The sequence below is a fragment of the Scleropages formosus genome, chromosome 18 (genome assembly GCF_900964775.1).
Source record: "Scleropages formosus chromosome 18, fSclFor1.1, whole genome shotgun sequence".
Classification (NCBI taxonomy): Eukaryota; Metazoa; Chordata; class Actinopteri; order Osteoglossiformes; family Osteoglossidae; genus Scleropages; species Scleropages formosus.
This window is the reverse complement of record NC_041823.1, coordinates 2,929,277-3,073,455: the sequence shown is the minus strand read 5'-3', so window position 1 is coordinate 3,073,455 and position 144,179 is coordinate 2,929,277. Positions and strand designations below refer to the sequence as shown.

Here is a 144,179-nt window from a genome sequence, read left to right as displayed (position 1 = left end):
AAGCATCCTGATTGGAGGGCTTCTTGAGGAATCTGTGGAATGAAGGAAACGGTGATGTAAGCAGGGTAATTCCGAGTCAACGGCGCCGCCGATTTATGAGTCTCGCGGAGCGTCTGGCAGCGGCTCGGCTACCCGGTGCGCCGCGGTCTGGGGCGGCTCCACGGCATCTCGCTGCTCCGGCAGCAAAGAGCCGCAGCGGTTAAGACAAATATCGACGTGTCTCCGAAGGTGTTTGGTTAGGATGGACGCGCTTTGGGGGCGACATCCGTGGGACGAAGAATCAAGCGGGTGCGCGAAGTCGCCGAGAGCACCCTTAACCCGTTTCGGTTCAAAATAGAGCCGCACTTGACTTACTGCCGTCGTAAATTGGTGCGACCTCCTGCGGAGGGGGACAAACGGTGACATCGTGGAAATCGCCAAGGTGAGGACACCCCCGGCAGCGGAAACACGGGCACCGCGCAGCCATATCGCACCGGACGGTGTGCGAACGGCGGTTCCGCCCCTGTGTTCCGCTCGCGTGCTCTTTACTGCCATCTGTCAGCCAGGCATGTGAATACAGGTGGAATTCACTCTCGTAGGAAATTTTAGAGAATAAGTAGTCAAAGAAAAAGGTGTTAAAAAAATACTGAGCACCTCCAAGAATTCGTAACTCAACTGCTGAATATGAGGATCCAGGAAACATCATTTTTGGCCGAGCCGTTCGGCTTGAACGGGGTGCTGTGGTGCGGCGGGTCTGGGGTTCAAGTCCTGCTTGAGGTGCTTTGTGGTGGACTGCGTCGTGGACCGGCGTCCCGTCCTGGGTGTGTCCCCTCCCGCTCCAGCCTTGCGCCTTGTGTTGCTGGGTTGGGCTACGGCTCACCGCGACCCTGCTCGGGATAAGCGGCTTCAGTCAGCGTGTGGTTTGAAGTCACTCCCACCTGACAGTGGATTTTTGGATCTCAAAGCGCTGAATGATTTACCGTATTTATTGGAATAAAACTCAACACTTTTTTCCCCAAAATTCAAGTTGAAAATCGGGGTGCGAGATATATATGGGAATTTTCGGAAACAAAAAGTTTTCAGGAAAAAATTCAATGAGAAGTGATCTTAAGGCGGAGCGCGAAACACGCAACAATTTTCGACCGCTACACATATGATGGGTGCGCTACTAACAAAACGATCGCGCGACTCGACAACAAAGACAAGCCGACGATTGTTGAAATGCTCATTCTCTTTACCGAATTCCAAAATATCTGAAACTGCAGTAAGAGCACCGATTATCTATTTCTTACAGTTTCAAACTTTTTTCATGTGCCTATAGATCCGAAGGTTGTAGGTTTGAATCTCATCTCTGGTTATAGTACCCTTGAGCAAGGTATTTACCCTGAATTACCCTGTCATATAAATGGATACATAACTGTTGATAGATTGACATAAGTCATTGTTGCGAGAAGCATGAGCTCAACGAATGTAGAACATGTTACTGGAATCGCTTTTAAAAAATGCATTTTCTTCTTAAAATCTCATTTCTGCATTTATATAAAAAAATAAGTAATTCATAAATTATACCGAAATAAAAAGGAAATCTGTTCTTTTCTCTGATCGAAACGTACTACGTACAGAAAACTGTCGGATGTAGAACGGTGAGGGAGATTCGGCCCCAGCGTCGCCACCACGCGCATCATTTGAAAAATGGCAATGTAATTTTTTTTTTTTTCCAGAGAAAAAACGCATAAAAAAGTAGAACCAGAAAATTTTTACGTGATACGCTGCTTTTGCCTGATGACACCAGGCACCGGCATAGTTGGGCTACTTTGGCGTGAACTCGGGACGACGTTGGAACGAAAGCAACATTTTCTCCCCATCAGAAATAATGGAATAAAAGCAATAAAACGGCAAAAAAAATAGAAAAAATAATTTAATTATCTGGTTTTCCGACATTTGGTTGGTTTTCAGGAACGAATGAGGACCGGTTAGCGGGGGACAGGAGTAATCCGTCCAAAAGCAACACGAGTTCGGCGTGTGAAGCCCTTCCCGTAGCCGTGACCTTTGACCTTGGGCCGTGTTCCCGAGGACATGCCATACCTTTCATGCTCGCGGCCCTGTCGGCCAGCTGGATTCGCGCACGACCCGCGGCGACAATCACCGGAGGCGCCAGAATCAGTAAACATCGGGTCGAACTCTGGAACGACCGTTTCCAGGTCCATTACGACGTACGTTTGTTCTGCTTCGCGTGGCTCGCAGTTCGGCGATGTCACCGAAAGAGCCCCCGGGGGGTGGGGTGGGGATGGGGATGGGGATGGGGATGGGGGGGATGGGGTCGCGTCTGATCAGTTCGGGCCGCTGCACTTTCGCTGCCAGTCATGTGTCTCCCACTTTGTTTTACTTCATATCTTGGAGTGACGCTCATTTTCCCTCATGGATAATTGCTTTGCTGAATTTTCAAACTGATCAGGATCACGAACAGTTTAACGCAACAGTTTCCAGACGTGTTTTTTTTTTATTTATTTTTTTTTTTAAATACATGTGATGTTTCATCTGCTCCCCCCGCTAGGCGCTGTACTCGGGTGAGGAAAGCAACAATGTGACAAAGTGTCAGAGATGATTATTGTACACATTCCACAGCGAAGACGTCAATCCTTTAGATGAGCGAGGTAGGAAAAATCGTGATGGTATGATGGTGATGGACGATGCGAAGTGTGGGTGGGCTGGCAGGTGGACTAGTGGGCGGGACTAAAGGCGGGGCAGCAATCCAGGTATTCAGCCATGCTTTGATTACTACGTATCAATGCCCCAGTACTTCAGACGCATCTATGCTCCATTTCCTGCAGTGACATGAAGCGGGAATTACAGCAGGGTAAAAACAGTGTACAGAAGGGGGAATAAATGTATAGCCGGGACAATGAACCACAAAGAACAGGTCACGCGAACAAAGCTTTATTTTTGTATTCGAACATTTTGTTGATGCTCTTATCGAGAATCACTGGACTCTTAAGGCCAATACAGTGATGGGCAGCGGGGGGTTAGGGTTAGCGCTGTCATCTAGCAGCTAGAATGACCTGGGTTTGAATTCCCTGAGCTAATACGGTAATAGTTACCGTGCTGTATAAATGGGTAACGGAGTAAGTACCTTATTGTGCAAACTTCATACTGTAAGTCAACTTGGGGAAACGTGTCAGACAAATAAAGGTTGCAAACCCTAACATTAATCCCAAACCTTAACCCTATAACTAACCCTAATCCTAACCCTAACTCCTAACCCTAATCATAACCCCAACCCTAGCTCTAACCCTAACCATAACCCTTGCCCCAATCCTAACCCTAACCCTGACCCTATAACTAACCCTAACCCTAACTCCAAACCCTAACCCTAACCCTTACCCTAAACCTAAGCCAGTGACCATTCAGTAGAACGACAGTTGACCATCTGCTCCTGCCCCCAAGGGTGAGGTGTGTACCGACTCAAGGCACATGGGTCAGTGCTCAATGGTGAAGGTACTCTGGGCCCAACAAGCCATCAGGATGCTGAAGGTAAACGCAGTAACAGCTGACCTTTCACTACCTCTTCTTACTGTCTGGGAGCAGAATCACGGAGGCACTCGGCCACCTCCTCCCGCACACGTGCTCCATGTTGGAAGCGATAGCTGCGAAACAGCCTTCCAAACGATTGGAATTCCAGGGTGAGAAGGTCACCTGGATGAGATCTTCGCAAAACGGCTTTGAGGTTTTCTCAGCGCGGACGGCGGTTCTCGCTCTCCGTGGAACTGGGCTCTTCTTCGCCATCCCGCTATCAGGCTTTCGCCTTTCAGCGTGACGCCGTCTGAGGTCAAACATGCTCTTGCACAGCTGGATTTATTTTTTACGCGCGCTTTAAAGCGAAAATTTTATATTCTCAAAAGACTTTTCTGCAGTCAGGCTCAGGGAATCGTTCCAGACGCCTGAGACACCATCATTTAGCCTGAATCAGATTTGCAAAACGTACAAAATGCTCTGATTAGAAGCTCCAACTGTCATAACCTTGAGCTGAAGCTGGGATTTGAACCTGTGACCTTTGGGTCCAAAGGAGCAGCTGTAACCACTATACTCCCGCTTATGCAAATTAGGAGTGTTTTGATTGGCTGTGCTGTTGCCCACTTTACTCGGTATCACGTGTACCAATTTTGGAGCTGAACGGTCACGTTTCCTCAGGGTCCTGCTGATGATTGCTGACGGACGAAATGCTTCCTGGACTCTGGGTCCCGACCCCACCCCCTCCTTGGCAACCCCTGCAGACCACAGGGGCTCTGGTGACACATGCCCATCCCATAATTTCAGCCCAATGACCCTGCTTGGCAATCCTGTCCCCCTGACTCAGAGCAGAACCCCTCCGTGAGATGAATCTCCTGCCAAGATCGAGACGAGATTCCCAGCGATTCGTTGGCGCGTCACAAGCGACCGTGGGCGGCCCCGGGTTCTACACCCCATAAATTCAACACTTAACACAAACACCAGGAGTGCGTGGTACCTCGTGCCATGGGAATATCTTTACCCAAACAGACTATGGATTTTTCTTCCTGCCACCAGAGATCAACACTGAGGTTTGGTTTCAGCTGCTTCCTGGGCTTGAGGGTAAAGAGAGGATGGAGTTGGGGTAGGGTGACGAGCAGCCCTGAAGATCATAGCCACAGCATCTATGTCCCTGTCCACAAATCCAACACAACAGTAAAGAGGCAACATCTTCATCTCCACCCTGAAGATCACATTACAGTAACATCTCCACGTCCATCCTGATGACCACAGGCCACAATATCTCCATGTTCTCGTGAGCAGGCTTTTGTGGAGGCCACGGCAGAAGATGCAATAAACTAAAGAAGGAAACTTCAAACTCCAACAGAGATTCAGAAATACTTTGGCTGAAGGACATTTCCACTTCTGCTCGCTCTCAACAAAGGTGAAACAGCGGGTTGACATCACGCAGACAACCCAACAGCTGCAGAATCTGTGGAGATCACCTGAGCTCTGCGTGAAGCCAGAGTTACTGGAAAAGGCCCATTCGTGTACCAGTTCAGAACTCAGAGGCGAACAGGTGGTGTTACATCATGTCCAGATGTTTCTGCATCCTCAGACCCCACCTGGAGCTCATTTTTCTCCATCAGAGGTGATTTTAACCATCTTGCTGCGGAGACCTCCTCAGCCAGGACAAAGCAGACACTTCAGGTCACTCATCATCTTCATCGTCTTCATTATACCATCACATCACCAGCGAATGGTGACTGGATACACACGTGGGGGGTGTCATCGCTATTTTGATGCGAAATGTCGATATGTGTCTCAGATCCACGAAGGATCCAAAACACAGCTGAGATGTTTGAGAACTTCATTGCCAACACCAGTCATGGACGTCACAGAGCAGAAGCTTCACTGTTTACCGAGGTCCAGAGTGTATCCGGGAAGCATGGGGTGTGAGGCAGTGTACTCCCTGGATGCGACACACACACACACACACACACACCACCGTGACTTTGAAAACACTTTCCAGGAGGCTTTAACCGTAATATAGGTAAACAATAAACAAACACTTTAACACAGCAACCTTAAACATTCAAGGCCAGCAGGTGGTGTAGCGGTTAAAACTGCTGCTTCGTTGTCTTGAAGGACTTGAGTTCAAATTCCACCTCTTGCTGTAGTACCTCAATCAAGGTACGTACCCTGAACCGATACAGTAAAAGTGACCCTGCTGCATCAATGAGTAAATCGGTGTACGTTGCTCAGTGCACAAACCTTCAACGTGTCACATGACCGATGAAATGCATTAATTTCTTATTATAATAAGCAGTTCAGGAACATCTCAGTCATTCCTGGGCTTCACCCTTTAGACCCGCCCCCCCCCCAACCCCATTGTCCCATTCAGCATTTAAGCTCAGGAGCAGCTTGACCCCACGGGCAGCACATTTACATGAATCAATCGTGTTGATTGATGGAGCTGCCAAGGTGCCATTTTTCACACGCCGCCCCACACGGCAACGGGATGAGACGCGGCCTGGTTTTCGCTGACAGCTCCCATCACGCGGCCTTGCTCCGCCCCCTCAGCGTGGCTCACATCCGCTCGAAGTACCGGCGACGGCGCACTTTGGCGTCGAGGAGAGAAAGGGCGCGGCACCGAGGCTCCCGCGCTCGTCATCGCGCAACCTCTCTGCTTTCTCTTCCGGAACTTTCCATGCTGTGGTTGGGCTAACGCGCCGGCCTCTGCGGGAAGCAACCTCCTCCACTTCAGCAGGAGCCTCGCGGCAGCTAATGAGCGGGTCGGCGAGGGGTCCCGTTCTGGACAGGAAACCGAACTCGTTACGGTGCACTTAGTGTTAAAATAAGATAATGATTTTGAAAAAATGGGTGAAATGCCAGCTGTCAGCTGTGAGTAATGGCCAGACGTCGGCAGGCATGCGGTTTGAGGAGCCGCCTCATTAATCTCCCCGAGTGACTCCGAACCCGCGGGTCAGCAAGCATCCGTACGCGGGGCGCGCAACAAGCGAAAACTGCTCGCTCGCTCGGCACGCGGCAACCCAGAATGCTCTGGCATCGCGCGGCCGAGATCAAAGGCGCCGCCCATATGGAATTGACTTCAGATGGAGATGCGCGGCGGCGCCGTCCAACATTCTGCTCTCCTGCAGGTCCCTGTTCAAATGGGGTGGGGTGTAACCCGTCAAGTCTTTGGGTCCTGCATCACGGTGGACCGTGGACATTCAGCGTTATGAGCGTGGTATAAACTGCACTTTATGCAGTGTGTGTGTGTGTGTGTGTGTGTGTGTGTGTGTGTGTGTGTGTGTGTGTGTGTGTGTGTGTGTGTGTGTGTGTGTGTGTGTGCGTGTGTGTGCGCGTGCGTGCGTGCGCATGCTGTCACAACTTGAGCCAGGTGAGCAAGTCAAGATTTTGCTCCATCTCTGAAACAGCATGGTATCAGTTCTGATCAGTTGATCAGAACTGATCATTGACTCTGGGTTTTAGTGGATTATCAACACACAGCTTCTATTTCTCATACCACCATGTTGCTGGTTCACATCCCTCTAATAGAGGTGACTGAAACAGCAAATACATAGATAATCATAGCAGATGGTGTTGGACTCATTTATGGAGCTGTCAGGAGATCAGGAGAGGAGTGGCTCTCAAAGAGATGGGTTTGAGACCTTTCTTGGTTGCGGGAAGGATTCAGCAGCTCCGAGGGGCACAGGGAGCTCTTTCCAGCACATTAGGAACAAAAGTGAGAACCGATAGTCTACAGCTGTTGCCATATCAGTTCCTTTTATGGTACACCAGTGGCGCCCAAGCAGTCTGGAGACAAGCGGGCTGCTCACGGTTCGGAAGGCAAGGAAAGGGCTCAAATAAGGACACTCGGAGGAACGGCTGCATTTGTATCGCTGTTCCTTTATTTCTTCCGTAGCTCTGTTTTGAAATGCAAGCCCTTGTTTTCGGTTCTCGATTCCACCGTACCGGTCGTGTCCGCGGCTCACCTGGCCTGGCGGCGCTAATGGAAACCGAGTTTTATCGGGCCGAGCAGAATGTGATCCAGCTGCGGAGAACCCGATCCTCTCCCCAGACCGGCGGACTGACATCTGCGCTCGGCGAGATGTGCTGAACGCACGGGTTCCGCAGAATCGACGCTCCCATTTGTGTAACTTCATCTGTCGACTGTGTTATGATATTACGCGCAAGTGTGATATTGGATTTTAATTCCGTATGACTCACAGCCATTTATTTTTATCATGTTTAAAAGGTGTCTTAAAGGGACAGATTACCTGTGAGGGTTTGCTCTCCACATCACCCTTCTGGCCATAAGCAAAGGAAAGGTGGTGGTGTGGAAAAAAATAATAACAACATGAAAAATACTAATTAAACTCCTATACAATGCGGTAAATATGAGGGTAAGTCAAAAAGTACCCCCAATAACTCAACTTTGACCAGACTTAATATCATTGATACTTTTGGACTTAGCCTTGAAAATTTGTAAGGGCTTCAAGTTGCTTTGGAGAAAAGTGTCAGAAAAATGAGTTACTATAAATAGTCATTGTTAACAAGCACAGCTTGTAAAAGTCCTTACTTTTCCCTCCACCACATCACTATGACAAACAACATGCTCTTTCCATGTTGTCCAAAGTCAAAGTCTGTAGAGTGTATCCCTGATGGGGTGGAATGAGCCCCCTCTGCTCCTCAGCGCTGCTGAATCCCTCCCAGCATCTCCGAAGAAGCTCGACAAACGAATAAACGTAAATGTAAATGTCCGCAGGTAGCAGGGTCTACGTGAGGATGGCGAAAGGCGAGTCGCATCCGAATCAGGGAGCGTCGTGGGACTGAGTGTGGCCCACCTTTGGAGAGCTCTCCTTCGGAAAAGCTGACATTTCTCAAAGAGCGGCGGCGTTTGGCACGGTACCGGGTATTTCAGAAACCCAACTCTGCCGGGGGGTTTGTTCCTGTTTGTATTTGTGGGTGATTAATGTGCGAGAAGACCAAGAGCGTTCGCTCCTCGCTGGCATGCGGGGGGGGGGGGGGGGGGGGACGTCTGTATGGCAACTGAAACTCGCCTCCTTTTACGGACTCCAGCAATATGGCGATCAGATTTCGAATGCCACTGTCTTGTGAAAATAATCCCCGCGGCTTCGTTAATGATGATGTCGGTGAACATGTGGGTGGTCTGCAAGAGGCCCTACTATGGTACTGATGAGAAGATTGTACGTTTAAGTGCCAGAGTGGTCAGTACTACAGTTATTTCTTTTTTTTTACCCTCTATCTATCTATCTATCTATCTATCTATCGCTCCACATTTAGTGCACTGCCCCCCATGGCCATGGAGCGGAACCCCTCGCTGTTACCTTAACCTTCTCCCCTCGAGCAGATGGCAGCGCCCGCCAACGGCCGAGTGTCGGCTGCCAAAGCCACAGAGCGTCGCCAGCATCTGGTGATCAATCTCTCGCGAACGGCTGAAGAGCAATGCAGGCTGGCTCCCGTCACGAAGCCTCATTACTCCAACATGGCAGGTTCAAAAGTATTTTTAAATACCTTTCAGGGGCGCAAAAGAAGAAGGAGAGAAATTCCTTCATGTGACCTTCTGCTGACCAGCTGTGGTTCAACCTGGACAGTTTGGGGGCCCACTGGAGACCGACAGATGCGGAAATGAGAGGCAATGAAAGGTCAGAAGGGGAGCTGTTACACTTTTTTTTTGACACCGCAGGAGGTGGCGTAGCAGTTAGGGTCACTATCATGGTATCTGAAGGTCCCAGATTCGAATTCTCAACCTACTGTATTGTCCTTGATCGAAGTACTTACCCTGAATTCATACTGTAAGAATATTGTGCTGCATAAATGGATAAATCAGTGTAAAGTTGATCATTTAACATGGTATGATGGACAAAGGTGTCAGCTGTCAGATGTTCATTTCACACTCATTGCCCTTCCATCTCCCCATCCGCGACTGCAGCTCCACGTCACACACAGGGCAGCAGCAGAATACACACACCCGTTGCCCCCTGCGAAAATCTTTTTTACTCATATGCTTAGTTTGCCGACTTATTACAATTCTAGCATCACAGGGATTAATAAAAAAAACGAGCGTGAAGAGAGTGAATCACGTCGAGCTGATTTATGTGCTCGTACGAAGCGTGAAAAGGGCTCTTTGTGTGAAACATCCAGCAATATTCAGACACGAGACACATTTACTGTCTCACTGTTAGCGCATCTGTTTTTCTTGGAACACGCTACTGCCAATAAAGAGCCAATAAAGAGTCAGTCATTCGAACTGGAAGAGCATCTACCAGAAAAGTGGTAGGAACTTTTCGGAAGAGGAATAAAGTTCCAGCAGAAATGGTTCATCCTGGATTCTGGGTCCTAAAAATGTGTGTGCTGGAGGGTGACTGTCCTGTGATGGACTGGTGCTGACCTCCTGGGTGTACCTTAGCTATCCTAGTGCCCCATGTTTCCAGGACAGGTTCTGGGCCACCATGACCTGGGACCCTTTGGTTCACATAAGAGGCCTTTGGCTCCATATAGTGCGGCTTTTGACTGTTATCTGGGCTGTTTTACCGCTGTATCGGCGTCTTTGAGACATCGACCAGCAGCCTGAACCCAACCTCCTTTACAAACTCGACCTGGAGCTCGATGCACTGGACATCAGCCGTACTGAATGGAAATGGTAACAAGTAGGTATTGTGCAATAATAATTATAAAAAATGATTTAATATGCTGGTGTGATTGTAGTTTCTCTTGCAATGCCTTTATTTTGATTTTTTTTGGGCCATTTTTAGATTCAGGTTTGTGGGTCCATGAACACATTATGTTTTCCATAAAAAATAAAAAAAAAATGGTAATTTGACCCCCATATAACAGTCCCCCGTCTATTTGAATCAGGGTCATTAAATTGAGGAAACGCTGAGACTCCATCCCTCAGGCCACTGAGATCAGCTCAGGTCAGCATTTCTGTCCAGGAAACCTTTCAGTCTCTCACCCTCTTGACTGTAGGGCATAAAACTATCAGCAAGCGCATCACTTAAAGGATGTGCGGGATGTTGAGACATTACCTTATGTTTCCAAACAACCAATTAATAGTGGAAAAATTGCTCACATTTTCACGGAGACCTTTAGTCGGGCCTTCGGAGAGGCTGAGCTCAAGGGTCCAATCAGAGCAGACCCTCCAACACGGCACATCAGCAAGTCTACAAACACAGGTTAAAGAGGGGGTTCAAGATTTAACTTTTAAAGAAATTATGTTACAAGACATTCCTAAAAAGGCTTGTTTGGGGGTTACGTTTCAGTTCCGTGCCTTTGGCAGAGCTGACAGGAATGCCCCCGGGGGGTATGGAAAGGCAGCCGCGTGAAAGGAAGCTTTGTTTTTAGCGGGATCCCGAGGGCAGGGGGTGGGCACGACATTGTTCTGATGATGTACAAATATGAAGGGAAGGAGAAAGAAAACACACTACTACTGCAGAGGCTGAAATTAAATCTTAACCGAGAGGAAATTTGTGACGGGGAAGAGAGGAGGAGGAACGCAAGGAAATCCCGTTCGAAGTCGGATCGCCGCTGCCACAGCGACTTAATAAACTGGCAGCGTTGAGGCGTCTTTGTCCTCGAGATGAATGAGGACGTTGTTTTGGGACAGGAAATAAGAAACAGTACCTGGCTGTGCACCGTGAAGTGTGGACACAGACGCGGTGTCTGAAACACTAAACACAAATCACCAACAGACAAGGCAGGGAAAGAAAGAGACCCAACTCGAGTGTCGTTCCCTCGACGGGTTTGGAGGTTGGAGAAAGTAATACCCCCATGTGGTTGCCAGCGATGTTCGCCCAGGAAGTGAAATCAGTAGCCAACCCGAGATTTTTTTGCGATTAGATCATGAGCGCAGTGTGGGGTTCACCATATGCGATGAGGTTGACCTTCGCAGGGATCTGCGGTTTGTCGCAATATTTCTCATACCCTATGGTTTGACACGCGCCCCATCCCAGCTGCAGAGACATGCAGGATGCTACTCCTTTACTTAATTCAGCCCCCAGGGTGTCCCTCCTCTCCTCCTGTGATCCCTAGCAGGGTGAACACAAGATGTTGGGAATGAGCTGGGGATCTTCTCTATAGTGAAGATGACGAGGGTGTGAGAAACCTGCTGTAGTACCTTCGGTCACAGTACTTACCCTGAAATGACACAAAAAAATTATTCAGTTGTATAAATGGGTTCATCACCATAAGCAGATTAGCGCACAAAAGACACATTGCCAGTTGCTTTGGAGAAACGATTCCACAAAACGCAAAAATAAAAATAATAAAACGTACATCGCCCCCCACCACCAATTTTATATTCTACTAAAAGTCTGCACACAGCTGTGTCCGTCTCAACATCGCACACTCAGCTGCAGTTTTATTCTGCCGTTTTGCTCAGTCCGTCTCTATCACCAAGTACTCTCTGCTAATTTTCTTTTGGATACGGAGCTGCAAAGTTTAGGTACATGATCTGTTTAAATCGTCATAATTCCCAGCTCAGGATCTGGCTGTTCGCAACAACCTCGCGTCTCTGCAACGGCTCCTCGTTAGGCTTGTCCTGTCCAATTGTTCTGGCAAACATTGCACTTCATTTAAAAGCAGGAAGAAAATATGCCCAGACAGTGAGTTATTGTGTAAGGGTTCAGGTGAAGTTTAACAAAATAACATGGGACAAAGAAAAATACAAAAACACCAGAATGGTGCTGTGGTGGTATCCAGTTGCAACTGTGCTGCATTAATTGCACGTGTTTTCCTTCAGTTGAAAAAAAGTGAAAAGAAAAAAAACTGGAACTGAGCAAATTTAATTCACTATACAGAACAGACCAACTCCAAATAACTTTGTTTGCCTGGCTGTATGCGAGAGAGATTTAAGTAAAACCACTTGTACTGTATCGCTGCAGTGATTTAGGAACAATTTGACTGACAGTGGTGTGACTTTTTATGAAGTATGTACCTGGGTAACCTTAAAAAGCTGACTGATCTGTGGAATATAAAGATGTTGGTGCATTGTTGTTTTGGCACTGAAGTGGTGGAGCAACCACTCTCTGCCCCTCGGTGCTGCTGAATCCCTCCCAGAAATCTCTTTGAGAGCCACTTCTCTCCTGATCTCTTGACCGCTATATAAATGAGTCCAACTCCATCTGCTACGGATATCTACGTAGATATCTATGATTATCAATTTATTTACGTATGCTGCTACTTGAGGGAAGTGAACGAGCAACATGATCGTATGAGACAAGCTGTGAACCAATGATCTTGTGTCTATGTCTAAAGATCTTCATCTGTGGTTGATGCACATCATTTGGAGAAAACCACTTGACATATTAATAAATGTAATGGCATTTCCCACCATTTTCACCATAATACACCATGCTGTACCCTTTAACACCTCCAGAATGTTGGGGTTCTTTAATGGGCTGCAGCGTAAAGTATTTTGTTTGTGGCCAGTTACGGTTTCATTGGCTGGTTAGATCTTTGGCGATTTCCTCTCATCACACCAGAGCCTTAGAGGAACCCCATTTCAAGTGTTCACATGAGGTTTCGATAGAGTGCAGAAGTCCAGACCTGCCTGAATTTTACATTGTGTTAAGCTTCTTAAACCGATTAACCCATTTATATATATATACACATTTACATTTATTCATTTAGCTGACCGTTTTCCTCCAAAGCGACTTACAGTGTTAAGGTTATAATTATTTACCCATTTCTACAGCTGGGTAACTTCACTGGAGCTCAGGGTAAGTACCTTAATCATGGGCACTACAGCAGGAGTAGGAATTTAAAGTTACACCCTTAAGGTGGCAATGACAACCAATATGCCATCTTCTGCCTTTTCCCGTGAAGGAGATGTCCGTTTCCGAAATTAGTCGAACCACATAGCGCCATCGGCCCACTGAGACGGCCAGAACGTTCCGGAGTTAGAATGTTCTGGAGCCGGCTCCTCCCCAGCACCATTCTCCTCGGGTGTTGTTTGAGCGACCCATCGCTGCTCTGAGTGTCAGGTCCCCTGCCAGCCCCCAGCCCCCACGCCACGAGCCAAGGCGTTTCTCCTGCTCATCACTCATCCACCTAGCACTGGGGGGCGGGGGCTTCCTCTGCGAGATGGGGATGGATGAGCTCGGAGCAGCGTCTCCTCCACCTTGGGGAAACGTTTTGACGCTTGCCTGTGCTCATCTCTCAGGAATCCCACAGCTGCGGGGCCTCCTCGCACGGGGGGCAGTCCGGGTGTCGCTGCCTGTAACGCTCTTGCTCGACTCCATCCTGACAAGGGCCGCGATGTCCGTAACACGTAAATTATGCACATAAATACCCCTGCGAATGACGCACTTGTGTCAACATTAACAGCTCTTGGATGGACAGTGTTTTACGTGATAAATTACAGTTTGTCCTGTCTTCTTTTTTGGGGGGGGGTGTTTGCAGAGGGAAACGCCAAGGCATGTGTGCCTTATTTTGCAGCTCTAGTTTAATTTCGCTGACCACCGGGGAACCTGGTTTGCATCGAGCCAACAGAGGCAGGGATCTCGAGGGAGGGGCTCAAGGATAATCTTCCTGGGAAGGGGGATTACAGGCAACAGTAATAACTAATCCTCTGCACTTTGTCCACAGCTCCAGCTCGAGCCACTGGCTTAGGGCTATTTTTCCGCCCTTCCTCTTTGTAAACCCTCGAGTTTTAGCAGCCATACGCAAGACAGACCTCGGCGGACGCTGCGAAAGCGGGAAAGTCCTTCTCAGAAACTACCGGTGCCGCTTGTCTTAACCAGATTGCACCATTAGGTTGTGTGTAAATGAAAGGCACTGCTCTACTGTCACATTTCCCACATCCAGTGGACCTAGAGCTCAATGCCAACACTTAATATGCTAAAGAGCACCAATCAAAAGCAAAAGGAGTCAAGTGTGTTTTAATTTGCAACGGCATCTCAGTGACAGCTCTTTAAAAGCAGCTGATGAGTTCAGTTGGACGGGTCCAAACTGTCTGGAGGCTGTCACTGGGATTGTAATATTCTCCATTTCCAGCAAAGACAACTTCCCTTAGGTGTGGATTTTTACTTTAACACATTGTGAAAAGACTGGATTCTCTCAAGGAAAGGTTACACTTTTTTTTTTTTTTTTAGAAAAAACAAAAGGTTTATACAACACTTTTCATACATATTTTGCAGCTCAAATTGCTTTACTAGTACGATGGGCGGGGAGGCATGGTGGCACAGCGAGCAGCGCTGCTGTCTCACAGCGCCTGGGTGGTGTGAAAGAACATGGGTTCGATCCTCACTCAGTCTGTGTGGAGTTTGCATGTTCTTCCCGTGTCTGTGTGGGTTTCCTCCCAAAGACTTGTTGTTCAGGTTCCCCAATAGTGTTGAGTGACACAGAAAGAGTGTGTTCCACTAATGTATGGATGAGTGACCCAGTGTAAGTAGTGTATCTAGCAGCGTAAGTCACCACAGTGAATAAGGTGTGTGGGCTGATAACGTTACCTAGAGTTCACTGTTAGTCGCTTTAGAGAAAAATGCTAAATAAACGTAAATCACAATAAGTAAGTGCTCTAAAGGAACTAGCACTGAGACATATCATATGAATCACACTAAATCGTTATTTAAAAACAGAATTAAATTTTTGTATGTTTATTAAATGACCAGGTGGACAGCGAAACCCGTGAGCAAAACAGACGGCTGTGCCGATGATGGATCGGTTTTCTCATAAATCCTACCTTTTGACCTTGTGAACCGCAGGTGGCGCAACGGTTAGCGCTGTCACCTTGCAATCGGTCCTGGGTTTGAATCACATCTCCTTGGTCACGGCACTGTTGGAACTGATCTTTTTATAGACAATTTCAAGTTCTTTGGAGTTTCAATGACGAGTGAAAACCTCAAAAAGGTTTTATTACTGTTGTGCAAAATCACAGATGTGCGCACACACTTGAAAATGACGTCTGGTCACAGCAATGTTAACGCACCGGTGTGTGTCCTGTGTGTCTCCCGCATGCTTGCAGCTCTTTCTGCAACGCTAAGTTCTTCAAACAAACACTAGTTGAGGCCTTTTCTGCCTCTGCTCCAGATTCTGTGGGAAACTGAGACACTGTATTCCCAACTCTCTGCATGCAGTTCACTGTAGTAAGTAAAAAGAACAGAATACAAAAGTAATAATGAATAATATAATGAAGACTAGTAAATAAGGTAAAACAAACACCAACAGTACTTACCCTGAACTGCCAGTAAAAATGACCCTTCCGTTTAAGTGAGTAAATCACTGTAAAGGAGCCAAGCGTAGAAACTCAATGTGTCACTTTGAACAACACGTCACAGAAACAGCAGGATGTTCGATATTAACTCAGTTATAATTTCCAAAATCTACTCATCAAGGGCAAGAAGATGACATTTACCTAGTCAGTGCTCTCATCTCTCCCACCACACGATACACACCCTTGACAACCCGACGGAGGGGCAGCGGAAGCGCACCTTCCTGCGGACTACAGATGGCACTATTGTATAGGACGCCATTCAATGGTGGCGCCTCAAACAATTATACACACATTAGAGTGATTAATATTTTAAAAAAGCACTTATGAGCATTTAATAATCTCTAGAAATGAGGAGACAAAACCGCTCAGTCCGAGGACCAGTGACCATGTGGAAAAATCTAATTCCTATTCAGACTTCCTTCAAATCACTTCTGCTTTAATAAGAGGCTTCCTGTAAGGGATAACCACTCTTCCCCCTGAAGCCCCCCCAGCATTCGCAGGCCACCCCCCAGCTCTGGTGCACCAAATCAAACACAGACACATGTGCTGCCCGAAAAGCAGCTCTTCGCACCCCCCCAAAGTTCCTAAACCTTTACAACAGTCCACATTCTGAGAAAGCCATAAAGTCGGCACTCTGGCTTCGCACTCAACTGTAACTGAAACTATGAAACGATCGCAGGCAGGTTAATAAACAATCGGGATCGAAGCAGCGAGTAGAAGAGCTCAAGATGTTAACTTGACAGACCAGCTCACAAATTACAAATGTAACAGCAGCAGGAAAAACTAGAAACTCCCCCCAACATTCAACTTTTCTTAAATGTTACCAGATTTATGCATCAGATTTTGGACTTAATTGCTGTCAATATGCGACACATATCTCTTTACAGTGAAATTACAGAGCCCTTCCTGGCTGCGTAAAATGAGTTTGATAGCATTCCGTAATTGAAGGGCAGAAGTCGCAGCTGGAAACTGTGAAGAGGAGTTTAACATACAGGCAGCAGATGCTCTTATTAATGAGAACCCTCCCTTCACACACACACACACACACACACACGGTCATAATTGCTTAAGCAGATTTCTCTTGTTCTGTTCATACTGTGTAAACCAGCAAATGACGCTTCTGTTTGCATCCCACTCAGTGAGTCGCAAGTTTTATATTACGACAACAATACCTGCTTCAATCTGGCGGGGGCGCAACCGACTATGGAGAAACATAGGAAGCCCCCCACCAACACAATGACTGCAAGACGCACCATATGAAAGAACTGAATGTTTTTTTATTGGGACAAGTGATGGGGCTAAAAACTGACGTTCAGTCCGAATGTGAAACAGTTGTGAGGTCACACGAAATGAGACAACGGGACGATGAGGTCATGCAACGCTTTACAGGTATGCATCACAAGCACCATCTGCATCCCATTCTACTGTCCGCATCAGTACCACCCCCCATCTGCGCTCTGAGGCGTGTGGGAGGGAGAGAAAACATCACAAGCAATAACCAAAAAAAACAGAAACAAACAAACAAAAACAAAAAGAAACGGAACGAGGGCATCGGAGAGGATGCGTGTTTCAGTCACCCCAAAGGACCTGGATCCGGTTGGAGAGGGCGGAGCTGCCATATCAATGACGTGCAGAGGTGGGCGGAGACCTAGGACATGGCAATTTGCATGGACTCGAGCATCTCCTCCACGGCCTTCACCGAGTACTTGGCCTCCTTCGTGCCCCGGCCAGCCAGCTGCGAGGAGACAGGACTGAGCATCAGCAACACAGCATCTTTATTCCTCACTTTCTCACCATGTTAAAATTAAGGGGCGGCACATTGGAACAGCAGGTAACACTGGTGCCTCACATCTCCTGGGTCTGGATACTGGTTTGAATCCAGCCCAGTCTGTGTGGCATTTGTGTGTTTCTGCCATGTTTGGAGTGGATTTCCTCCAGATGCAAATCAGCTCCAAAGACCTGTTGAATTGCCCATAGTGTGTTAATGTGTGTGGTTGCCTTGTAATGGACTGGTATCCTGTTCACGATGTACGCTGCGTCACACCCTACGCTTGCAGGACAGACTCAACCAAGGCGATCCCGTGTGGGACGAGAGGTTATCGGTGATAGATGGACGGGAGAATTTTTGTAAAACCACAACACAGACATCGCACTGCAGAAGAAACTCCAAAAAAAGTGGTAACTAAAATTTGAGGGCTTTCAGCTGTGACTAAAACTTTACTCAACAAGCAGAAGGGAGCAGAAGGGAGACTCAGATTTCATTTGAAAATAGAACATTTAAAAAAAACAATTGCCGCTTATTGGACACAAAAATAGACGAGCCCTCAGTGACAATGAGTGAAAAGGTGGTGGAGGCCCTAAAATACAGGAAGTGTGTAGGCTTGCATAAGGGCGTTTGTCCCGAATGAGTCACTGCTCTTTAACTAGGGCCTTGGGCTCTAACCCCATGAGTCCACCTCGGGGAACCTGCTCCGTAATTAAAGCACTCGGACCGGCACCGTGACGCAGAGCGGCCCTTTGGCCCTGCCGGTGTGGCTTCAGGCCGAGAAGAGCAACAGGAGGAGGAGGAGCCACGCTACCTTCCGCCTGACCCCCTCCAAAACCCAGCACGTAATGGGTTCCGTCCTCCTCGGCTCGCTCCAAATCAATTCGCCTTCAGGTTTCCGGAAAGTACCGGCGTAAATCAAGCATGTCGCCTGTCAAGACTGCCCTTAGAAATCATTTAAAAGGGAGTTATTTTGGACTTGGCACAGGAAGCGCTCATGTAGCTCTACCAACCCTCAAAGGTCATGTTCACTATTTCGGGGATTCTTGATAAAATTGGTATAAAAATATTGCAATGTTATAAAATGCAACAAAAGGCCACACCTCTGAGCTGTCAAAGTTCCAGAAAGCGACAAACTGTGGTTATGTAAAACCCGGGCAGGCCGACACCCTGTGATGCTCTGGAGCGATACGATAATTTACTAAACTAAGAAAATAATAAAACGACTGATTTGTTGATTAATATTGAAACGTGACAGGCAGACAGCAGTTTACAGTAATGATCAACAATATTTTCTGTAAATGCTAAAAACAGCGCTTTTACTGCAGTAATGTGGTGAACTGAACCCACCGCTGCAGTCACTGCAACACAAAAGTTTCAAGTATTAATTAACTGAAATGCAGGGTTTGTAAAGAAAAAAAGGGCAATGTAGGAAGATGCCAAGAAAGATCATAGTGCTAAATGACAGTGGCGTCACTGGCTGATACTACAGTTAAGGCACGTGATGCAAACAAGTTTCTAAGGAGCCACTTGATCACACGTAAAATGCAGTAAATGCTCCCACTTGCTCACACAGCTGCTCCTTTCAAAATTGCAAAATTAAAGCAGAAAATTTTACAGCTTCAAAAAAATGACAATCTATCACACACTATCTTCTGTCTGGCTGCCCTGAGGAATGCTGGGAGACCCGGGAGCCAGCGCTGCACACCCTACCCGACCAGCAGCCAGCGCTGCACACCCCACCTGACTTCCAGGTGGACCCGGTGCCCCTGGAGACTGAGTGACGTGAGCCACGTCCTTCCGCCGGCACCGCAGCCCGCTGTCTGTGCCCTGTCGCTGTTTCCCCACACGCCTGCGAAGGAGTTTCCTAGCGCTCTTACTAACGACACCGTTTGGCAGGGAAATGACGGTGTGTGACTCATCGGCGGTGTTCGAACGGAAACCGCGGCCTCCGATGTCGTCCCACTGAACAGCGCAATCATCCAGAAGCCTCGGAGCGGCACAGGTAAGAGGGGAGGGCCGAGCCACGTGCTGGTGAAGGGGTCGGGCCACGGAAACTGGTGTATGTCAGAAGCGAGGCCACACGGGGCATCCTGGCTGTGTGACTGGCACATGTGCGCACACACACGTGCAGAAACACTGTTTCACCTGAGACATCCCATACGCAAGTGTTTTTAAACTGAAGTGCATTAATGTTTTGTCGTACTGAACACAAAGAGTGCGTCTGGCCGTCTGCGCGCGCACACACGAAGGAAGGAGGAACACAGCAGGTCTGCAGACTGAAAACAAAGACCCTTCTGTGAAAGCTGCACTGATGAAGTGGTACACATCTCCTGGACCCTGTCCAGCTCTGTGACCCTGGATTACCCAGGTGACCCTTCTGAACCCCAGTTGCCTCTGACTCCACGAACCGCACGGAACCCCTCCATGCACTTTCTCAGAGGTCCTGCAGCACCGAGCGCTAGCCCAGGTGATACTCGAATATATATTACTGCTTCCATGTGGCCTGTGGACGACTTTGAGCATGTCAGCCAATCCAAGTGGAAAAGCAGTTTTTGATAATGAGTGAACAAATGAAATTTAGCACTAAAAGGAAAGTCAGAAATATTCACTTCCATTAAGGTGGTGTTCTTGGGAACTTTACATCATTAACATCCATGAGCCAAATGAGCAACACATCACCGTCCACAATATACCATGTATCATGGTACCAAGTCTCACACCCTCTGCTTTGTGGGGTTATACTCTGGACCACCGTTACCCTGTACCCGACAAACAGTTATTGATAATGAGTGAGTCAAACATTAAACATTAATGGACAAGCAAAAAACAATTATTTTGTTCCTGATGTTACCACATTCATTGTCACGCATAAAAGCACGATTTAATTAATTTTATATGACAAGTTTTTGCCGAGGAACCAATTCATTCTTTTATAACGCGTTAATTCGATACCCTCACAAGAGGAATTCCCGTAACACACTATTTCCACAGAACAACTTTATCCTGGTAAACGAGGGCTGAGTGTATTACATTACAAGGCACACCACAAATAGTAACTTATAAAGTATGCTGATGCTCTTACTGTGACAAACTAATTAACTGATTTAACGTAACATTTTTCATCCAAGAATTGATTATATTAAAGGTGATTTGGTCCCCCTCACAACGGGAATTTGCCAAACGGGGTGACTCCCCAAACTGAATTAACCCCATCAGGGGAGGACCAGGGGTACCATCCCTCATTGCCAAGCCAAAGCACAAGGAAGATGTCCTGGGGAAGGAGGCTTTCGTGGGGTAGCAGCCCTCACATGCCCCACTTGCTGAGCACAGAACCGCTTCTTATAAACTTAACTGAAGGCCTAAGTAAGCAACGTATATCCCCTTGCTGGCCGCTACATTTCTATTAAATATTCATTTATACCCAGCATGCCATAGCAACAGTGTAAACCGCTTCACTGATACCATCTGAGGAGCGCTTCAATTTTTCCTCCCACAGCGCACACCAGCGGTTAGGTGTACATACTTTCCTTCCAGCAGCGCGACAGCGGCGCTCCGACCTCGCTCTATGAATCATGCGCAATTGGTAGCTGCACTTACGTGCAAACATAGAAAACATCTGCGAAATACACATTATTCACCGCAGATCGCAGAGGAAGACGCACAGCTGGCACGGCCTTAAATGGGCCCGACGGATGAAAGAGGCGCCTGTGAGGAGCTCAAGTTTTCCATGCGCGCTCAGGTTGCTGTCAATCATCGGCTCGCGCCACTAGCAGGGACATTCGGCAGAATCGGTGCATTTGGACGTTCCGATTGGCTGCAGACACACGGCTCTTTCTCTTACCTGATAGGCTCTGTTGATCTGTGTGGCGGCCCAGGCGGCGTACTTCACGTTGTCCTTCTTCACCTTGGCACTGACTTTGGGACTGGCGGCGATGTGGCTCGCGGACTGGGGGGGTGGGGGGCACAGAAGAAGCACAAGGGATGGGGGGAGGGGGGATGTCACCGCACATTAAAACCAGTTAAGTGTCAGCAAATGACCTGCAAACGTGCTGCCAGAGCAATCGTCGCGGAAACGACTCAATGACATTCCCCCCCCGCCCCAGAAAACGCGGTGTCATTTAACGTTTCTCTGTTTTTACGAGACACCGCCGATGCCCGGCGCTGACAGGCTTGACGAAATCTCCCGAGGCGTGCGGCGAGAGCAGCAGAATGTGAATCATGCTCTCTACCCGCAGAGCAGCCGCAAATCTCATGTCTTCTCCGTGTTCCTGCCATCATGTCGGCGGCGGCGGCCCCGCAGGGCTCTCGCACGCGGGACATGAAAGCCTTCCCCTGGGCTGTGCTGAAAACCTAAACACCATGCAATCAGGCCTTTCTCACTCCGCTCCCAACTGCCCGGCCTCTGCACTTCCAGAGCGTTTCGTGTCCCTCAGCACACTCGCTCATTACTGAGAGCAATCAACGCTCTCAAATGGCATCCAACGTAATATTAGACGTGTCCAATTTTTTAACGCATTCCTTCAAAACGCTGCCAGGCTGGACTTTCCTCCAGCTGCAAAAGAACTCGGTCGGTTTCAAACGCGGCCCAAGCCGTTCTCTACATCAGCCCTTCAGCTGCTATTTTGCTGTAACTTGCTTCGGTGAACTTTAAAATGTGGGTTGGTCGTGTCAATCTGCTGAATCTAATGGACAAACACAATGAGATACGTACTTGTACAGACGTATATTCCCTGGCTTCTCGCCTAACAAACACAACCAGGTCCAGAGGTCTGTTCCTAACTCGTTCTGTGCGGAACTCCAAATCACTTTTACCACTAGGTCAATAAAATATTAACAACTGAGACGCTCATTTATTTATTTGCTGGTTAAATTGTGTTTTAAAAAAAAAAAAAAAAAAAACTCAAGACACAGTTACTATGACTAAAAATACACTCCTTACTTACATAACGGGGTCACATACTATGTTAAAACTGCTGCCATGCCTGAAATGAAAATAATAGACCCTTTTTACCAGCAGCATGCTTTTCATTGTGTGCATGGGCATTTGTGCCCATCATGTGTCCATTTTACTTGCACAACAGGTGTTTTATTCTGTACAATCACATCTCTGCTTGTATCAGACCTTCTGGGACAGAGATACACACTCGGTGTCAAATGTCAATAGTGTTTGTCCCTCGGTGGTGCCAATCTGATAATTTTCTGACTAAATCTAGTGTGTAAACCTCTACATTACCCTCAAAATAATGACCACTGGGTAAATAAAATCAGAAGAAAAGAACCTAGTGTCAAACATTGGTTAGTAATGCTACAGAGCACCTGAAACAGCATTGTGTCTATGTCTGTTGAGTGAAAGTGTGTAGTGTGATCCTGTCAACTTTGTCTTTATGTCCAACATCTGCAAGCCAATTATCAAAATATCTCCTAAAAAGGTTTAGAAGAAAGTGAAAAAGGCATTGGGAAAGGCTGCAAATGCCTATCAGTTAAGGGAAAGATTAAAAGAAAATATACACATACAATGAAATATAATTAAAATAAATGTTAGAAATTTAATGTTAGAAATCATATTTTGTCTAGGAATCGATTACTTCATTTTTCTTCATAAACATATTTGAGTCCCCTAACAACAGGAGCTCCAATAAGTGATTTCACAGAATGAATTAACCCCATTACATGAGATCCATCGTCAACAACCTCTTGTCCCGAGTGGGGTTGCGGCGAGCCGAAGCTTAAACCGGCAACACAGAGCATAATACTGAGGGGGGAGGGTCTCAGAAGGGACGCTAGTTCGTCGCAGGGCACCCCAAGCAGGACTCGAACCCCAGACCCGCCATGCAGCAGGCACCGGCTGAACCCGCCGCACCACCACATACCCCTAGTGAAGCAAATGCAATTTAAAAAGAACAGAAAAAAGTCTGTGTCTTGAAAAATTGGGAATGAGAGCGAGCGTAACACAAGGAGCCAGTGTGCCTGAGATGTGAGCGAACTTCCATCACTTTGGAGAGCAGCGCCTGCCAAACGCATAAACGTACGTATCCGGAAGGCCTGTCTCCCCAACAAAACAAGCTGCTTACGGTAAATACACAGCTCCTTCCACAAGGGCATCCGAGGGCTTTTTCGCACCGTGGAAGTGCTGACTGAAGGCCTCCCTTTATGTTCGGTAGCCCTTGTTTTGACAAGTCCCTCTTGCACGCAGTGCAGCAGCCAGATCCCGCCATGTGGTCCCCTTGCGCCGCCGCTGACTGCGTTCTTCCACTTCTCCGTTTGTGTTGCTATGTCAGGCCGCGCTCATAATTGATACACTGGTGCTAATGGACAGCTTGTTGTTTAAATAAACACGCGGACCAAAGGAACATTGACAGCATCGTAAACTGAGCCGGCAGTTACGAACGACAGCGCTTTCCAGCCCCTGCGCAGTTTTCTCTTTTTTCATAGCCACCGGTTTATTTATTTTACCCATAAACAAGAAAAAGTCTCATAAAAGGCTGTGTATAAGAGAGACAACGTCCTGGCTTTTACAGAGTGCAAGCTGTCTGACTCAGCTGTGACTAATCCTTTCTCCCCACGGCCACTGCAGAAATCTGGCACCATCTGATGCTTTGATGGACCGTAGAGCAGGCCTGGAACTCACCATGTAGAGGCCGAACAAAGCCCTCATGTTCCTGTTGTTCAGCTTCAGCGCCTGGGCAAAGTACTTCCTGGAGAGTTCCAGGTTCTCGAGACCACCTTGGGTGTATTTCACCTGTGGGGAGGGCAGAGGGGCAATCGTGAATGCTGAACTCCACGGTGCGATGTCAGCTTACAGCCCCTCGAGTTCCACCTACCTCGGCGTACTGCTCGCAGTACAGGTGATTGTGGGGGTTGGTCATCATGAGCTCCTCCAAGCAGAACGCGGCCTTGGCGTAGCTGTGGGGGTTTGAAGCGAGAACACGGCAGGGTGAGCTCAAGAGTACAAGAGTACGTTCCGCTTTACCGCACTCAATAAACAATCGGGCGTCGGCGGGTGGCCCTTTGCGATAGCAACCTCTATGTTGTTGACGACGGGTCGAGGCGAAAGCCTCTGTGAAACCCCAAACACGACGCTGTTTTTTCGGGGTGTGGGGATGCGGCTCGGCGGGCGGTTCGAGGCTCTACTGAGACCGTGCTCTAGAGTCCACAGATGAGGTCACTTTCAGGCAGCGCCAAGCTGCTGAGCTCACGCTAATCTGCGTCGATTCGGCGTCTTGTGGACGGTTTCCTTTCAGAGGACTGGCCAGCGGGGGCAAGTGGCTGTGAGCGGGAGGCCTGGGACATCCGTACAGCGTGAGTACGAATACAGCTGTGCAGTGAGAGCTCTGTTGCCTCGACAGCACAGCTGGGGGACAAAGGTTGCCATCCATACTGGGGGTCGGGGGTGGTACTGCACACTTAAAACTATGTGGATGCAACCTGGGGGGGGGGGGGGGGGGGGGGGGGGGGTTTAATCGTGGTCATGATGAGCATCATGCTCACAGGCCTTGGCACACAAGAGGCCTATTAGTTGACAGGCAGCCCGTTTAACCTTGGGGGGGGGCAAGGTACAAAGCTTTTAGATACGCTTCCTCCGCCAGGGCTTGCTGGAAGTATGAACCCCTGGGGTGTCTACACGCGGCCTGACAAACCCCCGTCCAAGCACGGGGACGTCCAACGGCCCTCCATGGAAGGTTCCGGAAGAAGAGGGAGAAAACAGACCCTCCGGTCAACATTGTCCCACAGAGACACGAGGGAGGCTGCAGCAAGGAGGGGGACCAGTGTATTTTTAGCACCATGATCTCCATGTTGGGATCTGGGAACTCATTTCTCTCCCTCCGTTTTCAACCAGACGCCTCTTGTTTTTGGAATTCTTTTTTTTTTTTTTTGTTTCTGACTTGGAAAGTGCCACCACCTTCTCCTGGGAATGGAGCCGGAGCTGCGCCCCTCTTGAGGAAACAAGAGGCGATAACAACACACCATCCAGGGCGGGAAAACAAAGGGAGTGTGTGACAAAAAAAGGTCTGTCGACAGGGGCTGGGAATGAATGGCGCAATATTAGAGAAGTGGAGCTAAGCTCTCAGCTAATCCCCTAACCCTGGGATTTCCTCTGCCCAGCGCTGCAATAAAACCCCACGACTAAAAACATTAAATATCCAATAATCAACCTTGTAGCGGCGTGGGCATTCCTGATGCGGTCGGTTCCCTGCCGTGGTATCCAAGGAGCTTGGCCCCAGGGCCTCCCTCTCTAACTCTAAGCCCCAAACAATTGCAGGGGGAGAAAAAGTGACACAAACAAAATGATTTCCTTAATGAGCTCTTGTGTAGCACACAGTTCCCCTAGCAACTGAGATGTCAGCAGGAATACCGGGGCTTCGTTCTTCTCCTACCGGAGTCTGAGGCTCTCGGCAAAATCCCATTAAACCCAGATTTTGTGTGACGGACAGACACAATGGCTGCCGCGCAACCCGCCGGGCTTGGCCTTTTCGAGGGTGGCATGGACATTCACATCCTCCCGCCAAGGTGTGAGTCCTTCGCCATGAAGGAGCTGCTGAAGAAAAGAAAAAAAAAAAAAAAAAAAAAACTTAAAAAATCCTGCAGAAGAGGGAAAAGGGAATGTGTGGAAAAAGGCTTCCAAGCTGGTAAAGTCATGGTAAGAACGCAATCCTGTTCTACCACCGTTTAACAAGGAGCCTTTGGAGGAAAAGGCTCACTTTACAGCTCCACACGCCTCCTGCGGGGCCAAGTGCAGCGCGAGACTCTGAACCCTGTGCCCTGCTTTTCTTGGGCCGAGTCTTGCCGCTCGACGGGTCTATTACGTGCGATTAGAAGGTGAGTCACGGTGTTTCTAGTAGGCCTGGGGCTCGAGTCGGGGGGACAGCAAGCGCATAGAGGGACATTACTCGTGTTCGTTGATGTAGAGCTCGGAGAGTTCGTGCCAGGCTTCCAGGTCCCCGACGAACCTGCGAGGAAGACAGACAGGCCTTACAAGGGGGGATGGACGGCTGCTGGCCAGCTCAATGAAATGCAAAACCTCTTTTAATTAAAAAGCACCAAGGAAGGGTGGGGGGGGGGGTCAATCCTCTTGTAAAACACTCACTGCTCCAGATACTCATTGAGCTCTCGAATGGCCTCTGTGCTTTTCCCCTGCGCTTTCAGGATGGCAATCTTTCGCTTTCTTGCAGCCTGTGGATTGACATTAATAGAGGATTAAGGGCTCAGTCCCTCAAGTGTTTGTTAAGGGGGGGCGAGGGAGGTGGGGGGGGGGGGGGAAGACTGTGCAAATGATCTCAGTGTCCCGCACACAGGTGGGTGTCTGCCCTGTCCCACCCCCCTTCCACAACAAATCCCCTGGCAGATCCCCTTCTCAACACCCTGGAGACCTGAGCTGCGGGGGACTCTGACATGGAGGGAGTGCAGGATCTCACATGGCAACGAGACGACGCAACGTTCCTGTCGCTCACCGTGATCCACTAATGGCTCAGCTCTCCGCTGCCTTCTAAACACCTTAGCGGTACATACTTTCTGTTCTTATGATTTTAATACCATGTATACTTTTGTCACTTCTCTCCAAGGCAACTTATAGCGTGCAGTTGGTACACTCAGCTACTGACACTAATTTACCCATGTATACAGCAGGGTAACTTCTACTGCATCAGAAGTACAATATATCCTCAATTTAACAGACTTACTGGGGGGAGAGCGTGCCTGATATTGGCGAATGTCCCCTAAATGCAAATAGCATTTGTATGAAACTAAAATTCCAGCAATATAGTTTTGAAGCAGAACCACCAACCGTATTTATGTGAAAAAACACAAATTTCACTCTATATATTAAATATCACGCCTTGGAAAATAATAATAAATGACCCACCGTCTTTCAACAAGAAAAAGCGGAACATTATGTGGTCGACTCAGAAGAGGAACCACTCTGCTCCTCTTCCAGGTTTATTGTCAGCCCTGGTGGACACTCACACCACTGGCTGAGGAGCTACAAGGTGCATTCATTTTTAAAAATTATCACAGTATGTTCTACACTGAGTTACGTTCACGACTGTCAAAATACATATGTACTAACATATCAACCAGCCTGTTATGGGGAAGAACCAAAGTACCGACGTATTACCTGGAAAATAACTATCCGTTAAATCCAAAACGCATTAAATCGAGGACTTGTACCCCGATCCAGGGTACTCCAGTAGGAGCGGGACTCGGACCTTGGTCCTCTGATTGGAAAGCAACTGTTTAAACTGCTATGTCACCTGCTATCCCATGTGACCCACTGGACACCTGAAGTCCACCTGGCTGCCACACCCAAAACAGCCCTGTGTCACAGTCCGACCTTGTTCGCTCCCAGGATGCTGGGGAACCGAACTCAATGGTCAGGGTGCAGAAAAGACAGCAAACTTCTGGGACTGGATCTCCACAATGTCCCTACAGATCCGCTGTCCGACCATGAAAAAGTCTGTAGAGGTTTCCAGGCAACAGCAGGTCAAGAGAATCCACACGGGGAAAATTCACAAATCTTCCAAGACGACAGGGGGAGGCTTGGTAAATCTCCAAAGTATGGCAGCGTAAGCCAGGGGAATGAAATCATCAATACAGGGGCAAAAGAAAACACAAAAAATTATCTCCATATCTGAAACACGTACAAACTGGTAACGCCCACCAGTACTGGGTATTCGGTGTCCCGATTCCCTGAAGTACTTCCAGTGATACATGATACATCCACTACATGTATCTGTCTGTTCATGACTTCTGAATGATCTGGTGAGAACATGTCGCTGTGACCTCCCCTCAACCCATTTTATTTCAACCTCTTTCTATACTAACAAATCCATGAAACTTGAGCGTTCAGTATGAAAAGTGCTGAGACAATGTTAAGAATTCAGCACTTTTTTACACTATGAATACATCATTATTTAACGTTACAATACATTTTGATATTACTAAGACATCCAGTATTACTGGTGTAGTAGGAACAGGCGGTTTTTCCTGCACCAGTATTATAAATCTTTAAGAAGGAATGTTTTTCAAATAGATCATGACTGTATCGAGCTACATGGAGCAAAACTTAAATTACATTAACACATATTTCCTTTTCTCCCATCCTTGCAGTATAATACACGCCACACAAATCATTCGAAATCGGCCGTATTTTTGGACTTCTGAATTTATATTCGCGCTCTAAATTGTGAACATGTGCGTTCCCCCCCCACTTTCTGTCCTGAAGAAGAAGCATGAACACAAACTTTGACTGTAGGTCCTATGGTGGGGCCTGTCGCAAGCCCACCCCCACCAGCCCCTGACGGCCCCCTTGGCCTCCCAATCCGATCCCCCTGAAGGAGTCTCAGGAGGTTTGGGCGCACATATGGAAGCAGGCAGTCCACATCATCACACGCCACTTTATTAAACGCGGAGCGATTCCAAACCGCTTCTTTCTAAACTAATGATCCGCAACCTGGCAGGGAGACGGATCCTCTCGTTGTCGTGATTCTTTTTTAATTAGCACTGGGGGAGGGGGGAGGACACAGACACAGCGAACCCGTGGGTTTACATCAGCCCTGGCTCACTTGCAAGAGGCCCATGGTGATCCCTGTGATTCTGCGGCCACAGTGGCAGTAACTCACCGTCTTATCTGGTCGGTCAGTGGCGAGGCTCAATATTGGTCTGGTCAACGGAAGGCACAGTCAATTACCGGCCCGGTCACCTACTAGTCTTGTCAACAAGCAGAACAGTCGACTGCCGGCCCGGTCAACTACTAGTTTAGTCAATGACATTTCTGGTCAATTGCTGACCTTGCCCACTAATTTCGAGATGTGCATATAATGATCATTTGCGAAGAACACGTGTGAAAACCCATATCACTTCCTTGCACCCTTGTAGGTTTTAACTCTGAAACAGAGAAACACGGTATACACCCCAGGCTACGCTCCCAGCATCTGGACAGTTCACTCATCAACAGGTTTACAAGTCAAACACAACACCACTTCACCCTGCACTGAGGGCAATGAACTGTGATTAAATAATGTTAAAGTCACAGCCAAAATATTACTGTGGGGTGAAAAAGGATTTTTCAGTGCCGCTCATTTCACTTCCTTTCCTCATTATCGTTTGTTTTCACCGATTGGGAAGGGACCAGCTCCTGCTCCAACGTGATTTTCAAAACCATTACAAAAGAGGAATTCTCATAATGAGGCCCTTATTTTTTCGGTGGTGAAAATGTAGCCTGTGGCACATGGTTTGGACAGGCTAGTGTAGGAAATTGAAAACACAGTACAGTAAACGAGAAATCGCACACATGAACTCCAAAATCAAAACGTGCACTGAGCTCATTTCAATACCCCATTCCACATTGCTTTTTTAATCACATTAAGCATCCGAATTTAGAACCAGTAAAAGGCCATTTATGGAGGCTACTCGGGATCTTTTCAGAAAGACCCCTGGAGTACAAAGCAATCAACCTAAATTTCAATTATGCAAATGAGTAAGAGCCTACTTTTTATCATCAGCTCTGCAGAGGACCTTAATGATGTCTTCGACTTTTACAAACACCGTCTCGTCCTACAAAGTAACTGCACATCATTACATCATGACCACAACTGCTTTCTCAAACTCCATGACATTTATTCAAATTACTCCCAAGGGAGGTCAGAATTTAACTACTGAATTATGCTAATCCACCCTTAAGCAAGGTCTTATCTTTAAGAAGAAAAAAATTATACAAATATAAAGAGATTAGTCTTTTGAGGCAAATTTATATTAAAAAATACATTTAAAAAATGTATTTACGCAGGCAGAATAAAAATTTGCCAGATCATTGCTGTAGGTATTGGCACATAATAAACTCTGGACGGCTGCAAGTTCAAACATTTTTGGACACCGCCACGGCAGAAAACCTTGGATGATTTCTGTTGATTCAACGATTTTGGTTAATGGGTACCACATCCATTCCCGCAGCCTGTAATTAGAACAGCTCAGTTTCGGCTCTCGAGCAAACACTCAAGGATGCCTCACAAGTCCTCACGGGGCGCCAATTTTCCACTTTTTCCCCCCGTCCCCCTTTCACGTTTTTTTTTCCACGTTGATGTCACAAGGCCTCGCTCAAGAAAGATAAGAAACTCGCGATCTGCCGCCCTTAAACAGGTGGCTCCGGTGATGTGAGCTGCGCTGACAGTGGGACCTGCGGAGAGCGGTTCCCTTGGGAGATGAGCGCGGTGGAGTCTGCCCAGCTGGGGTGGAGTGTGGGCAGGCCACAAGTGTGTCTTTCCCACGAGTGCCGCGCCGGGGAGCCTCCTCTTTACCTCTGTGGTGATCCCAACGCTTACACAGGGCGGTTTGTTCTCATAGGTGAACCGCTAACTGCAAATGTGTTGAAGGATGGAAGGGTTTCGCTGTCCCTCCTGCCACGACTCATGTAATCCACCATTTTTAAACCCTTAACCACCCCGTCTGAATTTAATTTGACAAAAAAACCGTTATATTGCATCTGGTGCCGCTAATAACGTAACGCAGCCCTACCTGGCAGCTCAAACTGTCTCATATTCTTTTAAAAAAATTATTTTTGTGCTTTAGTTTTCTTAAGGGCATTTTTGCATAATTGTTAATTATGCCTGTGTTTCACTTGGAATGCGCCTGGACGCGGAAACAAGTTTCCTGGGGCGAGATATCGTTTTCATGCCTCAAACCAACCTTGTGAACGCTGAGAGGCTTCCAGGGAGGCGTGATTAACCAGACTTCGAAAATAATTTGACCACGCTGCTGAAGACATCCATTTGTACGCGGTTCGACCATTTACATGGCGCAATGTGCTTGCAATTTAGCGAGGCTCACAGGAAATGGGAGCGTTTCGCAGCTGAAACACATGGAAAACAAACAGGCCGGACCTCTCATTTTCTCCAGCGGAAGGCCAGCGGGCTTTTGCTCCCTTCAAAAGAGAAAACCATCAGCTGAACAACCATGGTCAGCTGGGGTGGAGGTCCCCCAGAGGGCAGAGTAGGTGACGGCCTTGGGGCGGCCGCCGGTTCGAGTGGGTCTGCCTCAGACAGACGCCAGGCACTGTGTAGAATCCTCTCACGGTCCGCTAGAAAGCATGCATGCACCTCGCAGCCGGGGGGAAAATGTTTAATGTATCTGAGCGAGTCCATGTGTGAGCACACCAGAAGAAACCGTCAAAGGCCTCCACGGGCGCCAAAACAAACAAGGTCACGGTTTCTTTTGAAAACCCTTTAAACATTTATTTTCTTCCATGGCCACATGTCCTTATGGAAACAATTAACAGCAGGTACAATGTGTTTGGGGGTGGAGCGCTGGCAAAAGACTAAACAAATATTGATGCTGCCACCCCATCTGACTGAAATTTGTTAGAAAGGGAAACCAAGAAACTGGTAAAGTGCAAAAACAGAAGGCGACACAACTAATGACAATGTTTAGCCAGACCACCTGAACAAAATGTCACTAAAATTACAAAAAGTCACTAAAAATTTACAAGCCTGAACTCCACACCTAAACCAACTTCTCCGTAATGCCAAGTATGGCGTCCAAAGTAGGATCCTGCTCCTAAACTGTTCTACGGCAAAACAGTAAATCAAAGTCTGAGGGTGAAATATTTATTTTTGCTGCAGTTCTACCATACATGTAGCGCAGTCCGGGGCGATCAATCACTCCCTCCTTTTCTGAAAAACCTGACAGATGTGGGGGTAACAGCTTGGTCAGCAATTTGCCAGAGCCTTAGGGAGCAGAAAGCCAAAACCCAGAAAGGGACTGCTCATTTCCAGCTTGGGTAGCAGATGTAAAGAGCTCCGAAAAAGGGCAACTCGGCACATATAAACCCAACACAAGAGGCCGACAGGTGCCTGCAACGGCGGCGCTTACCGTGTTGGTCGGATCGTCTTGTAATATAGAGTCATACAGCTTGTTGGCGTCTTCATACCTTAAACACGCAAGAGGTACAAAAAAAAAGAGAGAAAGCGCTTGTTTCACTGGGAAAACAAATGAGCTGGTAAAGAAAGCAAACAGAGCTCACAGTAATCAGGATCCTGTACACACTCCTCCGGCCATAACTACGGGCACAATGAGCACTTGTTGAAATCCAAAATGATCTAAGGAAGAGAATCAGCCGCCCGTACTGTAACCTGAGCACACGCCAAAACCATTAAGGGTTCACCTTATAAAAACACTTTCACTGCTCTGAAGCCAAGAATGCACGTTCAGTGTCTAACAAAAAATGGAAAATTGCGTCAGCACGACTGGAAACACACTGAGCAAAGAATTGTATATACAGTTTAACTAAGAATATGTGAAGGTTTTGGGGTGACACCACGGTGCAGCGGGTAGCAATGGTGCCTTCTAGTTCTTGTGCTGTGGGTTTGAATTTGGCTCAGGCTGCGTAGAGTTTGCATGTTCTCCTTATGTATGCTTGTTCTCTCAAGCTCCTCTGGTTTCCTCCCACAGTCAAAAGACATGCATTTCATGTAAACTGGGGATTCTGAATTGCCCTTCGTGTCTATGTATGTTTTTGTGTGCGCGTAACTGCCTTGAGGTGGACTGGTATCCCATCCAGGATGTATCCCGCCTCAAAAACTATGCTTCCAGGATAGACGCTGGACCACCGTGACCTTGCATTGAACAAGTGGTTATTGATAACGGATGGATGGAACAAAAGTCAAAAAAGAGGGGAAGAACCGTGTACCTCACATGTGATGTTTGAGGGTGAATAACCGTGTGCTTTTAATCGAACGTATTTCAACAAAAAGCTGCAATGCTAATGGTTCAGCGTCCAGGTGGCCTACGGTGGAAAGAGCTCCTTCACCCGCAGCCAGCAACAGAAGCTCCTCTGGTTCCCATTAGCATGTGGCACCGCTGCTCAAAATCCCGCTGCCATCACATTCACTTTATTACTCAGCTGAGTGTCGGCAGATTTCGAGTGGTACGGGCTCTCATTCAATGGGGCGCCTTCTGCGTTTGTTTTCGATGTACCTCGAAAAGGAACTTCTGCATGATGCCAATCATACAGCACCACTTCATGTGGTGCCTGGCAGCATGGGAGAAACCTCCCAGAATTATTACGTAAATTATGACTAAAGAGATAATAAACAAATGCCGCAGGACAGCCCTGGCGCATGTGGGGGTGCGCCGATCGGATTACGTCAATTTTTGCACTACAAGGGAACATTGGGCACTCTTTCCTAATGCTGTGAAACCTTTGAAAAACGTCCTTTCCCAAAGAAAAGGACATGTGAACTTCAAGGGTATCTTTGGTACAACGCAGTGTGAACACAAATTGAGAGAAAAGACAAAAGAATTTTTGACCCCCGGGGGGGCTGGGACTGATCTTCCTCAAACAGGGGAGTCGAATCCGGTCCCACGTGGCGGCGTAATGACAGGGCGCAAAACACAGACCTTCCTCCCACATCCAACATCTGTTTATGGCCATCGTGCTCAACCTCCTGGAAGCATCTTCCCCATTCTCCTTCACCATGCTCAGTGCAACGCCCCTCTGCTGATCCCTGTGGTCTTTGTTTATCAATCACATCAAGGTTCAAACGAGAGGTGGCCCTCGTGTGACCAACCCTGCCCAGCATCTTGGTGAAATCACGGCATCTACCTCTCCAGCGCCTCCAGCCTCATTCCAACCAGACGCTTCACCCTGTGGCTGTCTGGGAATTGCCTCTTCAGCTCCTGGAGGCAGCTCTGTGAGGACAAGAACAGAAGACGGTTAATGCTCTCAGACACCCATCCTCACTGCTACTGCTCAGACACACCAGGTTTTGCACGGGGAGGGGAAAAACACATACTTTAGTTAAACACACACATATTTGAGACAGGCAGAGCTGTGTTTTAATAATCTCTGAGGGAAGAGGTTGGTGTTCCAACACTTTTCCAGTGGTTTTTAATCTAGTAACCCTGTGGGGATTTTGCTTCCTGACATCACACTATAAATATTTCCCCCTGCTCAATTGCACCGCCGTGTTTTTTTTACCTCAAAAAATGAATCACTCAGTTCTGCATTATTCTTCAGAAATACCTGCCTGGACAGAAATTATTGATGTAGTGGCTTAGAGCAGGCGGCTGTTCAGTCTCACTTATGCAAGCCTGTCACTGAGGTCTCCTTTTGGGTGACCAATTCATCATCGTGAATCGGGTATGAAGTACGAAGAGCAGGGCCCTCGCTACAGGGGGGTTATAGAGACTTTTCCACGACTTTCTGTGGGTACCCACAATTCTTTGAGATCTACATTTTCTGCTATAAAAAGGACAAACCATATGTGGACTCATCACTTCCCTTTGCTATCGGGGGTGGGGTGCCTTTCTTCAGAACGTCTTGCAGGCTTTAAGAAATGGCTCCACCAACACCAGGCAACGAGCGCCCAGTTGATCCGTGAAACTTGATCCAAAAGAGCGTAATCTGTCATGAGTGTCCATAATGCTATCAAATTGTGGCTGCACCTTAAAAGGTCTATAAATATTTTTGTAAATTACAACATTTATTGCAAACACTATTCAAACAAATTGCCGTGACGTGAAATAGATGCTGGACGCATCAGAGCAGCAAACCGCTCAGCAAAAGGGCTCCATGACCACGTGGAGAATCTCTCGATATCTCAGCGACCCTCACACTGAGAGGACAGGCCTGCCAACATATTCATAAATACTGCCAAGTATTCATCTTAGAATTTTTTACAGAGCTTTTTGATAGAGGTGTCCATTTTTTTCGTGCAAGCTGTTCCAGGGGCAGGCGGAATAACGCTCGTGCCTGAGCCACAGGAAGATCGTGCCGCGTCTGGTAAAGAGTACGGGGGAGAGGCGGTGCCAACGACGGCAAACAGGGCAGCTGTGAAACTCACCAAGGCCAAGTCGTCGCGACTGCAGTCCAGCGCAGCTATCATCACCTGCTCATAAATAATCCAAACTGGACAAGGGACACAAGGGCACACACACATACACGCACAGACACAGAGAGAGAGACAAATCATTTCATTGTCAATTCATAAACCAGAGATGATGAATTCACACATTTGCGTTTTAATCTTCTTTAAAGATAGCAGAAGAACAAACAGCGCTTTGTAAGAACCATTTGGAAGAGATAAATCGACCATCGAAGCTGCATTAGTGTGAGAATAACTGACGATTTATTGATCTGGCTGCCCCCTGATGCCAACTCACGGCCCCCTTGGACACTCGCCTGGTCACTGCAAATGCCTGCTGTGTTGAGAAGTCCGCTGGGCTACTAAGCCTGTTGTGGGTAACTAGGGAATCGGCGCTGAACCCATCATCCCCCCATTTATGGTTCTCAGCCTGTTCTTTTGTGGCCCCGTCATTTCCCTCCAAAAGCCCAGTGAAAACTGTCCCTTCCAAACTCACTTAATTCATGTTTACGCATTAATTTAGGAAACTTGTCGGCCATATTTGTTATTCCACTTTTGTGACACTGTGAAAATATCTTTCGAGGCAGCTTTCTGTGAAAAACAAAGAGAACCTGCGCCAACTCTACGACTGAATAATGAACAAATACACATTAGGATGCTGGAATTGACTCGCTGGTCAAAAGTAATATTCAGAAATAGAGCGTGAAACTATATGCTCATTTAACTTACTCTGTCCTTTGACTTTCACAAATACAAGAATTCATTCAGTTGTTTCAGAGTTCATTCAGTTCAGGTGCCAGTTTGGATTATTTCTATTATTATGCTACAGTTTCAAATGGATTTCTCCATATATTTTTTATATATATATATATATAGTATGTCTGTGTGCGTGACCATATAACACATACACTACATCATATATATAGACTTCTGTAGCACGCCAAGGCGGCGGGGGAAGAGGGTGGAGACGGGGACAAAGCAGCCGCAGCTGGGGCTAATCACTTACCCTATTTCTTCCCCTGCGCCCGACAGTGAGAGCGAGAGACGGCAGAGGAGAGCCGACGCCGAGAGACATGAGAACGATCCTGATCACGAACACGAGCACAAGAGCGAGCATGAGCCCGACCACGAACCCGAGCCCATGGACGCCGCCGCCAAGTCCAGGCCAAGTCCCCATCGTACCCGTTCCCAGTTCCCCCTTTCCCCTCCCTTTCCTTCTCCCCGACGAGGGAATAAATAAAACCCACGTCACACAGACGAGCACCGTACCTGTGGTCCTGTCTCGTCTGTCACAATTACCTTTCCCAAAATTCAGGTTGGCAGTTATACAGGTTATGTTTATACAAGTGATGTACTAAGTTGGTCCAGCAGTGAATAAAGCACCAGTTAACCTACTGAGACCAGTTTGAAATTATTTTATATATTTAAAAAAAAAAAAAAAAAAAGAGAGTTGTGGATATATTTCTGGGATGTTGTTCAAGCACAACCCAAAACATGTGGTATAATTTAAAATCATAGAATATCGTCTATAAGATGCATTAGGACTCATCATTATCATTACAGCGTGTGCAGTTTGAGAAGCAGACCTTAAAAAACATTCTCTAGAGTGGATGAAAATGAGTGGCTGGGTTGCAGAAGGTTAATGCAAAGCAGAAAATACCTAATTAAACCGAAAATGGATACAAGCACTCCAGTACTTAGCTGTAAAAAAGATGCAACATTTATTCATTCATTTCACCCGGCAATGAAACTGAAAAACAGAACTAATCGCTCAGGCTAATGAATCCAATTAGTGGAATTATCGTAAGCCTCAGAAATGTGTTTCTCAGCACTTGCCAGACTGTGCTGATGAATGGCTGAAAGCTGTTAATTGAGAAAGAAACAATAAAGTCCCCCAAACATGACATCTGATACGCCAAAACAAACAAGCGCCCAGAGTTTTTTTGAGCCAGTTTTTATGATTCCAGCTTCGCTTTGATAATTGCCATCTCATTTCACAGCCAATTTGAGAGCTGGTTTCAATAAAAGCGGGCAGTGCAGACCCACTGCCATCGCTCCATCAGGACTAGTTTATTTCCATTCATTATGATACACAGGCAGTTTCAGAAGACGTGGCAGAAATGAACCAGCGTCAACAAATTATACTAATTTCACTTCAAGAAAGGCAATGCAGCAGCTAATTTCCCTACGCTTCTCTGCACTGATGACATGAACCCAGCTGCAGCAGCACTCCTCCTCATACCTCAGAACATGACACTTTCTCAACACTTGAGCGAGAAAAAGCCTTTTGCCAGAACAAACGACAGCACTTTTGGATAGTTACAATGAAAATTTGAAAAGCATGGCAATTTTAACGTACACTGATTTTGCTAATATGCTTATAATATTTACATCGGGGGAAGGCTTCAGGTTAAGTCTTTCGGTGCACTTGTCTCTGGCAAGTTTCTTTGTAGGCGCTTATTAGCATAACAAAAATCCATATAAATCTGTAACACTCTGGAGGTATGATGGGAAACCTTGACACCCCTCATAACTCATTCCAGGAATGTTTTCTTCTTTATGTAATTCCTTATTTTAGTAAGGAAAACATCTTTAATCGACCGATTTCATCATTACACATTCGGTACCCCCTCATCGCAGACCAGTGACATACGTAGATGCAAATGGCATGGAAATAATTAAGAAAATTAAGTAAAATTAAGCATTAAAATTTATTGGATTAAAGAAAACCTAATTCTGCATAACTTGAAGCAAACACAATATTAAACATTTGCTGTGTAAAACATTAGTGCTCTGGTGACTGTGAATCAATCTTCCACCGTTTTTTATACTACAGAAGCAGTTGCTGTTGAAAAAAACACAATTTGGTGGAGAAATCTATAAAAGTTTCCTGTGAGAAATGAGCAAGATTGAAAATTAATACATAAAAACATTATTCAAATGAGTCTCTTTTCACAGGAAACAATTATGCACAGAAAGAAATCATGTAATTACAACATCATTGTTTTCTGAAAACAATGACAACAACATACATATGGAAAGGACATAAACAAGTAATCCCAAAACTGGTAAATATGACCTATACCATTCAACCAAAGTGGAAAACACGATCATGAACTTTGAAAATATATAAATTTTTTTTTAATCGGGGCACATTACCAACAAAACATTTTTTATGGTTTTATGCTATTGTGCAGCAGTCAGTATTTTTAAATCAATATGGAACAAAAAGAAAATACGCTTGGGGGGGGAGCCCTGGAAACATTTACACTGGCATTCCAGCCAACTAAGAAAACTCTGAACAGTTCGTGTCCTCCCATATGATTTGACAGAACCGCGGAAATTCCAAATTATTTTTGATGCTTTCTTTTGACGTGGCTCTGCAAATCAATGTTATCTTCAATAATGCTGAAGAAGTCAAAATATAAATCTTGATTTTTGGATATGAACTTCAGAGAAGCTGAGGTGTAGACTGAGCTCAAACGGCCTCCAAAATTTTGATCTGTTGAGTAGCCAGAAAGATGGTCGGGTTTCATTCCATTATCACTTAAATCCCTGATCTGTTAATGTTCCACCAGACAGCCAGAACCGTACATGAATATAGTAATTCCAGCGATTTTCATTTATTTACTTAAAATAAATAGGACCAGGATTTTGGTGTCCTCAATTTTGGACTGTCTAACAGGCAGACCGCAGTTTGTCAGACTTCAGCACTGTGTGTGGTGAGCAACGTGGGTGTGTCCCAGAGAGCAGTACTGTCTCCACTCCTGTTTACTTTCCACACCACTGACTCCCAATGCAGGACTGTGTCACCTGCGGAAGTTCTCTGACAACTCTGCAAAAGTGGGGTGTGCAGTGGAAGACGACGACACAGCGTACATTGGTCTAACTGAAAACATCATTCTTCATGGTTCAAGGATCAAGGTCAACCATCTCGAGCTTAACATCACCAAGACGAAGGAGCTGGTAGTCGACGTTTGCCGTGTCACCGAGCCCTTGAGTTTCGTTACCATCAAGGGTGTAGCTGTGGAGGCTATTTGCTCCTACAGTTTGCGGGGGTGGGGGGGGGGGGGTGAATATCAACAATAAACTGGGGTGGTCACACAACACAGACACACTGGATAAGGACAGAGCTTGACCGCTCTCTGCCTTAGAAGGCTCAGGTGGTTTATTTTGGGCAACAAAGTTCTACACGTTTCATCTTTTAAAATGTTTTGCCTGAGGGGGCATTTCTGAGACCCACAGACTCAAGTTTGTGAAGAAAGTGGGTTCTGTCTCTGGGTCTGACTCAGTGCATGTGGTGACAGAGGTCACGATGAGGAAGTCTGAGATCATTATAGACAACCGCTCACATTCTCTCCATGAAGGCATGACCTTTAGCCACCCGACTACTCCACTACAGGGTATGAAGAGGTGCTCCTGGGTGTCCTTCTTGCCAATAGCCATCCACCTCCTTAGCACCACTCAAGGGCCTGTCACCTCTTCATCACTGAGAAACAGGGAAGTCCTTGTGACCTCAATTTTACTACCCAGTGTAACAATAATTCCTAAATGTCTATTTTGTTATTTTATTTGTTATTTTCCATCAGTTATTTATTATTTTCTTGCGTATGGATGTGCACCTTGTTGAAACGCACCGCACATCAGTTGCTTTTGGACCCAAACATTGCAGGTTCAATTCCAATCTCCTGCTGTATTACCCTTGAGCAAGGTACTTACCCTAAAATTGCTCCAGTAAAAAATTACCCAGCTGTATAAATGGGTAAATAATTCTAAGTAGCTTAACATTGTACGTCGCTTTGAAGAAAACCATCAGCTAAATGAATAAGTGTAAATGTTAAGCTGCTGTGTGCGGGAATATCCCTGCAAGGATCAATAAAGTACAGTCCTCACAAGGGGTTTGTAAAATCAAGAAGGAGAATTATCTCATATCTGTATGCATTTTGCCCAAGCAATACTTGCATTTCAAACGGTGGCAGAGTAGCACAGCAGGTAAAATCGGTCCCTCACAGCTCAAGGCCTGTTGGTTAAAATCTGGCTCAGTCTGTGTGGAGTTTACATGTTCTCTGTGCTCACGTCCGTTTCCTCTAGATGAAATAGTGAGCCTAAATTGCCCATAGTGTGTATCAGCATGAGTGAAAGAAAATGTATGTGGGTGTGTGATTGCGCTGCAATGGTCTGGTGTCGTGCCAAAGTCGTAGCGAGCCTCGCCGCTATTGTTCCAGGACAGACAACCACAGTCCTATGCTGAACAAGCAGCTAGTGATGACGGACGGAGGGAAAACACGTTCTTGAGAGTCACTTCCCTGTCAATCGCACACTTACTGTCATCACCGAGCTTGGAGGCGTGTTCGTTTATCAGCTCTTCGCCCACATCCACAATCTGTTCGCTGTTCCTGTAGTTCTCCTCCCGCCATTTCCTGAGTTTGTCTCGCATCTCTGCCGAAAGAGACGACATTCAGAACCAAGTCAGTGGGTGTGACAGCAATGCAAAAATACTGATGCATGATGACAATGGGAGTTTAGTGCAGCTGCCTTTCAATCAAAGCACTCGGGTTCTGCTGCAGTACCCTTTTCCAGAGGTCGTTACCATGAACTGGTACAATAAATATGACCATAAAAATGGGGAAATCACTGAAAGAAGTTTAATGTATACACCCACATTGTCAGTCATCTTGTTCAAAGACATCAAATAAATAGATGAATTAATAATATACATTTACATTTATTTATTTAGCGCATGGTTTTCTCCAAAGCGACTTCCAACGACCTCTCTCACACACACACGGGGAGAACATGCAACCTTCAATAACAAATAATAATAGTTGTGACAGGGAACAACAGGCTGATCTTTGAAAAAAGAAGCACAGAGAAAATCATGAGATGAACTAAACGCAAGAGAGATGTAGGAAAAAAAACCTAGGCTATGCTGAAGAGTCGTCATGTGGAATAAAGACCTATATATTACAGACCTACATCTGAAACACGTCTGTGCCTTCACAGGAGACACAGACATGTGTCAGATATTTAAAATGTAGGTCGATAATAAAACAAAAATAATTATGAGATATTAAACATGTAGCAAAGCATGACGAGCCCTATGTAACATCTAGGGTTCTGCCAGGTTCCATTTCTTGATAGATGTTATTGAAAAGAAAAACATTAAGGGCAGCAATAATTACCTAGCTTGTGATCAGTTAAAAGTGTTTGGATTAAATCCACATCAAATGTAAATGCCAGGTGAAACAGGTTCAAGCTGTAACCAGTGAAGAGATGGAATGGCACGGGGGCACAGTGAGTAGCATTGCTGTCTCACAGTGCCTGGGTGGTGCGAAAGAACATGGGTTCGATCCTCACTCAGTTTGTGCGGAGTTTGCATGTTTAGCAAACCCGTTTCTGCGTGGGTTTCCTGGGGGTGCTCTGGTTTCCTCCCACAGTCCCAAAGACATGCTGTTCAGGTCCACCCACAGTGTGAGTGACAGATTGTGTGTGTTCCACTGATGTATGGATGAGTGACCCAGCGTAAGTAGCGTATCTAACAGTGTAAGTCACCACGGTGAATAAGGTGTGTGGGCTCATAACACTACATATCATACATAGATAGAGTTCACTGGAAGTCGCTTTGACAAAACGTTACTGCTCAATAAGTACTGTCAACAAAAAACGTGACACACACACACCAAGAGCAGGGATATACAGTCAGTGGCAGAGAATTTTCATCGTAAAACATGTTTCGCACATTTAAACGTATTAACTATTTACCACTCTGCGAGAACAACGTGATGAAACAAACAATATTGAATATGAATACTCCAGCAACGTCTGTCAGTGTCACAGTCACGCGGCCATCTCTTTTAAGTATATTTTTTCAAAAACATCTCAAAATGCGTGTGTCAAGCCTTCTCGATGTAATTTCACCCCGCAACACGCATTAATAACGTTTGCGAGTATGAAAATACTTCGATAAAGCGCTGAGGACAGAGCTAGCTCGGATGCTAACGACGGGGCGCCGCTCCAGAGACCACTGCAGCCCGGGTGGCTAACGCGGCTAGCCCGTTATTAGCAGCGTCCCGAAACCGCTTCAGCCAGGACCACGCTAAACCGCAGAGTCTTCTTTTGAGACATTGTAGAGTCTTCTGCCTCTAACTTCCACCACATACACTTCTCACTCTTTATTTAACGCCCTGAACTTCTGAAGAATCTTGTCTTTTACCTTCCCAGGTGACATCGTACAGCTCCGAGACGGACGCCATTTTTATTTTAGTCATGTGGTTATGACGTCACGGAGACGTTAAATACGTCGCGGCGGTCGCGTGCTGTGCGGGCGGTTGACCCGTAAACCGGGTTTAAGGTGTTATGAAGTGTTATAAATGAACAGTTGCAAAACAACAAGTATAAAAGGAGGGAATTACAAAGATTAGCCAAATCTGAAATATAAATATATAGATTTATACTTTACTATGAATTTTTTTTTCTTTCAAACTGGCATTACACTCTATTTAAATAAGTAAGGACTGCATGGGTACAATGGGTATTTTTTACCGTGTATTGCAAATACAACATTTAAAGTCGCACAGATGGTTTACAACAGCAAAATCCCTAGTTCAAAATTATGTAAGACTTTAAAATTAATATGACAAATTGGCACTGTGGTCCAATAAAATCATAAGAAAAATAAATTGCCTTGGAATAAAAGTATATTACATCATACAAAGCAAAATTCTTAATGTGGGTCATCAGCCCGTGTAAAGATGTAATCCAACAGCCAATGGTTCGAATCCTAACTCTTGTTGCAGACATTGACTTATTCCAAGTTGGTCTGCAACCAAGTGGAATCACACAGCAAAGGTGTGTGCAACAACATGCAGAATGCATTGGGCACCAGGTGGCGTAGTGGTTAGAGCTGCTGCCTTGCACTCAACGAACCGGTGTTGAAGCCACACTCCCTCTGCAGTACTCTTGATCAAGGTACTTACTGTGAACTGATACAGTAAAAGTTACCCAGGACAAAGGTGCCAGATGAGATGAACAATAAGATCAGAGCTGAAACAGGAAAAGAATAAAGACATGCGTTGCTTAACGACAGGGACACGTTCTGAGAAATGCGTCGTGAGGCGATTTCATCGTTGTGCGAACGTCATAGAGTGTACTTATACACACCTAGATGGTATAGCCTCGATCGGAGAGCGTACTTATAGAAACCTAGATGGTATAGCCTTGGTCACTGTCATCCTGTCTGTGCTGTGGAAGTTTCTGTCACCAAGACAAATTCCTTCTATGTGTGAACATACTTGGCAATAAAGCTCGTTCTGATTCTGATTCTGATCATAGAGTGTACTTATAGAAACCTAGGCGGTATAGCCAAGTCAAGAATCACGGTAAACACAAGATTTATGATACTGCTGCTGGTGTAACGCAGCATACTGTTTTACAGTAAACTTTTTTTAACATGTAGAAAGAGTACATTGTAAAATAAGGATAAAAAGTACAGAACAGTAAATACATAAACCAGTAACATAGGTGTCCATTATCATTATGAAGTATTATGTACTGTACATAATTGTATGTGCTAAACTTTATACGACTGGAAGCGCAGTGGGTTTGTTTACAGCAGCACCACCAAGAACACGTGAGAAACACGTCGCGGTACGACCTCGTTGGTCAATAAGAATTTTTCAGCTCCATTATAATGTTACGGGACCACTGTCGTATATGCAGCCAGTCGTTAATCGAAACGCCGTTAAGCAGCACATGACTGTATATTTTCTGGGTAACAGGTGAGTCCTTTGAAACAGTGGGGCTGGACTGCTGAGTGAAAGCCGAAGTGAGCGAGCGGATCCCGGAGGCTCACTTTCCGTCGCGCTTGTCAGTTAGCGCGTCGTCCGCTCGCGCCTCCGGTGCCGTCGCACAAAGAGCCCATTGACACGCTGGCAGCCGCCGAGGCCTGGCTGTTAAGGAATGAGCCGCTCGGTGGAAGAAATATGAGGGCCCCCGCGCAAGCTGTTTGCGGAGCGGTGCGCTGCCTGCGACCCCCCCCAACCAGGGCACTAAATCTGACAGGGCCGGTCATCGTTCCCGCGGTTATTATTTCTGTGAGGAGGCCCAAAATCACCCCGAACTCAACTCCCCAGTGCGGTTTGAACTGTAGCGCTAACCCTTGATGGAGATCTAGGGTCTCTTATTATTCCCTTTTTCCAAAACTTTTTCAAATATTAGTAAAACATTTAAAAGACGTCAAATACAAGGCGCCCAAAACCCAAAGACTGAACTCCATTCGCTCATTAAACTGACAGATAAAAGCAAAAGTCTCAATTTCATTAGACAGAATATAAAACCACAGGAGATGAAGCGCAGAAAAATAATCACAATCTTTCCCGATATATAAAACCATCGACAATCCTGCAATGTAACATCTGTCAGACTCTCGGCGTCGTCACTTTTTTTGTCATCTCTCTACTCCATTATCAAATAGCGTTTAAAAAAACATTAAACCATTGATAGATAAAAAAACAATCCAAAACTCAAAAAATACTATTAAACATCGACTATTTAAAATGGTATTAAAAACAAGTTTGAATCAAAATCTTCTTACTATTCACATGATTAAAAATCAAAGATAATTATTAATTTATAAATACAGCTCCAGGGCCTGTGAAGTTTTTAGCATGTTCCCCTCAATGAGGTAAAAAAAAAATTAAAAATCAGAGAATATAATGTAAATCATGAAATAATGAGGGGAAAAAAAAAAACACGAGGGAGAAATTTAATGGAATTTCATAGTTACATTTGAAAAACATAACTCCAGATTTTCTTTAATTGTCTTTTCTCAGCTCCTCTGTCAGTTGCAGTTCATGTAAACCCATGTGACTCTGTGGCTATTTACCCCTCTTTTTGCACATTTCATCGTGGAAGTTCCTACAAACTGCAAACATCAGAATTCCCAAATCCAACCACCGTAATGCAGTATATCTCGTACCACATCCTTACGGTGCCCGATGGTACTTTGACGTGGGTTCGATCACAGTTTCCAGGGATCCGGGATGCCGGCGTGTGTCGTGCGCCACGCTCCTCGGAGACGGGGGAGAGGAGCCTCGTGAAACCAGAAGGAAAGACCACAGCCTGCAGCATCGCGGTTCTGTCATGGAACGGTCATCACCGGGTGAGCGCGGTCACACAGGAGGCCCGCGAGGCGTCATCAGCTTGCTCAGGGAGAGAGGGAGCGCATTGTATGCGGCTCATCTTACGCAGAGCACCGGTGATCCGCCAGCTTGTAATTTCCCAGCCTTCACATGGCAGTCGGTCGATGTGTGGTCAATTTCTGCTGGAAACCCAAATACTACCGTGACCACATTAAAATAAGCAAACGCTGCCCTTTGGGTGAAGGGCTCTGCCTCGCTGCCAGGGCCAACATTAACGCAGGACACCGAGTGCCGCAGCCTGTCGAACCCAACTCCAAAGGCTGAAGGGATGACGGATAGGGTCTCGATACCCCGGTTCGACGAACCCCCTTTAACTACGTGAGCGCAAAGAGCAGCTGGGCAGCGGTGTCGTGGAGCAACACACAGGCGCTGTTTTCCTTGGATGGTCCGCTGGTCGAAAATGTCATGATGAAAGAGATCCGTCGCAGCCAGGGCCGGACCCTAAACTGAGCCGCTTTCCCGACCTGCCGACGCTGCACGTGCCGCAATGTGTATTTTACCTGTAATCGGCCCTTCTGATAGAATGAAGCAGGCAAATGGCGCGAAACGTCGCATAGCGATCCTCGTCAAAAGCGCTCAAGATGAGCGATGGGCACGTTGACAGCACCTGACATCGGACTGTACTGAACTGGGCAACAGACCGCTTGGATTTAGGATACGGCCCACAAATTTATTTTCCAGTTGTGTCTGGAAACAAATGCTGGATCGTGAGGGATTAGGGTTAGGGTTAGAGTTAGTGTTGGGCTTAGGGTTAGGGTTTGTGTTAGTGTCAGGGTTAGGTTGAGGGTCAGGGTTAGGGTTAGAGTTAGTTACAGGGTCAGGGTTAGAATTAGGGAAAGTGTTAGTTATAAGGGATAGGAAAAGGGTTAGGGTTGGGACTAGGGTTAGGGTTAATGGGTTAATGTTAGGCTTTTCACCTTTGACACCCAGAGTTTCTGAACTTGGTTTGAGTTCGCTGCCCCCTCACTTTTCTGATGACTCCATAACTTCAGCGTGCCCATATTTAGGGAGGCTGTCCTCCATGCTCTTTTTTCATGCCCTCTGACCCCCCTCCCTTGGGTTGGGGTGAGGAGATTGGTGGTGGATTGCTGTTTAGTTACCCTTCTACCTCCCCCTCCCATCAAATGCCAAAAGCAATACTGAACGAGAGTCCCCTCCCACCCCAAGCACTTGTACCAACCTACTGCTCCCCCGGCACCTGGACCTCCCGTGCCCCACGCAGCACCCCCGCACCACGTGTTCCCCCGTTATGTTCAGTCAGTTGAGTTTAATGGTCACCGTTCCTTCTCATTAAATTCAATTTAAACAAGAGGCTCGACAGCACGGAACTGGGGGGTTTTGCGCTGCCTGGTTCCCCACGTGCACCATTGCAGTTGTGTCCAATTAAAATGAACTTAATTTAAGCGCGTGTGCACACACACAAACACACACACGCAAACACGTGTGATATCATAAAGTGCGGTTATGAGGAAATTACTGTAGGAGTAAATGGTCTTTTCGGCTGAGTGTGTGTGTGTGTGTGTGTGTGTGTGTGTGTGTGTGTGTGTGTGTGAGATGGGCTGCTGTACTGTACCCTTGCCTCATGGCTCTGGATCACTGTCATACAACGCAGGACAAGTGATTGATGATTGATAATGGAAAAAAAACTACCTCAGTGATCATATTCCTGTTCTTGCCAAAAATGAGATGCAGTCAGTGTTAAAAATACTTTATTACAACTTAATCAGTCAAGTTTGAAAAAAGTATGAAAAATTTTCACAATAGTTGGCAACAGCTGGTCACAAAGGTATTTGATCTCAACCCTGTTTCTTCACTCACCCTTTTTTCAGCGTTTACTCTATAAATGTCTCCATTGTTGTGAAGATTCAAATTGAAGTAAAAGGGAATTTTTCATAATATTCAATTACAAACTGAAAACCAGTTTCCCCTCGAATGGATTGTCGTTCCAAGTGCCGTGCCTGGACCATGGTAACGGTTTTGTGTGGTAATAATAAAACAACAATGAAAATGGGTGGATTTACTTCTTTTCCTTACATTCATAAAAGTTTGTGCCTTCGTGAGTTAAAAGAGAGACGTACAGCAGTTTCCATCTTTCCCATGTCGTACTGTACATTGGTGCAGGTGGGAAGGTCTCTTCATTGGTTGTACACTCCTGTGTCATTCATTTGCCTCTTGGGACCAATAATCAATAACTGAGGGATCCAGCGGTCAAGAGGTATGATGAAGACCAGCACTTGGTGGAGCTGCATGGAAAGACGTGGGAAAGTCCACAAATGTGTCGTCGTGTCCACGAGGACAACGAGTAGAACTGTTCAGTCAACGATATTTTCTAGAACACTGTGTTAGTGCAAATGGTGGACATTGAAGAAGCAGGAGAAACATCCTTTGGACTGTGGACCTGGAGGAGACTTAAGGACATCCTGGACAGGCAAGAAACAAAACGGATGGATGGTGGATCAAACTAAATCAGAACTTTCACTGGAAGCTCAAATGAGACTGAGGTTCTCGTACCTTGGCAACGTCATGAGAAGGTTGGATTGTCCCAAAAAGAGAGTGAAGGTTGGAAGAGATGCAGACAAGAAGCAACCAGATGGTGGACTCAACTGCATTGATGATAGACACACCCCTGAGGACACAAGTGGAACAAGGAACTTTCTGGAAGAACTCTATATCTCAAATGATAAGAGTGAGCTTTTCGTACTTTGGAGACGTCACGAGAAGGTTGGACAGTGATGGTTGGAGAAAGAAGAGCAGCAACCAGATGAATGGACTCAAGCAGAGAGGCAGTGGACATATTCTTTCAACACAAGGACACCACTGGTTCCCCACAAGAACGTCTCCCACTGAATTCCGACACCAAAACGCCTTAAGACACCTTGGTTTCAATATTCTGACACAAAAAAGTTCATATTTAAATCGTCCTTTGATTGTTTGTCCTGCATTTTCCAGGCAACATCTCTTCTGATCACAAGTTGGAGCTGCAGTTCGCAAATAGGAACCTTCATCCAGATTTTTATATAAACACAGATAGACAGATACTGTAGATCCTTTATTCGCACCTAGTGGGAATTTTCCATCACAAATATCCACTGGAAGAAAAGCACAAAGTGAAACATATTAGTTACACTAATTATTTTTTATTTTTTATCATCATTTCTGCGAAAATTCATAATTTCCCGAAGGTTAAATTATACGCAACTCTTCGGACCTGAAGGACAAAGTGAAAAGATCAGAGACTAACAAAGGATTTTGTGGAGAGGTGTACCGGTCTTGGCAGTACAGATATGTTCACCGCGGTGAGGTACCGTAGGAGTGTAAAGACACTGAGGACAGCTGAGCGCTGCACAGGTTGGGTTACGTAGAAGGTTTTCAAAACCATCTTCGGACAGCTTTCTAAAGAGCACATGAGGTTACTTGGTTTCTTCTTGTTTTTGAACACATTTGATGTTGAATAAACGCTCAATAATTCGGCCGCTCGTGGAAATCCAGGGAAGCCGTGAAAGAAGGTATGACGTCAGCCCCCCTGACCCTCCGGGGTGTTTATACAGTAAAAATACACTGATTCTTCTTTCTAGCTCGTCCCTTCAGGTGTGTCTACTCCAGACCGCCGGGGGTCCGTGAGCCGCTCTCATGGACATGTGTCTTGCAGATGGTGATCCCCACCCACTCTGTCCCTCCTTCTGACTGTCCCAGGACCTCGATCCCATGCCGGCGACACTTGGCAGAGCAGATCGGGGCCCAGAATCGAAACCTGTATTTCACATCCCACCTGTACGGGGAATTCAGACTCAGCGCTCGGATTTGAAGTGCGCTGCTGTGACGTGTGATGTTCCTCTTCCCGGCACTCGACTTCTCCGTGGCGCTTATGTGAGCTCCAGCAAGATTTCTGCTGACCACCGCTCTGCTGGACCAACTCCATTCCCACAATGCTCAACTCACAGGGCCAGGGCCCGGGGTTTGACGTGTCCCTTGAGGGCCGTGCTGGTTTGCAGTGTGTGTGTTTGGTGTGTGTCGGAGCGGCCGAGAGACAGCAGCTACGAATCAGACGGCACGCCTGCCCCTACGTTTACGAGCGGCTCTTCACCACCCCCCCCCCCCGACAGAGCCGCGTCTTCCTGGACGCGGCAATAAACGGGCGTCTCTGGTTTCCCACGACGGGCTCTGGAGCCTGAAACGCTGTGTTTACGACGGTAAACCCCGGACGGAGTTTAACAAGCCTCCGCTCTGCTCCGCCGCGTCCATTAGGACCACCGTGTGATGTTTTCCGTAATGATTGCGTCCCCGTGGGGGGCATCGCCTTCGCCAGGCCTCTTAGTCTGGGATTCTTCGCCCCCTCTCCACCGTTCGCCCCACAGGGCAGCGCTTGGCACCGGTGGGCACGGAGGCACGGCAAAGCTGCGCTCCCGCTTGGCGTGACTTCCTGCCTAGGCTGCGTGGGGTGGGGGGGGCGGTCGTCCATTGCGGCTCGGCCGAACAATAACCCCCCCCCCCCCGCAGCTGAGGAGGCGCCTGCAGGAGGGTAAAAAAGGTAAAAATACACAGCGGCAGCTGGCAGCGCAGCACCGGGGCTGGCTCCAGGGGTCCAGCCGGAGGCCGCAGCGCCTCTCCTCATTTCCCTGTGTTCCATCAAACAGCATTACAAGATATTACTACATTTCTCAAAAAAATAATAACGGACTGAGTGTGGGGACAGCGAGGAGGGAAACCAAAGAAAACACTCTGGAACCGATCGCCCGAGTGCCTCCTAACTGGACTCGTTTGGAGGAGGTGGAAGTGCGCTGCGTGCGTCTGTAGGGGCGCCCCGGTGACTCAGCCCGCCTCGTCCCCTTCTGTCCGGCCGCACGTCCCGCTCCCTGTTTGCTCTGCGGCGCGTGGAAAATGCGCAGGATCCACCGCTAGGTGATTGCATTGAGGCATGGAGTAACTTTAATTACACTGGTTGGTACTTTTGTGGCCTTTTTTGTGTGTGTGAGTGTGTGTGTGAGTGGGGTTATGGGGGAGCGTAGGGGGGGTGTTTGCTGCGTGGCCAGACGGCCAAATTTCCAGATGAACCCATAAAAATGAACATGCTGATTCGGGGCCGTGACCTCTGACCTCCAAGTCCGGGATCGAGGAGTTCATTTGTACCTAGGTGCCTGCGGCCCCCCAGCCGAGATGCTGATCTTCAGGGAACGACCGCCAGGACAACGCTTTACAGCATCATTTTAAGAAGCGTGTAGGTTTAAAACGCTGCTCAATCGGGCCACGAGTAATTGCAGCGAAACGTAACAGCGGAAATGATACATTATTATTAAATACACACAAAAACAGGTTTCTGTAATATACTTACATGAAAGCGCTTGTGTTCACGATGTTCATCCCACACTCGCCCTCCCTGTCTCTCGCTGCCCGTCTCACAAACCTCTGGAACCCGAGCAGTCGGTGAACAGTCGACGAGGGCGGCGGCTTGCTGAGACGCAGGAGCCGAGACGACGTAGAGGCTGCGTGTCAGAAAGCCGATGGCCTTGGAGGCAACGGTCGTTAACTCCTCAGCCGCTCGAACACTGAAACGTCCTGGAGAGATTTGATAAAGCAGCCCCCCCGTGGAGAACTACACAGAAGGAGTCTGTCCATTGCACTGAAAGCCCAGAGGACAGAGAGGACATGGGGGGGGCAGCTGTGGCCGATGAACCGCACGAACAGCAGCGCCTACACAGCGACACCAAGTCAGAGGTGTGCGGCTCCGAAGGCCCTTTCTCTCCGCTTTCCAGAACATTCCGAAAAAGCACAATTGTACCATGTCAGATTTTTTCCCTTTGATTGAATTTTAAAGAAAAAATTATGCAATAAAATATAAACTCTAAGCCAGCTCCACATCACTGAGCATGAAGTAATTATTCTATATCAATATATTTTACGTCAGTCTGAACAGACAATTTAATAAATATATTAACGTACATAATTTAATAACCTAACATGCTCTATAATGTACATTTGTACATCATATCGTATTGATCTTGGACCATTTACGAGTCTTGTCTTGTCCTCGTCTGCCTTCTGCCCCAGCCAACCTCTTTTTTATTACTAACCTTTATTATGTTCATTTGTCCAATGTCTAAGGTGACTTACAGTGTTGTATAATCAAGTTTGCACTGATTTATCCATTTATACAACAGGGTAATATTTATAGAATCAAGGAGACCCCAATCAAGGGTAATACAGTGGGGTGGGAATTCAAGCCAAACCCTTTCGATTGCTGCCACAACCCTAACCAGTGCACCACCTACTGTCCCGAAATAATTCAATGGTTTCGCTATTAAATGCCATTTGTTTTCATCACTCGTGCCACTTGCCAAATGTCTCCTTGCACTTTTCTCCAATAACTCTCTCATTAAAAGCTCTGAGGGAACCTTGCGACGATGTGCACTGTAAAACTAGCACAGGAATTCAACGAAAGGAGCTCTTGCGTTAGCGTCCTCATCGGTTTGAAAATAAAAACTGCAGTTGCGCGTGAATTCCAAAACTGGCAAAGGGCTCAGGAGCGCAAGGGAAGAGAAAAAGTGTGAGTTTCCTCGGCAAAGTTTCGCTAAGTCAGCAGGCGGAGGCTGATGCTCCGCGTTGATGTCTAACCTTGGGAATATTGCTGAAAATATAAATGTGAATATGAATGGAGGCCTCGTGCCCTCGTCTTTGCTGGATGCAGCGGGAGGAATAACAGAGGACCAAGTGTGGTTGCGGCGGTCGTGTTTTTTTTTTATTATTTTTTGTGGCTGAAAGTAAAGAGTGTTTGACAGTGTGCCGTCACCGGGCCAACGCCGCTCGTCTCAGCAGCACCCAGTAAAACAGAAATCGCCATGGCGACTCCAGCCCATTTATGACTCACTTCTACCTGAGGCCGGAACGATGGAGAGCACAGCAACAAAGGGAGAGATTGTGAGAATGTGCAGGATGGAGGTTGGGGGGGGGGGTGTTACAAGGACAAGGAGGCTGCAGTGGAACCTACTGGAAGCGGGCCGTTTCGTGGATGGTGTCAGACCCCCGCTCTAGGGTATGGGCGACACATGGGCACCTTATTGAACTTGGCGATCAGAGCACAGCCAAGGAAAGAGACAGGCAACAAAGGGACAGTGTAACAGTGTGTCAAAGCACTCCTCAAAGGCATACACACTGTCACACACTACATGTGTAGCCAGGATACTCTTAAAAGGAACAATGAGACTGACATGTATCCGTTTAACAGACAATCTTCTCCAAATGACGCTCAAATCGGAGTGAAAAGAGCACGGCAGCAACAGCTGAAAACCTTGAAATGCAGATGCGCAACTGTCAAAGCAATCAGTTTGTCCAGTGTCACTAATCGCTGGCCATAGAATGAGTCTGACAAGAAATACAAAGATGATCGTGACAACAGGTGTGATGCGAATGTACAGTGTATGGCTGCCTGGAGGGAAGTGGCTCAGAAGGAGATGTGTTTGAGACCCTTAATGAAAACTGGAAGGGATTCAGTAGCTCTGTGGGACAGAGGGAGTTTGTTCTACCACATTAGGGCAAAAACTGAGAATATAAAGACCTTTGATTTTGGACCCCTAGTTAGTGGGACCACCAAGCTGCCAGATGGGGGAACGGCATAGTGCTCTTTCTGGACAGTGTGGAGTGATAAGGTCGTGTCAGTATTGGTATATAGTTAGCATGGATTGGTATATATTGGTAAATATACAGCGGTTACAGCTACTGCCTTTGGATCTACAGGTTGCAGGTTTGAATCCCACCTCCAGTTGTAAAACCCTTGAGCGAGGTACTTACCCTGAAATTGCTCCAGTAAAATTACTTAGATGTATAAATGAGTAAATAGTTTTAAGTATGTTAACATTGTAAGTCGCTCTGGAGAAAATGCACCAGATAAATTAATAAATATAAATTGAATTGAAATATCGAAAATTGACAAATTACCTGGCTGGAAAAAAAATGAAACAAATCACACACACACACACACACACACACACACACACACACACACACACACACACTTTCAGAACCGCTTGTCCCATACAGGGTCGCGGGGAACCGGAGCCTACCCAGTAACACAGGGCGTAAGGCCGGAGAGAGAGGGGATACACCCAGGGCGGGACACCAGTCCGTCGCAAGGCACCCCAAGCGGGACTTGAACCCCAGACCTACGGGAGAGCAGGACTGTGGTCCAACCCACTGAGCCACCACACCCCCCACTGAAACAAATCAATAAATGTAAACATACGAACAGTGTACCTTTTAGGCTGGAAAACACACACATAACCTAACAGCTGGTTCCGTTGGGATGTAGCGGTGTGTCACGAGGAGGAGCAAGACTAAGTGGAAAAAGCTATTCAGTTCTACTTTATAAGAGTGTTTTTGCAGAATTCAGCAATTATATTCGACATTAAACTGCAACAAATGCCAAGTACATGAACAGAAAAGGTGCTCAAACGCTGTTAAGGGGAATCGAAGGCGCTCCAGGTGATACTCAAGCCCGGGATCCGATCCTCGTGACAATCTAAGATCTTGTCTCGTGCTGCACTACCCTCGAGAAAGGTACACATCCCGCACTGTTCCAGTTTAAAAATCCCCAGCTGTCTAAACATGGAATTGACAATCCACTTGCAACGTGGGGCACTGAACTCATCGGACTGATTTCAGTTCCACCATCACTCTGTCTGTTTGTGCAAATGTGAATGGACTAGGTTGGACTAGGTTGTGTCAGTCGTCAAGGAGGGAGAAAAAGCAGCAGCGGAGAAAGTGACTTTGATGGTTTCCAGGAAACTTGCAAGATTAAATGTAAAGAAAATAATAAACACAATGAGAAGATGGTGACAGCCGTGTAATAAAGTCAAAGTCAGACGCTCAGTCTTGGCGTTATAGTAAGTGTGTTACTCTGTCAGCGACAGTTGCAATATCTTTGCGTCACTGTCAGTGCCGCATTTTGTCAATAAAGTTTTCTGACGTTCGAGCCAACTTCCTTTTCCGGTTTCTTTCAAACATGGCGGATTATGACCTGACCACTGGAATCGCCCACTTCTTGCACTGCCACCTCGGCTTTCCCTTGTTGGAGTTCTTCTCTGTTAAAGAGGTACGCGTGCTTGCTTTATTTATGTATTCATTTGTTAATTTATTCCTCTGGCACTTTTGAAACATTTTATTTGTGGGTTTTGTGAGCGGTGGGAAGAGCCTAGCCTACCCCGACTCACTCACTCAGTGCGCGTAACCCGTACAAAAACACTAGTAAAAATGTCCTTAATAATTATTAATAGCACAATTACTAACTTAGCTAAAAAGTAAATATAAAACTAACGGTGTTTAATTTGGTCATTGATGTTTTTTTACATTTTCAATGACTCAGTAAGTTGCAGAATTCTTGAGTCACACACATCTGTCTGAGTCTGTATTTCGTAGACAGAAGTTGAAGTACAAGTAACTGTGTGAATTCTGATGAACTGCACTAGAGAAATCATGGTGTTTGTGTTACATTTGCACTAGTACAGGTGTTTTTGCACTTTCAGTTACTAATTAGAAAATGAATAAAATGTGTTGAAAGCTGTTGGTGGGCTCCTGTGTTCTCACAGGGCACTTGAATCCCACCTCCTGCTCTAGTCTAGTACTCTTGATCAAGGCACTTACCCTAAACTGAAATAGCTTAGTGTGCAGATATAGTATTGTAATTTACCTTGGTGAAAAGCATTGAATAAATTAATTTAAAAAAGTATAGTTTTACTCTGCAGACAACTGACAGTATTGACCTTGCTGTACTTTTACTTTGATTTGCCAGCGGAATAGAACTTGTTTTTTCAGTCTTTTCCCTGGAGCCCCATATCACCTTTCAAATGTGCATATAATTGAAATTGTGCATTTAGAATATGAAAGGTGTCAGAGGTCATTTTGGAAAAGCTCCCCACCCTCCAGATTACCTTTCCCCATACTGGATGAATGATTTTGTCAGATGGGCAGACAGATGGATGTGAGATCTTGCTTACGGCTTTTTCTTGTCTTTGGCAGATTTACAATGAGAAGGAGCTCCTCCAGGGAAAGTTGGATGTTGTCAGTGACACCAACATGGTGGTTTTGCCATGGGTGTGTACACCAACCTGTACCCAGACAAGGACATTCTGCAGTGTGAGCACCAGGGTTTTCCATTTCCTGCTTTCCCCCCACAGCCCATCCAACCTGAGCCATGATCACAGTGGATCAGTTCCTTTTCAACAAATAAAGCTATGCTCTAAAGTCATGATGTAAGTACTTGTGGTTGCATTCATTTTTGTCTCTTTGATATGAGACTTGATGAGGTTTAAAACTCCTGTCTAGGGGGTTGCTGTATTTTGGTCCAGATGAGCACTTAAATATTTGACTTTTATTGAACCATGCGTTACATGATTGAGCCATATTCTATAGGGCATGTCAGCTGAAAGCCTACAAATGTGAAAATGATGGTAACAAATGTATTAGTTATTAGGCAACTGCTACATACACAGTTGTTCCACTTCAAATATTTTCTTGCTTTGTGAACACTGGGGGAAAAAAGATTTAGCTGTGATATTAAAATTTCAATCTACTTGTTTACTGTACAGCAACAAAATGTGTGTCTTGAATGCATTACAGTGAATGATCACCAGTGAATTTAAATAATTATTAATTTACAAATTGCCAGAAAAGTATATAGAAAAATAATTGATTTTGTGGATTTAACATAATCATACAAATGACACCATATAATCACTTAATGTAAAATTGTTTGGGAATGAAGTCATTTTGCAGTTGGTTTGGTTGAATATAGTAGAGCACATGCGAAAGGGAGCGATGAGAAGTCAGAATTGTGGGACGTATGCTTTGCAGCAGCGCTTTCGCTGCACATTTTGCAGTTTTTCGTACGTCTATGCGCTGTGTAGCCCTCAGAGAAAAGAGGAGTGAGTTGGTGGTTCAGCTGAAGCTGCTCTAGATGGAGACTGAACCCGTCATCAACATGTTTGAGGACACTGAGACCACGAAGCAGATGCCGTCAACCAGGTACAGTCAACCAGCTGGACCGCTCTGGAGTCCAACCACCTGATTATTTCTGAATGATGGCTTTTATTGCACGACTTGATTTCGGGGGGGAAAAGTACTCTTTACACTTCTGTCTTGATTGGAGGCTGGTTTAACTTTTAAGAGTTTTCTTTTGGTTAAATTTCAAGTAATCAGTTGACAAAGGTTTATTACCTCATCAAGGGTACAACAGCAGGACCTCTTTTTTGAAACTTTTAGCTTTTGAGACCTTAAAGGAGTCATCACTCGTAACTCTTTGCACCTCTGGTTGTTTGCTGAAACTGCTCAGGTTGAGCCTCTTTCTCAGTGGTTCAGCATCAGGGTGCAGTTCAAAGTTAAAACTGCTTTTGTCAGAAGGTGACTGTGTCACAGCTGTGCTCATGTTGAAATTGTTGCATGTGCTCTGTGTCTGGACTCAGTCAGTACAGACACTTCGTTCTGGAAGGAACCTCTTCAAGTTGTTTTTATTTTAATTCCCCTATATAGCTTGTTTACAGTGGAAAGAAATGTTGTTTCTCCAGGGACCATGGTGCAACATATAACAGGAGTACAGGACAATAAATACTTGGGACAAAACAAAAAAAAGAAAAAAAAGGGTTGTACTGAAGGCAGTTTGTATTGTATGGAGTCATGCTGGATTAGCTGTTTGACTGTGGCAGGTGAGTGTCGGGAGGCAGCAGGGTGTTGAGTAATCTGACTGCCTCAGGGAAGAAACTGTTGCGGAGGCACGGATGCTCCTGTACCTTCTGCCAGATGGCAAAAGGGCGAGGAGTCCAGGAGATGGGTGAGAGGGGTCATCCACAATACTGGTGGCTTTGTGGATGCAGTGGTTTTAGTATGATGATGTGTTGATGGTAGGTAGAGGGACTCCGATGATCTTTTCAGCTGTTCTCCCAACTCACTGTAGGGTCTCGCGGTCAGAAACTGCGCAGGTCCCATACCACATGGTGAGACAGCTGGTCAGGGCGCTCGCTATCATCCCTCTGTAGGAGGTGGTGAGGATGGGTGGGGCTAGGTAGGTGGTGTTGAGAGTCCAGGAGAGGTCCTCCGTCATGCGCACACCAAGAAACTTGTGATGATTTTTATTTCTAGGCTGCAAGCAGACTGTGGAAATGACAGCTGTAATGCATGCGGTTAATTTCATGTTTAGTCTGTGTTGATTTTGCCACAAATACTTCACATATTTTAGTTAAATTCTGTCTTTATTTTATTGTCATTTTTTTTTTATCATAAAGCAGGCAGTTTTTCTCAGTTGAAACTTTTCGATTGAAACCCGAACCTTTGTGAGGTTGCAGCTGCCATTGTGTTTTCCAGTCAGTTTACAGTTGATGGAATTTCTATTGTTGTCCGAGGATGTATCTATAATTTTCTTGTTTTGCAACATTTAATTTGATGGTATTTCGTTTGTGAGACAACGCAAAACTTTCTTCTGGTCGTCAGCTCTTCAACTTTAAGAAATGAAGCATATGAACAAGTAACTTGCGGCATTACTCAGTGTATGGTGATGTTTTGAAGCATCCAGCTTTTGTTGGTTTAATTTGAGGAATTTCTTCTCCTGAATATGTGATAAATTTAACACATTATTATATCCCATTGCCACAAAAAACAAGCTGTCAAATGTGGTATTTGACATGAGATGATTTCTTTTTAAATCATTTGACGTTTATGGAAAAATGTTTCTGTTTTTCTAATTGTTTTTTTATGGGGTAGTTGGTAGTGTAGCGGTTAGAGTTGCTGCCTTTGGATACAAAGGTCGCAAGTTCAAATCCCACAGCTAGTTGTAGTACCCTTGAGCAAAGTACTTACTCTTAATTGCTCCAGTAAAATTGTCCAGCTGTATAAATGGGTGAATAATGGAGAAAAGCGTCAGCTAAACAAATAAATGTAAATGATTTAAATGATACTTAATATTCAATATTATTTACAAACATTCTTAATTTTTTTTTTTATATACATGTTTATTTAGTCCATGTTGACAAAGCCAAACTGTGTTTATCTATTCATTGTTTATTTAATTTGGGAAAATAAAGCAGTCGGGACTATGTAAATGCAGTGAAACAGCTCCAGAACGTTCTTCGCCGTAGCAGGGATGTTCTACGAGTTTCCTTGTTCTCAGGAATCGTCCACAGTTTACTGCAGCAGTTTGAGCTCTGCTTCCTGCTGCTGTCTGTCTTTACTGGACTTCTAAATATATATTTTGTTTACATTTACTCCTTTCTGAGAGCACGTATGAGCCTCACCTAGAAAGCGCTGTGCACAAATGTCCTGGTTAATATGCCAGTGTAGCTGGTACACTTCAAGTGGTACTTTTTCCCCGTCTTGCCCTGTTTTTAGATGAAGTTGTCTGTTTGACGACTGGGCCGAGTTTTAATGATGCCGTTCGCGTTGGTTCTGGTTTTAATTACAGAGGCCTTTCATGTTTGATTCTCTCCACATGCTCAGCGTTAGGTTACTTTGGGCTCTGGCTGTTAGTGAAGTGGACGTCTGACAGGTGGAGAGACATTACCACAGTACTTAAGGTGCGCTGCCTCCTACCTGCAGCCCGTAGCGAGGGGTGCCAACCTGCTGGCTCCTCCCTGCAGACCCAAACCTGCCAGCCACTAACTGCTGGCACTCTTTGGGCACCTGTTTTGTTCCCCATGGCCTCTGTATGTCTGTCTGTCGGGCTCAGCAGGTGCTCACCTCACCTCCTGGTGAGGAGACGACGTGGAGAGGAGGTGTGGGTGAAATGCCCCCCTCCCCCCATGATGGACAGTTGGGTTGAGTTCCCCAGAACACCCTGGCCCCCCAAGGCTAGACTGCCTGTACTTCATTATCTTCCGATCCAGGAGGTGGTGGGAACAGACAAAGTAAAGATGTAATCCGCCGTTGAGCGCAGGGGAGCGGTGGGTGGCTGGGGGGTGCCGTATTGTTCGCGTTCTTTACTGCAGCCATTAAGGGAAATAAATCTCCATCCCTTAAATGTCTGCATCCATCAGAGAACAAGAGAGCAGTAGAGTAACAACATAAATACACAGGAATGGAGAGCACTTTTATAAACACTCTTTGAACATCCCACAGAAGAGGCCCCCCCACCCCCCGCCTGAAGGGGCAGACCCTCCAGCTTGTGTTCTGATTAGAGGCCGGCGGCACGCTTAGAAACGGGTGGTCGTATGATGAGTGTGTTTACTGGATCTGAGCTCAGTGGGCTGGATGCTGGTGAGGTGGGCCCCGGTCATAACCCCATCTCAGGAGCCACCCAGTTCACACCAGAACCATGATTTTGTGTCTGATTGTGTGTTCAGTGCAAAACAAAGCTCAAGGATCTCTGTTGAATTAGCCCTGTTGCTGAATGGTTCATTAACAGTCGTTATTGTACATGATGGTGCATGACTGCTGCTTCACAGCTCCTGGGCTGTGGGTTCGACTTTTGTCCCGTTTAGGGTGTACTTCACACGCTATGAATTCAGGATAGACTCTGGACCACCGTGACCCTGCAGTGGACCAAGCAGTTATTAGTAACTGGTGGATGTTTGCCTTTTATTATTTACTATCTTTACAATACACATTCTGTAGAAATTGATAGTTTACTGATTTTTTGTCCCAAGAGGGGGCTCTACCATTGGACCTTTGTGAAAATCCCATATTCCCATTACTTCAGCGACATATCCAATTTGGCATTTTTTTTTTTTTTTTTTTTTTTTTTTTTAAAGGCACAATGTGCTGGATAAAGCAACTGTGTAATTATATGTTAACACCATTGTTCACATAAGTTACATCATCGTGGCTGTGACCTATTGACATGAAGGCTTTTTTTTTTTTGGTCTGGTTACTGCTAAATAAATTACCCCACCAGCAGCCACAGACGCACCCTCGGCATACCAAAATGTCACTCATGACTGCGCAGTGTTTATTGTTGCAGTTTTTGAAAACTGCTAATCCTTCTGCTCTGTTTCTCTTTCCCTTTTCTTTTCTAGGGACGGGAGGATGCTATTTAACTATCTGGCCAAGAAGCACTGCGTAAGCAACGGATTCTGCTGACGGCTCCCCATTCACACGTACAGCCCCTGTCTCCCCTGACATTTCCATGAACTGATTGTGCTTTCGGGGGCGCTGAGAGGTTTCCCAGGCTCGAATCCGTTCTCCGGGTTTCCACGAGCTCTGGGGTTGTGTAGACGTTCGCATTCCGTGGCAAACCGTCAAGGGTGAGGGGAGCTGCTGGCCACAGGATCGCGGGACTCCTATATTTGGGCGTCTTCAGAGACCGCTGACCTCCCCTCTGTCCTCACTGCACCCCCGGAGCTGGAGATCTGGTCTGTCTCGCCCACGAGGGGGGCAGGACGCTGCAGAAGCATCGTGATTGCTCGCTTAGCGCTGGATTACGAATGGCCTGTGAAGAAAAAGCCGACCATCACCCTACACATAGCCGCCTGCGACCACTCGGTGGCGCTGTCCTGGGGCCGGAGCTGCATCCTGGTCTCTATACACGGCACGTGCTTCCCTCTGTCCTCCTGCCTCAGATGTTCAGGTGGAAGCGGTCACCATAGCAACCCTCGGCATACATTTATATTTGTGTTTTAAGAAATAGTTTTGGCAATATTTGGAAGTTTTACTGGGTGTTTTGTCATTTTGTTCTAAGTTGGATGGCTGACCTACAGAAATAACCAGGCTATTGTTTAAACTTTTTTTGCTGCAGAAATTTATTTTTGAGCTGTAACTATATTCAGCGTCATACACAATATACACAAAGTCTGAACTTGGCAGGAAACTGAACAGTTTTGGTGTTTTCCAGTTCTTGTCACAGATTTATCCATGTGTTTAAAACAGTATAATGAAGTTAATGCATTAGTTTTGCCTTTATTAGCTGCTAATTATTGAATCCATGTTAGTATTACTGAACTTGCAAAGATATTTCACCTCAAAAACAAGTGTAATTAAGCTTATTTTATGTTGCATGTTACGTGTATTTGTGTTACAAGTGAACAACATTTTTGTGCATCACCTTGTAATGCTTTGGCATAGGTGACATTCCTAATATGATGCAAATGTTAGCGCTGCTGATATTTAGCTTCGCACTGAACCATCAGATGGCAGTGCTATTGAACATAGTGTTCTCGCAGGGAAAAACAGTTTTCTGAGCTCCCTCTACTTAAAACTGTTCAGTAGAAATCTTTTGCGTTTAGAAAATTTTTGGCAAGTATTTAATACATATTTTTTCAAAAGAACAGCTAGCATACCGTTCAGATAGTGTGCCAAAGCTTCACCCGATGGGTCGATAGATTGCCATCCGGAATTGTAAGAGCTGCATAAAGTCTGCCAGTGCCTCTTTCTAGTGCTGACCACCGTTCTTTGTGTTTCTTTCTTATTCTCAGTGGGTTGTAAATACCCAAGCGGGACTGAGAGCACAGGCACGTACTCGTGGCATCCCAGCTCACCTGAGGGAGGGGCTCAGTGGGAGAAATGGATAGTGTCCTCCGTTTAGTTCCCATCTGAAATGCAGAGCTGTCATGTGGCTGACATTTACATTTATTAATTTGGCAGATGCTTTTATCCACTGCAACTTACCACTCAATGGAAAAAAAGTGCATTTTGTCAGCGGACACAGAGCAACATACTCTGTTACTTAGTGCAAAAAAAAAATTTTTTTGCCAGCACCCATCAGAACAGTCGGTACATGAAAAGTGGAATTATAGCAGAATCATGGAACTGATGAATAGCCCATTGGCCCACTCTGTCGCACTTCATCTGTGAACATTGGGCGTGGCAAACAAACTCCCAGGTCCAATGAAGTTTGTAAATAGGGGACCCACTGTAGTCTCTTTTTTTTTTTTTTTTAAAAGGAAAAGAAACCTTAGTGACATACACTCATACCCTAATAGAAACATTTGGACATATTCTTAACATGTATAAAAATTCTCTTAATCTCAATTGAGCTGGAGGCCAACAGGTGTCTTGTTGTTCCTCTTGTTCTTCTAACTGCCGTCTCTCATTACAGTTTCGTAAGGAGTACCTGGAGACGCTCTACAGATACGCCAAGTTCCAGTATGAGTGTGTCAACAACTCCGGGGCTGCCGAGTACCTCTACTTCTTCAGGCTCCTGGTAAGTTTGTCCTGCAGGAGAGCCACCTCTCTGGGATTTTAAGTGAGGAGGACTTCCAAGGTCAGGTTGAGGCTACATGAAGCTGTACGATGGCTCTTCTTGATATAAGCATTTGAGTTACAAATTTAGAAATATTTCAGTTTATTTTTAATTTAGTTTAATCTGTTTTTGGAAATTTCTGCCTGTAGCAGAGGTAAAGTAACTGGTGTTTACCTGCCAAATCAACAAGTGACAGTACAGAGTACCCAAACGAATAGGAGTGGTGAACCACCTTCACTTTCACAGTGTTCACAGCTTGTGTTCCTGAACTATGGTGATCATTAACAAGACGACAAACTTTTTCCATGATCAACATTGACTCTGAGTTTGAGCAGATTAAATATTTATTTTCAATTATTTTAGTTTTAATTGTTATGTAGCCTGAAGTTTAGAAAAGTGTTAAAGCATCCGTGTTTATTTTAGCTCTAGATGAGATTTTGACGAAATCCAGCTAACTTGGGAATTTGTCGAGTCGTCTGCATATCAGCTTTTTACCAGTTGTGACTTTGTGTTGGTTTTATATATAAATACTGTGTGTGTGTGTGTGTGTGTGTGTGTGTGTGTGTGTGTGTGTGTGTGTGTGTGTGTATATATATATATATATATATATATATATATATATATGAAACATCTGTGCATGTGTGCAAGTTTATCATCTTTTCCTCCACTTGGGTTTGAATGCTTTCTCCTCCCCAAGCATTCAGCCCCGCATGTTGACGAACTCTGCCTACATGTCTGTAACGCCCCGATGGCAGCATGCGCAGCAGGGATCCCGGAGCTGCCGAGATTGGTCTTTCATGAAGACCGAAGTGCAGTTAGTTTCCTAGTTTTCATTAATTGGGCGGGCCGCGTACTCCCCAGGCGGGACTGATGTTTACAAATTGATTCCATGAGTCGCACTCGGGTTTAACGAGTCTCCGTATAATGGACAAGCGGTGTTTTTGATTGAGGCTTCTCTTGGAAGAGTTGGTTGAGCGAGCACGATCCCGGCACGAGCATAAATTATTCTTTATGATGTGGCTTTTCAGAAGCAGACTGTGCCAGATACCATATATTATGTGTAATATGCAGGCACTTAGCATATGAAAAACATGGCGCTTTAGGAGTAAAATTGATGACACTTTTCTCTCTGAAATAACCCATAAAGTCTCACAATAATGTCACAAGTTATTTTCTGCTCGAAGCTGAAGGATGGAGTTTCATCCATCTTTGGCTTGAAAATCTGCCCGGACGACTCGGCTTTTTGGGAGAGCGGCGAGCGCCAAAGCGGGGGAAGTGTGTTTCATCGCTAATTGCATCTGAAGAGCTCACGTCATGGCCCGTTAAATCCTGCACATGGTCCCAGGGCTAACGAATGCTGGCTGTCTACGCCGCTGGCTGCGCTTTTCCTGGAATGCCCCTCCGCTACAGACTCCATAATCATAACATCGTAAAACTCTTTATTCAGAAAAACGTGGGACTTGACTGTCATACGTATCTTAGCAATTAATATGCAGTGGCTGACCCATAATGGGGCAGCAGGTGGCGCAGTGGCTAGAGCTGTCAGCTTGCAGTCGAAGGTCCCCAGTTGAAAACCCCGCTCCTGCTCCAGTACCCTTGATCAAGGTATTTACTTTGAATCGATGCAGTAAGAATTGCCAGCTGCAAACATGAGTAAGTCGGTGTAAATAGTACACAAATGACCTCATTGTAAGTCACCTTGGAGACGAGAGTCATGTAATGAATAATGATCATTAGTATAACAACACTTGTTCTCCAGAATGCAATTCTGCTGGATAAAAAACGATTCCAGCTGAACAGAATCGATCGTGATTTTGCTTTAATTTAGCCCATGGATTTTGAGAAGGTTTTATTCAAAGTCCCCGTCCTCACATTATTTTTTTGTCGATAGGTAGAGCAGAGAGGTTATTTACTGCAAGCGCTTGTTTGAATTTCCATTGAGAAACGGCCACAATTACTTAGCCCTGGGGTAATTTACTCTGGCTTTAGCATGCGAGACAGAAGTGCTTTCAGAGGCGGGATTAAATAATTTTCACTAGTGGAATAGTTTGGAAATCAGATAATACTGAAGCAGGCTTGTGGGAGGATAATTACAGTTCACTGAGAGTACTGGCAGTATCAGTGTTACACACGCGCACTTCGTATTTCCTCCGTAAACAAAGGGCTTATTGCTGGGCCTCGGTGTCTGTGGTCCGCTTCCCGCGGCCCGCAGGGGGGGAGCGCCCGAAAGACGAACTCCGCGGAAAAGTGTCGGAGATGCAGGGCTACGTAGGGACTTCCCACCGTGGTGAGCCTGGGGTCATGGGGGCAGAAGCACGACGGTGCCGCAGGGCGCTGTCAGCAAGTGGTGAAGGAACCACTTGTTGGAGCCCCTTGGAGGGTGGCAGCTGCTGCTGTACTGAATAGCAGAGTACTAAATGCGAATGGCCAGTATGCTAAACATCCACTTTACTGTGGTTCTGGAAAAAACATCTGCTTAGCAGCTTTGGGCCAGCAGGTGGTGTGGTGGTTAGAGTGGTCACCTTATAATGGGAAGCACTAAGTTTGACTCCCACCTCCTGCCGTAATACCCTTGATCAAGGTACTTAACCTGAATTGATACGGTAAAAGTGATCCAGCTGTATAAATCAGGGAAAGCAGCTTGTTCTACAAACCTAACATTGTAAGTCACCCTGGAGAAAAGCGTCATATAATGAATAAAAAAAAAAAAACAGTAATAATGAAATGAATGGATTTATCATAGGTGAAATGATGGGTGCAGTCTAATGGACTGTAATGCGTTGTTTCCCATCCACGCGGTGTGTCATAGTGATTCTGTGCTTCCTCAGCAGCAGTGAACTCACATTATCTGTATTACTCATTGAAGAGCTGGGAAGGAGGTCACCAGTGTTTATGAACTTCACACAATGTCTTCTACAGTAAAAAATGCCCACGAAAGAGATGGACTGTATCCAACTTCCTGATTGGCCGAGCAGTGAGCTGGACCGCACCGGCGCTGACGGGACGGTTCTGTTGGGCCGAGGTTCAAGGAAAGGCTCCAGAAGCACTGAGGTGGAGGCTGCGGGCAAGACGCTGTTTCGGGTCCCATAGGGCAACCTTCTCACTAGGAGAACAAGGAGCCACACATCTCCAGGGTCACGATCTGGGACGGCCGCTAATTTGAACAGATTGAGGTTAAAATAATGAAGTAGATGGGGGGGGCAAAGAACTCCATTCAAACCCGAATTCCCAGAGTCATGTCGCTTATTTCTACTTGGAACTGTGTGTTGCTGGCATGTTTGCTGTGTTTTTAATGCAAATATTAGTGTTTTTTTCCCTCCTTGCTTTCTTTCTGTGGTATGAGAATGAAAGAAGACAAATTCTTCATAAATAGGCTGGAATCAAATGTCGTGACAAGAATGGGAGTTGATGCGTCTCCGGCGGACAGAAAGCGGCCCATTGTGTTCGCTGCCATCGGAAGGGAAAGGCTGTGATTTCCTGTGGCCCGGTGAGGAGGTTCGAGCGCGAGCTGTCGAGAGGCTGTTCCTTCTGTCTGAAGGGCTCTTGCGAGGTGAAAAGTCAAGGGGGCAACAGGAGGCACAAGTGTTAACAAGTTGGCGCCAGGCCTCTTAAAGGGCCAGCAGGGGGCCTGTTGGTCTGTACCGTACTAGTATGGTCACTCACTGTTTTCCTTCATCTTTCTACCTTTACCTGTTTACCTTTATTTATTATGTGACGCTTTTTTGTGAGGTGACTTGCAGTGTGAGGTAGGTACAGTCAGGTACTTAGTCTGATTTACTCATAAATACAGATGGGTAATTTTACTGTTTCAGTTAAGGGTACATAACTTGATCAAGGGTACTACAGCAGCAGTGGGTTTGAAACCCAAGTTCTTGAAGTGCAAGGGGGCAGCTCTGACAGTCTCTCTTACTTTCTACAAAATCTGTTGGTGACCAAAGACCCCCAGCCCATCCAGACATTGCAGAGCCCTTTTCGACACCATGGTAAAATAAACAGGATTGCGGTAATTCCTATCTATGGAGGAACCACGGTTATCTGCCCAAACCACCTCATTGAAAGGGAAGGGGAGCGCCGTAAGGCTAGCAGGATGGAGCCACGCTTGCAGGTCCAGGTCCGAGGTCTGGTTACCGTGCTCCGTGAAAAGAGTAAGTTATTCATATCATCTGCTAATGCAGGGATTGGATGTTAGGAATAAAGATTGAGTGTCCTGTCGGATTTCCAGCACAGTAAATTTATTGTTGCTGGTCAGTGGGCGAGCGGAGCTGCTCTGCGGACAGATGGAAAGTCCAGGTAAGTGCTGGAAAAGCCAGGTATTGGGAGCGCTCTAGCGTAGCGGGGCTGAGAGCAGGGCAGCGCCCGGGGCCGGTCCTAATGACGTGGAGGAGGGCCAAACACGGTGCGCACTGACTCCTGCGGTAACAAAACAAACACTCAGAAATGAAACGGTGACCTTTTTTTTGGCACAGCGCTTTATTTGCCTGTAATGTCCGTCTCTCTTATAAGTTCCATATTTGTGAAGGTGTTTGGGACTCGCCAACTGTCATTTCTGCTGAAAGGACCCCTCTGTTCACTACCCGTGCCCCCCCGGCCTTTCCGTGTGGACGGCACTCGCTTTTCCTCCATTTGTACCGTTTTACTGGTCTGGTCTCTCTCTACTCAGTGTGTTATTATTCACTCTCACTTACTGCTTGTCCATGTCAGGGTCACTACAGTCCAGGACCTATTCTAGCATCACTGGTCACTGGACTAGGAGCAAACCACCCTGCATGGGATGCCTGTCCATTGCATTATTTTTTAAAGTTAACAATAACTGTTATTTGATGCTTTTCTCCAAGGTGACTTACATTTACAATTATTAATTTGTCTCAAGACTTGATCAACCGCTACACCCCATCCAGACCCCTTCGCTCATCTACTTCTGCTTGCTTGGTGGTCCCCCGTACAAAAGTAAAGCACGGCGGTTCTCAGTTTTGGCTCCATTGTGGTGGAACGACCTTCCCACCTCACTCAGAACTGCTTAAACTCTGTCTACATTCAAGAAGGGTCTGAAAACTCACCTTTTCAGGACTCACTTCGCCATGATCTCTCCAGCTCATGTATGGTGTAAATGTTCACGCACCGTAACTTTATGATCATCCCCAAATAAGCCACTACTCCTGTATTGTATGTGAATGTTGGTGTACCTTATATAAAAAAAAAAAAAAAAAAAAAAATTGTAGGAAGGTTATCAAGAGTCATCTATCCTGTGTTTATGCACCTGCTCGATTGATGAACATCGGTGCATCAAGTGGAAAGTAACAAACTAGGTTTACTTAAGAATCACATGTCTGCAGCTTGTCTCTTTCTCTTAATGCACAAATTGTTTTCTCTGAGATGTACGTCACTTTGGAGAAAAGCGTCTGCTAAATGAATAAATGTAAATGTCTTGCACTGTTCTGCTAAGTGACTTACAATGTTGAGCTACTTACACTGATTTACCCATTTATACTGTAACTGGGTAATTTTTACTGCATCAGTTATATAGTATGAGGTCGAAGGTGCTGTAGCAGGTGTGGGTTTTGAACCTGGCTGCTCCTTAATATAGGTTAACAGTTGTAACTATTTTGCCGCCACCTGCTGCCCCAAGTTTGCAGGTAGAGAATTAATATTTAAAACGATGCTTGTTGAAACGGTAGTGATTTTTTGTGGGAAGAGAAGGGAAAAGTGCGTTTGTATCTCTTGATAATGGGATTGTGAGTCCGGTGAAGAACAACTAAGGACTGAAAGTGAATCAGTCCTGATTTGGTGTGATTGAAAACAGCCTAGTGGTTTTGGACGCCGACATCCTCTGGCTTTCATCTGCCCTGGGTTCGATGACACTGGAAACACTTGTTGATGTTCTGAGGGTGGTGAATGTGTTCCCAAATGAACACGTGTCTGGGCACGTTGGGTTTTGTTTGCATCCGCACCTCTTGGCCTTGGTGGAAATGCTGGGGAGACGTTGAAAGCTTTGGAGGGCGACAGAGAGCGAGGGAGGGATGTGTTGTGAGTGAGGGGTCTGCATTTGTGGTCGTCCACTCTGGCTAGACATGCTTGTTGTGGGATCGGCCAAGTGTCCACAGTCCCTGCCGATGCTCTCGCCGCCACCGCTGTGTCTCTTTCCGGCCCACGGATGCCCGCCGGTCAGTCCGCCGCTCCCTGGATTGGTGATATGGGCTGTGTTCCTTAGAGGCGGGTCTGTCTCTGAAACCCTGGTGTGCCATAGTTGTCTTATTCTTCTGTGTTTGTCAGTACGGAGGCTGTAAGCTATGACTGAACACACCCGCCCCTTCTATTGCAGCCAAATTGTGAATTTTCAGAGATGTGACCATTTTTCTGTTTACTTTCAATTTCATTTCCATCATTTTGGGCTAGGATTAACCCACACTCAGCCCTAATTTTGTAAAATTTTCGTTCATTGCCGAGCAAAGGTAACCTGAATTTACCCTCCAAACTGACTGATGGCAGTAAATAACATCTTAGTTATTTGAAGCTTTTTGAGAATGGACTGCTGTAATTCACCTCACTTCCAAAGTTTTTACATCTCTTGTCTGACTGAGTGTGTCAGTGATTCATGAAAAGATCGGGAACACATTTATATATTTAAGGGGTGAATGGGCACTGGATTGGAGTTTCTGGAAATGACGTGTTTTCATTTTGTCTTTTTTTTTCTTCTTTTTTTTTTTTTTTTTTTTAAATAGATTGAATATTTACATTTATTCATTTAGCAGGTTTTGGCTTCAAAGCAATATATAATTCGGAGTAAACAAAAATATGTCAACAGCAGGCAACGATCTTACTTTTTTTTTTTTTTTTTAAACTGTAAACTAAAATAAAATTATTTCTTAATTATAGCATATAGCTTAAAATACAGAGCGTAAGCAGCAAATAAGTGAAGGGACATCTGTTGTTGAACTGTTGACTCGTCGACTGTGACTTTGGATTTACGAACATATCGAGTTACAGACAGACATCCAGTCCCAGTTGTATATAAATTGAAGAAGGTTTTTTTTTTTTTTTTCTTCCCAGTTTGTTGTTGTTAAGTGCAGGAGTATTTTACCTTGGAAGCGGAAGGTGTCCATGTGCCGTTTGATTCGGCTTGTCCTCCACGTCACACGTCATTTAGATAAGTTGTGTGTTTCTTGCTCTTTCTGACCAATGACGTTTGACGCCTTTCTGCGTTGGGGGTGAATGAAAGTAATAAGAGAGATCTTTATGTCTTCCAGTTATTCCCTGCTTTACATCTTACGTTTACTCATCTGTACATGCAGACTTTAATTAGTCGCCTACCGAGGGGTCCCGGGACCGCCACTGATCAAAGGGCTGCACATGTGTTTGCAACTAGGAGCGGAGCACTTCATTAAAGTCCCCTGGAAGACAGGGGCCCGGTTTGGCGGAGGCTCGTCCCCGGGGTCAGTGCAGGGCCAGGGGGGTCTTGGCCCTTTCTTCTAGGCAGAGGCGGGGGTCCTCCCCCAGGTGTGGGCCATGTGTTTCATCTGCCCGAAGGATGCCGTAGGGCAGAGTTACTGGCAGCTCGGTCGAAGCCGTCACCCCGCGACCCCCGTGTGCCTTCCTTCACCCTGAACCTAGCTTCTCAGAAATGGGCAGGAAAACGGTTTTAAAAAAAAAAAAAAAAAAAAAAAAAAAAAAAAGGGGGGGGGGGGGGGGAATAGAAAAACAAATAAAGAACAATAACACCACAAGAGGCCACACTGAACACCGCAAGGGTTTCCCATCTTGGGATTTACCACATTTCTTCTGCAGCTCCTCCATAAAGGCAATGCTGTGGACCAGAATTTTTTTTTTTTTTTTTTTGCGCATTCCCTTATTTTACAGAACTCAATTTGTACCAAATGTGGTTCCAGTTACGCCAGCGATCCAAACAAATCGCGGGACGTGGAAACACAACCATCTGCAATGCAGTGGTTGCAATATCGCAAAGTGCAGCAAATGAGGTTTTATGAAAACTAAACAGCCTCTCAAGATCCATTTTCCGTCCTCGGCGGAGTGCTGCGCTCCCCAGATGACATACTTTAATCCGTTTAGCCAGTCTAAATAAATGGAGATGTTTTCCCGGGGTTCCGCGACACCGTCGAACCCAGGCAGCCGCAGGGTCATCGATGTTTGTCCACGGGGGGGGGGCGGGAAAGGGCTGAAACGGATGTCGATCATCTTTTTCCATCGCCCGATGTGTCATCCAGCCTTAGCACCTGGAGCTGATGGGGACGGCGGCTGAGTGGGGTGCTGCTTTTAGAGAGGACCTGAGTGGAGTGAGAGGGTGGGGCAGACCTTTGCCAGGGAGTATCGAAACAAACATTGTTGATTTCTGGAACCCTGAGGCGAACCCCCCCCTTCCCCCAGGGGACTGACCCCACATTGTGCTTCATTTCAGGTTCCCTCCCTGACAGGAACACACTGAGCTCGCCGTGGGGGGAATTTCATTTACAAGATCCTCATGCAGAACTAGGCGGCAGCCATGGAGGACCTCACCTGCCTGAGAAAGACCATCGATAACAGTGTAAACACCCCCTCCATCAGCCATCTAAATTCCTATCTACACACACTCTATGGTTCTTCGTTTGGGTTGAAGCAAACAAAACCAAAACATGTTTTTACAGCTCCTTTAGAAGGAGAAACATGGAACCAAGTTGTGAACCCTTGAATTGTCCACTTACTCTCTCAGCACAGTCTGAATTCTCATTTGGTTGTTTCATTTAAATTTATTCAGAGTCAATACCCAGCACCTTACGCTCTGCTTCAATAAGTTTGTATTAAGTCATACTGCGGTAGTGTTGGTGTGGAGGTCAAAGGGCTTTGCTTGTCTTCCTGTCTCCTCCTGGTCTCTCAGCTCTCCACTCCAGTCTCTCCAGCAGAGGACCTGGATCATCCACTGGTCTTTGTCTTCTTCAGCCACCCCAAGGGGCAAGAACTCATCATCACACTCTTCTTCTACCAGCCACGGTGAGTAACTGTAGAGAGAGTGGATTCACCCTAAACATTTAGGTTGAGGCTTGTCTTCAGTGGACAAGGACATCCAGGAGTGGCAGGATTACTCTGCTAGGGGGCTGTGGAGCAGGAAAAGTCATTCTGGAGAGGCTGGGGTCATGCTGTCCTTTGGTTGTAATGCCCTTTGCATCCCTTGGGGGTCATCACTAGCTTCTCGGACACCGTAGCTACAAAACACACTGAGGGCCCAACCAGCGCCTTCGATTGGCAGTCCCTCTTCGATTAGCGGTCGGTCTCCGATTAGCGGTCTATGGTCCCCCTTCCAGAACTCGACTGTGAGTTGCGCCCTGCCTCACACCCGAGTCCTTGGCCAAAGCCAGAGCACGGAACAGTTCTTTTGAGGGAAGCGAACGTTTCCAAGAACTTCCTGAACTTGAACTCCACCGCTCCGGAGCTTGGCCAGAGAACAGGGCCAACCGGAATGGGCCCTGGTGCGAAAAGGCAGCCAGTGGGTTTCAGCTCATTCCCCTCTGAGCTCCAGCTCCCCTGGGATGGAAAGTGGGGTTGTTCTTTACCCAGTGAGATGCCTCCGTTGCTGACTGAAGCAGGGTTGTATGCCAGTGTTGCTCCAGCTACTTCTCTTAATTTCCCAATTATGAGTTTGGCGTTGTTGTGCGTCCATCGTGCTCCAGAAACACACCGTTTCAGTGATGCATTCTAAAGAAATGCAGAGGTATAAACACTGAGCAGTAATGGCCTCCTTACGGAACCGCTTGGACAGCGGTCCAGGGGAACATTTTGGAGTGGAGAGTGGCTCACACAGAGGCTTCCAGGCTTTCACACTCCTCGTCTGATGTCATGAAAACATGGAAAGGGAATATCTTGGTGACGGTTTGGCGGAGCCCTCTGAACTCTACGGTTTATTTTTTGTGCCGATGAAGCTCCTGTTCATTTGACTCTTAACTCTTCTTTGCCACCAGATTTCTGTTTTTTTTTTTTTTTTTTTTTTTTAATGGAAATTTTGCATGTAAATTAGTTTCTTCCAGTGACATCCAGGAGGAGTGAGAAGCTCCTGTCCACCTGTTCGCAGCAAGTGGCATTTTAGCATTTTGTCTTTCTGCCTCTGGTCACGGGGCTACTCTGGTTTGGGTGGAGTCCCTTCAGCAGGTTGGCATTGGGACCCCCTCCTCTCGCACAGCCTTTTCAGATTTGACTGCTTGTTTTCTCTGATGTGGGAGGGACCACTTCAGCATGGGTGCAGTCTACATGTTGTAGGAGGAGTCAGTCTATCACAGGTGGCGTCACTGTGGCAGGACAGTGCTGAGGCTTCGTTTATGAAGCTGTTTCAGTGTTGTGTCTTTATGCCTCTGCTGCTGTTTGTCATCTTCTGTGAATATGACTGACCCGACCAGATCTTTTTCTTTAATCGTTAATGTAGCTGATCCTTTTTCTGCAAACCAATTTACTGTTACATGAGGCAGCTGACAGCGTAAAGCTTACAGCCATTGTCTTAAGATCACAATGTTGCAGGTTCGAATCTCACCTCCAGCTATAGTTCCCCTGAGCAAGGTAAATTGCTCCAGTAAAAATTACCCAGTAGTTTAAATGGGTAAATAATAAGTTGCTTTACGTTGTAAGTCGCTTTGGAGAAAAGCATCAGCGAAATGAATAAATGTAGATGTAAACATACTTATTTTAATTTACCCATTTTTACAGCTCTAATATTTACTGGAGCAATTTAGGCTACATATCATGCTCCAGGCTACTACTGGAGGAGTGGGGTTCGGATCCAGATCCTTTGGGTACAAGCAGCTCTAACCACAGCGCAGCTTCCTGCTTACCTTAGTTTCCCTCCAAAGCATTTGAAGGTTGTTTCATGAATGTTATGGTGAATAATCATCATGTCAGTATGAAACTACAATGTATATTCAGGAGACACTGGGACCCCTTTTTACATACGGCTCCATTTTCTGAGGGGTTGTCAGTTTATTTTGGCCATTAGAAGATGTCCCCAGTCCTGAATTGCTCTTGTTGTGGTTTTCCGGATGAAGGTGGGGGATCTGACATGAAAACGTGACCGCAGCTTCTGGATAGCATCAACATCTGATCATCTTGTGTGGGGGTGTCTGGAAAGGCAAACGTAGGGCTGCTGTTCAAAGAACGTTGCCTTTTTTCATACCCTGTCCTGCCCTTCTTCTGCAGGGTGTCGTCCTGAGTGTGAATTGTAGCATTTTCATCAGTTATTGCGATTTGTACTTTAAGGGCAAAGTTGGGCAAATAGTGGAATGGGAGGCAGGGTTTGGGATGTGGGGGAAGGGCCTCATGGTGCTGCACGAAACTATTTTTGCCCAAACTCACGGAAACTACACAGTTTCTTTAGCCTCTTTGGGTTCGAGTTTAACACGTGTCATGTACCTCTTCATGCATGTAAGAAACGCATCGATACTGAGCAGAAAACCCAAACAAAACACAAAAAAAAAACCAAAAGTGGAGAGGAAAAAGCAGCTCCAAACACTGGGTATCGCATCCTGGGATCTGACCAAGTTCAAGGGCAACTAGAGAGGATATTGTCGCCAGATGACCTATGATGTAGGTTTCGAAGCGAAAGATAATACCGTGGTAATCCAATCCAGCACTCGCGTGGCCAGAAAGCACACCGACTTCTACTTGTTTATCCTCGATATTTTTTTCCTCCAACGCATCATGATGAAACTGGAACTCTTCCCCGAACCCCCAACACAACAGAACGGTTCTGTGGGAGATGCGGTGTGAGCAGCACACAGAGAACATGTCTTTTCCTCAACTCGTTCTTCGCCGCCTCTGCTGAGCTTTAATTTAACTGTCAGCGGGACGACTTCATTGCAGGTCACGACTCGCAAAGGAGCGCTGTTACCACGGCCGCCTCTCGACTGTTGGTAGAGTAGAGGACAGGTAGTAGGTAGGTGTGTGTTAATGGAGAGTGCTGGCTACGCTGTTGTGGTCTGCTGGTGGAGTCACAGGACCTTTCGAACCAGACCTGCACATCAGTCATTGAGAGGGACCCAAGGTCGGAATTAATTAATGAGCAGAAAGGCTTTTAAAGACACAATTGACTGCCAGGAAAACAAGCAGTTGGGTACTGGATCAAAACCTCAGTCCCTTGGGTGTCCAATGATATCGTACCTTGGAAACGTCATGGGAAAATTTTTGATTCTGTCAAAGTGAAGGTGATTGGAAAAGTTGGAGGACAAAGAAGAGGACCAGCAGCAGCCGGGTGGATGGGCTTAACTCTAATGACGATAGACACACCCCCAAGGACACAAGTGAAGCAGAGAACTCTCTGGAAGAACTCTATATATGTAGTAGAAATCAACATGGGTTAATGGTCTTGCGTCCTGGAAGAGGACGTTTGCAGGCGGATACTTGGTGTCGGGGGGCACAATGGAGGGGATTCCCTTTTTATTAAAGCAGCGTTGTGTTTTTCTTTGTAAATGTCAGTTTGAACGGTCATACCTGGTCGCAGCCATCTGTGGAAGAGCCCTCTATCGGCCCCCTGCGCCCGGCTCTTCCTCCCCACTGTGCACCCGCCACCCGCCGACTCGTGCATGCAAAACAAGCACCGTCCAGATAGAGTTTCAGCTACTGGTCTGAGCTCTGATCCGTCCCACATGTTCCATTTCAGAATGGCTCCCTGCCCCCCTCCCCTCGGCGGCTCCCTGGTGGGAAAAGGACTTTCTCCAGAGAAAGCTATGATGCACTTCCAGCACCCCCGCCCTTTTGCTGATAAGTGGCAACATGAAAAATAAACGATTACAGCTTGAGTAACTGTGGAAAACCCAGAGGTTTGTAACCTGGTGTTGCAGTGATGCTGTTCTGCCAATTTTAAATGGGGCACCAGGTGGTGCGGCGGTCAGAGTTGCCACCTTTGGACTTGGAGGGCACAGCTTCGGATCCCATCAACTGCTGTAGTACCCTTGATTGAGGTCCTTACGCTAAGTTGTTGAGCTCGGTGAATAAATTGATCAGACTGGAGTAAATACAAACACCTCTATAGTCCAGGGAAATATTGCAAGTCTGTGTTTTTAACCAGTTGATACTTGTTTCCCCAAAACTGGAATAAAATCATCCAATAATACTTAGCACTCTTGGTGTGTCATGATCAAGACCCCAAATTGAGAAACATTTTGATAAGTATTTTGCTTTATTTGTGTTTCTGTCGTTCAGCAGATGCTCTTATCCAAAAGGGCTTTTTTGACTGCCAATCCCAACCACTGCTTGCTGATGGTCCAGATTGCCTGTTCCTGCTAACAGTCTCTCGTTCCTCTGTGCCCGTGCCCCTGTTCACACGTACCTCAATGCGATCCAGACTGTTATGTGACCACGGCGGTCATCACCAGCAAGGATTTATGGAAGTCCAGGCAAGTGGTGAAGGACCTGGTCAAGGTCATTCAGCAGGTAACGGTCCATCCGTTAGCGACAGCATCTCACACCTCTGCTCACGTGTCCTGTTTTCTGGTCGCAGAAGCAAACCAAATAAATTTCCCAAATTAATTTAGATGTCCCCCCCCCATCTTTGAATGCATGAAGCCTATGTCCTCACCTGTGGGTTGTTGTGCATCCGTGGATAGTGTGTTGTTTATGCGGAAACGCTGCTCTAGGTCTCCCTCTCCATAAGCTGCGAGTTTCTCCCTGCGGAGAAAGTGAGCTGTTTGTCTCAAAGATGGTAGCAATTTGCCAGGTCACAACCGGGTTCTTGACCTGCACAGTGGTTCAGGAGAAACGTGATGATCACCCAGGTTGAAGACTCTATAGCCCATCTTGATCGTTCGGGGGGGAAGTGCGTGGAACTTTCCGGCAGTTCTCTGCCTGACAACTCTAGGCTCGGTTAAGGGGCCGCACTTGTGGTCACAACCAGGAGAACACAACCAGAATGATCCGATATGAAGTCAGTGTTCGGCTTGTTTCAGTCGTTCTACAGAACTCTTATTTTCTCCAGTGTAACATTTATTTACATTTATTTACTTCTGTTGCACGGAGTACAGAAGACATTCCCGGTTGATTTGGTCAATATTTGGAGTTACAAATTTTCCAGTTCATTTATTTTTCATAACATTTTCTTCCTTTATTTCCTGCAACTCCTGTGTGTAGTTGAATGAAGGAGTGTGGGACCACCTTAATTCAACTCACTCCCACCTTGTTTACTGCTCTTAGTGTTGATCAGTAACAACGTGGGGAACGTTGCATGTGTCTGAGATGAATCAGTCAAAGACTGGAGTTGAATAGTAATTTGTGGATGTAACATTCTTCAGTCATTATAGTTTTAATGTAGCTTAAAGCTTAAACATTTTTTGTTCATTACAGGTTTAGCAAAGATTTTTGAAGTCTCAAGAGACATCTTTATCAGCCTGTAGTGATTGTGATTTATTAAAGTGACTTTAGAGTTAGAAAGAAAACTAGCTGGGATCTGATTTGGACTGTACTTCTCTTACTAAGGTACATGTACTAGACTGAGGGCGTGGTCACGTTTAGGTACTCGCATCGTCTCGCTGTGCATGAGGTTTCCAGGCGTGACTGTTTTCCGAGGGAAACTTCACATGCACGAGAAGTTGTGGAAGAAGCCAGTTCCCATATTTATATGGGCGTGTCTCTCTTGTTTGAACCCCCACCCGCCTGCTCCCTTGTCCTGGGAGTTTATCAAGGTTTTCCCCTCAACCAGAGGAGTCTTGAACCTATTATGTTTGATGAATGACGGTGGATGGTCTGATTGTAGCGTTCTGATGTCTCCCCACCAACAACAGTAGCTTCTTCCAAGATCAATGGCTTTGAAATATAAATAAGCTCCATCTCTGCAGCTCCTCCTAATCGCTAAAACATGTGTTGCTGCGATCGGCGGAGCTCCCGTGCATCCGCTCGGCCCTCTCCCGCTTCTCCCGCCATGGTTCGTAGACATTCCAGCTATGCCGGAGCTGGGCCTCCCTCCTCAACGCGTTACTCGCACCAGAGCAAGCATGGTATTATTGCCATGAAATGCGCTGAGCTGGACTGACCAGAACGGACACTTTATAGCCAAGACCGTTAATACCCCGTTCTGAGGTTAACGCTTTTATGGAGTATTTTTACAGTCTGAAAATGAACACGATACGGAGTAAATTCACTTTGAGGAATGCATCTGGTACACTGACCATATAACCATATAGTTGTACCTCTACGTGTGTGTGTGTGTGTGTGTGTGTGTGTGTGTGTGTATTGGTTTAGCAATATTTACTTTTATTACTGCATATGCATTTGGGATCTAAAAGTTGAGAAGTTTCCTGCACTGCTGTACCTGTAAAAGGTGTTTCCTCTTTTTTCCTTCTAGGAGTCTTAACCTACAAGGACCTGATCAGAGTTCCTCGAATGTCTGAACGCGAACTTTGATTTCGATGGAGCGCAGAGGGACCTGTGGGGACCATGAGATGGTGTGTACTGGATGTGTTAAATATTTTTGTTATGGATGTGTCTACTTGTTGTGTAAGAGCTGTGTTTTAGTACCGCTCTTGGGATCAGCGAGTCCACCTGTAAGAGTTGTGTTTAAGAGCTGAGTTTTTTTTTGGGTCTGTCCTTCCGCCCCCCCCGTGTCCCCTGTTCACAACTCAATCACAGCATAGAGCTGGTTCTGTCACAGGCCAGACGAGCCCCTCTCAGAGATGGAGTGAAGTACATTAGTCATCGAGGAATTAGCCTATCTTGGCTCGGCACAGCATAGCCTGGCTTCTGGCCTTTTGCGCTTTCCACAATTTTGGAAGCTCCCCCCACCATCTTCCATCTGTCCTGATGTTGATTTATAATAGGTGGTAAATGTCCCCTTTGTCACCTCATGACTCATGGTTGCCATTTTCATGCGGTGTGTGATTGTCTGTCTGGCGCACACCCCCCCGAAGGCATGAAAACCATCCGATGACGTTGAGGCTTTCAGAGCCTCATTAAAGTTTGAGTCCTCTGGGCCGTCGGGCTTCAGCTCATTTCGGTAATGGCCCGGCGGTGGACACCTCTTGCTCCATCCTCTGCCCGAGTCCTGTGTGGCAGCACTGCTCTCTGAGCGAGTCACATAGCCATGAAACGGGTCTCCTGATAGGACATCGCAATTTCCCAGACAGAAACAGAAAGTAAAATCGAGAGCAGTGAGTAGCGATGTAATGATGACGGCGAGAAGTCGGTTGCCCTGGTTAGACAGTTAGTTGTTAAAGAAACAAACTGTCAGTTGACAGGTGCGGAAAAAGATGCTGAATATGTGAAACATCTGCACTGTATGTTTGCACAGCAGCATTTGGACAACTCAGAATATGGGGGTTTGCACATTTTCCCCATTTCTCTCTTGAGTCAAAGGGCTGGCCAGTAGATTTCAGGTAAATAATAGTGAAAAGTTTGCGTCCTATTAATTTCTACCCATGTTTTACTCTCTAAATGATGACTGCTAGAAGAATTTCCAGTGAGGGAAGGAAATGATTCCTTATGATGGGCGCGGAAGAGCGGCAGCAACCGCTGTTATTTAACAAGATCCATTTCTGTTGCGGCTTGTGATCGCAGCTGCATAACTCGACGCTGTGTTTTGGACATTGCACTTGCTGTTGTTTCTCCTCCACTTCTAAAATTGAAAAAATATACATATTTAAGTCTCAGCACAAGCTGCTGGGTAGCCAAGTGGTAGTTGAACTAAGGTTCAGTTTCGGTCAAACCACTTATAACCTTTCTGGTTAAACGTTACCAAAAAAAAGTTGTGCTTTTTAAATTTCACATGGGATTTTCATAGTTCAGAACAACAACTGAAAGGGTTTTGTCCAAGGCGGGGTCGAGGGTACACAGCGATTGCCGTTTGACCGAACACGTTCGCTCCAGGACACCGCAGACCAAACGTGTTCTCCAGGCAGGAAGAGGAAAATTCTCCGGTTGAAGCCGGAGATGTTTTCCGTGACTAGGAGGAGGACCGCAGGTCTGTTTATTCCCAGCTTTTCGCCCCCGAGAGCCGCAAAGAGGAGGAGGCTGTCAGGTTTGGAGAGGAAGCAGGTGTCCCGCCTGCCATTAGCGTGGCGCTGTTGCCCCACCCCCCCGAAACGCCATTTCTGCCCTTTGCTCTGGATGCACTGCAGAGTAATTGAGAATTCCTTAACGAGTTAATAATTTAAACCTGCCAAGATGGAGTGCGGACATAAAAGTATAACTTTTGGCCGTTTGGCTCCTTTTCATCTTTTTCTTAACGATAAACTCTCGAAATGAGGAACATCTGGCTGAATCAAATGTGAATCTTTCACAGACGTAAATGTTTATAAATCTTGTTGGTGATTTTGAGTAAGGGGCTCATTAATACAAAAAGACTGCAAACGCCTTCAGATTTTAATGACAACGGAAATGGTAAGCAATCTAATTTTGGTCCAGTCTGCAAATATCGCGCTCGCAGCTGAATGGCCGCTTGAGGAAAAACAAGATCCTCAATATTTTTTGTAAGTTTTCCCAAGTTTTACAGCTGGTGAAGAGCTCCTGAAAACGTTTTAGTCAGAGTGCTCATGTCTCCTTGCTTGTAGAGCAGAGATGTTCCCAACGCAAGAACTCGTGTGAGCGCTCCCCGAGGGCTACGGCTCCATCCCGTCTCCTCCACGGTGATGGTGGTGCACCAACTGAGGCCGATGTTGAGCTTCTGCAAGTGCCCCATTAAGACCCAGAGGGCCAGGTACACGAGTGGCAAAATGTGTGTCTGTGGTCTTTGAGTGTTTGGTTGCCAGTTGTGTATTGGATTTATGTTCAGTTGTGTGTCTCGTCTCCATAGTGCGAAATGCAAAAATTAGGTTTCATTATTCGTAACCACTCATCCTGGCCCAGTGCCCCATATATTTAATATATAAGCCCATATATTTACATATGTGGCTATTCTCTGTACACGAGTGTTTTTACTGATTCTGTGTGATCATAAGTTTATTGTAACATATGCTATATGATTTATGTGATGACAGGGTTAGACATTTACGTTTATCTTGCTCTTTTCTCCAAAATTTACAGTGTTAATCTACCTACAATTATTTACCCATTTATACAGCTGGGTAATTTTACTGGAGCAATTTAGGGTAAGTACCTTGTTCAAGGTGGGGATTGAACCTGCGACCTTTGGGTTGAACATCAGTTGAACATCATGTCTTCGAACTGTGGGAGGAAAACCACTCTTAAGTGTATAGGATGTAATAACTACAAAGGACATAAAAAGGCATTTTTACTTCATAATCCCTAATGTTCACTATTTAATTGTGTTCGTTTTAACGGGATTTGGTTGTGTTTTACCATAGATTGGTCTATATATAGATACATAGACCAATTCATGCTACATATTTTTTTTTTAACAGTCGAAACTCCTGAATAATAATAATGTTTCTCCGTGTGTTAGACTTCACCTTACAAAAGGTTTTTCAGGAGCAAGTTACCGTGATGAAGAGGGAACTATGTCCTTTTCTTTCTTTCTTTCTCCCTTTCTACATGTGTGTTAGTGGTCCTTCAGTAACCTGTGCGAGAGGTGAAGTTTCCGGGAGGCCGTGAGCGACGGAGCCGCACGTGTCTGCTGTCATTTAGCAGGGCCCCTGTTCTCGTGTGTGTTTTTCCAAGGACAAACGCTGTCAGATGTGTGAACCGGCATTTAGTTTGGCGGCGGTGAGGGGTGGGGGAGTGGAGCATAAAAGACCACTTTGTGCATTTTGAAAACCTGTTGCGGTACCCCAGCCCAGCTCCCAGATGACAGCAATTGCAGCTCTGAACTCCTGCGGTTTTATCAGCGCAAGATAAGGCTGCTCTCAGTCGAAAAGAACGCTGCCCGATAGCGATACACAGCCGGAGTTCTGTTCGAGCGGAACAGGCCAGATAGGAGCCGTGAGGGCAGATGGAGGCGGAACACTCAAGGTGGGAGACGTGGATTGTTAGCGACAGTTGAAAGCGCACAAAGTGGTGCTCCGGTCAAGCAGTGATATTCCGACATCAGATATGCGGTTTCCACCTTTTCTGCCAGAGAGCAGGCAGACGGGGCCTTCCGGAGGAGCCGACAGCCCACGAACATACGCCGCGCACATCTCCATCTCTACCTCTGCTCCACGACCGCGGAGCGGTGGGAATTGGGTCGTGTAAATTGGCCTCTCACGGCGGTGCTTTTGACCCCGAGCCAGACACACGATGAGCAGCGATAAGTCACAGGCCCCGTGGTGAACGTCGCCGCTGAACTCCTTCCTCCCCACGTTTCATGTGGCCGAGTGGGAATTCCAAGATTGCGGACGGGTTGAAGCGCTGCACGTCGCTCTTTTAGGTCCGTGCCAAAGTAAACCGCCGCGGAGCTTAAATGTGGCGGGAATGGCTTTTTAAAAGTAGTGCAGAACAGTGATAATAATTTTAATTTCTACTTTTCGACTTTAATTTGACTTTGGTTGCGGTGATTTGAGTTTTCCCACAATTGAATTAGATTCCTTCTCGACTTGAAAGTCCGCTCAAGGGCTTGAAGGAAACCTGTTGCTGTAACCGTTTTATGGCTTCTTCCTCACTACCGATTCGATTGCTGAGATTTACAAAACTAAAAGGTGAACTTTCCGCTGTGCCTCAGTCTCGGTGCCTTTGTGCTCTTCCCAGCTGTAGCTCAAACACCATCGTTCTTTGTACGTGCAATATAGTATTTTACTAGGGATGGTGGTCGAGTGGTCTTGATATACACCAGTATTGCCAGACCTGAAACTTCTTCCGGTGTCGTCTCAGTGGCCAAGCTATTAAGTAATCTGGTGATACTAATACGTGTGTCTGTGTGTGTTTCCTTGCAGGTCCTGGTAAATGACTTCTTCTTGGTGGCTTGCATCGATGAATTCTTAGAGAACGCTCCCTTGATCATCTTTGAGACCTTCTCCCAAATGCACCAGTTCATCAGTATCAGGTACTCGCCACTCCCTGTGCAGGCAATCGAGAAACCCACCCCGTTTGAGTGGGTGACCGTACCAAAGCTGACTGGCCCGGCGAAGTCTATCTCTGTGGCTGGAATCGCACGTCTGAGACATCGGCGGTGACATCATTGGTATTATGGGCCAGCTCTGTTGGCTGGTGCTCAGACTCACAGGGGAGGGGTTGCTGGGAAAGCTTACAGGGCACTCAGACGCTGCAGCATCAATAAGGTGCGGACCTTTGTGTCCAGGTCTTCGTTGAGTACTTACGGGCAAACGCGCTGCTTTGCTTTAGATGGCCGTAGGAGCCGCAGGTCTCCTCAGAGTTGGTCCTTTTCTCGCACTTTGGTTCATGGTACAGATATGTAAAAGATGTTAGCTGGCGGCTGGTACTGACCTTGGCATCCCTGGTGACCCTACTGACCCTCCTCCAACTGTATAGCTTTGACCAGAAGCCCTCGGTTACTCACCATTTGGGGTATTTGTGCTGGTGGGTGACCTCCTCCAGCCTAGTGACTGGTGTCGGCTCGTCCCGGGAGCGAGGAAGTCCCAGACCCGAACCCGGAACATTCTTGTTCTGGCGTGAGTCGCTGTTCAGCCGTCGCACCGCACCACTGATTTACTCGCGCTCTGTTCTTTTATTTGCAGCATCCATGCTGCAGAAATCAACCTTGGAGGGAAACCAAAACCAAGAGACTTTGCTGATGCTAATTACTTTGAGTTTAAGGGTGGAAGAGAAAAATTACAGTAATTGTCTATAATTAAAAAGAAAAAAACACAAGAATTGGCTGCTGCTGTGTGCAGATCAGTTTTGGAATATGCAGATGTATGTAACACAAGAAGACTGAACCCAAAGCCCTTTGCCCATATCAAAGATCAGAAACATTGCTAGTTTGAATGTTATTTGATGATGTCAAACTTTTTGGACCAAAATGCACTCATATACATGCAGCAAATATACTTTTACTCTAGGAATTTTTACATTGATTCATCCAAAACTTTTATCCAAAGTGACCTACAACTCAGATAATACAAAAATACATCAATGACACACGAAGAGCATGAGAGAAAGGATTATCAACATATAGCTTGTGTGTCTGATACACCATGTTGCTGGTTCACATCCATCCAGTATCTCCTGGAGAAGTGATGTTAAAATAGGCGGCACAGCAAGTAGCGCTGCTGTCTACAGAGCCTGGGTGGTGAGAGAGGACATGGGTTCGATCCCTGCTCTGTCCGTGTGGAGTTCGCATGTTCTCCTTGTGTCTGCATGGGTTTCCGCCGGGTGCTCGGGTTTCCTCCCACACTCCAAAGACATGCTGTTCAGGTTTACCCATAGTGTGTGTGTGTGTGTGTGTGTGTGTGTTCCACTGATATGGATGTGTGACCCAGTGCAAGTAGTGTATCTAGCAGTGTAAGTCACCGCGGTGAATAAGGTGTCTGGGCTGGTAACATTACATAGAGTTCATTGGAAGTCGCTTTGGAGAAAAGTGTCTGCTAAATAAATAAAAGTAAATGTAAATAGCAATACATAGCAGATGATGTTGGACTCGTTTATGGAGATATCAGGAGAGGAATGGCTCTCAAAGAGATGGGTTCGAGACACTTCTTGAATGTGGGAGGTATTCAGTAGCTCTGAGGGACAGAGGGAGATCATTTCACCTCACAACTGCAAACTTTTGGTTTTGGTCCTATAAATCTGTCTAGTTTTCCCTTGATCAAGGAACTTGGTTTGGAGTCACAGTGATACACAGGAATCTGAAGGACTTTGTACTAGAAGCAGCTGGTCAGGTGGAGGCTGTACAGCTGAATTCCGTCAGAAGGTTGCTGGTTTATGTCTCCAAATGCTTAAATCGTACAGACAATGGAATAGACACCATGTTTAAGTGTCAGTTTTGCTGTGTGTGAGCTGGTTACCAGTATGCACCCTGTATGCTTGATCCTGAATTCTGTTTTCCAAGGCCCCCACCCCCAACCTAGTGGTGGAGCAGAGTGAGGTGAAGAGGACTTCTGGTTCCCATTATCCTGGCATGTAGACCAGGAGGGCTATGATACACCCCTGCCTTTAACAAGCTGTCTGAAGGAGTAGCTAGAGCAGCAGTGTGGCCTGCAGCTGCAGCACTTGACAGCAACTATCCCTAACAGGTTGCTCTGCCATACACTTTTATTACATACGGTAAAAATGCAGTAGTTGTCGTGACCCACACTCCATCGCTGCTTGTCATCTAGCTGAGAAATACTGGTCATGCATCAAAGGAGCGAAATTCTCTGTTATGTGTGAAACCCAGTTAAATTTCTGTTTGATTTATTCTTCCAGCATCTGCAGTGGCTCAGATAGAGGAAGCAGAAATGTGTTATATGAAGTGTTAATAATCTGTTTCATTATGTGTTGTTTTGACTGCTTTATTATCCTTAAATGCTTGTGAGGCAGGGTTTACCTTGACGGGACACCGGTCCACCACAGGAAAATCACTTGCACGCACTCATTCGTACAGTTCGCTACGCTCGTACATTCATACATTGCTACATTCACTCACTCACTCTCACTCACTCACTCACTAAGTCACCAGTTCACCCGAAACACGTCTGGACTGTGGGAGGAAACCAGAACGGCTGGAGGAAACCTACGAGAACATGGGGACGAAGTGCAAACCCCATGGAGAAATACTTGAGTCAGACCCATGACCAGAAAGCCACAGCTAAGGAGCTGCGAGGAACCAGGGCTACCGCTGTGCCACCATGCCACGCTGAAGTTTTACTCTCAAATCTTTCATGAAGGTGGTGTTGTATTTTCTGATCTGTTGTGTCTGAGTCCTCGGTTTCCGCCTTAACACCTTGTCATCGAGAGGCTGCTTTAGAGGTGCTGTCGTCATCTCTGCCCACCAGTGGCCACATCTTCAGAGAGCTTGTCGTGCAAAGCCCATGTGAGTGAGGTGAGGAGCTTGATGGAGCTCAGTGGAACTCTTCAGTTGCGGGTCTTAGAAATGCTCCAGAAGCAGTCTGGGATTGATTTGGAGTCCTGGTTCCTTTGGCAAGACTCCCTGCAGTAGGAGACCACAGAGGTTAGTGAACTAGGAAGTTGAATTTTCTATATATTTATAATATATATATTTTTTAAGTACGTCTCTGTCATACCAGGTTTGAGACGAATGAGACAGAATGGACACAGGAATTCCAGGACAGTAAGGCAACAGTGAAGGCTGCTATAAGGGCCTCGCTGTTGAAGAATGTTGGTTTGCTGTTTTTAAATAGCACAAAGTTTGCGTGTTCCAAGCAGCGATTGAAATGAGTCTGAAGCTAATTTTAATGAGGACATTTTTACGGCTCTTGGCTATGAATGTTTTGCAGACTTCTTAAACTTTGTTTTTGCCCATGCTGGAGGCCAAATTCGGCTCGAGTCATTTCACGCTGATGCCTCAAGGGTTAAGATACGCTCCGACCGCATGATTTCAGCTTGTGCTGCGTGACTCTGTACTCTACTTTTGTCTACATTCCGGAGATTGTTCAGTTAAGTGGTTAGCTACAGTTACCTGTACTTTCGCTGCGACTGCTGCTTCTCAGAAGACTTGCAGTCTTTAAAAAGCGGAAGTGAAATTCAGTATGATGTTCAGGGCTGCTGTGTAATTATACGCCAACCGGTAACTGGGTGAGTGAGTCAAATATTTAAGTTATCTGGTGTTTTTGCAAAACTTGCCTTAACCTCAAAAGCCAGAAGCATTCGGCTGAATCTGTACATTGACTGGCCTCGCAAGGGAATCGCTTGTGATTTTACATCTTGTGACAAATTTGTGAACGCGTGTGCCTCTGCAGGCTCAGAAGGTGAAGTGAGGTCCGAAGGACCTGGAGAAGCCATGTACGTTCTCTACCACCGTGTGCTCTAACAGTTTCTTCTTTTTTTTTTTATTTAAACTGAGTAAAGTGCTGTGAGCTTCTTTCAGATGGAAAAAGGTCTTTCCGCAATACAATTGAATCATTAGACAACCACAAGGCCATTTTGGTTTCTAGAAAAACAGAAAGAACGAACGAACTTCCCCGTGTTCAGAAAGTGGCTGGAATTCCTGAAAGCCTTCCGAGCGATTCATTCAGCAATGCTTTTCACAGAGTCGTGCTTGTTGATCCTTTGTATCGTGTCACTGCCCAGGAAGCCGGTGCCGGAGGGTGTCAGTGTAACGATGACATCACTCGGTGCCGCCGGTTGACCACATTGAGCCCACATGAATGGAAATGAGTCCAACTGCCAGCACTGGGCATTGCACCGGAGAACCAGTGTGCCAGTAGACAGTTAGGAGGGAGCTCATTTGCACTGATGTTCTTTTTGAGGGTCGGGTCCCTTGGCCTCTTTTCAGTGAAGAAGGGGCCAATGGGCCTCTGTCTCAGCTGACTGCTGCAGGGTGGCTTGATCAGCCTGTTCCTCTCCAGGGCCACCAGCAGGGTCACGTTGTTCTTCTACTGGAGATTCAGTCCAGTCCTCCACCCTCAGCATTACACTGCAACGTACAACAGCGCAACACGAGCCCTGCGTGAGGAATGCCCAAATCTAACAGCTGGTGGCACACTGGTTAGAGCTGTTAGCTTACCAATGATATACATTGGTTCAAATCCCAGCTCCTGCTGTTGTAACCTTCATCAAGGTACTTATCCTGAATTGTTGTAATAAAAATTCCCCAGCCGTATAAGTACAGTTGGTAGTGTAGTGATTAGAGCTGCAGCCTTTAGACTCAAAGGTCATAGGTTCGAATTCTACCGACAGCTCTAGTACCCTTGAGCAAGGTACTTACCTTAAATTGCTCCAGTAAAATTACCCAGCTGTATAAATGGGTAAAATAATTGTAGGTAGATTAACCCTGTAAGTTGCTTTGGCGAAAAGCTAAGTGAATAAATGTAAATTATAAATGGGTGAATCAATGTACAAACCTTGTGTTGTAAGTTACCTTGGTGAAAAGTGTCAGACAAATGAGTGAATAATAAACTATATGAATAAATAATGTGAACAGCATAGCAGTATGTATTTCTCCTTTTGTTCACCATCTCCAGGTGCTTTCCATTGCAGCACATCCTGTAGTTCAGCGTTAGATGTTCAAAAGACTGGGAAGGAGGACTCTTCATGTGGTCCCCAGTCCAAGACCCTCTAGTTCTGCGCAGGGAGCCACTGGAAGCTTTATTATGATTGGCTGATTAAATGGCTATTAAATGGCTGAAGGCGGGAGGGTGCGACCGTGAAGCGTGATGGGAGGCTCCACAGCCCTGCTGGTGTCGGTCACACTAAGCGTCCTGCTCAGGTTCAGGTTCATCATTTCCTCCCCGGCTCAGCTGAGTGCTGCTGATAGATCACAGGAGGAGGGTTGCCGTCTGGTCCTTTATCGCAGCCTGGTCCGCGGTCCACAGGGCCTGCTGGACACTCAGTCTGTGTCTGGAGGACAAACCCAGATAGGCAGGACCTGCCTTTCCCCTCTGAGCTCACGCAGACCCTTCAGACACTGATGCAATGCTGACCTTTCCCTTCAGTGGCTCGGGAAATGCATCGGCTACGCTTTCCAGTGCCGCCGGGCACGGCTGGAGGAGTCATTTGTTTCAGTGCGCGGCCTGAGGAGGCAAAACCAATATTGTCCAAAATGAGGTTATTTCCAAGTGTGTTTTCATTAGGAAGGATGGTTTTTTTTTTTTTTTTTTTTCCCCCCCCCTCCACTTTTTTGAAGAGTCAGCACCGCAGAGTGACAGCGCAAGGAGCCGCACCGCTGGCAGTGTGGGCGATCAGGAGGGTCGGGAGGTAGCGTGAGAGTTGGGCCCGCTGCTGGTTCGAGGGTTACTCACAGCTCCGTGTACTGGGGAGAGGGGAGATTAATGGTACGGGAAGTGAGGAGATAATTAGGGGCGAACTGTTTTTATATAGCGCTTACAGCCTTGTTTCGTCACACACACTGTGTGTCTCTGTATAAATGAGCTGTGTGTTTGTTTGTGTGTTCACCTCTTCCGGCCAGCTTGGCGCTCCTGCCGAGGCTCCGCCCGGAATGCTAACAGCTGAAACGAGCTCCAGCAGGAAGTGGGGGCGCAGGGGGGTGGGTTTATTGAAAATCCATAGGAAGGCCGCTTGCGTCCGTGATGCCGCCTGTCATGGTGTCCATCTATCTCGGCTCCAGGCTGACACATCCCCGACGTTCTGCAAAATGCAGCCTGCTGATGTGTCTTCCGTTTAGGGGACGGACTGAGACCACCACAGGGGTCCTTGCGCGAGCTGTCAGATCCACCTGCCTCCAACCACCCTACTGTGCCCCCAGCTGGAGACATTCTCCTCAAAAGCTCCTTGCTCTGGACCGTGGGGTGATATTTGTACCTGGTGAGGGACACAGGAGTCCAGATTACCACTGAAGTATGAAGTATTTTATTTATACCCTTTTAAAAGAACTGCTGTGATGCTCGCTTATGTCTTGTCCTATTTGGTGTTTGATGCATGGAAACTGTTACTAGGCATGACAAGCCATACATCTGCGGCTGAGCAAAAAGCACAGGATCATTACCCCAGATTCTCATCATTTATATACTGTTAATACAATTGCGTCTTTAAAGCTGTCTCCGACTCAACATAATTTACTTTCATTGTCACTTATGCGCGCAAGGCAACGTTAATCATGGCGAGAGAGCAAGCGGCGTAATGAGTAGCGAAATGCGACTCCACTCCTCCTCGAATGCCGTGTTCCCTGGCTCACACTTCACACGTCTTTAACTAACGGGACGTGACAGTTGTAGGTGTCGGAGAGGTCGCACCAGGTGTGCTTCGCTCCGGTTCGAAGCACAGGGAGTCGTGCTGTTACAAACGCTGAGCAAGGTGCTCAGACCACACCGTTCTGGCAGGACGTGCCGATAATTAGCATGCGCTATGGCGCTTCATGTGGATAATGATGAGGGTAATGAAGGTGATGATGACAGCGATGATGGTAATTAATGGTAAGAACATATGGAGGGCAATAATAAGTCTTAAAGCACACAACAACCCTTCTGCGCCAACCTGACATGTATGGCTTCTCTCTCTTTCTCTTGCTCTTGTCCAACAGCATGCTGGCAGACAAGCCAAACATGACTCCCATGGAGGCCGAGAGGTAGATCGTGGACCTGATCCGCAACACCTACTTGGACGCCAAGATTGACCCCAAGCTGGTGAGGTGACCAGACAGCCGTAGCATGGCTTTCTCACGCGGGCCGCTGCAAATTAGTCGTTCTGTAATGAACGTCTCCTCTCGGTGTGTTAGCTAATACTGTATAATGGTCAATCACGTTTACGATTCTAAGGAGGACGTTGGGAAAATGCACCACAATTTGCAGTTATTTCTCTCCATAATTATTAGCAGAGCGGGCAGAGAGCCTGCTGGGAGAATGAGGCTCCTTTGTTGGATGGAGGTCCATCATTATCCCGCAACCCTCCCACGTTGCCATGAAACAGACACCTCCAAGTGGCCTGCTAGACCTCTGTACTCTGTAAATACCACACCACCTCGAACAGGAAGGAGTAACAGCTAGCAGAGAATTACTGAGTCAGGCACTGAGATTTGGCCGTGTTACTCGAAAACTTCAAATTTATGCCGTGGTTTAAGAACTGGACCTTTCAGCAGAAGGTTTGCTGGGTCCGCTGGGCTACTCTGCAGCTGTTATGTGCGTTGACCAGGGTTTTTTTTAATGCTTTCTTAAAAAATATCCAGCTGAATAAAATAATAGGCTCCAGAATTTGCTTTGGCGAAAAGTATTGCTAGGTAAATAAGTAGTAATAATACGAACGGTTAAGGAAGTGACTTGCAGTGTATGGATTCCCTCCCTCGCTGTCTTGTTTCAGGGTCATGTGGTGATGGGGAACAATGCCATGTCCCCTTACCAGCAGGTGATCGAGAAGACCAAGAGCCTGGCATTCTGCAGCCAGATGTTGGCCGTGAGCATCGAGTAGAAACTTATCTACAGCAGCAGGAACGAGGTGAGGGGATTTTACCCTGGGAACGGGGATAGAGGGGCTCTCGCTACTGATTGGAACTCTCACATATTTTCTATACTTAGCACATTTACTCCTCCTGTTGTTAATTTATTTTTACATTTTTTCCACCATTTCCTGAGCTTTGTTTGTAGCAATGTAACTGAACTGTGTTTACCCTCCTAGTCAATAGATGGCAGTAAAGAGCACCAAGTGTGTCGGACTGCCTTAACTCTCCTCACTTCCACAGTGTTACAGCTCGTTGTCTGGCGTTCCAGCGAGTGTCATTCGTATGTAACAAGACAAGGAACCCAAGTATGGCATAAATTGCCATATGCCAAATGTCTGCATCCACATCCTGTCCTGTGTATTTATTTACCATCTTGTTCTCTGTTCTGTGTTACACCATGGTCTCCGGAGAAGCGACATTTTGTTCCACTGTATACAAGCTATATAGAGGAATGATAATAAAAGCAACTTGAACTTGAAACTGGTCAACAATCAACATTAAGGAGGAGCTTCTGGAAACAACTTTTATTTGTCATCTATTTTTCTACATTAGATTTTGATGCAGCTGGAAATTAGTAACATTTTTAAAAAGTACTTCTTTGTTATAGCTGTATTTGAGATGTTCACACAGTCTAACTTAAGCTGAGGGACATCTATATTCCTACTGTTGTGGCTTAGTAGTACAGTCATTTTGGAGTTACCAACAAATCGGGTTACGAACAGACTTGCGTGTTTATAAGCCGATGAGCCAGCGTACTTCCGCTCTAAGCATGAGGTTTGGTGAGAATCACTGCGCTGTGCTTGTCGTGTTCTCCGGAATGGTGTGCCGGTGCGACATAGAGAGGCCCTTTCATCTCTGCGCTGTTTGCCTTTCAGACGACTAATGACAAGGCAGATGTCAGCGGAGCCGTAAAAGTCCAGAGCACTAGCGCTTGGGTATTAATTACGCCGGGTCTCAGGCTCGCCATTTAAGGCACTTCTCTGTGCTGGTGCTGCGTTGGCTTTAGATCGCAGGGCCCTTTCAAGTCCGAGGCGTGACCCCACCCCCCTGTGTCTCACTCGTCCGCTTCCCAAGGGGGCCACGCAGACGTTTGTACAAGGAGGCCGAGCGAATGCAGAAAAGTTGGGGCACCTTTGCAAATGGGCGGCAAGGGGTCGGGATGGCGACGCTCGTTAAACATGTGTCCTTTGGCTCGACAATTTCGGGTGTCAATTATCTCTCAATTATCGTTTAGATTTCCTGCAGGGGAAAACAGCCTTAATGCAGCCTAATAAAAGCAGAGGCTTCATTGGAGGAATTCTGTAATTAGGCAAACAGCTGCAAACAACTAATGACTAATTAGATGTGTTGTCCTCAGGGCTACGAATCGGTTACGTGTAACATGGCCGGCGAACCGTCCGGACACGGGTTCGACGTCTCGCAACCCCCCTCTCCCAGGGACAGCAGGAAGAGCATTAATGGTCTCTAAGGGTCAGTGTGTGTCCTGCGCGTTTTAATTTTTAGTCGTTTTTATCTTTCAGACTCCTTGCTGAGCAGCCCAGGAGGGAACGTGGAAGAGGACCATCCATCCACTCGGCATGTCCATCTTCTCATGTCCCGCAACCGTTTTTTCCCTAAGCAAAAGCACCTTTTGTATCTTTGCTTGCTTTCTAGCGGTTCAATAAAATCTCTACAAAACCCCTCAACAAGTCGTTGCTTTATTTCGGGCCACGGTGGAGATTGTGGCGGGTGCCAGTTCAGGCCCCGGCGGTCTCGCTCTCCCTATCTGATGAAGCTTTAGCGGCCGCCCTGAGTCATTGGATCGGACACTTTGGGCCCGGTTTTGTGAAACAGCAAATTTATGCCACGTAACGATGAATAAATGTTTAGTCTGTGGCTTTTAGCGTTTTAGCGGTGCAGTTCGCCGGGGCAGTGACACATGAGCGGCGGGGGCCGAGAACGGAGTCCTGTGGAGACGCTGTAATCGGCCATTAGCTGCCGCGGCGGCGCGGTCCGGCCGGCGCTGCTCGTCGCCGAGGTAGCGCTCCCTCTCAGGAAATTGGAGGGGACGGCGCGGCTCTTTCTCCTTCCTGTCACGCAGCTGGCTGACACATTTATGGGCCGCGTTTATGACGCGGGACGCAGGCACCCGAGCCGCCGTCGCTCCGTGAGCTCCGAAAGCCAGACGGCCCCCGGGGTTGACGTCATCGGGCCGTTCGACGAAGGACGGGGCGCGGGAGGCCGCGTGGCCGCGAGGACGGCGGTTTACCGGTCCTTAGGAGTGACGCATAACGCAAACACAGCACGTCCACCTTAGCAGCGCCTGCGGATGTTGGTTTAGACCGGCGTCCAGACCGCGGCCAGAATCGCAGCGCCCCCCAGCCCTCCAGAGTAAATAAACAAACACGGCAGAGGTCGGCGGCGGTGTCACCGTGCGGCCCGTGCTGCTGCTCCCACCCCGCCCCCTCGATCTGCTCCACGGGTGATGGGAAACGACGCGGTTCAAGACACTCGGGCGCTTTCTACCCCTGCGTCAGCAGCCTTTTCCCCCAGAAGTGGTGCGAATGGGTCGACAAGGGGCGCTTGTTCCCCCAGGTGAACGATGGGCCCCCGCCTGCAATAATAATGCTGTTACATACACCCTTTGCGTCGAAGCCCAGTGGCGTATAACGGCGCTTTTCCGCACAGGCCGAGACCCGAACGTGGCGATTTCCGTTCGCTACGATGGTGCGGTCGCCAACCACTCTTTACAAAAGTCATTGGCTGTTTACTGTATTTTCTGTCCTCCTCCTCAAGTCGAAGACGCAAAGTCTCAGCCGCTTCCGTCGTCATTTGCGAGGCGGAAACGAGAGCGTGACTTTTTCGTTGGTAGCAAATGTGGCACCGGGTGGCGTGATTCCGCTCCTGCCGTAGTGGCCTACATCGAAGTGCTTACCTTGAGTTACTCTAGTAAAAACGCCCTACTGTTTGAAGGGGTTAAATTAAGGCATGAGCCAAACAGTCAACGGTAGTAATAGCTGTTACAGGCGCGGCGGATGATGTGGAATCAAAAATGGAAGGAAATGAAAAGATTAAGTGCCACACCTAGTGGCTGGAGATGGTAAAACCTCTGAGAGACACTTTCAAATTAACTGGATTTTTTTCCCTCTCTTGAAAGGAAATCCCACCCCCACCCTTTAAGGATAAACGCTTTAGAAATTTTCCAATATTATTTATTTAAACATAAAAATAAATTAGCTATATATTTTGGAGAGCAGCATTCTTATCCAAATTACAGCTTTCGCACATTAATAGGTCACTTTAGTGGTGTCCTGTAGCTCTGATGATGTGAAAAGGCTGTAAATGTTCAGGAGCAGGGCAGTGGAACCCTGGGCCACATGTCTCCATCTCTGTAGACAGTGGGGTTTAATCCATGAGGAAATTACCTTTTTTGGTGTGATTTACTGGAACAGAGTGTAGAGCCTGGTCACAAATGCAAATGCAGAGTGTGAGAACTTGGGGAGAAGTGACCCTTCAACCTGTAACCCGAGGACCCGACACTCTTTACAGGACTGTTTTTACCCGAATAGCCTATAAAAATAGGTGTGACTTTCTCATCTGGTCTCATCAAATGACACAACAAGATGTGTGTGTGTGTGTCTTTCTATATACATCTATATACTGTACACAGGCTGGGAATAGCTGGTAGTGTGGTGCCTAGTGGCTGCCTTTCGATGCAAAGGTTGCAGGTTCAGATCCCACCTCCTGCAGCAGTGCATTTGAGCAATGTACTTACTCTAAATTGCTCCAGTAAAGTTTCTCAGCTGTGTAAATGGGTAAATAACGTGGTAACTTGCAGCTGGAGTCCGCTCTTTATGTAAATATGTTTTTTTTTGTTTTTGTTTTTAAGTAGCCGCACTTAATATTTCTGTCAAGAAGGCGAAAAGATATTAAAGAAGAATTGTGACAAAAACGCACAAGTTGCAGCGTCAGGTGTGTGTGCGCGCGCGTGTTGTGGGACGGGGAGCGCTAGGACCCCGCGGACCGCGCGTTCATGTGCTCAGCAGATGCAGACGTGTGTGTCATCTTCTGAGAACCTTAGAAGAAAAAAAAAACGTAAAGAAAGAATAAGAAGGAGGTGAAGAAAAAAACCAACTTTGGCCAAGTGGGTTTCGGACTGGGCGACGGGACCCCGCGGCTCGCGCTGCGCCGCGTTCCACGTGACGAGGCGCGCCCGCAAAGAAAAGGGGGTGTGAACGCGCGAGGAGCGCGAGTACAGCTGGAGCGCGACCCCGGCAGCCGAGGCAGATGCGCTGAGAGCAGGAGCCGGCAGGACCATGGTGTCGATGACGCGCGCGCACTGAGAGGGGAAAAGTGGCCACGCGGAGAGCGCGGGACAGAGTCCGCTTGGAGGAGGAGGAGAAGAAGAAGAAGAAGAAGAAGAAGTAACTGGTGGCCCGCGAGGGATGCTGGGCGCGCTCAGCTCCTCCCGGACTTGCGAAGAAGGCACCTGAGAACATCTCGGAGCTGGACCTGACCTGTCCTCCACCAGCATCCTGCTCATCCTCAGCCCGTCCGTCCATCATCCTCGCCATCAGCCCGTGGACCTCGAGCGCGTCTCTCGGACCTTCGCCGGCGCCTCTTTCGCTCCACGCGTCCCACCACGCCGATCATTAGGGGTCCGAGGAGGACCTCCGCGAGCCCATCCTCTCGACCCTCCGCTCCTCCTCCGCTCCGCGCCCGCAGGACATCCTCGGTGCGCGTTCGGCGCGGGGTGCCGCTCTCGTCCCGCGGCGCGCGCGCGCCCGGACGCCCCTTCTCGTGCCCACGCGCGCGGGGGGCCACCTGGCAGCCGCCCCGTCTCATGTGCCGCGGCGCGCGGTGCCGCCCCGGCGAGTCCGACGAGGAGTAGCGGAGGAGCGCGCCCGGCGTGCGGCGCACGAGGGGCGCCCTTGACATTTCCACGCGCGCGCAGGAGGAGAGAACAGCCGCCCAGATGCACTTCAGACTCTTCTCCTTTGCCATCATCGTCCTGAACTGCATGGAGGAGAGTCAGTGCCAGGGCCACCGCTGGAGGAGGACCAAGAGAGGTGAGAGCCGCCGTGTCCCCGAGGTGTCCCCGAGGTGTCCCCGAGGTCTCGGAGGTCCCACCCCCGGAGGTCCGCTCCACTCTACCGTAGCCCGACCCGACGTCCTTTTGTTGCTCTTAGTGTTACTTTGTATCACCCGACTGACTCTCTCTCTTCTCTGCTCTGCTCTGCTCTGCTCTGCGCGCTCCCGCTCCCGCGCCCTCCGTGCAGCAGGTACGAAATAGGTGTGAACTGTGCAGGAAGGGGGTGTCGCCGCGGCTCGCCGGGGGACACTCGCTGTCCGGCTGAAGATGACAGGGCTCGCGCGCTCCTGCGGCACGTGCGCCGCGGTCACTTGAGTTCTCTGTGCGCCGCTGCGCTATTTACTGATCCTCTCTATTAATTGTCCATTATTGTCTGACTGTTAGGGTTTCATGCGGTTAGTGTGGTTTGCTGTGGATTCATGTGGTTTATTATAGTTTATTAAGTATGACTGTGGGATTGACATGGATTAGGATCGATTTGTGTTTGTATTTAATCGTTTATAACGGTCTGGGAGGGACGTTTAGTGTGCTTTGCTACGGATCTGAATTGTTTGTTCAACTTTATTATGGATGGGGAACGGTTTGGCGGGCTTTGGGGGCTCTGCTGAAAGTGGCAGAGACCCCCCCTGGGCTCACAGGTCTCTCTCTCTCACACACACACCACATCGATCTCTGGGTTTGGTGTCTCGTCTTTCCCCTCCTGCTTCTTTCGGACAGATCAATACATCGGGCATCCTTTATAACCCTTCACGGGGAGATGGGGGGGGGGTGGAACTGGAGGGTTCGAGCGCCGCTCGTCCCCGTGTGTCTCTGTCCCTCTCCTTCAATCCAGTGTCACCATGTCTTTGATGTGCAAAGTGGGTCCAGCTCGAGTCCCCGTCCCGACATCCCTCTGTTGTCGAGGTGCGCGCGCGACGCGCGGGTTTGGCTTCTTCAGGTACTCCGCGGCCGATGTCGGGTCCCCCTTGTGTCCTTTCCGCGCACGGGACGGGACGGGAACGGGGACGCGCGCGGGGGCGCCCACAAAGAGCCACTGTGTCTTTAATTAAATGTGGACTTTGGTGGGACCTGACAGCCCCGGCCGATGTGCCCCGAGAAGGGGCTTAAGGGGGGAGGGGTGGGTAACCGTGGGAGTGAGTGACATATGAATTGCCCCCTCGACGCGCCCCTAAGCTGCTTTTAATTGATCTTACATGCGGTGATTGATCTCGGGACAGTTGGCGCTCGCGCGACAATCGGCCCCGTGCAGCGGGGCGGAATGGGATTAGATCCTGGGTAAATACTGGAGCCCCCAGTGAATGGGCCGCTGTCTCGCACCTCTCCAAAGCGCGCGCGGGAGCGCCGTAATAAAGAGGCAGCGGAAGCCCCGCGCGCCGAAACGCGCCGGTTGCCTGGTAACCCGGGCTGTCAGCAGCGCCTATAAGTGTTCACAGAAATCAATCAATCAATCAATCAATCAATCAATGCGGCTGGTGGTGCAGTTTGTTTGCGCATCTTAGCTCACCGACAACCGCTGAACTACTTTCGAGCAGTTCAATAATGGCACTAACAGTTTTCATGCACGTGCATTTAATTACTTTAGTAATTACATGCTTGAAATGTGATGCATTTTATCTTGAGGCTTTTCCACGAGACAGAAAAAGAACAAAACAATAATCGACACTCACTTGCATCAAGGTCAGTATTACTGAGGGAGTCCCGTGTGTTCAGGTGTTGGTCAGATGTGGGGGGGGGGGTTTCTAGAGTGGACAGAGTGGAACTTGGGCCAAAGGCAACATCATAACCATGCTGGTGGCTGAAGTCCAGCGAGAGGTTTCTTTATTTTATTTATTTTTGTGTAAGAGACTGACTCTTCAGTTGGCAGTGTGTGTTTCAGAGATGTGTGTGTCTTCAAATGATTCTGGTGGAGTTTCCAGAGACGCGGTGTATCATTTTAAAGACTCAAAAGACTTATTGCTTTGTACAAAACACTCGTGATTCTGAGATGGTCCAGCAGGTGGCGTAGTGGTTACAACCATCACCTTGCAGCTGGGGACCTGGGTTTGAGTCCACCCTCCTGCTGTAATGCCTTCAATGAATGTACTCACCCTGGACTGATGCAGCAAAAGTTACCCTGCTGTATAAATGGGTAAATCAGTGTAAATAGCTCAGTGTAGAAACCTGTCACTGTGAGTCACTTTTGCAAAAAAGCATCAGTTAAATAAACTAATAAGTAATAATGTTGTAACATTGCAGCCTTGCTAACCTGCTGATCCTGTGAACACGACCTCCCGTAAGGATCACCCTGGGCGTGTGGCCCCAGCGCCAGCACTCAGCGGGGCCTCGAACCTTCGGGAAATGAGCAGCCCCCCTGGCAGCGTTTCCTGGCCTGAAACCTCCCCGCTGCCGAGTGCTTGTTTCTGCCTGACAAGCAGGGAGGAACATATTAAATTTACACCTCCTTACCCCCTGCCCGACCTGCAAAGAAAGAGGCGAGACGGAGCCAAAGCCCCCCTGCGATGATATCAGCGCTCAGCGTGGGGGTCTTACCTTCCCTTCTCATTCTTTGGTTCATGATGCCACCTGCTGACAGCATTAAAACAGAGAGGGACACAAACCGCAGCGGCGAAGCCCTTAACCGCTTCATCTCCACCGAGCCGCGAGTTTGGGGTGGACTGGACCGCTTCCTCCGCTCAACGTGTGTGTGTGTGTGTGTGTGTGTGTGTGTGTGTGTGTGTGTGTGTGTGTGTGTGTGTGTGTGTGTGTGTGTGTGTGTGTGTGTGTGTGTGTGAGGCCATTTTCCGCTCACGATCTTGTGAACGTCACCTTTCGGAGCGTGACCCCGTTTGCCCGGATCTTGGGTTCACTATTAACAAAAAAATTGAATTGTTGTTAATTTTTTTTTTTTTTTTCTTTTTTTTTTTTTTTTTTTTTTTGTTAATAGCGAAAAGAAGGAAAATGTGTGCGTGGGACAGAAGGACGAGAGTGTGTGTGTGTGTGTCCCTCGTGGGTTCAGGTACAGACGACTCTGCCGTGTATCAGTGTCAGTCATCGGGGTGGGGGGGCTGCTCGCTTAATCCCAGATCGGGGCCCAATGTGGGGCTCGGAGACGCCACTAATCCTGGGCTACTGCGACCTGCAGTGATCTCACCCCACCAGAGCGAGAGAACAAGGTGAACCCCGACGCAAAGGAGCAGGAGGGACGACCTCCAAGCTGACTTACCATGTTACTTTGTGCGCTAATCTACTTACACCGATTTACCTGTTTACACAGCAGGGTAATTTTGACTGCGACAGTCAGGGTAAGTACCTTGATCAAGGGCACTACAGCAGGAGCTGAATTCAGGATTCAGATTCAGGTCCTACTCATTGTAAGCTGACGGCTCTAACCGCTGCGCCACCTGCTGCCCCGGGGTGTAAGTGCAACAAGTAGTGATTATTAGTGAATGATCTGTCATAAGAGTTTGGTGAGAAGAACCTGCTGGTGCTTTTGAGATGTTGCTGAATTGCCCCCTACAGGACAGTCAAAGGTTACGGGACGTCTCTGTCCTGGTTCGGGACTCAGACGCCCCCCCCAGCACTGAGTTTTTACATCATTTTACCCTCTAGCTGGAGCCAAAAAAAGCAGAGGAGGAAAACAAAACCAGGAGTGTGGGAGGCTCAGTCGTCCGCTGCGTCATCCGCAGCGAGCGGCTTCCCCAGCGACGCGGGAGCGCCGATGTGTCTGCTGTCCTTCCGCAAGGCGCTCCCTACGCGGAGGTGCGAGTGCGGCCTGGGGCCGGGTTCCCTGGCGTGGGTTCGAGGCGATGTTGCACGAGGTCCCAGGTTACTGGTTGTAGGTGTCAGTATTGGAGCCCCGTGCTCCTGTGGTGTAGTGGAACCCGCTGATGAAGTGCGGGGTGGGGAGGGAGTCTCCAGACACACACAGGATTATGTGTGTGTCTCACACTACCATGTTTCTGGTCTTCATCCCTCCAGTAGCTCCTATAAAAGTGACATTAAAATACGAAATACATAAATAATCATGGCAGATGGTGTTGGACTCATTTATGTAGCTATCAGGAGAGGAGGGGTTCTGAAAGAGATGGGTTTGAGACCCTTCTTAAATGTGGGAAGGATTCAGCAGCGCTGAGGGACAGAGGGACATGAGTGGCTGCATATAAAATTCACAGCAATGAATAGAGAGGATTGTGATGGATGATTCGTTATATTTTTATGGCGCAGATAGGAGATTGGGGAGAAGTACCTCTGACAGTCGTGGGCTCTTCAGATGCTGTGAGGGGTTCAGCAGCTATGAGGGGCAGAGGGAGCTGATTCGCCCACACTGGGGACAAAACTGAGAAAGTTTCTCGGTTTTGATTTCGGATACTTTGTGGCGTGATCCTCTCGCTATGGTCGTTGCCATGGTGAGCAGGACGCGATCGTGGCGTGAAACCAGTGATTGGTTCACGAGTTCATGAACGCGGTTCTGCTCGGCAGAGGAGGGCTTGGAGGGGAACATGAGCAACGTCACCTGAAGAGGATTAAACCCCCTCCTTGTGGAGGACCGCAGCCTTCTGCTGTCACTACATGTCCAGCACCTCAAAGAGCTCAAGGGCTTCGAGGATCTCTGGTCTCCTTGAGCTCTTGGAAAGGCCTTCCAGAAAGACGCCCTCATTTTACGCCCTTTTACTTGGCCCCTCTCTTGAGGGCTCATGTTTTGCTCCCCGTTGGAAAGCAGGCCTGCGTCTGGGAACGTGTTCGTCTGTTAGGCAAGACTCGAACTCTCTGGAGATATTGATCATCCTGAGAATGTCTGGTGAAACAAAAACAGATGAACGTCCAGCGAAGCACCTCAGAGTTACCGCCCAGTGTCTTCGTCTGATCCAGTGTCTCGTTGGACGGGAATCGACCTCCATTTTTCGCAAGCAGTTTCGTTTTTAGGTCCTTTCTGAGTTTTATGACATTCTGCTATGTGTTTTTCGCTCTTCCCCCCCCCAAGAGCTCAGGATTATTCAAAATCAAAACACTTTAAACACGCATAATAAAAAAAAGAGTATTTTTTTTCTATTGTGGGGCAGCAGGTGGCGCAGTAGTTAGAGCTGTTGGCTCCCAGTCGAAGGATCTGAGTTCCAATCCCACCTTCTGCTCTAGTGCCGTTGATCACACTACTTACCCCGAATTGATACAGTAAAAATGACCCAGCTCTATACAGGGGTAAATCGGTGTAAGCAGACTTGTGCATGAAACAATGTCACTTCATACACAATTTTCATTGTTTTAACGTATGTATCTTTCTGCGGACACCTGCGGTCTCCTGCTCGTCGCAGCGTCGTCACCACGGTATTTCACATGCTCTTAATTCTAAATTCCAAACAGATGTTCCTCTTCCAGGCTCTGTTTTACCGTGCCGTAAAAGTATATTTTCGGAAATGCGAAATAAAATGGACTTATTACGTAAATTTAGTAATACGCTCCATATTTGCCTGTGGTGATTCCGAGATCCGGAGTCGCGGACAAAAGGTTCTGTGTACCGTCTTGGAGCGGGAGGCCCGTTTGGAGCGCCTACCTTACGCTCACGCAGCAATTACGGCTTAATAAGTTTTCTTATAAAAGCGCCACGCAGGGGAGCCGGATCCCTTAATTTGGTCTTGTATTCGGCTTTATGGAGGAGTGGAAGTGGACCGGAGACGCCGTCCAGAGGGGTCGAATAGAACCGTCACAGGAGACACGGTTTTAGCAACGCAGTCGGATTGCCGATACGGTAAAGCGATTTGTGGGCAAAGTACCCATCGCTGTCCCAGCATGCTCTGCTCCATGAGCGAGGAGGGGCTCCACGATCGAAGGCCCGCATTTTCTCCCAGGTTGAACGGTTGCGGTCGCGAGGTGCGTTCTGGAACGTAAACGGCGAACGTCGAGAAGGAATTTCTCGGAGCGGTTCGTGCGCTGTCGGGTGTCGTCTCCAGGGTCGCAGACCGCTGGCGGCGTCACAGGGCTGGGGGAACGGACACCCAGCTCAGAGAGCGCAAGGCGTTCAAGGATGTCGCTCCCCCAGGACTCCTCGCTGCCCCCAGGTTTCTGCCCTCAGGCAAAAGATGCAATACCTCACGTGGCCATGTAGAGTGAGGGGGGCGATAAAGAGCCAACTGCGTAGAAGCAGATATCCCCTCACACACACACACACACACACGCACAGAGTCTACAATCGCTTGTCCCAAAGCAGGGTCACAGCAAACTGTTGCCTAACCTAGCAACGCAGAGAGCAAGGCCGGAGAGGGGAGGGGACACACCCGGGACGGGACGCCAGTCCATCGCGAGGCACCCCAAGCGGGACTCGAACCCCAGACCCACCAGAGAGCAGGAGCCGGCCAAACCCGCCACGCCACCGCACCCCCCGACGGCAGCTGTCCAATGAAGGCAAAAAGAAAAGGGAAGTAGCGGGGATGTGGAGACCATGGGGGGTGCAGTAGTGGAGTGTGTGTCGTGGAGGTGGGGGTGGGGGGTTTTTCTGTCTTTCCTCATGATTATTTTGTGGTTTCTTTGTATCCTCTACTTCAACACGCGGTGTGAAAAGAGCAGCATGTGGCACAACCCCCCGCACCTGGTCAGGAACAGCGTGGGCTCCTCGACACTGACGTCACATCTCGACCGCAGGTTTTTTTTTTTTTTAATTTATTTTTTACTGGGGGGCTCTTTCTCCTCCCCTTGTTAATAAACGCCTGAGCTTCCTGGACCGTGGTAACTAGCCTTGCCGGATAACCGGTTGATCACGTTCTCAGTTGCGGTCGTCGTTCCTGCGCTGCTGTTCAGGATATCTGCCCCCAACCCCCCTCAACACCTTTTAGATGGGCACACTTCCTGGTCTGCTTTTACAGGCCCTTTAACTATCGGCGAACACGGCATGAAACGGGCCTCCGTGGGCGGCAACTTTGGGTTGGAGCACAAGTGCGTCGGTCAGAAGCCCTCCCAGCCCCACCTTGACCCTCGACCTCTTCCACGTGAGGCCACGAGTCGACTGTTCCTCACACCACGAGCCTCCAAGACCCCCAGTCTGTGTCTGTTATCAAAGCTGAGGACAGTTGAGGTTATCAGACCATGATGCTCAGCTCAGTCTTTCATGAGTGCAGCAGGGGGTCAGCTGGGGTCAGCTGGGGTCAGCTGGGGTTAACCGAGGGATTCTGGCTTCTCCAAGCGTGTCGAGAGCAAATGAGGTGACGTCTGAGGGGTCTGACATGGGGCCCCAGAGGAACCCGAGACATAAACATAAATTTCTAAAACAAAAATAAATGCAAACGTAGTATCGCATCATAAAGACACGATGGGCGGAAACGGTCTCGGGTTCAAATATGACCTATTTATACAACTTTTATGAACAGAACGTTGGTTCCTTCATCTGACGTCCATCAGGCTTCATGAGGTTGAATGTGACGAACATTAATGTTCCCCCTTCCCACACACACACACACACACACATACACTCTCTAGTGGTATGATTTCACCTACATGAGGTGTACAGACCCTGAATTCCCAAAAACAGGCTGAAGTTCTATAAAAGGTGTAACACAACATTAGCTCACGATCCATCTTTAATAATTGCTGTATGAACAGTTATGACGGGACACGCGGTTTTGGACGGAAACACCGGAAGCGGTAAGACGGGTCCGACACGCACCGGGGGTTAAACCCGTGCGCGAGGCCGTTCCCCCCCGTGCGTTTGCTGTCGGCGGAGCGGCTGGTGCTCTCGGGGATGTGAACCGTTGGGCCCGGCGTGGTTTCCAGCACGTTTCGCACTCCGCTCGTTGGAAGTGTCCGTGTGGGAAGGCGGCGTGTTGTTGCGCGAACTTGTCGGGGGAACCGAGGCTGCGGTGGGCAATGCTGGAAACAAAAGTGGGTGGGGGGGGCAAAACCATTAACATTTTTCAAATTCCATTTTCTCCTCACCATTATGCACTTGTGTTACATTCTGGCCGACTTTTCTTCAACTTAATATTGTTTTATTTGAACCCGAGCCAAGTCCTTTCGAACACACTGCCTTTCCCAGTATAAACAGCCGTCTCTGGCGACGGCGGATAAGTAATGCATGCGGGCGGCCTGGGGTCACATGTAGTTTACATGTTTACGGACTGATGGGTTCTGTCCGAACGCTGCGTTGCGCTAACAGCGTCGCAGGAAACACACGCTCGCATCGCGCACTTTTCTCCGAAGCGTCAATTTTTACTGTATCAATTCAGGGTAAGTACCTTGTTCAAGGGCACTACAGCAGGAGGTGGGATTCGAACCCCGGTTCCTTGAGTGCAAGGCGGAAGCGCTAACCAGCGCGCCCCCTGCTGCGATACTCATGCAATCAGCTGAGCTGTTTCGTTACTCGTAGCCTCGAGCGCCGAAATAAGAGGCCGCGTGGGCGGAACACACACTCTCTGAAGACAAGCGCTCTGACCTGCTCGCACTCGTCGAATGAAACGCTATCTGGTAACGGATCGCTGTAATACTACGGTAATAGCCCGTGTTCGTACCACCCAGGTGCGACGGCCTTCGGGGTGCTGGGTTCTTGTAGCGCCCTCCGCAGTTTGCACCTGGGAAATGGAGCCAGTTTTCACCCCCTCCATCAATCAGTCCGTCTTTGAAGGCAGTCGTTCCGTTATTAAGGCGGGTATTGATCTATTTATATATTTACTTGGGGAAAAAAGACACCAAATGCCTCTGTTGTGCTCTTACTGAACTGCTGGAGAGAACGTGCCGGGAGTTTCCGTTCACACTGAAGAACTGTAAGCTGTCTAGGTGGAACACGTACCACACACACACACACACACACACACACACACACACACACACACACACACACACACACACACACACACACACACACACACACACACACACTCCCCACCCCCCACCCCCCAAACCATGCACACTGCACATGTTTCCACCCTCCCGGCCATCTGCATTTTATCTAAATCTGGACCAAACCTGGTTTCTAATCTTGCCTCTGAAATCCTGGTTCGTTCCTCACAAACTCGTTACTCCTGCTACATCGATATTTACATTTATTCGTTTATCTCACCCTTTTCTTTCTTGCATTTTTAATCTAAATACAGTTATTTCCCGCTTTATACAGCAGGGTAATTTTACTGGAGCAATTTGGGGTGAATTCCTTGATCAAGAGTACTAGAATTAGAGGGGAGATTTGAACCAATGACCTTTTGGTCCAAAGGCAGCAGCTCTTGCTACTCCACCCCCCTTTATTAGTTTTTTCTGACACTTTTTTCCAAAGAAACTGACAGTGTTAAGCTCCTTACACTGATTTACCCATTTATACAGCAGGGTAATTTTATAGTTCCTGCTTAGCATGCTTTGATCAAGGCTACTGCAGCAGGAGGTGAGATTCGAACCTGTGACCTTCAGATGTGATGCCAACAGCTCCCTGTTCCTGAGCTCCAATTTTTGGCCGAGTTCTGCCAAGTTTGTTGACCAAGCTGAAGTGTAAATGACCACAAATGAATATGAAAGTTTTATTTCTTCCTTTTCATGTTTTATAGTTCATTCACAAAATAAATCCCAAGCACATGTTCAATAACAATGATATTTAATGTGTATTTCACGGTGCTCTGACAGCAGCTGTCCTGATACAAGGGAAAGGAAGTACCATTTCAGCACCGTGTTTTTACTAATACTCTCCAACCAGTAGGGAGTTAGGTCCATTCTTTTCTACCCAACTGTGGTTTTCGCCCACAAACTGCTGTGTCCCACCGCTCATCAGACCCCCTTGAGTCATGCCTGATTTGGGCATCCAGAAGACACTCAGAGTCTTCAGAATCTTCCAAGACCAGAAAGAGTTGAGCAGAGGATTCGCTGCTGGTTTACCCTGTATCATGGGTGATGTGTAGGGGTGGCATGATGGCACAGTGCCTGGGTGGTGCGAGAGGATGTGGGTTCGATCCCCGCTCAGTCTGTGTGGAGTTTGCATGTTCTCCCTGTGTCTGCATGGGTTTCCTCCTGGTGCTCTGGTTTCCTCCCACCCTCTAAAGACATGCTGTTCAGGTTTGCCCATAGTGTGTGAGTGATAGATAGAGAGAGAGAGAGTGTGTGTGTGTGTGTGTGTGTGTGTGTGTGTGTGTGTGTGTGTGTGTGTCCCACTGATGCATGGATGAGTGACTCAGTGTAAGTAGTGTATCTAGCAGTGTAAGTCACCACGGTGAATAAGGTGTGTGGGCTGATAACACTACACAGAGTTCACTGAAAGTTGTTTGGAGAAAAGTCTCTGCTAAATAAATAAATGTGATGGACTTTGCAGTCCTGCGCTGCAGCTGTGAGCTTTGAAATTCAAAAACATCCCAATTCATAAAGTGATCTGTGAGCGGTGTATTGCTTTTGTGATGCTTTGCCATGTATGTATAATAAACATGCGCATCACAGGGATAAACTGCACTTTTAAATGTATTTTACAGCAACAGGACCAAAACAAAATGGCATCTGTAGCATTTCATATTCTGAGATTAATAATTTCTCAGTTTTATATATAATTAAAAACATGTCTTGTGGTCTGATAAGCCGTCAAGTCCACTTTGTTGCAGGAGCTTTTGTAAATCTTGCATTGCTTCATAAATCTTTCCCCAAAGTGACACACATGTAATAATAATGATGATAACTGTTAATATCGGTGGAGTGTGAAACTGTGATTTCGATAGAGATGAAACGCCGCTGTTTTGCACATCATTTCCTTGGATCCATAAGGCTTTGGCGTTTGCACTTTGATGGCCCTCGGAGGGGCTTGAGGAATGTGCCGCACTGCGGACCCCCGGCAGTGTCTCCGCGAGGTAGGTAGGTAGGTGCACCTTGAGATTCATGTTTGAATGGCCAGGTTAGGACAAGAAGAACCTCGCTGGAGGAATGGGATGGGTCCATCTTCTCGACTCATCAGAGGTCACGACCTCCTCTTTTCCTTTATGGTTCTGGGCAGAAGAAAGCATTCCGCTGACTTTCACAAGGTGTGCCCTGGTTGGACCCTTGGGGTGGGCAGGGGGTCAGCCTGAAAGATGTACGTGGTGGGAAAAAATCAAAAGCATGTCATTCACTGTTTCGGAGCACCCAGAGATGTGCGACGGGAGAACTATCGGGTATCCCCCCCGAGCCCGGGCGCCTTGAGAAAGCACGTGTGGCCCAATTGCTTGCAGGACTCGCGGCGAATCGAGCTACAGGTGTGAAAATTAGGTGTGAGGTTTATGTGTGATAAATTGCCAACAGGTGTGTTCATTTGAGCCAACCTCTCTCTCTTTCTCTCTTTCGTTTCTTGAAAAGCGAGAGGAAAGCACATTTCCTCTGGGGCTGGAAAAGAATTTGGAGAGCGAGGGAGCCCAAACTTAAAAAAAAATAGAAAAACATAAAGGGGTCGATCATAAGAGAAAGCTGGAAACACATGTTCGTGTTTCTTCATGCGCTCGCTGACACCAACGATGTCCGTTTTCACCAGCCGCCGACTCGCTCGGTTCCGGAAACGGGTTCCGTTAGACAGGGTGCCGGGGGGGGGGAAACCAGTAACATTTGCCGGGGATTATTGGTTCAGAATGCTTGTTTTGCGGACTAATAGGAAGCACATTTTTTGGCAAAATACGCAAAGAACTTTATGCTCTCATTCTCATTATACGATTTAACTAATTACTGGCATAATCCACGGCCCGGTTACTGAGTTAACTTATCAAAACAATAATACTATTTGGTATAATGCAGTCTTAATGCATCGGCTGGCTGGAGGACGGCCAGCACCTAGAGGAGATGAGTAGAAACACTGGGATCAAGCCGCTCGGACCGGCCCAGGGCGCTTTGGACCGCTGCCCACTTGCTATGTCTGTATTGCATCCTGTAAGCAGTATAAAACTTGCCATTATTTTGTTGCTTAGCTAAAGTTTTCATACGGTGAAAAATATATCTCAACTCGTTTGCCGAGCGGAGGTTATTCGCCGGTGCAGCAAAGTTCAAGTACCTCACTCTGATTGTACCTCTTAAGCTCTAGGGGCCAACAGCACAGCCCCTTCGAGTTCAGCTGCCTTTATCAGTTTGATGCCTCAAACTCCGCACTTCTGGTGGATCTCGGCAGGTTTCTGGAATGGATGTCTCAGGTGAAGTAACTCAGATAAGGACACATACTGTATGTGGCCACCTGGAGACCTGTGGTTATATATGTGCTGTGTGCAAGGATGTGCTGAGAGTGGATGTTGCTCAGTGCAGCTGTAACAAATCACAAACATTCCACTAGTTTGTAACCAATCGGGAGGAGCTCTGCTGCACGTAGGGTGAGATGAGCGAAACATGTAACCAGTCACTGAGAGTTCTGCTGAATTATTACTTTTATTTATTCATTTATCTGGAACTTTTATCCAAAGCAACTTGGCAGTGTTCAGCTCTTTTCAGTGATTATTTAAGACAACAGGGTAATTTATACTGTGTCAGTTCAGGATGAATACCTTGATCCACGGTACTACTGTGCTTTGTGGGATATGTTACCGATCAGGTCCGGTTCTGTAACTCTTGAATGTGCTCAGAGTGAGAACTGCTAGATATGTTACCAGCTTGGTGAGTCTGGACAGAAACGTAGCCAATAAGGAGGAGCTCGATTGATTGTTAAACGAGTCACGTTGAGCTTTGCTAGATGTTTAGCCAATCAGAGTTAATTCTGCTAAACTTGTAACCAATCAGGAAGGGTTCTGTTAGACTTGTAACAAGAATCACAGTTACATGTTGTAGCTTTAACAAACAAAGAGACTAGATCTCAACAGCTTCAGTGAAGATGTAGCAGCCTAAATAGGTAACTGCGTAAAAATTTACAACTCCAGTAAACGCCCAGCAGTTTAGAGGGGAATCTGTATAACTCTGTAAAACCAATAAACATCCAGCATTTTAAAAGGGTATCTGTGTAAATGTAAAAATGTAAACTTTGGTGAGGATCCAGCAGTTTATTGGGGTCACTCTGTAAAACTGAGCACCATGTGGAGTGCTTTACTCCACTGGATGTTGCCAACCATCAGTCGTAACATTTTGCACAGACCTGGATCCTTTGTGTAGCTTTGACTGCACTGAGCACAAAAACACGAAGCCCACAGTGCTGAAGAGTCACACGCTGGCCGATTAAGTATCTCCACACCGTCCCCATAAATCACTGCTCAAGGTCCTCGAGATCAATGACAGATCGACTGCCCCTCCTGGCATTAATAGCACTTTTGTTTAACATTCAAGGCAGCTTCCATCACTTCCTATATCAGCTTTGTTGTTATTAATCGGATACCTTTGTCCAAGAGGTCTAACTTCATAATTATTTACTTGTTCATACAGCTGGGTAATTTTCAGTGTATCAGTTCACTACAGTCAGGTTGCATTTTGCAAAACTTGAACCCATTCAGAGAGACTGGTAACCAATAAGGGTGAGCTCCGATAGGAAGGTAACCAATGTGATAAGTTCTCATGGAAAGATAGCCAGTCAGAGTGAGTTCTGCTGAATCTGTTATCAGTGTGATAAGTTCTGATAGGCAGGTTTTTTTTTTCTGGTACCCTCTGATAGACAGGTAACCAATCAGATGAGCTCTGCTGGGCATGTGACCTAGCTGACTGACAGGTAGCCAATCAGAGTGAGTTCTGCTAGATATGTCTGATAAGTTCTCATGGGGAGGTAGCCAATCAGGGTGAGCTGTGCTGATTTTTAAAATGGTCAGATTGAGCTCTGCTAGTCTTCTACGCCACTTGCTGTCCCTGCCCATTAAGTTTCACATTTTTTTTAGAAGAAAATTTCATATTATAATAGGAAAAATAATATTTTTGCATATTTATTTTATTTTAAAGTAGATCGCTGAAACATATCCAGTGAGCCGTGCTTTTATGTGGGCCATAAAGCCGAAATGTTAGCGTCGTGAAGGATGAACAGGTGAACGTTTATGGCTGTCGGCTCTCTGAGAAGAGCGTTCGGCGGGGGTCGAAGCCCCGGAGGAGGTGGGAAGCAGATCAGGAGGAAACGGACCCCTACTGCAACCCCAATTCCAGCTGCGTTCAGCCTCATGGGGGGAAGCACCTGCACTAGCAGTGACACGCGCACACACACACACTAAAGCAGTCTGATTTTTCCCAGAATTCCTTGCTCCCGCAGAGCAACAGAGCACTTCCTGTTCTTACCGCAGAGAAAACAGTAGGCAAACGTGAGCGCCCTTCTCCATCTGTTTTAATGAAGATAGCAGCACCCAACAAGCTCCATATGTTTGTGCACCAGGCAGGAGCAGTTCTGGCTCAGTTAATACATTAGCAAATAAATTTGTTTGCGCAGACACATGCTGCAAAATCATTAAAGGGCCCGGGATTATCCTGAATTATAAACACGTGTATACAGTAGGATCTGTTAAAATCGACCGAATAAAATCCCGAAGCTGACTGCTTCCAGCTGTGAAAAGTCAGAGGGAAGTTCACATGTGCCTTAGAAGTTTGAGAACAGTTTCCACTTCTTTCTCTGTCTGCACAAGAGCGTCATATAAAATGGTTTTCATAAAATGTGGGCGGATTCTGCGCTCCCTCACCCCGTTTTCCCAAGTTTTCCAAGTGGAGCAGCTCTGGGATCGTTTAGCACCGGGCGACTGGAGCTGCTTCTACAACGTGCCTTACACGGCAAATAATTTTATGCTTGTAATCAGATTTTTATGGAACAAATTCCGATCGAGTGCCCAACTCGGGGGTACGGCTGCAGGAGCCGCGTCTCACCTTTAATTTGCCGCATCTCGTTATGTCATTTATGTAGAAAAATTTTATTAAACATACATATAGCAAACGTAATCCAACACATACAGCAACACCTGTATTTTTCAGACCACACTATTAGCTATTTTTAGTGTACTATAAGCATGTTCAGTCAAGCAGTTAAAAAAAATAATTTCTTTTTTTTTCACATCTTCTCGTGAAAGTGTGGAACAGATGGATTACAAAATGCGCATTTTTGTTTTGCTCTATACTCGAAGCTCTCTCAGCAGAAAAAAAGATAATCTCCCGCCTTGTAGTCACAGCCTACAAGTCCAGGACCATAAAGACTATGGTATTTTAGGGTGATTGGAATATATGTGACGGTGCATTCTTATGGTTTTCTTCGTACAGGTGGTCCCCGACTTACGATAGGGTCATGTTCCGCGAAACCCATCGTACGTCGAAAATATCATAGGTCAAAGACGCATTTAATACGCCTAACCTACCGAACATCATAGCCTAGCATACGTGCGATGGCCGTTACGGATTTGCCACCTTGATGCTGGGCAATTGTCTTGAGTTTCTCCTCTTCTTCTTCCCACCAGTAGCAGGAGACACAGATGGGCGTTTCTGTGACATTATGGATGCGCAAAACACGACGTAGGTACAGGGGTGTATCTGTGTAGCGACTGCGTGACAGACTGGGAGATGTGGATCACTGTCGCTGCCCACCATCGCGAGAGAATATCGCTCTGCATATCACTTTCAAAATTCAGAATTCGAAGTACGGTTCCTACTGAATGTCTGTCGCCGTCTCACCATCCTAAAGTCGAAAAATCATAAGTCGAACCATCGTAAATCGAGGAGCATCTGTAAATAGTTCACCAATTCGGTTCGTTGTCGCTTGAGTTCGTTTCAAAGGTCAGGTGAATATTGCGACTCGGTGTGTTTGCTCCTCATTTTGATTTTGACTGGTTTGAACCACATAATGTTTAAAAATATAGGCCAATATATATGACTAAGGCGCTCGAATATGTGGACAGGTGAACCATTGGTTGGTGTTTCTGGAAAATGCCGAGGACAGTTGAGTTACAGTATTAGCAGGGACACATTTGAGTTTTGGGACAAAGAGACTCCTGTTTTACTTTAAAACTGTTCGGTATATTTACTGACAAAGGGGCCACCCACCCTCTACCCCCACCCCTGTTGGCTTGATGACCATGATCTGCCGTGGTGCCCTTGGCCATTGGACCCATCCTCCTGCTGGACCAATGAACACAACTACTTGGCCTGAATGAGGCTGACAGCAAAATTAGGATCTTCTGAGTGGAGAACAAAGTACCAACAGAATACCACCTTCATGGACTATGGAATTTAACACATACTCACATACTCATTAATCTGACACTTTTCTCCAAAGTGACTTACAGTGCGAGGTTTGTACACTAGCTTACTGAAGATTATTTATCCATTTATACAACAAGGTTCATTTTTACTGTGTCAATACAGAGTTAGCACTTTGATCAAGAGCAAAGCAGGAGAGATTCAAACCCGGAGCTTTTCATTGCAAGGCAGTGTTTTTAACTACAAGGCCACCTCCTATTGTGTTGCTCAGTTTTGAACATGGATAGAGGGATGAGGCATCAGTTACCGGGCTGATTTGTCCCAAACAAATGTGGCCATGCAGTCTTCTTGTCGCTTGATGTTGTTGCTGGAACAATAGCCAAAAAAAAAAAAATTAAATGAAGTGAAGGCTTACGTCAATGCGCAGGAAGCAGTAGTTGTAAATTTCTCCTCAGTGCCAAACCATGAAACACACACAACCTCATTCTGGAGGGAAATGCAGAGTCGAAGAATGGAGGCGTCGCCCGGCTCCACAAGAGTGCAACCATGACACGGATTCTCAGAACCATTGGTGTCAGGGTGCTCGTCATGCCTTGGAGGTCTAGGTCACATCCAAGCCACCCACTGGGTTGGCTCGCTCTTGCGACTCACACGGCACTTCCAAATGTTCAAACTTACAGCCCATTAGCTGTTCTTGTCTCATTTCCTCAACACGCAGCAGCCGTAGACATCTCTTCCAGTGCTTTCCTCAAACCTACTCAAACTTCAAACTCTCTCCAGAGGCCAGGAAAGTGACATGAGACAAACACTTAATTATCTTCACGAGAAGAGATGCCATTGTCAGGAAAGACACTTGTTCCCCAGTCGAGTAACACTGGTCTGCTTCTTGACGAGGAGCCGTCGTAAGGGCCGTCTGACGCTTTCCTGGAGGAAACAGCTTGAACCTTAAGGCGAGGCCAGAGGGAATGCGTAGACTCATGGAGCCTGAAAGACTTGGACTTGATGTATGAAGTCTGGCCTCGAGGAGAACTTAGGTACACTGGTCGACATATTATATTTTAATAAGCTTGTTTTGGTTTTGGAAGAAAATGATACACAGTAAGGGCCGGTCACTGTAGCTGCTGGCAGCATCACCCTGAAACGCTGTAGGCACACACGTCTGGAGGAAAAAACACGTTGTGGAGCCAAACTAGGTCTATCCACTGTAATGTGGACACAGCGCAGAATTCCTCCCGCTAAGCCGCGTCGCTAATCCCCTTTCAAGTGTGACTTTAAAACTTTTCTACCGGTGCTGCCGATACATTAGAGTGTCATGGGTGAACGGTTTCCGTTCGGAGCACCCGTAGCGTGGAGGGGAAGAGCGCGGCATCTTTGAGTCCTTGTGGTCTCGCGGAAGAGATCGGTCACCCCGGGAGCTGCTCGACAGCGGCGGCGTCTCTCGAAAACGCGAAGGTGGACGTGATTCATTGCGAGCGCGTATTTTCGGGCAATCTTCTGGCTTGGACTTGGCTTCTCTCCCGCGGTTTTGGGTGACAAAGTGGCGGGCTGCCTGTTGTCCCGCCAGCGCGGTGATTTACGTGGCGGGCTAGCTCTGCACGCCCCGAGTCGCGTTCTCGTCTCCATCGGACCAGGTGATGCTGCGTGACCACGGTTCGACTCCAGACGTCGTAAATCTGCACCATCTTTGGCCATGTTTGCGGCTTTTGTTGAGAATTCATTCCCCAGACATGACCCTGACACAAAATATCATAATAGCATTTTTTAAATAAACTCCTCTGTTGAACATTTCCCCCCTTGTATTTTTTTCCAGATGTAATTGTAGGATGTGGGATCTCCCAGATCCAAACAGCGAATGTTATTGCGTTTTGCTAAGCTAGGCCACTGTTGTTCCCATCTTAGTCAACATCTGCTGCGAGATCAGGCTGAACAAGTAGCCTTTATGAAGGCAAACAGCGGAGCGGGCGGCGAGCGCTCTTAGGTGAGCGTGATCCCAACAGCTACGGGTCGCAGTGAAATCAGATATGAAATAGTTAAACAGGGACAAACCCCAAGATTTACGGCCCCGTCTCTGGCCCTTGTCAACTTTACAGGGCAGCTTGAAAGTGGCCAGACCTTCTGATTAGGCTGTTGGCCCCAAATTTGAGAGGACCTCCATGGCTTGACCGGCAATTTCATCATGCAGACTAATTTGCGACACCCAAGCTGACATAAGATATGCGTGAGGGACCAACTGCTTTGATTTACTCTCTTTGCCGGAGATCGCGGTTCAACAGACAAAACCGGATGGTTGTCTGCATTATTGTTCTGACAGAAAGATATTGGCAGATGCACACGGAGCGGAACGACGCCTCTTTGTAATGTTCTTTACCCTTTTGTATCTCTGGAGATCAATTTTCGAACCCTATGCTTGGGAGCAAGCCAACCGAATCTGTAGACGGCCCCTCTCCGTGTGCTCGGCTTCCGCACTGCTAGTATCGGCGTGCGGTTCCATGTCAAAGCCACGCACTGGTTTCGGAGGGAAAATGTGCATTCTAGAACAGTCTTTCTTTCTTGTTGGATGCGGGAACGAAACGCGGCATGTTTGCGGACACATGCTCAGGGAGCAGGGACCTGAGGAGGGAGAGACAACGCCACGCTTTGCCAGTACTTTCCTCTCGCCACCGTGGTGAGCTTACAGTAAACAGAGCTGAGGAAGCTCATCTCCGAGTGTCACATGCTGAGTGAAAACAGCAACCGGCTGTAATTCCAAAGAGCCTTATTAATAAAGCTCCTGACCAGTCCAATATGAAATATGAAATCGTGCTGTATGGTGTTTTCGATGCCCCGTCGCATTAAAGCAACCGCAAGTTTTGGCTCTTCCGCTTTATGGGGTTTCGTGTTGGATCTCAGGGATACCGACTGCAGGAGCGAGCGGTCGCTGTGGCGGAAACGTGCGACATGGAGCCGTGAACTGGGCGCCTGCGGTGTGCGTCACCGATGTTGCCTAAACAAGCCGTGTGTCCGCCAGGTTTGTCGCTGGTGTGTCGACACAACGTGAGAGAGAGGGCGCATTACAGAGGACTCGGGACACCAGGGGGTGGGATACGTCAGATGGACGTGCCCCGTGAATGACCCCTCCGACCTTCAAGAAGTGGAAGAGTACGCTGTGTTCCTGGTACTACTTCACAGTGCTACATACGTTCAACAACGTATAGAAATAAACAAAATATAGACCAAACTCGGGCTCCACGGACGGGTTTCTCCAGTGAATTCGAGAATGGTCTCAAAACTCTACTTCAAACCTCTTCCCTTCAGAGCTCCTGCAACCTTTGTCAGTTAGTTCTTTATCCCCTTCCACTTTTTATCTACCTATTCGCATATTCATTTGTCATCGCATCAGGGAGCTACTGGATTATGTGCGCGGTGACAGTGGTGGTAATTGACCTAATGACGTGTCGTCCACTGGTCGTGTTTCTGTCTCCGAGCCCCCCGTTTGATTCGGGATCCGCTTTTGCTCCCTCTGAGTTGGAAGGTGTTTTGGAGAACAGCTTTATATCACCTTCAATGGGTAAATATCTAGCTGTATGGTGGAGCTACAGCTGCAGCAGCCACTCAGATGGAGGACCGGGATGGTGCTGGATCTAAACCTCAGCGAAAGGCTGAGATGTCTCACCCGCCATGTTGTGCAAGTTGTTGTGTTTTCCCTTCATGTAATACATATATATTTATTTCTTAATCTAACATCTTACCACCATCATGTTGTTATGTAACTGGCACAGTGTTCGAGGGCTGTCTTTGATCGGGTCCTCTGTTGTGGTCATTAGCAATGGCTGACGGAACCCAGCACATCCAACCGCAGCGAAGGATGAAGCCGCTTTCTGCCCAAGTTCACACTGGGCTTTTTTATTAATGTTGGTGGTCGGTTGTCTCGTCAAGACTTTTATTTTATCTCTGCTCTTGATTTTAAAAACTTGGCTCCAGCTGATAGCATTGTGTGTGTGAGAGAGTCCCCCCTGTCCCCCCCCAGACATTTCACCAAATTTTTGGTGCCAAAAAGCTGGGGCATTTACTGCGCTCGGCCCCTTTAGCGGCTCCAACGCCAAACAACTGCGAGTTTGACCAGTGCGATCTTGCGTTTTTATTACGCTCTCAGAACAATAACGGGAAGCACAAAAATTTCATTAAAATCGGAGAGATATTCATATTAAAAAGGAAGTGAAATACATGGACGGCAAATCCTCGCTTCCACGGGCCTTTTGAATTAGCGCAACTTGTACTCCCTTGTTGGCCATCTGTTACTGCTTTTGGTTTTGCTCTTTTAAATGGTTTACTGAGGTGGTTTTGTGTCAAGCTGTCTGCCTGTCTTGGATCCGGCCCAGATAGCATTAGTGCAGCGCGGAGTAAACATATCTGCGCCGGGAAACAGGACCCGCTTTGTGTGGACGGTGCGCAGCTTCGGCGGACCCATCAGTCAAAGCCGCAGTCGGGATGCACTGGAATTTATCAGCAGATGGATTCGATGTCGGGTCGCTGACGCCTGACAGGTCTCCCCTTAAATTATAGGTGTGCTTGACGGTTGCTTTGGAATTAAAGTAATTTTAGGTCCTGGCAAAGAATGAAATGATAAAGACGGGGCGCGGAACGTACTATTGATACCGTGGGATGAACGGACAGTTCACGTTCTTCCAAATATCATACACGCACGCTGAAGCCGCTTGTCCCGCACAGGGTCGCGGCGATCCGGAGCCTAACCCGGCAGCAGAGGGCTGGAGGGGGGAGGGGACACGCCCGGGTCGGGACGCCAGTCCGTCCCGTCACAAGGCACCCCAAGCTGGACTCGAACCCCAGACCCACCAGAGAGCAGGACCCTGCCAAACCCACTGCGCCACCGCACCCCCCACGTACTGTATATCATAGTTCTTCATATTACAGTTCCATGTGGACAGCACCACCTAGAGTCACGAATGGTCCAGCACCGGTCGCGGTTCAACTCTCCGACTGGGAACCAAAGCCTCGGTGTCAGCCGCTGGTCAAGGCAGCTTTGTTGACCTACCGGGAGCCCGAGAGTCCTTGGTTGCCTGCGGTCTGTTGTATTGCTCCTCGACGCACCTCGGTTAACTATAACGTCTGTGAATCGGGACCAAGGGTGTTGGGCCTGGAACTGCATGCTAGGAGAACGTCCATCTGGCAAGATGTGAAGTGTGAACTCCGCATGTGCTAATTTTCGCTTCTTTTTTCCCGCAGCTAGCTATGGCGTGTACCCAATCTGCAAAGGGTGCTCCGTTTGCTCCAAGGACAACGGCTGCCTCAACTGCCTGCCCAGGCTCTTCTTGTTCCTGCGGCGGGAAGGCATGAGGCAGTACGGGGAGTGTCTCCACGCCTGCCCGGCGGGCTACTACGGCCTTCGCGCTCCCGAGTTCAACATCTGCTCACGTAGGTCCCGTCGCCGTCGCGCATCCATCCGCATGTACCGCCCGCGGCAGCTCTGCCCGGACGTTTCCATCTGCAGATTATAGGTAGTTTCACACGTACGCGGTCGGGTCATACGGCTCATCCTCGCAAGACCGGACTGATGAGGGGGGAGCGGGGTTCGGTCACGCGGTTTACCGCTCATTCCAAAGTATCATTTATGCAATTTTTAAGAATAATTTTGACATGAGTGTCATTGTTTTAGTGACCTTTCCTTCCTATTCTGCATTTCCAAAAAAAATGTCCTGTTGTGTGTTGAGAGCGTTATGCTTGAAAGTCACTCAAAAAATTTAGATTATTTGTTTTCTTAAACTTGGTTTAATTTTTCCTTATTAGCCTATCGATTCTTTTTTTCTTTTTTTTTTATTTACTTTTTTTAAATTTTCACTCCCGTACCGAGGTCTCCTCATGTGCGGTTGAGCTGTATGGCCGCGGTAGGATGGTCCGAGTACCATTTTCCAGGGTACGACAGCAGGGTCCCTTTCGTGTTCTGTTCTGCTTCAGTTTCCCATCCGCCGTGGCCTCGTGGGAGCTGCCGTCGAGCAAAGGAAAGTAGTGGCGAGTGATGCTTCTCACCGTCTTTACATTAAACACCGCCGAGGCTGATGGGCTGTAATGCTCTGGACTTCGGGCACTTTTGCACTAATCTTTGATCTCATTTTAACAGGGCAGGAATGCTGAAAAAATACTCCCAGATCATACATTTGCAGTCATGCATGTTGGGCTAATATTGTCCTTTCTGGTCCATGTGGTGGGAGAAGGTCTGGTCATATTGCTTCCACCGAGGGACGTGAAAGAAAGGACTCTCACATTCTAACTGAACAAGAGAGTTTCTCTTCAGCAGTTTTTCTTGAAATTATTGTTATTATTCATAACGATAATAGCAGTAGCAGTGAAAGATTCATGTGGCTTTCATAAAAGAATAATGCAAATATCACATTGAGGGATCCCAAATGCCACTTCTCCGTTTCAACGTAGCCTTATTTTAGCGCTGAATGCGGCTTGAAACAATGTGCTTCAAAGGTTCACGGCAAGCACGGCATCTTGGCTCCGGGTTCCGTGTGAAAACAAAGGAGAGCGCAACCCTTTTTCTCACGTCGAGTCAAAACCCTGACAGGTCGTGTTGACGCAGGGCCCCCCGATGAAGCCCTGGGAGCCCAGGCTCTCCGAGCGAGACGCTCCGCAGGCGCTGGCGCGGGAAGGCCGCTCGCTCGTCGGCTGCGAAACGTCGCCCCGGATCCTTGCGCCGAATTCATGCCGGTCACCGATTGCACGTGAAAGTCGGCCCGGTGGTATCACTTGAAACACTCATCCCCCGTTTCCCACAACGGACGAGTAGACGACGTCCCCGAGCTGCAGCAAAGTGTCTCCAAGACTCAGTGGAAATGGGAGGAAAAAGCCGCCTTGTTCCTTGGCCAAAGTGCAATTTCTTTTGCCCCCCCCCCCCCCCCCGTACGTGTTTTTGATTGTAAACTACGCAGAAATGCGGTAAGCCGGTCGGCCTGGGTTTCCGAGCGAATCGCTCTCGGGACAATTCCGAACCCTGTCACGTAGCATCAGATCTCGCCGCCCGCGGCTCCTTTGATGGGACCATAATTCCGCCGTGACTTTATAATCCAGCTCTGTCCGTGACCCCGCTCCCTCCTCGAACCCCGTAGCGCTGTTGATCTTTTTGCTAACTGTTTTTTGTCTCCGTGTGTGTGTGTTTGTGTGGCGGGCTGGGATACGCTATCGCTTTCACACAAAAAATAGTTGTGTTCCTGGAAGCCACTTTTTTCCACTTTGTTCTGTTGTTTTATGGCGAACAGCAAGTTACAGTGAAAACGGGAATGTGGTCCCACCGGTGGCTCACAGAGACTGATTGATGTCCCCGTGTCATGGTGGGTGGGGAGGGAGGATTCGGACATGGCCTTGAAGCTCCTTTACCGTTTGCTTCGGAAACACCCTCTGAATCCACTCAGGGAACAGCTGCTTATGGTTACACCAGAGATCTTATCACATTAAAGCATGTCTTGTGGGCCTGACACAAACAGAGCTTGGATGGTTGGGGTTGGGTTGGGGGATGTGGATTGGAGTGGCTTAGGGTGAGTGTAGATGAATTGGGTTGGGATGGGTTGGAGTACATTTGGGTAAGCTGGAAAAGGTTGAGGTGGGCTGGGGTAGATTAGGGTGAGTTGGCGAACGCTGGGGTGGGTTGGGATGGGTTGGGATAGATTAGAGTAGATTTGGGTGAGTTGGAGAAGGTCAGGGTGGAGTGGAGTAAATCGGGATGGGCTGTGATGGAGAGCATGGCCACAACTTCGCCTCCTGCTGAATGGTAACAGAGGACAGTGTTAACCCCCCCCTCCAGTCCATCCATGAAGACGGATTGGCTTGTCCAACATGGTACACAATGGCGAAACAAAGCAAATCTTTCATTCAGCTAAATACCACGCTGTAAATATAGTGCGGCGGAGCAGCCCTTCACTGGGATAAGTGGTAGGTGTTTGTCCTGCAGAGTAAATAGTCACTTCATAGCGGAGACAGCAGGCGCTGGGTGGGCAGCGAGTCGGGATCGATGTGAAAGTAAACAATGTGCATTGTTCACAGAATAGCCCATCACAGACATGCCCATTTGCTTACGTATTTATTCATTTCACATATATAAATTATTCTTATATTTGATTTAATTTTATTTGATGAGGGTCCCTGGGAAGGGTTTGTGGAGGACGCCGCAGCAGGGGTGCGAAGTGTGCGGACGCCAGACCTCAGCCTAATCGCACTCGGACTACGAGTGGGGTGGGTGGGGGTCGCGCATGAGCAACCTCCAGTCCCGCGAAAGGGGAGGTGGCGGTGCCGAGGGTTCGACGGTGAGCCGCGTGACCCGATCTGGGCGCCTTCCGATCACAAGTTCAGGTCAGTTGCGGCCCCAGGTATAAGGAGCGAAGGATGCTGGGTGGGTGAGGGTCGGAGGGGGAACGGAGGGGGTTACGTTCCACCACCCGCTTGTCTTCAGGTCTCTGACAGGACTCCCATCAGCCCCCTGGGCCCATGTGTCTCCCATCCGGAGGGAGGTGCCGAGGCCCGGCGAGGCGGCTGCCAGCTGCCACGAAATGAAGCTAACCAGACGTACCGTGCCCCCCAGAGGCAGGCCGCGATTGGCTCGCGCCGGCTACAATTCCACGGAACGCTCCAATCGGAGCCCCGCGCCTCCCCTCCCCCGGGCGGCTGCCTCCGCTCCTCTTTCAAAGCATTTTTCAGCACGCGAGGCCTAATCTCTCCTCGCATGTGTCTCTGCCCGTTCCCCGACGGCGCTTCGACGGCGGCTCACACGAGGGCTTCTGCCGCACCGCGGCCCTGACAGCGTTTACCGCGTTACCAGTTAGCGAGAGCCATTAATCTGCAACGGCGTCCAGCTCCCACTCACTGCCTCTGGGTTGTAGGGCCTGTCTTTACGTTTGTAATGTTTCACGGCCAGTCCTCAATTTTGCAGCAGAGCTTACAAAAAGTCTTACCTGTACAGTAAGGTACTCGATTGCACTTGTAATGCGGATCCTTTTGAAATTTGCATTACTGAAAAATAACTGAAGATCAGAGGATTCCTCGCGACTGGTGTTACCTTCTCAGACTGTCGCCACTGCTTGCATTTGTCTTGTTTCGAAAAATTTTTTAAAAAATTAAATTTAATTTTTAATTAAATTAAATTTTTCTGATATATTTTTCTCCAAAGAACTTAAAGAGTTGAACCATTTACACCGATTTACCCATTTAAACAGCAGGGTCATTGGAATTGATAATTTTATCAGTTTAACTGATAATTTGATCAGCTCAGAGTACCCTGATCAAGGGTATTGCAGTAAGAGGTGGGATCTGAACCTGGGCCTTTTGGTTTGAAGGCAACAGCTTTTATCCCTATGACCCCTGCTGCCTCCCCCTTGGGTGGGTGGGTGGGTGGGGGTGTACTGCTAATGGAAATACAGTAACGCATTGAAGTGTGTAGTTTAGTTTCTGGCACCACTCATACAGGATGACTTTACACATTCGTACAGCGCAATCGCTCCAGAGTCACATGTTCCTGAAAGAGTTTCGCTTATGAGTCTTTCTAAAAGGTTCAACAGCAGGGCCACTTTTGGGACTGGATCCAGGACCCTTTGTGTCACACAGCAGCAGGTGGCGTAGCTCTTCGAACTGTCGCCTTCCTCTCAAAGGGCGCGGTTTTGAGCCCCACCTCCTGCTGTAGCTCCCCTGATCAAGGTACTTAGCCTCAACTGATACTGTGAAAATTACTCTGCTGTATAAATGGGTAAATCGCTGTAAACAGCTTTGGAGATGGTTGTCAGATAAATAAACAAATGTAAATGTGTGAGATGTCGTGGCTCAGAGGTGTTGCTCCTCAAGGTTCTGGAAACATCTGCCTTGGTCCTCTAGCATTCTGGGAAACGATGCTCTTCAGACAGCACCCCCCTGCCAGGAGGGGAGGGCGACGTTGGGGGAGGGGGGGGGGTCACTGATTACCAGCATCCCGGAGGTGCGATTCAGGTGTCACGGCGACCGAGACGTCACCTCCTGGGTGGCTCTTTGACCTCCTCCTTTTCTGCCTCCGCTGTAGTGAAAACTGTTACCGAAGTGCCCTGTCACTGCTCTCCCCCACGGCTGGGGTCACAAGGGGACACAGGAGCCCCTTTGGGGCCCTGCCTGCGATGCGCTGTTGAACATACTGGCCTCCCGGGAGACCCCTTGCAGACCCCCCATTGTGCTTCTCGTCGCCCCTCCAGGATTGGACCGAGTTTGGTCTTTCGCAAGAGTGACCAAATGTGGCTAAGGTCAGGCTGACCATTTGCTGCCAAATTCTTGATAAATGTGACCCTTCAGTGACCCCTGGGGTGACCCCTCCCTACCTGTGGAGTGTTCGTGGGGGGGACCGAACCCGTCGAACCCATGCAGGTGCATGAGATGCTAGTCGTCTTTTTGCGCTCAGTCCAGAGCGCCGCAGAGCCGAGCCGCCCGCAGAACCCCAGGGATCGGGATCGAGCGACAACTCGCCTTACAGGTGAATGTGAACTGTGGCATAACAAGCGAGGGTGGCAGGAACAGACCCGGTACTGCGGTATAATGACGGGGACGAACTGGTACCCGGGCGCCTCTGACTCCCCACACATTTTTGCTTTCATATTAGCCGTGATGAGCGATAATGCGGTTAAAGTGGCACATCGTCACCCTGTGCTGCCCCATGGACCCGGTTCTGTGTGCTGAGCAGACACCGCGACCTCATTATTGCTCATTATTTTGGCTCTTTAAAGGAGTTTCATGCTTTAATCCGATGAGGAGAAGGAAAAAACCCACCGTGTTCAGATGGAGAGGCAGTGCAGTATCGGAAAGCAGGGAACCGCGCTGGAACGAACGTCCCATTTCCCCGAAATGTTCCTTGACCAGGACGGGGGGCCACAAGGGGTCGGCTAGTGGTTAAGAAGACGAGCCATGTGACCAGAACGTGACAGGTTCCCATCGTGGATAATCAGGGCGCTGCGGAGAGGTTTCAGCTGTTTAACCAGCTTAAGTAGGCAGACATGTGGCATTTTTGGAAACACAGAAGTCTGCTTGGCCATTACAAGTGTGTGCCTCTGTGTGTGTGTGTGTGTGTGTGTGTGTGTGTGTGTGTGTGTGTGTGTGTGTGTGTGTGTGTGTGTGTGTGTGAGAACTTATCTGCTTCGTGGAAACCTGATGTGTCGAAATCCCGTTCCCAGAGCCCAAGGTGTGATTCCCGAAGGATTGAGCCGTTTCATACCCTGCAGGTGTGCAGACCCATCTTGCCCCCCACACCCCCCTCCCTTCGCGGACGCGTGCGACTTGCCATGTGATTCCCACCGTGACGTGACCGCCCCCATTCCGACATCGCAGCTGCTGTTTGTTGCGGCTAATACCTCGGGACGGCGCGACAAGTCGGTGCGTGCGACAGCGGCCAGATGTTGCTTTTGTTGTGCACCATGAGCCGAAAGGCCCTTCGGGTGGTGAAGAGAGACCCCCCACCCCACCCCGGGACAGCGGCCGACTCGCACTGCTCTCAAATTAGCCTTCTGATTTATGACTCATTTACGGGATCCTCTTTCGGACATGTAGGGAGGCTACTTCTTGTGGGGCCTCGGGTTCAAATCGCTCTCCGCTCAACGGGTCAAGGGCGAAATTCAAGGCCTGGTGGTTAAGGGTCCGGACTTGCTGCCTGGACATTCATTGCTGGTTCTTTCACTGCCCTTCATTTGTTGGTAGGCATGGGCATTTCATGAGGATATTACCGGATTAATACCTTTGGTTTCTTTTTAAGTATTCCAATGCACCCAGATGAGTCTCGTAGAGGGTCCCCGACATTATTACCTTTGGACTCTTCCGCTGGAACCACCGGACATCAGTGCATTCGGTCATTATAAACCACCACAAATGAGTGGGTGGACACACTCCTCCGGAGACAGATCATCCAGGGTGGTTTGTGAGACAGCCTGAGCTGCCTGGACACTTCCAGAAACCCATCGGTCTCCATGGCTTCGCGGTCAGGTTCGTTGCCCTGATGTTTGAAGCATCGCTCATGGGTGTCTCAACAGGAAGTGGACACAGGTGTAGGAGGAAGGGGGTCTCCGGTTCCAGTCCCTCTCGCGGTGCTTTTTCCACAGCAAAGAGACAGCAATGGGACGGTGTGGCGGGTGTGTGTCGCGCAGCCCCGCCGCGAGTGTGTTTCTCGGGGCCGGTGGGATTGTTTAGACCGGTCGGAAGAGCGTGAGAGAGCGGAGGCAGTGCGTCGGCACTCGCACGGGACGCTTCAAAGCCGAGGGCAGGACGGCTCGCCCAGGAATGAGGGCGAGGAGGGACGACGGTTAGCTCGAGATGGTGTAATTAAGGGGCGTGATCGCGAGAACTGTCTTTGGGCCCGAGAGGGTCGGAGATAAAAGCAAAACCCATGTATGCTTGAGTGTGTGTGTTTTTTTTTAAAAGTGGAAAATTGTTACCTCGCCCCGACCCCCTGAAGCGCACATACCCACACATACACACACTTACTGACAAATGGAAATAAATGCCTCCTTTACCTGGAAAGCAGGGGTTCCTAGTGGCTCGCGGGCCCTATGTAGATGTTCGAAAAATCTGAACCCAAGAGGTCCTCGGAAGAGGGTCGCAAATTAGATGTCTCCCGCGGCCTCTTTCTAATTAAGTCGGCTGTGATGTCACGGGTGTAATTTGGCCCCCGACTGACGCGCTATTTGTGGAGCGCGCCCACCACGACGTGCAGCTCGCACCCGGCTCCGTGGGACGATAAGCGAGGTGTGGCCCCCGGCGACGCCGTCGGGACACTCAAGTGCCGTTTCCCACAGATGGGTTCCCTAGGACCAGCTGGTTTAAACCCCAGCTCCTCGGTGATGGTACTGTACCATGTTTACCGCATTTGTAAATATTGACCCTTTGTGTAACACACGTGTGTAAGTGTCAAGAACTGCTGCTCGAGCACCTGGTGCTTCTTGAAGCGCAGCAGCGTAGAGCGTGAAACTTCCTTTGTTTCAAATCAGAACCTTGGATTAATTTTTTTCTTTGCCTCCCAGTGCTGAATGGACTCATTGTGAGGTCACTCTGAGACCATTATGGGGTCATTCTGGGGTCATTCGGGGCGGTGCTCTTCGGATCCCTAGCGCCCCGTCTGCCACAGTATTAAAGCGACGTGTGTGTGAGGGAAATGCAAGCTCACCGGCATGTGGCGGGGCAGCTGGAAGCGTAGTGGTTAGAATTGTTACCTTTGGATCCAAAGGTTGCAGGTTGGAATCCCACCTCCAGCTGTAGTACTGCAGAGCAAGGTATTTACCCTGAGTTACTCCAGTAAATTTACCCAGCTGTCCAAATGGGTAAATATCTAAGTCGCTTTGAAGGAACACGCCAGACAAATGAGTGAGCGTGAACGTCGTGCTGCCTCGCGGAGGAAGGTTTCGACTGGCATCTCGTTGCAGCGCTAATCTCTTCAAGGCTCCTCGGATATCAGGTCCAGATGAGCTCCGGTTCGCGCCATGACAGCCACTTCCTCCTGTGCTCCGCAGGGTGCAGGATCGAGAACTGCGAGTCCTGCTTCAGCAAAGACTTCTGCACCAAGTGCAAAGCAGGCTTTTACCTCCACAAGGGCCGCTGCTTAGAGGACTGCCCCGAAGGCTTCGCCCCGCTCGACGACAGGATGGAGTGTGGAGGTAGGACCGCGGCGGGCCGGGCCGAGCGCTCCGCTGGGGGCCTTTCCAGCAACTCGTTCTGCACCTCATGGTCTCCGTCTCTCCTTGGTGGATGGAGAAACACAGCTGTGTCCCCTCCTCCGTCACAGCATCCGTACACTAAAGAGTGGAAACAAAGATCCAAACAGTGACTTTAGAGTGCATCAATATTATAATTGAACTGTTCTTATAAAATAAAATATAATTTCATTACCAATCATTATTTAGATAACACCTTTGTTCTACAGTCTAGGATAATCAACTTTACACTGATTTTCCCATTTATACAGCTAGTTTTTTGTTTTAACTGTATCAGTTCAGGGTAAGTAGGGTTCTACAGGTTCTACAGCAGGAGTGGGCATCTGAACCCGTGTGCTTTGATTGCGAGGTTGTGCCTGTAGTCAATAAATTACAAGCTGCCCCATGTTTTTACAGCAGGGTAATGTGTACTGTATCAACTGAGGGTAAAGTACCTCGATCAAGGCTACTACAGCGGGAGACGGAATTTGAACCTGGGTCATTTCACTCTACCCACAGGCCCAACAGACAGGGAAAAACAATACAAACAACCTTAGGGGCAGCAGGCAGTGTAGTGGTTAAGGTACTTTCTCTCAGCTGATACAGTATATTTAAGTATAATAAAATATATGTAGAAATATGTGTGTGTGTGTATAAAGTAATATAAAATACTACGAATTAATAATATTATATATAAATAAATAATGTTATCATTATGTATGTAATGTCATCCTGCCCCACAGAGGGCTGTGAGATGGGCCAGTGGAGCGAGTGGGGTACCTGTGTGCGGAGGAACAAAACCTGTGGCTTCAAGTGGGGTTTGGAGACCCGCACGCGGGAAATCACGAAGAGCCCCCCCAAGGATGCGATACCCTGCCCCGCCGTCGCCGAGTCGCGGAGGTGCAAGCCAGCCATGCGGCACTGCAGAGGTGAGGCCGCCCCCCTTCCCCCCTCCCACACGGACATGGGCGTGATGTGCGCTGTTAGTCCCCGCAGCGAGCAAAGTGTTGGATGCGGCCAAGATCAAGTTAGCGAGTCGTTGTATGGGTGAGAATGGTGCCGTTTATTAACCTGTCTGGAGATGTTGCAGTGGAAGCTGTGTGCTTTCCCGATAACGCCCCTGCTTTTTACATTTATCTGACACATTTCTCCAAAGCGAACTGCAATGTTAAGCTACTTACAATTATTTACCCATTTCTAAAGCTGGGTAGTTTTCCTGGAGCAGTTTCAGTTTAGGGAAAACATCTTGTACAAGGGTACTTCAGCTGGAGGTGGGATTTGAACCAGTGACCTGCGTCCAAAGGCAGCAGTTTTAACCAGCACACTAACATCTGCCCCCGTTTTCTTCTCTCCTGTTTTGCAATGCCTGTCCAGTTGGGGGGAAAAAAACACATCCAGGGGGTACAGGGTACTTCCTGTGGGGTAAAAAAAAATTCCCTGAAAGTTACCCACCCCCCACCCACACATATCAGTCCCCATTAAAGTTTACTTGATGCCCCAGACGTTGTTGAGGATCACGCCTTCCCAGCGTACAGTAGGTTCTCTTACTCGGAATATGGTCACTTTTCCACAGTGGGTGCATGCGGTGAACCGGGCAGCCTTGTGTGGAGTAACCATCCCAACCCACCACCCCCATGGATGGACCAACTCCAAGCATGAAGCGCTCGTTCAGTGGCACATTGTTTTCCTCCCTGCTATTTAGGGCCATTTGCGGGACCCCCTTCATGCATACACACCATTAAGCGGCTTAGTCACATCTGTGGGCAAACACGTTCACACGAGTGCAGCGAGGAAAACAGCTGTGTGGAGGGTTTCTCCGCTACGGACCAGTCTCGCGAGCGGTCGGAGATGTGGGGTGCTAAAAATATTCAAATTAGCGCATTAGATGCACGCATATACATGTACATATTCGTAACCGTGAACGTGCGCATTACCTCATCCTTTGGTTTGGGGCTTTTTGAGTCGTCGGTCGGTTCTAAGCAGCGAAGGCAACCAGGCAACTGGCCTGTCGATGGACAGGAAACGACCGCGCGGCTCGGGCACAGTGCTGTAACGTGATCCGTGTTCAGTCGAACTCCGCCAGCGTGTGTGTTTTGTGCCCTGGAGCGTGTTACATTTCTCACTAATTGGTTTGGAGTTTAGCGTCAGATGCCGAGCCAGGGACAGGTGCGAGGTTCGCTCGAGTCGACCGCACAGATGAAAGGTATTTGGATGCGGTTTCGCGGCTCGCTCTCCTACACGCGAGACTTTGCCGAAAGAGCGGACGCTCGGCCCATTTCGGCACGCGACGCTCCGGGACGTAACGTTCCAGCGGAACAGAAATAGTCATTACACTTTTCTCACTGCTGAGCACAGTTCCCTGTAAATTCAGCTGCCCTGCTGTTTTCCGAAGAGCCGAACAACAAAAGAAGGTGAACGAGACAGTTCCACCGATCAAATTACAGTCGTGATGCACCAAATACGCAGAGACTTTTAAAAAAAATTATTTCAGAACTGAGAACGTGAGCCGCATTGCTTTGTGGTTAGCCGTTGTCCTGATTGCAGAAGCGTGTGGCGTCCGACCGCCTTACGTCTAATACGGTCAAAGTCACAAGGCCCAGGTGCTCTGTGTGTAGGCTGTTGTTGTAAGCGACTCTGCTGTCGCATGCAAAGGATGCTGGATCATTACCCTTCAGTGTAGTAAGAATACAGAGAAGCACCCTAGACCGTGAACACGATATGTAGCTTTTCGCAATTTGTACAGGTGTATCGTTCCGAGGAAAAATGTTGACACTGGACAAGCACCACCATGTTATGGTAAAATTACTACACAACCGTGCTGAAAAAAACCCTAATTTGCGGAAGATATCGGATGAAAACGGCATTGGAGGAAAAGGCTGCGTTGTGCAAAGGAAGGACTTTCTGCCTGCAATGGATTTTAAAAAGACAGGAAATAAAGGCGACCTGGAAAATGACCTGAAGATCTTTGGCCTGCACGTGTGTCATCTGGTGCCGTGGTGCGCTTCGCTAACGTGCGACACGTGTGCTCCCGGGCCGGGCCATCTCTCTCTCGCCGATGCCTCGACTCTGAGGAAACTCGTAACAGACAGCCACCCGAGACCCATCTGCAGATGCCGCGAAACATCCAGCTGTCAAGAAGATGGATCGTTATTCAGGGCCTCGCATGCTACCGACACCGTCGCCGTTGCTTCGGAAGCCCTCCGTCGAGTCTTTTCTCGGATTTGCCGGTTTACAAATGAGAGACGACAAGCTCTGTTCTCCCAGCTCGACTACTCCCAAGTTTTCATTCCCAGCAGTTTTACAGCCTCTTCCCATAATAAAGAAATAACAAGTCACCTTTCTCAGACCTCTTTCCATGTCAATTACCATATAACTTAAATTTATATTGCTGCTGCTTCACAACAGCTCTCTAGAGGTCTCTAAGGGTGTTGAGAAAGTTAACCGCAAAGCAGAACTATGAAGAACGATGACCTTCCCTCTGAAATATAGCATCTGAACTATTTTCTGAGAGCTGAACATGGTACGAGACAGTGCGGGTTGATTTTCCTCTCTGTTTACCGCGTCCTGGTACAAAGGGCAAAATGGAAAGCAAACCGGACACTAGTTGGGTGCCAGAAGTTGGGTAAGATTTCAGTGCCGGCATTCCCACATTCCACAGTCCTCAGGCTTACCTGTGGCCAAAGTTTTAACCGTAGCCTGTCTGTCTCTTGACAGCAGCAGCAGGAGAAAGGGGCCCAGTGGGACTTGGGCCTGAGAATATTTCACCGGAGGCATGAGATGGAGGAAAGTCGTTGGTCAGTCGGTAAGGCGCAAGAGGCAAACTTACCGATTCGGCCCAGTTGTGAACTGTGGTTTGACTTCATCCACGGCCACTGCCGAGACCCTTTTTTTCCAGTGATACCATCTAGTTTTATGTCTCTTTTTCCCTAGAGGATTGTGCTGTCATGAAAATTATGTATTGTGCGCGTCTAACGGCAGGAGCGAAACCGCCTGCCACAGATATCCAAAAGTGCCTACAAGTGAAGGTAATCGGACTCCATCCTACGGAACGCTTCTCCGTTCCTGGCAGAGAAGAGCGAATCGAAACAGTCCTCCCATCGGCCTTCGCCGCCAACTTCGGGGAGACGGGCAGAGTTGCTACGGAGACCGTCTGACCCAGCCCGGTTCCCAGTCAGCCGCAGACTCAACCTGCTCGCCCCCGGGTCCGCCAACGCTGCGGTCTGGAGCCCATCTGGAGCTCTGCTCTGCTGCTGAAGCAGTGGAAATGCACGGCGAGGCACACAGCGTAGGACCCCAGCCCACGTATAGTCAGCTCCTCACAGGCCACCCGCCATGCGGGATTTGTTTATAACGGAAGGCCTCAGAACGCTACGACGAAGACCTCGGCCCAGTCGCGTTCAATTCTGCCGGCTGTTTGCTTTGGAAGTCAAACCCGCGCTCGTTCGGAGCGCCGTTCGAGTAAACTACTTTGCCGTTCCTGAGAGACGGCCTAACGCCCTCGCCCGTCCTGAGCAGGACTGCCCTCGATCGGGACGGATCCGTGAAAGGGAATCTTGTACAATTAACCTGGGATGAACTCTGTCTGGAGGGTATCGCGGACAATCCAGGACAAAGCCCGTGGCCAGTGGAGTTCGGTACTCTTCCCGGGCTGAGCTGGACACACTAATTGCCTGAGGCGGTGTCAGAATGATTATCCATGGCCGGCGCCCTGTCTGTTGTGACCGCTCTGCCAATGGACTAATCTCCATTTAATTAGATGGCTCTGCAGGGCTGACAGGGGTGGTTGTTAATACTCACGCCGCCGCTGACACCGGCTTTTCTCCCACTGGACCCCCATATGTGCCCCTCGCTCCCGTACCACCACTGCCAAAGCGCTCCTTGCTCCCCCCGCTCCCCCCTCCTCGTTACCCTGAACCTGACATCAAACGGCTCACAAGTGCAAAGGGCGTGGAAAAGCGGTGGCGAAAGAACCGCTCATCTTCTGGGTCTCGGGACATGCATGCCGTCTCCGCAGATTGTTGCACCATTTGCTCCGGGTCCGTTGCAGTCCTGTCTGGTGTCCAGATCCCAGTCTTAGTCCAAATCCCAATGTGAGTCAACGAGCCGTTTGTTCCCCGTGTCGGGGGCTGACTGCGAAACACTATCCAAAGCCCTCAGGTTTATTTGAACATCTTTCTCCACCGTGGTTTATGTTACTTGACCACCGTCATTTTGGGCAGCTGGAGCTACGGCCCACGTGCGCCGACCCAAAACTGCAGTAGGGTCGGTGACGCTGCACAAAGTGGGCTGTTATAAAAGCGAGGCCAGGACTTCGCCCTAAGAGCGACAGAGAAGCAAAATCACTGCGTTGCCTCCGCTGTCCGATGGATTCCGTGCAAAAAAGAAAATCCCTCCTGAAATCCAATGTACCATCAGTTCTCCTGCAGTTTTTCTTTGGATTTCAGTACCATTATGGCGGTGCTGTTCTGTCCCCATGGCTGAGGGGGTAAATGGTCCCCATCGTGGTTTTTCCAATCGATCAGTCAAGCCCCTGGATCTCAGTTTGCCCAGCAAGATTTTTGACTAATTTTGCATTCACTGCCTTAATTCCGGCGAGGTTTTGGCCAATTAAAATGTCATCGAACAAAACATAATAGTGTTGGCAGTGAGCTGGGAACACGTGAATGACCGATGGGAAATACATTCCCACCGTGGTGTCTATCCAAAGGTCAAACATGCCGTTTGTCGTTCACAACAGCACACTCTACACTAACCCACAGAAACCCAGGCCAGGAAGACTGGGTCATGACTGGTTGGGTGGGTGCGGTCACGGCACACACACACACACACACACACACACACACACACACACACACACACTCAGCTAGGCTGTCAACCTTTTGTAGGGCCATTAGTTGCTCTCTTAAATCATTTTTCCACAGTTTAAATAGCTACCTCAAGAGGAGTATCACTTTGCCAAAGCAATATACATTTGAGCCCAATTCACCCATATTTTACACACACTTAGAGACGTCTCTTTCTGACATGCGTGCAGAAGCACCGTTTCTGTACCGCGTTAAAAGTGTTTTACAGTGTGTTTTCCTTCGCCAGGGAGAAAGTCATTAACAGCAGTTTGAAGGCAGTCGTCCTGTACGAGTCGCATTCCTGGCGGGGGCGGGGCGGGGGCCAGCGGCCCCTGATTAACCGCCCACAAAGTGCCCCGCTCCGCGACCAAAATAAATAACGACGCCGTCATTTTGTCAGCGAGCGTCTTCGGAAAGCGCTGTTTGAAATACCCCATGTCTCACTGGCTTTTATATGGAGAATCCGCCGTCATACCACAGGCATGAACAATAAACATGTGGAGAGCTTTTCAAAGCCAGTGCACGCTGGAGTTTACAGTGGCTCCGTGTGATTTCCATCCGGCCTTTCCTGGGGGAATGAAGTGGGCCTTAGCTCTTTGCTCTCGGGGCCTGCCGTGGTCCCAGCAGATAAGATAAACTCGTTTCCACATACTGTATGTGTGTTAAACTGAGACCGCTTTACAGTATATGTTCTTCACATACAAAGACATATTTGAAAAATGGGACATCTGTTAAAGAGTCACCGACACCACATAACTGGGTGTCGACGACTGGCCACACTTCTGAAGAATCTGTCTCTTGGACCCTTCAGAAAGTGATATAGCAAAGTGAGGACTAGGATTTGGGGTCGGGGGGGGGGGGGGGGTGGGAGCAGGCATTCCTCAAGGACCGCCCTTTACCCGCTGTGTGCAGGATGCCCCCCGGGGACCCCACCCGGCTTCTCCTTGTCTCCGGGGCCGAGCGCCGCCTCCGCCAGCCAGCCAGACTTCCGTCCCCCCCATCGGGCCACAGGTTGAGGGTCCAAGCTGATGGTTAACCCTCACACATGTGCCCCCCCGCTCGCTTGCTGGGACCCGAACTAAAGTGCGGGGCTTTGCGTTTGCTCGAAAACGTGGCTGCTGGTTCCGATTTGCGGTGTTTTGACATTTTTGCATGTTTTTTGGCCGGTATGGGGGGCTTTGCAGAGGAACATCTGCTGCACACTTGGCTGAGCTCCGCCTCCAGCAGCCCCTTCGGTGGGCGTCTTTATAGAGCCGTCGCAGCTTGTAATCAGGGCCCGGTGATGGAGACCGACGCGCTGGGCTGTGACCCATTGGCTGCCACAAGCGTGGTTCAACAAGGAGACACAGAACAGAGCAACTGATAAGCGAGAGCCCTTTCAGATTCCAGATTTCTCTTTTTTTTCCGTTTAATTCCTCTATTTTCTCAAGCAATATGCCCTTTCTGGATGAGGAGCGCAGCCCATCCGAATCAGACTGTCCATAGAGAACCCAGCGCGCTCCATTCCCATGCACATCCCCACAAGGCTGTTTGTTTTATTACTAGGTGAGACCCCAAATCACCACTAAAATTACATGGTAATCGCAGGAGGGGGAGGGGGGAGAAAACAAACAAACAAGAAAATTAGTGCCACATGCAAAGAACTCATTGTTTGTCTTTGGCAAAGCGACTTGAGGAACCGAGACAGTTCAGTCCCCTGTCCCCCTCCCACAGAGTGATGTCGCCTATACAGTCGCAGCGTCGACTGGGTCTTTGTACTGTATACCGCAGTAGGAACTAGCAGCAACCTTCAGTTTTCAGCCTACCGGAAAAGCCAAAGGACTGTCGCACGTTGCCTATGCAGCTCAGATAACTTCAAAAAACGTCTATTGTCTCAACCTCGGAGAGACCGAGATATTGATTCCGTTGTCAATGGTCCTTTCAGCCGACAGCAAAATCAAAACTCAGTAGCGCGGGACGGCAGTAGTCGCCAAGACGCGGGTGCAGGTATTACGGCGAGTTTGGTTGAGCATCAGATTCTCGTTGTCGGCTCTCCATTCGAAGGACCCTCACCACCCCCCTCCGAGAGGGCTGCACCACGCAGACACGGGGCAGATTTCCTCTCTCGGGCTTCTGTTGATGAAAGGGATGAAGGGGCTTCGGGAGAAATGAGATGTAAAGATGCAGCACGCCACACAATTTCCTCCTACATTTTCAGCGCTGCGGGGCTCGCTGGGTCAGGACAGAACAACGTATCAATGTACCCACCGCTGACATGCATACGCTAACGCTAATGCTGGCAACTTTCTATAGACGTACGAGTTTATACACATGCGGAACGTACCAGCGACCACCCACTTACAGCTTTGACCCCGACAGACCCGGGGCAACGAACCAAGTCCAGACTGCCCTGCTCGGCAGTGGACGTGGCGAAGGTTTCTTTGCACAGGCTGCCAGCGGGCCGAGCGGGGAGGGAGGGGTGACGCAGAGCAGAGCTGCGTTGGCGGGGCTCACCCTCGAGTCTTTCGGGGGAGGGTCCGCAGGGGCCCGTTTGCGTGTACCAGTCCTTTCTGTCCGTGTGGATTTTATTTAGTCCTATAAAAGGGCCATATGAAATAGTACACTTTAATAGTTCCTGCAGCGATGTGGGCCCAATATCGATACTGGGAAATAAATCACACCCCAGAGCACACAAATGGGATTTCGGACCGTGTTTAAGAGCGGCAGCGTGTCGATTGCTTTCCGTCCCACCCCCGGCCGACGGCGTCCGTGGACCGCGCTGCGCTGAGCGTTGGACCGGCGCTGGCAGGAACCAACCAGGAAATGCAGCCTGAGGGTGAAATAGAAAACAAATGTTACCCCACATAGTTTGTTTTAATGGCGGTGAGAAGGGTCGCTCACATCCTTGGCAACCCTCTTTTTTTCCTGTACATTTCAATGCTAACACGCTATGAAAAGTGGATTTAACTTTTACTCAACCCCCCTTCAGCCTTTTTCCCAGAAAAATGGAGGCTATTTCGGGGACTAATATCTGATGGAAAAAGACTCCTTTTATGAAGGTAACCCGGGCACCTCGGTCCTATTTACGCGGAATTCCACGTGACGCCGTGGTGCTGTTCCTTTAAGTGCGAAAAATCCAGATGTATAAATAAGTAAGGCATAAAATTAGAGAGGCAATTATTCCGAGCTATGACATAAGTTGTTAATATCCTGGAAAAACAATGACTTGAAAGCGCTGTCGGAAGGAGCAGGCCAGGAGATGGACATGACGGCGTAATAACAGCTGCTTCGCCCCACCCTCGGGCATGGCGGGCATAGCTGAGATTTGTCTTACAATTACACTATGAATTTGTAGTATGTAAGGGGTTCTTTGAGCTTTAATTAGCCCATTTAGTCGGATTTCGTTGTCGGGGCGGTGTGTGGGGAGCGTCCGCGACCCTCGCCGTGGCTCCGGGAATAGCTCACGGGGCCTCTGGGAAATCGAGGTCGGCTTTTCGGTCGTCCCATCGGAGGAGCAACATGCCGCCAGTAAGTAGTTTGAGGGCGATCACCTGTAGGTTACCTCTTCAAAGGGACATGGGGAGAGGTGTGAGTGAAAGCAGCGAGGCACCTAGACAAGCATGCGGTATCACACACACACACACACACACACACACACACACACACACACACACACACACACACACACACACGTGACCTTCTTCCCACAGTCTGCTCCACATTTCCATTTGTTAACTTATCCAAAATTTCTTCAGAGTAACTTACAATTTTCATAGCATCATATTGTCACATCATTATGGCTTCATGACATCACAGTCATGTATGTGACACTCCAAAGTGACACTGAGCTACTTTCACTATACAGGGAACTGCAGCAGGAGGTGAGATTCAAACCTGATTCCTCTGAGGCCAAAGGTGGTGATTGTAACCATTATGCCACCTGCTGGTCATTATTTTTCTTCACTGGAGATATTCTTTCACTGTATGAGATTTTCTTCACTGTATGTTCACACCTTGCTGGGTTGTGTTCAGCGTTTCGCTGTGTCATCCTCTCCTGCCTATCGCCGCTGCCACAGTAAATATGATGAAGATGCATTTCTCAGCTGTTTTATCCAGGGTTATTGTCAGTTGCATTTAAAAAAGAAATCATATGTATATGTATATGAATTTTTCATATATTCAGCAATATTAAACACTGTCTGACGTAGTCATTGTGACAGTCATGTGTTACGCTGGGCTCCAGATGGGGGGGCGGGGGGGGGGGGGACAGGGGGGACTCAGGGTCCTGCCTTCACTTTTGCTTATAGTCAGAGCAACCAGCTTCAAAGCTCTGGGACCAAGAGCAAACCTGCTGCTTGAGCTCCGCAGATGAGAAAATAACGACCCACCTAATCCTAACATTAGCTTTTTAAATCGGAATGCATGTGTTTTAGATCATCCCGCTTAAGCAGCCCCCTGACTGTAAACAGAGCGCGTGAGGGTGGGGGGCTCAAGGTGCGCTCCGCCGTCATCTTGTTTCACTGCGTGATGCTGTGCGGGAAGGGGGTCCGTGAGGAACCACCGCAGGAAGATCCGAACATCGTTTACAAGGCCCTGCATCCCCACCCCCCCGCGAGATCGCCTCCCGACCGCGCCCCTCGTTTTCTGCTCTCATCCCTCCGGGCGCCACTTCCAGGCCTTCGTGTCAAATTAAGAGACCCAAAGTGATACTTAAACCGTTACCCTGTTGACTCGCACCTACGGGAAACCTTGCGGTGCTTCCTCGGAGGGAGACCGGGCTGTCCGATATTCCCTTCACAACATTATAAATTTATGTGCGAGTCTCTTAATGGAGGGTAATCCAATTTCGGGCCCTGAAATCAAATCTCCCTGGCGCCAGTAGATCACCTCATCCCTCAGCAGCGATGGTGCTCAGTGCTTCGTTTGTGAAAACAAAAAAAAAAAACCAAATCCAATCCGTTCCGATGCTAATAAATCCACGTTTTTAGAAGAGCTGCGGTATTAATGAGAAAAAGAACGCAGGTCGAACGGAGGGAGGGACTCGCGTGAGCGCTTTACCGCCGCTTACCGTCGCCCCTAATGCTTTCACATAAGATCATCTGCGCAGGGGCATTGATTTCCTGAGCCGCAGTGATGAGATTAGCTCTTGAGTTCCTGAAGAGCCTTGAAGTCACCGGACTGCGGCTGCGCTGCCCGTACTTTTCATTAGCTCATGGCCTCTATGGCGTTATTAATCACGGCGCTCGTACCTGCGTCTCGGGCGGCGGCGTCGGGGCCCGTCCCCCCGCGCACCTCTTCTACGTTTGATGAGCTGATGACGGACGACACCGATGTTAAACTAATGGGCCAGACAGGGGAAAAAGCGCACCGTAGTTTTTAACATAATTTGTCCGCTGGCCGGGGTGTCGGAAAACGAGGGAGTCTTCTGTAAACACTCTGATGAAGTGGGATTGAGGTGGAAACGGAGCGATTGGCGTTCAGCGGCCTCCGGATTGCGTGCCTCCTTGGCTCGAGAAGTGTGTGAACGCCGAATAGCTGCAGTGTGAAAGGAACAGAGAATTAGAGTCAGAGGTGGAAACTGCTCAAAATGTCCATTTCGACCAGTTAAACTAGAATCGCTTGTCCGCTGGAGGGTCCAGGTGGTCCGGAGTCTATCCTGGAATCCTGGAAACGGGGCGGTTGGCAGGGTTTATCCTGAACGAGACGTCAGCCCGTCACCGGACAACAACACACTCTTATTGAGTCGTGAACTCACACATTACATGCAATATGGTCACCCTATTTCACCTGAAACACGTTTCTTTGCAGTGTGGGAGGAAACCAGAGCAGCTGCAGGACATACGAACATAGGGAGAACATGCAAAACCCACACAGACTGAGCTGGACTGAAACACACATCCTAACTTACAATCCAGCAACAACGAGGCACCAGTGCTACCCGCTGTGCCACCGTGCTGCTCAAAAGCGACAATCGATGAGAATGAATTAATGAATAAATCTAACAGCGTGGTTTTAATGGCGCATAGAATCTTGGTCAATCGGAAAAGGCAGCCGCACACCAAATACCCGTATTTACGGTTCTTTCGAGGTGCAGCTCCTCCACAGCGACGTGGGCCTTGGTCGACCGCGAGGGTCTCCGGCAAAACCGTCGTTTTTAACCCGCTCCGAGACGCCCTCTGACATGTTTCTCGTTGCCATGTTTACGCGCCATTCGCTCGTCCGATAGGAACAAACTGTGCCGCGAAGGAATCGATTCGCTCGCCGGGACCTCGCGGTTCCTAAGTGCTTCTCAGACTGTCCGGGAGCTGCTGAGGAGCGCCCTAATGGCCCTGAGATGGCGCTCTCATCTGCTTCCGAATGCACCGTATATAAATAAAGTCGTGTTGTCTTATCTTCACGGGGTCCACTGCAGCACAGGTGACTGAAAGTACCGACTTGGGAGGCGGCCGAGGTCGAGAACGGAGAGCTGCGGGTGCCTCGCTATGTCAGTAAAGTGCCTCTGGAACGATGCCTTTTAAACGGCATCGGTAAGCGCTCCGTTGACGTCGATACACGGCGCGGCCGGAGCTCTCTGTTCCGAAAACTGCACCCGGCATCCAGTTGGCAGACAAGCTTTTGGCTCTAGCGGGAATCTCAGAAATTTCCCGCAGACCTACATCTCTGGCTCACAGAGGATCTGAACCCCAGTACCTACAGGATCTGATCACTCCCTACAGCCCAGCAAGAGTGTGGTGCTCCTCCACCTCTGGCTGCTTGGTGGTCCCACTCACAAGGGTCCAAAATCCAAAGTCTGTAGGTTCTCAGGTTTGGCCCCCCTCTGTCCCTCAGAGCTGCTGAATCCCTCTCACATCCAAGAAGGGTTTCAAACCATCTCTTTGAGAGCCACTCCTCTCCTGATCTCCTTGCAGCTCCATAAATGATCCCAGCACCTTCTGCTATGATTATCTATGTATTTGCAACTTGAATGTCACTTATTATGAATTGTTCCAATGACAGTAAGTAGCTGCAAACGGCTGCGACACCTGAATGGGGAGAAGCGGTTGCTGTTAAACTCTTCCCGCAATGGAGGTCAAGGAGCCATGATGAAATTCCACCACAAGTTCCCACCCCACCACGCTCAGCTACGTTCCCTCCGAGGCCTCGTGCTCCCAATCTGCCCTCGAACCCCCACCGCTCCCGGGGGCCCCTCGCAGGAGGTGCCCACCCAAGGGCAGGGAGGAGGGGGGTCTTACCCCCCATCTACTGAGACCCCTCTGCATCCTGTCCAAACGTGAACCTTGTTCAAATTATTGCTGCTTTTTCGCTTCGCTTGTATCTGACGGCAGATCCAGAGATGATGGAGAAAGGCGCCCGTTGCACAAGGTGGGCTCGCTTTTGCCAGCACAAGTTAGAGATTAAAAAGTGGAAATGGAAGGAAAGATTGCAGAGATTACCGTGATTTTCGGCTCTGGTACGTTTTCGTATTTGTTTTGCTGGTTGCTGTCGCACGAGTAAAACTGTGGAACAACAGCACCTTCTCTCACCCTGCGTTGCATATGTTTGGCTCTCTAAGAACGGGCGATGCGGTGATTTCCCTCGCGGTAAAATAAACTCTCCCAGCGTAGGCCGCTAATCAGCTTACTCGATTACACTCTTTGTGCAGAGCAGATGTGTATGAGAAGGCCGCCCTTGTTCTCGGCGCATGACGACGCATGGAGACAGTGGCGATGGGTTTAAGAAAGTCCTCGGGCTCTTAGATACCGCCGAGCTTCTGAGCCGTTCCTCCCTCGCGCGTCTCCAGAGCCAAGAACTGGTGTTGGACGCCCTCTAGCTGTCAGGACTGGCACCTGGATTGTGAAAGATCACGATTTTGCGTGCTTCCCGTCACCTTGCGCTCATCTGACTTCGTCACACAAGGTCACTTTCAATGTTACGTGAGCCCCTTTACACTGATTTACCCATTTGTGGAGTGCAGTAATTCAAATTCAGATCAGGGTAAGTGCCACCTTTGGGTTGTTATGCCAGAGCAGGGATTCAAACCCAGGCCCTTCGAGTGCTAGACAACAGCCCAGACCCTGTGCAGCTTGCTTCTCTGCAATGCTTGTTTAGTCAAGAGAACAGGGTTTTACCTTTAGGGTTACCCTTTCTTCGTACACGTTACTCCTAAAAAGTACCTTTTGACTCAAAAGCCATTAAAAATAAGATCAAATTTAATACATTTCCTTTACATGTGTGGTTTGCTGCTATTTATCAGACGATTTTCTCCAAAGCGACTTCCAACGAGCTCTATGTAGTGTTATGAGCCCACACACCTTATTCACCGCGGTGACTTACACTGCTAGGTACTCTACTTACGCTGGGTCACTCATCCATACATCAGTGGAACACACACACTCTCTCTGTCACTCACACACTACGGGGGAACCTGAAGAGCATGTCTTTGGAGTGTGGGAGGAAACCAGAGCACCCGGAGGAAACCCATGCAGACATGGGGAGAACATGCAAACTCCACACAGACTGAGTGAGAATCGAACCCACATCCTGTAATACAGTAGCACTATTTGCTGTGCCCCCGTGCCGACCGCTGTGTCGCTCATGTAGCTGAATGATGCAGGAGGAAAAATGTCATAAAGAATGAGTACAGCACATCCTCGTTATTTGGCCATTAAACTTAATATTTAATAAGTAAACTTACTATTTTGACTATTATTTAGCTGATACTTTTGTCCAGGGTGGCTTTAGTCATGAGGACCAAACCCCAACACTTGTATGATGCTGTCAAACAGCTGTTTAGGATCGTTTTGTTGTGCTCGGTTGTTGGTTCTAATCCCCGCTCTTACTGTAGTGCCCTCATCGTGAGATGGTACAGTCAAAATTACAGCTTTTAATCAGCAATTAATCATCCACAGGACTGGTAATGATAAAAACGCAGCACGTACTATAGTACTGTAGTAATATTATTATTAATAACACATCAAAACAGAAATACACAAGTACACAAGGGAGCACAGTTTAGCTGTGCACTGAAGTTTCTGTCTCTCTCTCGTCTGTGTGTGTTTGTGTGTGTGTGTGTGTGTGTGTGTGTGTGTGTGCGTGCACGCGAGCAAAATATGTGACGCTTTCATTATTAACAAATTCATATAAAACTTGAAAGCGGCTGTAAAACTATTTCTTTTCTTTTCGGCTGCGCGGAGAAATTCTTCCAGCAGTAACATTTCCAGTCCCCCTTCGTCGTCCTTCTTCCTGTGGAAAGTCTGGGAAACTGCGTTGCGCGTCTCCGTCGTGCGGAGGGAGACTCGGGTAGCTCAGGGCCGTGTCAGCGAAGGACCAGCGTGTTTATGTGTTTTCTGAGACCGCACGGTAAAAATAGGGTAATTCATTAATGGCTCCAGGGAGAGAAGGATGCTCGTCCTTCAATACGTACATCTACGGCATATCGATCTGTTCATCGAGTACCAACTGTCATTTGTCGAGTGCAGGGTCATTGTGGCCCAGAGCCGCTCCTGGATGCACAGGATGTGAGGCACGATATACCCCGGACAGGACGTTACTCCATCGTAAGGAAATGTATGTACACACTATGCACTGTACATACACTGTATAAATTTATACTTCCATTTGCTCATTTATTCAAAGTGATTTACAATGTTAAGTAACTTCACGGGTCATTTTACTGGAGCTATTCAGGGTAAGTACCTTCCTCAAGGGTACTACAGCAGGAGGTGGGATTCGAACCTGTGACCTTTTGGTATTTTCAAGCAAAGCAGGGTGTTTAAACAGCAGCTGGTCCACATGGTCCCACCGCAGCGAAAAGACCAAACCCGGTTCTGACCGACGTCAGAGTGTCCAAACGGGCCGCGACGCGGAGCAATACGGCAGCGGTGCGAGAAAAGGTCTTGGACCCGAAACAAGAGTCACTTTTTTCGTGCGAACATTTTGGTGAAATGCACCTTTCCTCACTCTGGATCGTACCTCATTCTGGAGAAGAGCATCCGAGCAATGAATAGACTGAAATGTAACTGTAAATGTGAACGGCGACGGGCGACTCGAGCTATTTTTAAAAAACGCCTCGCTTGCCGTTTCGCACGACTGTCCTCATTCCCCGGCGAAAATGGCTCCTTCGACCCTTCAAAGAATTTACAGCGCGTTACGGAGGAGTGTAATTGAGCTTATTGGGGCTGCTAAAAGGAACGGGCAGGAGGCCAAGCCATGCGAGAAGACCATTAGGGATAATGTTGCCACATATTACACAGTTCTGCCTCATTTTCCCGGCGAAACAGGGTGAACAAGTGCAACGACGGCATATCGAGCCAGGCACCGAAACCTACTGCGAAGAGATCGCTTTCCGGAACGTTCCCCTTTTCCCCCATCCCTCATTTTCGCCCTCGGTGAACCATAACACGCCGCATTTCTTTGTAGCGTTTCTGCCAGGCGAATATCTGCACGACATTCGAACGGCCACGCTTGCATCGTGATTTTGTTTTCCCTCCCTTTCGTCGCTTCATCTGGTCCGGGAGCCGTCGGCTCCGCCGCCTCGCCGCCCGACGGCTCACCGACATCAGGCTCCGGGCTCCGCGGCACCAGAGCACCAGTAAGTCGGGGCCTGGAGGGAGGCTTGGAAAGAGTTACTCAATTTCCCGATCGTCCTGCACGCCGTCCCCCTAGTAGCTGCGAGTTGTGAAGCTGGACGTGGACGAAAACACGTGTTTGTTTGAGTTGGGGCCGCTCTTGTTGCTCTTGCATGGCGTCCAGCTCGGCGGAGCTCCGCTTTAGCCACCTCCCGGGGACTGGGCCGCCCCACGGAGCACAGACGATCTGTTGGGGGATGCTGACATCCTTGGAGAAGAGAGTAATTTTTACTGCATCAGTTCAGTGAAAGCGCCTCGATCAGAGGCGCTACGGCACAAGGTGGGATTCGAACCCTGACCCCATACGAGGGTTGCGAGGGTGTTCCCGAGTGCTGTCTCAGAAAATAAACTTTACGGAGCAATTAAAGCTCTTTTATTAGCGCCACGTGATCCTACAATCCTGCTGTCTTTCATTCCTTTACTTACTGTGACCCCCCGTTTTTCACATTTGCAAGTGTCTCCAAACACCTTACAGTGTCAAGCTACTCACACTGATTCACCCACTAATACAGTGGGGTAAATTTTACTGTATCAATTCAGGGTAAGTACCTTAATCAAGGGTACTTCGGCAGGAGGGGAGATTCGAACCTGGACAAGGTGGCTGTTGGAAGCGCTCTGCCACCTGTTGCCCACACTGTGCTTTGGGAAGCATTGCTCCGGAGAAAGGTCTGGAAGGGCTGCAGTCACATGACCTTCTGGCTGTGACTAACCAGTCCCATAACCTTGTGCGTACCGCGGTTACACGGATGTTGGATGGAGAACAAAAGCTCTTTGAAAACAGACGTAGCTTCATCAAAGGACAGATTTTGGGTTTTGCAGGCTAGACGTGGAGATGGTCTCGGAGATGGTCTGCGGACACGTAGCTCCGCCCCCTCGGAGAAACGCGACGGCCGGCGGCGCTGTGAACGTTTGAACCAAAATATGACACTCTGCGGTTTCTGTTTCCCCTCCACGCTCCCCTTCCCCTTTCAGGCTCTGGAAAGCATCGGTCCAAAGAACCAAAGAGGAAGTCCAAGAAGGAGAGGCTCCAGGTTCGAGCGCAGAAGCAGCACAGCGACCACCTGGACACCGTGAGGACCCGCCAGTGAGGACTGCGAGGACGTCCCCCGAAGACAGAAAGAAGGAAAGAAGAGTGCACAAACGCTGCTAAGCGCTGCTCCACACACGCTCCAGCACCCCCTCCCCAGCCCCGCCCCGCCCCGCCCCTTCCTGTCCACCGGTGGCACGTTCCTCCCGGGAGGCCTCGGCTCCACAGCGCTTGTTCCTCGTCCTTTTCGCTCATAACTCATCGTGTCTGGAAGGAGAAGAGAAGAGTGGGAGGCGGATGCCGACGCGGGTTCGAGGGCGGGGAGAGGCGGCCGAGCGGAAATCGACGATCCCGACAGACCGAAGACGACGGAGAGGGAGGGCGGAAAACCTCGCGAGAACGGCAGGCTCAACGGATGTGAATTATGTCGAGATTGAGAAAAGAAAAAAAATCAAAAAACTCTATTTATGTAACAGAGACGCTTTTTCCTGAAGGAGGTGGACAGTTTCCTGAACGGCCTTCGTGTTCGTGTTCCTTCTGTACGTTCCGAGAGACAGACAGACAGACAGACAGACAGACAGCAGGCGCCACGCATCGGTACAGCGTATTTTATTCTCAGCACAGAACGTTTACGTCCAAAACCGCTTCACGCTCTACCTGTATATTGTGGATAAAGAAATTTAGTTGTTCCGACTAGCATGGCAGATCTCGTGTACATCGTGCTGAGTTCCATCTAATAAATAAACTTATTACTGTATTTTCAGTATTGAATTCTACATGTTTCCAAATGTGTTCCCATTAGAATAAAAAAAGTTGTAATACAGCTATAGGTAAAAAAATAAAGTAAAAGAAAAACATAGCCATTACATAGATATTACATTTATATGGTATATTTGATTTATTTATTGATTTTTTTTTTTATTATGTGCTTTGTGTTTGGTGAACATTTTGTCTCATGCAGTCTCACTTCCGTGCTGAAATATTCCTCGAGTCCCTTATAACAATACAAATATCTTGAATAAATGGTCAAATGGTTTGGTGTCTAATATATCACGAGAAATGTGTAGTATGACATTTATGTAACTTCATTCATTAATTTAAATGTTTCCAGCTGCAACTGTATTTTTATTTAGTTTGAAACGAGTATTCATTAAAAAAAGTAATTAATTTCATGTTAGTCATCGGACTGAGTATTTGTAGACTGTGCTTTATTAAAATACATTTTCACGTGAGTCCGCCGCAGCTTTCAGCTCATCTGTGTGGCGTCGGGGTGCGGCTGCGTGTCCCAACGTCGACATTCAGGACCCTTTAAGGGGCGCGGGTCCAGGGCGTTTGTGCGGGAGTCCCGGGTGAGGCCTTGAAGAGCGACGTCTCGAAGCGCCTCCGAGTCTGAGGTTCTGCAATCGCGGCATAAATCCGGTTTCCTCCGTGTCGGACCTGCATCGCTGGCAGCCCGTCGAGATGTACG

General features: G+C 47.9%; 2 protein-coding genes and 1 pseudogene across 2 annotated transcripts; 2 read left to right on the top strand and 1 right to left on the bottom strand.

The window, feature by feature from the left end:
• Positions 1 to 16,967: 16,967 nt before the first annotated feature.
• Positions 16,968 to 42,600, bottom strand: emc2 (ER membrane protein complex subunit 2). The gene is made up of 11 exons (XM_029259983.1): positions 42,540 to 42,600; positions 40,652 to 40,765; positions 35,306 to 35,370; positions 34,066 to 34,151; positions 32,334 to 32,391; positions 26,560 to 26,645; positions 26,363 to 26,422; positions 24,296 to 24,377; positions 24,103 to 24,213; positions 21,316 to 21,420; positions 16,968 to 17,441 (listed from the first exon to the last, which is right to left on the bottom strand). The coding sequence occupies exons 1-11, from the start codon at positions 42,592 to 42,594 to the stop codon at positions 17,355 to 17,357; spliced, it is 909 nt and encodes a 302-aa protein (XP_029115816.1). The 5' UTR covers positions 42,595 to 42,600; the 3' UTR covers positions 16,968 to 17,354.
• An 11,916-nt stretch (positions 42,601 to 54,516) lies between these two features.
• On the top strand, positions 54,517 to 92,181 carry LOC108940575 (eukaryotic translation initiation factor 3 subunit E-B-like; annotated as a pseudogene).
• A 2,420-nt stretch (positions 92,182 to 94,601) lies between these two features.
• On the top strand, positions 94,602 to 143,603 carry rspo2 (R-spondin 2). The gene is made up of 5 exons (XM_018762883.2): positions 94,602 to 95,551; positions 116,806 to 116,994; positions 125,076 to 125,219; positions 125,999 to 126,184; positions 142,657 to 143,603. Exons 1-5 carry the CDS (start codon positions 95,458 to 95,460, stop codon positions 142,770 to 142,772), a joined length of 729 nt encoding a protein of 242 aa, XP_018618399.1. The 5' UTR covers positions 94,602 to 95,457; the 3' UTR covers positions 142,773 to 143,603.
• The last annotated feature ends 576 nt before the right edge of the window (positions 143,604 to 144,179 follow it).

What these genes read in the sequence shown, in the direction of transcription:
- emc2 (XM_029259983.1), bottom strand. Translation starts at nt 42,594, where the DNA reads ATGACTAAAATAAAAATGGCGTCCGTCTCGGAGCTGTACGATGTCACC. An exon ending in CTCAATGAGTATCTGGAGCA is followed by an intron (nt 26,423 to 26,559) that starts GTGAGTGTTTTA and finishes TCTTCCTCGCAG; the next exon opens with GTTCGTCGGGGACCTGGAAG. An exon ending in CTTTGTTCGGCCTCTACATG is followed by an intron (nt 21,421 to 24,102) that starts GTGAGTTCCAGG and finishes CCACCCCCCCAG; the next exon opens with TCCGCGAGCCACATCGCCGC.
- rspo2 (XM_018762883.2), top strand. Translation starts at nt 95,458, where the DNA reads ATGCACTTCAGACTCTTCTCCTTTGCCATCATCGTCCTGAACTGCATG. An exon ending in CTGGAGGAGGACCAAGAGAG is followed by an intron (nt 95,552 to 116,805) that starts GTGAGAGCCGCC and finishes TTTTTCCCGCAG; the next exon opens with CTAGCTATGGCGTGTACCCA. An exon ending in AGCCATGCGGCACTGCAGAG is followed by an intron (nt 126,185 to 142,656) that starts GTGAGGCCGCCC and finishes TTCCCCTTTCAG; the next exon opens with GCTCTGGAAAGCATCGGTCC.